Source organism: Salvia splendens, chromosome 14 (genome assembly GCF_004379255.2).
Source record: "Salvia splendens isolate huo1 chromosome 14, SspV2, whole genome shotgun sequence".
In the NCBI taxonomy this organism is placed as follows: domain Eukaryota; kingdom Viridiplantae; phylum Streptophyta; class Magnoliopsida; order Lamiales; family Lamiaceae; genus Salvia; species Salvia splendens.
The window spans coordinates 1,895,592-2,017,972 of NC_056045.1; the positions used below are offsets into that span (position 1 = coordinate 1,895,592).

The following is a 122,381-nucleotide window of genomic DNA, read 5'->3' on the forward strand; positions in this document are numbered from 1 at the left end:
CAAAACTAGCGAGAAAGTTCAGAATGAGACTATATTCTTGGACGGACTAAAGAAAAACGAGATTTTATAGATGGATGAACTATGATGCATTGGTGATCTCATAGGTATTTTTGCATGATATTTTAATTGAAAAAAATCAAAATGTAATTTATAATTCAAAATACGATGTACTACAATGAATATTTTATAAACATAATATAAAACAAGTAATTACTTTTTGGGTTATTATATGGGCCTTGAGCCCGGTGAGGATACTATCGATGAAGCCGTTAAGTAACTTCATTCGGTGCGTGAATTGGGCCCAATTCCTAGTTTCACAATACTTATACATTAATAAATGGGTAAACATAACAAATGAATTTAAATAAAAAAAATCTAAATAACTTTTTACTTTATAATCCACATTTCTGTATTTCATTAGCTATATGTTATACCGAAATAAAACATGGAGTACTAACGTAAGATAGAGCAGATTTCGATATGAGGAGTGTTTTAGTATGAATTGTTTTGGAAAGGAACAAAAACTTATAAACGAAAATGGTTGACAAAATCCTATTAGTTCATAAATCAGAGCCTATCCTCATATTCTACTCAAGCATCGCCCCAACATAAACCATCAAAATACTTCTAAATCGACTAATTTGAGAAGAGAATATTGAACAATACGAGCTCAACGAGGACGAGCCGACGCAATGCGTCTATAAACCGCTCGAAACGTTTGCCCTTCATTCCTCGCAACTTTCTGCCCTTCCTCGGTCGCAGTGCTCAGGAGCTCGACAACTGGATCAGCCGCAAGCTCTTCCTCCGTAAGAGGCTCAAACAGCTCATGATCATCCAAACAGCCTTTCATCCACGCCCCAAGCTCCTCCACGTCACTTATTGTGTATATAATCCCATCAACTTTAAGCACGTACGCATACTCGTCCAACAGATGGGGACTGATCACCCTACGCCGATGGTTCTTCTCTTTGAAATGTGGATCCGGGAACAGAAAGAACATCTTGGTGAGCTGCGCCTTCTCGAAGTAGTTAGGAATGTACTTCATGGAATTCGTCCGAACAACAGACACGTTGTCGTATCTGCCAGGGCTAGATGCCCTCAGGGCTAGGATTCTTTCCTTCACGTACTCTGTCACTTTGTCCCTCAGTTCCATCCCGATCATGAGCGTATCAGGGAAAAGTGTTGCGAGGCTGATTAGAAGCCCACCAAATCCACAACCAATATCTGCAAACTCAATCTTTTTTGAGCCATTAGGGAAGAACTTGGGGAAATGAGCAGTACAGTCATTCTCGAAGTGAGCTGGGGAGATAGGAACAAGGAAATGTGAATCACTCAAGGGGTTGCTGTGCGCCCGAGCTCGGTAGAATCGCTTACGAGGAAGGCCAGTTGTCTTGCTATGAGTAGTAGGATTAGAAAAGGAGTCATGCTCCAACATTGTCTCCCCTACAGATTACAACAGAGGCTAGATAGTGTCAATAGAAAGAAATTTTTCAATAGTTTGCCAACAAACAACAAATTTTCACTTTTCATAATATCATAAATACACACACATCCAACAAAACTGCGGTTATAGGATTCATTTTGACGAACTATATTATAGAATTCATTACACAATTCAATTACATAACCATCAAGCAAAGTGAATATCAAATATGTTGCATAAGAGTGCAAAACACTGAGGCATCCAAAATAATATTAAAAGTAACGTATGAATCATCTCAGAATATAGTAATTTCTAAACAAGTATTGAGATGAAGCTGCAACAGACATATAGTATGAGCTAAAAGAGAGAAAAATCAAAATCGATCTAATTTCAATTTGCTCAGTCAAGTGATTTGTTAAAGTTCAACTTTCAAGATGTTTGTATAGAATCTAAAATGGTTTTCTAAAGCTGAAATTTGCACAATCATATAACAATTTTTTCATGAATTGTAGGATTCAAAGCTGCAAAACTAAAACATGAATTAAGGTTTCAAAACTGCAAAGCTAAGTATTTTTATAGCAACATCTAGATCTACAATACTCCGAAGAAGAGCAAGTGCTTGTGCTTGATTAAGAGATGAAGCAAATTAACACCAAGATCCAAATAACGCAAATCTCCAAACACGACACCGACTGTGAGCTGATTTCACCCGAACATTCCACCAAATTCATCAATTTTCCAAACAACTCACCAATTTTAGCATTGCATCCAAATAAATTCACAAACTTTTAAAAAATTAAATCAACAAGTTCAATCGGACATACCGTCGGTCGGCGAAGATTATTCTCCTCTTTTCTTGGGCGGTCACCGTCGGCCGCAAAGCAAAGCAGAGAAATGGAACGCAGCGGCGTTGAGGTTGAACGTCCAGGCTTCGACGGAGGAGGATTGGGAATTGAGAGCAAGAATTAGTTCGGGTTGGGCTTTCTTTTTGGTAAATGGGCTAATGCAGCAAGATTCAATCATTATAAAAATAATAGCAAATGGCAAGAAAAAAATTTAACCATATAAAAGGGTTGGATTATTAAATGTGATTTCCTTCGCAAATATATACATTACATAGGTACATAATCTCTACCTATATTAGTTTAATGGTTTATATAATAATTGATTACTAATCTCAATCCAATAGAAAACAATGTTACGCACTTTAACAGCCAAATGACAAATCAGATGCATTTAAAATAAACAGGAAGAAAAGAAACAATATAAGGCAGAAATCAATTCATACAATCTTTTTTATTTGATAGAATATAATCCCTTTTTAGCTAAGCAATTTCACATAAAAAAAATACTCACAGGCAATTTGTTATTTATATAAGTGATGACACTTGTTTGGTGTCCAAGAACAATATGATAGTTAAGTCATAAGTGGCATTAGGCATGAAACTAGGGATGTAAATTCAATTCGAAATTCATGGGTTGATCCGAATAGCCTGAATAAAATTTTGCCTAAAGAAGAAATGACTAACAAGTCGTTGGGCCAATTCAATGAAAATACCTTAACAAGTCGCAACTATGTTGGGCCAATCCAATGACAATACATTGTATGTATTATTAATTATTAACAATTATATTAACACGAGTTAATTATAGAATATGAGTATTTTATAAGTAAAAAGCCTTCAAAATCAGAAAGTAAAATCACCAAATTTTGTCAAAGTTTTAGTTCAATTTTTAAAAATGACTAGATTATATCAAAATTTTGAATTTATTGAATCATCCTTTAATTTCATATTTGAGGAAAGTTATTTTTGATGTGGAAAACGAAAAATACAATATGAACAAAACGTTCAGCTACTTAAACGACATTGGTTAATACTTCATACACATAGTCAATCCCGCATTTAGCTTGAACACTAGTCTGCGCCACATTAATAAATTCAGTCATATAGTATGCCGGCCCATCCGGTTTTGTGTGGGTTGAGTTGGGCCCATCCGGTTTTGGCGGGACAAGGAAAAGATGGTCTACCAATGTTTATTTCTTTTATTTTAATGTAATGTACAAATTTAGAAGTTTTATTTTATTAAACTGATATCAAGAAAATTATAAGAGCAGTTGAGCTCAAATAATATTTTTTTTTCTCCATCTACCCCTTTAGCCGTTAAATTTCGTTAAGTTTAAGCATATCGGCCCCAAACTAAAATTCCCTAAGTTGAGCTTAAAATCTTTGGACCCAATGCAGTCCAAAACCGACCCATTATTACAACATTCTCTAGATATGAATTGTTCAATTTTAATAATGAATAATTAAAATTTAAGAAATAAAGTACTTTACTCTTTTCATAAAAATTGATAACGTAAAAAATATATGTAAAAATTGATAACGTAAAAAAGGAAATATAAAAAAAAGTATTTTAGTGGAAAATAGATCCCACCTCATTAGAGAGAGAAATTTTTTAAATGAAAACTTTATATTTTTAAAAGACATGACAAAAATGAAAGAGTTTCTATTTCTAAGAAATTGAGGGAGTAACATTTAGGGCTGTCAATTTTTGATACGACACGATAATTCGACACAAATTTGGGTCAACTCTGATTGGGTTTGGCTCTTTTTCGGGTAGACTCATTAAGAATATGATGATTTCGGGTTGGTTCGGGCTAGCTGATAAAAAATAAAAGCATTGTCTTAATTATATCTGTTAATTAAAAAAATATTAAAAATTTTAATTATATTATTTAGATTTAAATCATGATAAAAGCTTAATCGTGTTATAACATATTATATTATAGTGTAATATCAAGTTTTAATCATGAAATATCATGTTTTAGTAGTTAGTGGAACGTGAGGTTCACTACGGCACTACCAGCCGTGGTTAAAGTGAAATATGACAATTTTGTAGGATGGAAAGAAGTGGAAATATATGACAAACTTTCCAAAATGAAGATATTATATTAAGAAGTAACTTTCTCCACCCACTTAAAAGTTGAGCAATTTCTTATAATTGCACTAGTGAAAATATTAGAGATTTCCCGATGGAGGAAGTATATCCTACCTTGGTTCATGAATCCACGAATCTTGTGGCGAAGTAAATTCGTCGAACTTTCGAATGGGCTTTGATTCACCAACTTTTGTCAATTAAATACTTCTACTAGTTTAGTTGAATGATTGAGAGGGTCACAATAGAAAAATGGCTACCCCACTTTTTCAACAGATTCGGTAGCGGAAAAAGGTATGGTAAAATGAAATCGTACAACAGATTTGTTAAGATACATTTTATATTATTAGAATAATAGTATTTTGAAATTGATAACCGAAAATTAGGAACAATTATGAGCAATAATCAATATTTTTGGCTAGCCAAATTGGACTGACAATGATAATAAGAGACTCTACAATAGTGGACAAGCCCTCTCCCACCGCCGCGGTAAAAAAAAATGTTTCCGGAGCACTGCGGCTCGCGGCGCTGTGCTATAGGGTGACGCGGCCACCGCCGCTGCCCTTCTCCCACAGCCGCCTCCCCACCGAGTAGTTGGCCCACGGCTTTCCACCCCCCCCCCCCCCCCCCCGACCCTTGCTGTCCACCCCTATAGGGAGCCGTGGCGCCGCCGCTCCCCTATTGTGGACGCTCTAAGGTATTCCATTTTCTTGTCTCACTATGATCATATGAAATCGACATGAGATTCATTTTAATACATCCCATTTTACATCGAACATCCACCGATCCACGGACGACATACGTATGAAGGTGGAAAACTTAAAAGTAAGGGCCTTTGGTCACACTTTCAAGTATCCCTATCACAGACTATTTTATTTTAATGGGCAGAATTAAATTGATAAAACACGGTACTACTTACTCTGTTCTTATAAATAGAAATTCTTTCATCTTTGTCTGTTTCCTAAAAATATAAATTACTCCATTTTAGGAAATGAATCTCACGGTCCACTAATACTGATTCCAAACTTTTTCTCTTCCTCTCCTTTCCTTTATTCAATTTTTTTCTTCTCATCTCATATTCTACCAATTTTACACTAAAACTCTTGCCATTTTCAAATTTATATTCTTAGAATATAGAGGGAATATATATTGGTGAACCCTAACTTAATTAAAAACCATGATCGAAAGTACTCCAAGTTGCAAAGTCATTTACTCTCTTACCCAAAAAAATTAGAATATTATTGCTATTTTGGTTAACTCACATATTGAAAACGTCCAAGTTGCAAAGTCATTTACTCTCTTCGACCAAAAAAAAGATTTGAATATTTTTACTATTTTGTGATGTCCCGTATAAATAGATCACTTTTTATTTTAGAATTCTCTTTTTTAATGAGATAAATCAAATCATCTAATAATAATACTACAATCAATTTTTTTTTATCTCTTACTCCCTCCGTCCCTGAATAATTGTCAGTGTCACTTTTTGATCGGACACAAGTTTTAAGAGATGTAAAGAAAAGTTAGTTGAAAAAGTTAGTGGAAGGTGGTATCCACTTTTATTGGTTTTATAATAAAATGGGAGTGGAGTGAGTTAGTGGAATGTGAGACCTACTTACCATTTATGGTAAAAATGAAGTGTGACAATTATTGAGGGACGCACCGAAATGGAAAAGAGTGATAATTAATGGGGGACAGAGTGATTACTTTATATTATGACTCATGCGTTTAAAAGTGGTCAATTGTATGTGACAGAAGGAATATGGAGATTGTTATATTGCTAACTCAATACAAAATTGCTAACTTTTGATGATTTGATAACTCAAACCCTCTATACTAAGTCGCATACAATTTCACCCTTTCAAAATTTATTCCTTCAACCACCACTCGTCCTCCACCTCTCATATCATCAGAGAAATGACGGCATATGGTGTTGTTCTTTCTCTTAGGAATACAATCAACAATATTCTCGATTGTTCTGGTTTTAGCCTCGTTGGTAGCTCTAAACAAATCATACAAGTCGTGTACGACAGGTTGAAGCCATGGATCAAAATTCTGGAAAGAGTAGACATGACAAGCCCAAGCCAGAGCAGGAAGAAAGTGCATGCTTTGGATGGAAGAATCAAAGAGGCAATCTGGAAATTCGAAGACTCATTGGAATCCCTTCTCACTCGACACATTCCTTCTCAACTCAAAACTATTCCAAACAGACTCTCCATTGATCTCCAGAGTCTGCAAAACGAAGTTGATTCATTTTTCCAGACGCTCAAGGATATGGAGAAGGCTTACATTTACCAAGTGGAGAATATGCCTCAAGACGAACCTATTTCCTCCTCATTTGGTTTTTGAACGAAGAAGAAAGCGACATTGCCTCAGGTGTATGGGATAGATTGAAGTGTTTCTATAACGACATCCAGAATGGGTGTATTCAATTATTGGTTACCACCCGACATCGAAAATTGATGCGTGCTGATATAATATGAAGTGACTTTTGGTTTGAGGTGAGGTTTTTGAACGAAGAAGAAAGCATGGAACTATTATGTCAGGCGGTGTTTGGTGATGAGATTTGCCCCCCTCAACTTCACAAAGTTGATGTCAAAATCGCCAAGCATTGTGAGGGTCTCCCTCTCTTGATCGTCACTGTTGCTGGCATCATCTCAATGTTCAAGGATGCATATAATGAAATATCAAAGGTACTTTTCCCAAGCTACGACTACTTACCTCAACGTCTTAAATTGATTTTTCTGTTTATGGGAGTTTTTCCTCGAGATTACCACACTCCCACTTCCAAGATCATCATTATGCTCATGGCTGAGGGGTTGATTTCCGAGTTTGAATTGGGGATGTTTTCTGAGTATGAATCGGGATGTATATATCTGAAAGAGCTATCTTACGACTACAGCCTTGTTTTACGCATCTTCAAGAGCGTTGAAATAACTCATGGTGAGTCTCGAGTTAGTGAGTATAAAACTTGTTGGCTTCATTCTTCATGGCGGGGACGTGTGTAGAGAAGAAGCTAGTAAGAGTAAGTTTTATCATGTCTTAAACAAGTTAATTGATGCCGAAGAAGAAGTTCTAAAATAAAATTTCATTTGGCATCAAAGACTTTCGTGACTCGTTGAGATTGAATTGTGCATCCTTTGCACGTTCTCTACTTTGCTATGGTCCTTACCACCAATATCCAATCCATATAGACGTCGGTTTCAGGTTGCTAAGGGAATCAAGAAATGGAAGCTTCCCCACGCTTGGAAACCTAAGCATGAAACATTGCTACAAACTTGAAGATATTTATTCAATTTCAGCTAACAATACTTTCAAAAAAAATTTCTTTTCTATTTACTTTACCAATATTATACTCCGTTTTAAAACATGTATTGTCCAATCTACTGATGGGGTGCGTACTAAACAAGCCCGACAGCAATGACGGCCCATCAGCCCAAAGCCCAAGGAAGAGTATGAGTTCGGCATTACCAAAGAGTTCGGCCTCAGCCTACAGCTCGGTAAAAGCCGACCAATCAAGCTCTGCGAGTTCGGCATTACCAAAGAGTTCGGCCTCAGCCTACAGCTCGGTAAAAGCCAACCAAGCTCTGCTCTCAGGTCGGCATCAAGCTCTACTCTCAGATCGGCAACCAAAGTAGTTCGGTCTCAGTTTTCGACCGAACAAGGAGTTAGTGGACCCATGCAGGATTTCCACAACTTCCAACACACCCACTACCACGTGGCGTCAACTCAGGCCACGATCTTAGGCCATGACCTACACGACCTCCACGACCTAGAGTGATGATGTAAGCCACGATCTTAGTTCAATGTATAAATAGAACTTAGATCTGATAGAAAGGGGTTGGAAGCTCTCTAGAGAAAAATACCATATAGCAAGTCTGTGTTGTAAGCTGTAATTCCAGATCAAGCAATACAAACCTGCCCCCATTTCTCCCCGTGGACGTAGATTTACCTCAGTAAATCGAACCACGTAAAATTCTCTGTGTCGTGATCTGTATTTTCCTGCATTTACTAACATCAACAATTCGCGGACTCATCACTGGCGCCGTCTGTGGGAACCAGAGAACCAAATTTGTGATAAAGCGAATTTTTGACCATTTTTTCAACCCAAAAAATGCATACCAGATCGCAGAGTACCCGTATTCCTGCCCGTGAGAACCAGGAGGAAGCCAATCCACCCCATAGGCCTGGAAAACAGCCTAGGGATAAATCCACCACCAGTTCTCATGGCGGAGGAACAAGCCGCTCCAAAAGCCGTCACACCGAGTCTTCCCAGCAGCCCGATTTGAACGAGGCTGTCAAGCTGTTTTTGGCTGAAAAGCAGGAGGAATTCTTAACCTTCCTGCAGAGAAGCCAAAAGCAGCCGGAGGCGAAAACGGCGGATTCTCCCTCTCCCTCCATACGAGACAGTCACTACCGCAGTAGTGTCATGTCTTCCAGAAGAAAGAATCCTCGGTACCGGAATCACAGGAGAACTCCATCTCCTCCATACCGAAGAAATGTCGGGTTCGCCATGTACGGAGCATTGAGGACTCCGTTCTCGGACGATATTACCCGAACTTCCCCATCACCTCAACGAGGTCCACATGTGCAAGCTGTTTCCCGAACTGCTTATCGGGAACGCAAGAAGGTGGTTCGATAGCCTCCCCCAAGGCAGCATTAGATCCTACCGAGATCTAATGGATGCTTTCCACAGGAGGTTCTTTCAGAAAGCGGAAGCCCGGATTACTTCGGCTCAGCTGCTTTCTATACGTCAAGGTCGCGACGAAAAGATCAGCGACTTCCTGACGAGATTCCATAAGGAATGCCTACAAGTAGATAATCTCAATGATCTACTTGTCATTTCGGCATTCCAAAATGGAATCCTGCCCGGAGCTCTCTACAGAAAGCTCGTGGAATGCAGTCCGCAAACAGCTCAAGAGATGTGGGACATTGCGGACAAGTTTTCTCGTGCCGATGAGGCAGACCGTCGAAAACGGTCTTTAGACAGCTCATCTAGAGAAGACAAAAAGAAGCCCGATCATAGCGATCAGAGGCTTCCTCGCCGAACACCTTCCCCACCAAAGGAGAGATAGCGGTCATCCGAGGTGATCGAAAAAAGAGCAAGTGTGTTCGCAGATTGCGCTTAAAAGTGCCGAGCAATCAGTTCGGCACCATCAAGCATAGCAATCACAGCAGCCGGAGTCAGAGGCAGGCGGAATGACCGAAGTCACACCGGAGCCGAACTCGATGGTGTACGGCACTGAAGCCGTGATTCCGGTTTAGATTGGCATACCCAGTCCCCGAACTCAATTTCTCCTCGGAAATGAATGGTGACGGACTGAGAGCCGAAATAGATCTTGCCGAAGAAAGAAGAGAATTGGCCTGCATAAAAGCAGCCAAGTACAAGGAGCAAGTAGCCCGGTATTACAACCAAAGGGTGAAGAAGCTGCAATTTCAAGTGGGAGATCTCGTCTTGAGAAACAACGAAGTAAGCCGAGCAGAAAAGCTGGGCGAACTCGAACCCACATGGGAAGGTCCATATCGGGTGTCAGAAGTCCTCGGCAAAGGGTCTTACAAATTGACTCACGTGTCAAGAGCACAAGCACCCCGAACATGGTACGTTTCCAACCTCAAAAAGTTCCATTTGTAAGAGACAGTCCGGTCAATGTGCTTTCTTTGGTTTGCTTGGTCTTTATTTGTCTCTGTGCGTTTTGTCTGTGTGTTTTGTCTGTTTCGGTGCGTGTCGTCTCTTACAAATATTACTGAGGTATCTTGTTCTTCGAAGGCTGATCCCCTTCTTAGAACATATATAAGCCAACGATTGTGAGTCAAAGCTTCTACAGAAGATACAAGACCACAATTCAGCTTAAACAAGCAGTTCGTCCGAAACGAGCTGCAACAAGCCAACGATTGTGCGTCAAAGCTTCTAAAGAGGATACAAGACCACAATTCAGCTTAAACAAGCAGTTCGTCCGAAACGAGCTGCAACAAGCCAACGATTGTGCGTCAAAGCTTTTAAAGAGGATACAAGACCACAATTCAGCTTAAACAAGCAGTTCGTCCGAAACGAGCTGCAACAAGCCAAAGATTGTGTGTCAAAGCTTCTAAAGAGGATACAAGACCACAATTCTGCTTAAAAAGCAAGCACTTCGTCTGAAACGAACTGCAACAAAAGTCCGATTCTCGCGATAAAACTTGCCTGAATTAGGATAAGGGAAAGTCCAATCCATGCGATAAAACTCGCCGAATTAGGACGACCAAGTTCGGTCAAAGCAGTTTACCTCATAAGACCGAGGACGACCATGTCTAGTCAAAGAGGTTTACTGCATAAGACCACTTCGGTTAACTGGGAAAGTCCGATCCACGCGATAAAACTCGCCGAATTAGGACAAGGGAAAGTTCGATCCCGGCGACAAAAATCGCCAAATTAGAACACAGACCAAAGACGAGTCCGGTCAAAGATGTTTATTTCATCAGACCAAAGACGAGTCCGGTCAAAGATGTTTATTTCATCAGACCAAAGACGAGTCCGGTCAAAGATGTTTATTTCATCAGACCAAAGACGAGTCCGGTCAAAGATGTTTATTTCATCAGACCAAAGACGAGTCCGGTCAAAGATGTTTATTTCATCAGACCAAAGACGAGTCCGGTCAAAGATGTTTATTTCATCAGACCAAAGACGAGTCCGGTCAAAGATGTTTGTTTCATCAGACCAAAGACGAGTCCGGTCAAGGATGTTTATTTCATCAGACCAAAGACGAGTCCGGTCAAAGATGTTTATTTCATCAGACCAAAGACAAGTCCGGTCAAAGAAGTTTACTTCATAAGACCTAGGACAAGTACGATGAAATTTTTTCGTTAAGCTGTAAATACACAGTGTTAGAAGCGAAAACAAAATTTCATTTTCAAATCTTGTTCGGCACACAACTCCGCTACCCTACAAGATGGCGTTACGCTATTACAAAGGACTATTCTACTGTCCAGGGTTGCTAAAGTTGAGCCATCTATTCACAAAATCCTCGTGAAGCTGAGTTCGGGCGTTCCAGGCAGCTGCAGAATAAGCAGGTCGACGAGATGCTCTAATCGACCTGCCACCTCTTCTCTGAGCCCGGGAAGCCCTAGCACCTCGGCGGCGAAGAGTCTCTTCACGAAGCATTTGTTGATCTTGCTCACTCATAATCACAGCTCCTCTACGAACTTCAGCCTGTTCTCGTCTTGACGTTTCCGGCTGTTCCAGAGTTCGTTGCTGACTTGGAGTACGGTTTTGAGCAAGTGAATCAAAGGTTTGATCTGGAGTGCGAGCATCTGTTGGCACGATATGCCGAAGGAATCTTTCTATAGAGGGGCGCCGAGAAAGAACAATGTTGTACCGAGAAGCCCAACGCCGCAATGATGTCACGACTTGTTGGCAAGCCGAGCTCTCCAGCGCATTGTTCCTCCGGAGTACATTATATTCCTCCCACAGTTCGTCAACTCGACTCTGAACATCTGATATGGTCATTCCCCCACGCACACGGATGTAATCCTCGTACGCAGTCCTCTCAGCAATGGTCGTGTTCAGCTCGGCCTCCAGATCATTCTTATCGGCCTCCAGCTTCACTAAACGAGCCAGAAGCTCGTCATTCTTCGTCTGATCGGCTATAGCTCTTTTCTCAGCTTCGTCTAAAGCCGAAGAGTACAGCCGTTTCCAGTGAAGTATCTCCATCTCCTTGAGTACAAAGCAGCTACGTCAGTTCGGCATTTCAGCTTACCGAGCAGGTAGTAAACCACAACAGGAGTAAGAGAGTACGAAAGGCTAAACGAAGACACAAGAGCAGAAAGAAGAATTTTTTCATTCATAAGAAAAAATTTTTTCTATACAAGGAGGGCTTCAAGGCCATTTTACATAAAGGAAGAAACTAAACTAAGAGAAGGGAGACGAAATCATACTTCGCTAGCCTCGTCTCCGCCTTCTCGGTGAGGTTCAGCTTCCTTCTCCTTATCTGCTTCAGCTTCAGCCTCTGCCTCCTTGCTCTCCCCAGCCTGTTCGGCGGCACCGTAGCCGATCTGCTGCGCCTCCTGATCGGCCTGCTTATCGCCGGCCTCCAGCTCCAGCGGCTCGGCCTCACCCTCTCCGTTGTAAGTCGAAGCGGGTGAAACGGGTCCCACGGAGGCAAAGATAGCCTCCAGGTTCTCGTCCCGATCAGCTCGACAACTCCGGACTCGGTCTGCAGAAAGCAGGACCGAGGATGAAGCGAGCTCCTCAAGGAGCGGCAGATTCTGAAGCCGAGCTGCTATCTCTCGGCTGTACAGAGGCAGCACGGCGTCGGCCCCCTGCTCGCCCTTATCGGCAATTAGCCTTACCAGACTACCGACAAAAGCCGAGAACTGGCTGCTCAAAAAGAGTTTCTCCGTGTAAACACGGAGAGCCTCCCCCTGGGCAACCACGGCGGCAGCACCACTCCGTTTCATCTGCTCTCGCTGGATGACGAGCTGGTTTTTGGCAAACTGAGCTTCATCCTGGGCTGAAATCCTAGCAGCTCTGGCTTTCTCAAAGTTTGCCTCAGCCTGCTCGGCCCGGTGACAAGCAGCCGCCAATTTCCTCTGCATCTCAGCATAGTCGTTGGACGCTTTGGAGAGTTCGACGGCGACGAGCTTGGAGAGCATGTCGTTCCTCTGAAAATGGATAAAGAAAAAAGTCAACAGAGGGCACCAAAAATACAGGACAGAAGCAAAGCCAAAGAATCAAGAAGACAATTCACCTCGGCAAAGTCCGTGGGCCATAAAAATGGCTCACAGATATGCTCCGAAGGAGGCGCCAAGACCATGTCTTTCTCTGGCGCTCTCGGGGGTTTCTGGGTCTTCCCCTTCCTACTTGCCGAAGTCGACTCCGGCTTCTTTGGACCCGAAGAGGTCTTTTGCCTCTTCGGATTCTTCTCGGCATCAGGCGCCGAGCTGGTAGCCTTCTCTTTCTCCGGCTCCTTAAGCTCGGAGGATTTGCGGCTAACCTTATTCAGCATGTACACTGCCAAAAAGCAAGAAAGCAAGGTTAGTTTTCGCCGCTAAAGCAGTAAAGAATAAAAGAGAAATCCTCACCCTTGGCCTCTTCGTCCGAAGACGAGATATTGAACACGAGGTCGCCCTTGACGAGCTCAGTTTCCGAATACTGTTTCCTAATCATAGGAATCTTATTGAGCTCGCCCTCGAGCTCGGCCAACGGTTCTAACCGAGGATGGGGAATCACGGACTTCGGCCTTCTCCAAGGAAAGCCCGGAGCCGAAGTCCTATTATAAAAAAAGAAACGGTTTTGCCATTTCGGCCACTTGGTTTTGCAGAAGGCCCTAAAAGGCTGTAAGGGGATCAAGTAAAACCAAGATCCCTTCCTTTTAAACTGGAAAAAATTAAGGATTGCCCTCAGAGACAGATCCTTATTTAGCCTACGCAGTTCGGCAGCAAAAGCCGATAAGTGCCTCCAAGAGTTCGGAGTCACCTGACCTAAAGGGAGTTGAAAAAAATCAAGAAGCTCTACAAAAGGTGGGGGAAGAGGGAAACGAAGCCCGCATTCTAAGCAGGCTTCGTAAACGGTGGCATAACCCTCCGGCGGGTCGTTAGCCCTATGATCATCGCCGGGAACCACCGCCTTCCCCCCGGGAAGAAGATATTTTTCGTGTAGAGATATCACGGTGTCCTTACTCAAGACGCTGTGAAAGTACTCTACGGTCTTCTCCCCGGATTCTTTCCGGCTAGGAGACCCCTTATCCCCTTTCCTACCGCTACCCGACTCCGAAGAAGAAGAAGACATTTTTCTTACTTTTTGAAGGTGAAGAAAGTCTGAAGAAGTTCTTGAAAGCGGAGAGAGAATTTTCGCAAAGGAGATAGAGTGCAGAAGAAGCAGTCGCAAAAGTGCTTCAATGATGAAGAAGGGAGGTATTTATCAGATTCGGCAAAGATTTCAAAATCGTCGCACCGTTTCGAATCCCCTCTTTTCAGGATTCAACGGCCGGATTTTACTGTCGCATTTAATGCAGCCACATGCAAGGCACGTCCCCTGACGTCAGCCTCCCCCGTACCTTTATCCAGAATGCCGAAGTGACTCGCTTCGCCGAAGTGATTCACTTCGTCTTTCGGGGGGGGTAGTGATGGGGTGCGTACTAAACAAGCCCGACAGCAATGACGGCCCATCAGCCCAAAGCCCAAGGAAGAGTATGAGTTCGGCATTACCAAAGAGTTCGGCCTCAGCCTACAGCTCGGTAAAAGCCGACCAATCAAGCTCTGCGAGTTCGGCATTACCAAAGAGTTCGGCCTCAGCCTACAGCTCGGTAAAAGCCAACCAAGCTCTGCTCTCAGGTCGGCATCAAGCTCTACTCTCAGATCGGCAACCAAAGTAGTTCGGTCTCAGTTTTCGACCGAACAAGGAGTTAGTGGACCCATGCAGGATTTCCACAACTTCCAACACACCCACTACCACGTGGCGTCAACTCAGGCCACGATCTTAGGCCATGACCTACACGACCTCCACGACCTAGAGTGATGATGTAAGCCACGATCTTAGTTCAATGTATAAATAGAACTTAGATCTGATAGAAAGGGGTTGGAAGCTCTCTAGAGAAAAATACCATATAGCAAGTCTGTGTTGTAAGCTGTAATTCCAGATCAAGCAATACAAACCTGCCCCCATTTCTCCCCGTGGACGTAGATTTACCTCAGTAAATCGAACCACGTAAAATTCTCTGTGTCGTGATCTGTATTTTCCTGCATTTACTAACATCAACAATTCGCGGACTCATCATCTACCACAAATTAAATAGTATTGGCAATGAACAAAAGGAAGTATGTGCATGGGCGGAACTAGTAAGTACTACCTCCGTCCCGCATTAACTTTTACATTTACTTTTCTGCACTCGTTTTATAAAAATGATAAGGAGTAATAAACAGTTAAAGTCGAGAAAATAGTAAAATAAGAGAGAGAATAAGGTAGAGAAGAGTCTTGTTTACATTATTCTCTCTCTTACTTTACTATTTTTCCACTTTAACTATTTATTATTATTTTTACAAAAAGAGTGCAGAAAAGTAAATGTAACAGTTAATGCGGGACGGGGGTAAAATGATAAATTGCAGGAAAAAGTGATAACAATGGCTGCTGTGCCATGACTCTTGCTATTTGAAGAAGAAGAGGATAGTGAAAATTTAATATAAATATAAATGTTAAAATCCACACTTCATAACAAGTGAAACCACGATTTATGCTATTTTTTAGTTCTCTACTTTTGCAATTTTGCTTCCTTAAAAATATAAAAGTGTCATCACTTTAAAAATAATACTCCATATAACCCTACTACTATGTGAATAATGAGGAGCAATGTAAGAGAGATAGTAGCTTTGTGTAATAAAATGATTATTTTTCTACTAAAAATTTGACATTATTGTTGAGGATATAGGCGATGGCGCAGATGAGGAATATGATGCAGAATATACGTATGATCATGAGGATATAGGCGAGAGCGCAGATGAGGAAAATGATGACGAATATACGTATGATCATGAGGATATGGGCGAGAGCTCAGATGAGGAAAATGATGATGAATATACGTATGATCATGAGGATATAGGCGAGGGCGCTGATGTAGAAAATGATCATACGTATAATCATGAGGGTACATGGACGAGCGCCAACGTCAAGGAGCATGTGAGTTCATATGGCCATTTTTTAGTTACGCAAAAGATATTATTCTTAGTAATGGTGGTAAGGGAGTATGGAGGAGCGATTATCAGAGTTAGTAGCTTTGTGTGAAGATTATATTTTAAGTTTTTGATGAAAAATTGGCATTAATGTTGAGGATATAGGCGAGGGTGCCGATGAAGAAAATGGTGAGGGATACACGAATGATCATGGGGAGAATGAGGAGGAGAAAGATGACGAAGATGCGTAGGATCATGAGGATACAGACACCAACATCAAGGAGCATGTGAGTTCATAGGCTACTTTTTTACTTGTAGTATGTAGTATATTATATAAGCAAAAGATATGATTCTTTTTAGAAGAATTTTGTAATCCAGTTTTGATTTGCAGGAGAAGACATTGAGGCTTTGAATTTGTTGCTACAGAGTGATGCACATGTTCATTAGTATGAATTTTCTCAATAAATTCAAGAACTTTTGCAGTGATTTCATGTTATTTTGGTTTGATTTCCAATAGCTAAATCATGGGTGTTGTATTTTTATTTATTGGGTTGTCACTTGCATTTAAGAATGTTAATATGTGTTGGATTATATCTTGAGGGGATTATGTATGGATAAGTGATAACATTACTCGAGTATTTATATAAATTTGAGGTTGGATTATTAACATTATTTAAGCATTTAAATAAATTCATTAGGAAATATTTAGCTGGTGGCTTTGGTATTTACCTTTTGGTTGTGAATAATCAGTTATTTGAGCCTTGAGGCTGGAAGTTGAGGAAATATATGACCAATGTCTGTCACATTAAGAAACACAAAACCTAAGCACATTGAAAATTAAGCGTCACAACAGAATATATTTCTCGGTTCCCACTATTCGAAGACTCATTGGAGACAAATATTTGGCTTTTAAATTTTGTCCAACATCTTCTAGAATAATCTTGATAATTCTAATCACTCCTTTCATCTCACGGTAAGAGTAACATTTTGTAATTTCATTCCATCTCATAAGAAGAATCACATTTTGCTTTTACCATAAATGATGAGTAGGTCCTACACTAACTCATTTCACTTAATAAAATCAATATAAAAAAGTGGAATACAATTATTCTTATCTACAGTGCTTGGCTGATCATTTTAGCTAAAAATTAAAATAATCTGCGATGAGATTTTTTTTTTTATTTGACCACAACTGTACAAAATTTGGGTCCAACCCACTTCTAGACAAAGCATAACATGTCACTAATAATTAATCGCACTATATATATATATACTACTTCAAGGAAAATACTAGTTTTATTCAAGAGATATATATATATTTAAATGTCAATTCAGAGAAGAAAAGTGGATGTCTTTGATCATAGTAAAAGTAACACTGCATTTGCCACTTAGATGCATGACAGCATGAGAGAGACAAGGTGCCACAACAAGCATAGTAACAATTGTGCTTAGTTGCTTATAGATTCAAATCAGCAACAAGAATCCCACAAACTCAACTTCAACTTGAATATTCTATTTAATTATTTTAGGTGCAAAACAAGCTGCCAACTGCCCGCAAAAAATTTCCACCTTGTAGTTTAATTTAACTAGCAGTGTTCCTCATCACATATCCCCCCACATTTCTTCGATCCCTAAAATTCGGTATGTTACACGACCTATCGTTTGGATGCCTGCAATGGGCCGGACGATGCATCGTCCGACTCATGGGGCGTGGCATTGTCCGCCCCATTGTAGATGCCCTATGGCACAGGTCTACCTATAGTAGAGTTAGAGGTGGAGGAGCTCAACATGGCGAGTAATAGAGTTTTTCACATGTATTGATGGTCGATACGAGTTAGTCAAACCCCTATTTCTAAATTTTACTCCGCATAAAATAGTAACTTTAATAAAATATATTCCCCCCATTTCCTAATATGCCCCTACTCCCTCCGTCCCTTAAATTTTGTCTCATTTTTTCATTTATATTTGTTCTACAAAATTTGTCACATATCACTTTTTACCATTTTTTGTAATTGACCTCATATTCCACTAACTAATTTCAACTCACATTTTATTATAAAACTAACAAGTATATAAAAGTAGGACCACTCTCCACTAACTTTTTCAAATCACTTTCTACTACATTTCTTAAAACTTGTGTCCGGTCAAAGTGTGACAAAATTTAAGGGACGGAGGGAGTATCTCATTTTAACTCGGCACAGATTTTAAGAAATATAAAATTAAGTTAGTTGAAAAAGTTAGTACTATATTAGTTTTATATAATAGTTTTATAATATAATGTGATGCGAAATGAATTAGTGGAAAATATATGGAGTCCATACTAAAACTAATAAAAGTGAAGTAATATACTCTCTATTCCTCAATATTTATCGCACCTTAATTCGGTACGAGTTTTAAGAAAAAGTTAATAATATGTGGATCTTATTAACAATATACACAATTCTAAATTCGAATAAAATAATATTGGATAGTCAAACTTTTTTTATTTTGAATTCACATGATATTTGAAATTATTTTTGTTACACTTCTCCCTCTTCTATCCTACAATATTTCTCTATATTTCTTCCTAATTAGGTTGATTAATTATAACTAATCAAACATTCCTCAGCTTTCATTCGTAAAAGGGGAAGTTAAGAAAAAAAAAAAAAAGAATCGACCCTTTAAGTATCCCAATTGCATGGCAAAAAAGGCATGAAGAGAAAGATATATAAAGGATATATTTCAATCTATATTGAATTGTCGATACATAAATAGTAAAAAGTGGAATGTGATTGATAGACCAAAATAAAAAATTGAGGCACGTAGTGATGAGGAGGAAGTAATTAACCGTATAAAGTATAATAAATGAACTTAACTAATCTAATCTAATTAGAACTTAAAATTCCACAATTTTAATTACACGATTATTCTAGAATGGCTGAAATTTCAACCTTACGCGCTATTGAATCCTCTTCTCATCATCAAATACAAAAACCCCCACCTCCAAATTCAATCCAAAAAAACCAACCAAAAAATTCGATTCTATGGCGACGATCTACTGCTGCCGAGAGTGCGGCGCGAATCTGAACCTCCAGCCGGCCGATCTCTTCCCGCCGGACTTCTACTTCGAGGCCGGCAACAAGAAGACCCTGTCCTTCGCCGCTGTGGACCCGTCCAAATTCCGATTCGAGAAGGAGGACAAGATCCGCCCCTTTTTCGAGACGGTAAACTACTGGGGGATCCAGAGGAAGCGCGTGAAGATCATCTGCAATAGCTGCGGGAAGCTCGTCGGCTACGTCTACGACGACGGCCCGCCGTTGATGAGCGGCACCGGGCAGTTCGGGTTCGGGCCGAGCCAGGCTATTCCGAGAAACCCTAGGTATCGATTCAAGGATAAAAGTCTGGCCGTTACTTCTCAGACTTAATCGTGTTTTGGCTGATTTCCGTGTAAATGCTTCAACTTTTTTTTTTCTTTTTGGGATTAATTTTCATCGCATTTAGATGCATATGTAAATTTTGAGAATTGATATTTTGTTTATTGTTTTGAATATTTTTACTAGTACTACATTAATACTTGCAATGTGTCATGTATCAAATTTAATACTCCTATATTATATGTTAACGGTATATCAAAATTTCATTGTTTCCAACACAAAGCCAAACACAAACAACATGTCAACATTAATCTCAAATCAAATCGTTTTTGAGCCACTAGATTAATCTGGCAAGTCATGTAGAAATCTATTTTGCCTGAATCTTTAATTGTGGGAAATTCAAACAAAGGTAGAGTTCATGATTTTTACAACTAAGTTTTAAGCTCATTGCAAAAGTCAGATTTCAGTCATAGTTCGTAATATTACTTATTAGTGACGGCTACCGATTGCTCTAAAATAAATATTTCGTCTCTTCCATTCAAGATTTGAATGATCACTTTCTTAAATGTTAGTATGTGATTTTAGACAAGATTGTTGAGTGTAATTAAGCAGAGAGAAAAGAGCAGTATAGTTATTGATGAAGAAAATATAAAATATGATATTGCATTTATAGCCCATAATTCTATCATGAGAATGTGGTGTTGCTCGATTTATAGCCCATAATTATCTGAAGATCTGCATCCAAAAATTCAAAATTCTTATAATCAAGTCCGAACCAAATTGAAAAAAAGAAAATCAAAATATTCGTATAATTCCAAAATTTGCAATATTGGTTAGTACGAGTATTTAGGCTATCCACAATGGCGCCTAGCGCACCGCCTAGCCGAGCGCCGGCGCTAGGCGAACCATTGCAGCTTCCGAAAACCGCCGAGCGGTTTTTCGGAATTAAAAATCGCCTAGCGCTAGGCGGTCGACGGGCGCTGGGCGATCCGCTTGGCGTCATTGCAGCGTCGAAATCGCCCAGCGCATCGCCCAGCGGTTTTTTTTGTTTTTTTTTTTTAAATTTTCGAGACACTATATATACGCGATTTGCACTTCATTTTCATTCGCACCACTTGTATTAACGAGTACTCTCTCTATCTTAATTTCTATACAAGATCAACACCGAGAAATGAGTAACGCGGGTGATGGTAGTGGAGGTAGTGGGGGGGACGCTGAGGAGTACGAACGTCGAATGGCCAAAGCGTTTGAGGCCTATACCAACCGCGGGATAGACCAATGGATGCAAAGAGCCTTGCAGCCGGCGGTACCTCGACCTCGGCCATGTTTATGCGTATTGTTAACGCCTTGGAGCAGCGATATCTGTATTTCCACTTCAGGCACGATGCTGCTGGCAAACCCGGCCACACACCAATTCAAAAGTGCACTGCGGCAATCCGGCAGTTGGCTTACGGAGGCGCGGCAGACATGTGGGACGAGTACCTCCACATCGGTGAGACGACTTCCCTGGAATGTTTGAAGTATTTCTGTCAAGCCGTGATTGAAGTATTCGGTGATCAGTATCTCCGAAAGCCGACCCGCGAAGATTGTCGGGATCTGCTGAGGATGCATGGGGAGCAGCATGGGTTCCCGGGAATGTTAGGCAGCATAGATTGTATGCATTGGGAGTGGAGGAACTGTCCCGCTGTCTGGAAGGGGTTCTACACGACCGGCTACAAGGGAAAGAATCCCACGATGATCCTCGAGGCCGTAGCTGATTACCGGCTGTGGATTTGGCATGCGTATTTTGGGATAGCCGGTTCGAACAACGACCTAAACGTCCTCAACTCGTCGCCCCTATTCAACGAGCAGTGCCAGGGCGTCGGTCCGGCCATCAGTTTTGTCGCCAACGGCAACCGGCATGATATGGGCTACTACTTGGCGGATGGGATATACCCTAGGTGGCCCGTCTTTGTGAAGACGATCCGATGCCCAGGAGATGAGAAGAAGGCCTACTTTGCGGCACGGCAGGAGTCCGCGCGCAAGGACGTGGAGCGCGCATTTGGTGTGCTCCAGGCTCGATGGGCGGCGGTTAGGGGTCCAACGCGTTTGTGGCACGTCGACTGCATTGCTGATATAATGTACGCCTGTATTATCATGCACAACATGATTGTCGAAGATGAAGGTGTACAACTGACGGATTGGGCCAACGACGATAATGAAGCCGGTCCAAGCCACGGCGTGGCCGTTCCCAACTCACGGAGTGGGGTACCTCACGATGAAGCCGGCCTCCTCCAAGCACATGCCGACATGCGCCAAACGGAAGCTCATATTCGACTCCAAAAGGATTTAATTGAAGGGTTATGGGCGCGGAGGACTGCTCGGAGTTAGTTTTTTTTATTTATGTAATTTTGTAAAATGTACTTTTTTTAATGTAATTTTTATTATTAATGTACTTTTTTAAAATTTTAGTACTTTTTAAAATTTATTGTACTTTTTTAATTTATTGTACTTTTTTAAAAATTAAAATAGTATTATTAATATTTCTCGTATATGTCTCGTAAATTAAATTCTGTATATTGTGTTATTAGTGATGTGGCTATTGATGTGGCTGGGCTATTTATGATATGGCTAGGCTATGGCTGGGCTATTTCTGATGTGGCAGGAGAATTTTTAGTATTGATGATGTGGCAGGAGGAGTTTGTGGCTGGGCTATGGCTGGACTATCACCACTGTGGATACCCGTATTACACGCATACACTCCATTAGATTAGAAATATTGAAAGCAAATAAGAATCTTATAAAAATAAATTAAATCGTATATATGAATACAATCTTGAACCTAACCGACTTCCGACCTGAATAAAAACAATTCAAACACCCAAAAATACGTATTACTACATGTAATTTGATATGAGTCAGTATGATTATTCTGATCACAAAAATTTATGCTTAACCTGTAAATATTAGCCCAAAATTATTTTTTTGATTTATGTTACCAGCTTTCTCGTCAAATGGTCAACTGAATTCAATGAATTTAACCATCATTTGAGACTTAACGGTAAATTTAAGTAATTAAATTAAATACGGCTATATTTGCACGATTTCTAATTATTAAATATTGACATGGTAATTTAATTTCAAAGTGCAAATACCATTATGGTCTCAATCTCATTTTTGGTGTGCACTCAATGTATAACCTTTTTTAGTTTTCCTTCGTTTTGTTTTCTTTAATTTCAATTTTTGTGCTTTAATTTTATTTTCCAGATTATTCATTAGAATTCATTATATGCAAATAACTTTATCCTTGTAATAAACTCTATTTGAATTATATGTATTGGTCCAGCTGTATAATGGTTGATGCATATATTAAGATTGAGTATTGCTTTAACATCCACACCATATGTAGCATGTGATTAATGTAATAGCAAATTAAGAGTTATGTGAACATTACAACTTTAATCAACTTTACTTTATTTGTGCTAAATCTAATCGTCAATACTAGTGCTACATAAATAAGATTTCAAATTTAGTGCATAGTTGAGGTAATGTATATAATTATACAAATCCTATCCAGGTCAACGGTAATAAAATGAGATTACCACATATTACTAAAGAATGAAGTGATAAATCAAATATACATAAATATAAGTTTCTCATGAGATTCTAATGTACAAAAATATGTTTCAAAATTTTCAATTGTCCCTTTTGATTTTATATTTTTTTGGTTTTATGTAGTGGTCCATGGCACATTAATGTGTATACATACCTTATTATTTATCGACATCACCAAAATTTAATACAACATGTAAATCAATCCCAATCGTTTTTCTCCCCTGTTTGCTAACTCAACATGGAGCGAAAGCAGGGGATTTTCAAATCTTTCAAGGACGACGTCGTAGGCGGGCTCTCCCCGGCCCGTTACAGGAGGGCCCGTAGCCAGTCGCCTTTGCCTTCACCTCTCCGTCGCAGCAGAGGCAGCAGCGTGGGCCCGGCAGATACACACACGAAGGGATCAGGCCTTTCATGGCCCGGTTTCGAGGCCCTCTCTCCTTTTAAGGGAGGTCCGTTGCCGAAGAGCGAGAGGCGGGGCAGTCGCCACTCCCCCGCCCCTTCCGTGTCGACGGTCGGGCCGGACTACTTCCGATCCGATCAACGGCTGCTCCTCGGCGTCATTGGTGCACCGCTCGGGCCTTCGCCATCACTCGCCATCAAAGATAACTCCATTGTTAGTTTCGCTCTCCCTTTCTTTCTTGCAAAAAATACATTTCATCTTATATTGATGATTAAAGTTGTTATGATGCGTAAATTTGGTGAATCTACAAATTCCTATATTTTTATTTCACGGGGATCTAATACAGTCTCATTCATATGAACGTTTGAGTCTATTTTTATATATTAATTTTATAATAAAATGTGAGTTTTGAAATGAATTAGTGAAATATAGGGTATATTATTAAAAATAGTAAAAAGTGAAATGTGACAAATTTTGTGGGACGCAAGAAAATAGAAAAATGTGATACAATTTAAGGGACGGAGTGAGTATAAGAGAAGTGGCTTAATAGATATAAGTTGTTGATAGCTCTTATGTCAAAATTTCGATGTTGAACAATCCACACTTACAAAAATACTTCATCAACTTAAAGGTTGTGCACATGTTGGTTTGTGGTCCAATGTTTAGAGTTATGTCCCCGTTTTATATTTGTTTGATAAATTCAAATTAATGTGCAATAGCATGCAAATCAGACCTATGAATGCGTTGGTTAATGCTATGCAGGAATCTTCAACTGCGAAGTACATACTACATCAATATATAGCGGCATCAGGCGGCCAAAAGATGGAGAGCACGGTCGAAAATGCGTATGCTTCGGGTAGCGTGAAGATGATGACGTCCTGTATAGAGACAGACACGAAGGTGCTGAAGAGCACGAACTCGGCCAAGGAGGCCGAGTCTGGTAGCTTCGAGTTGTGGCAGATGAATCCCGACATGTGGTATGTGGAGCTAGCCCTTGGAGACAGCAAGGTCCAAGCTGGCTGCAATGGGAGGCTCGTGTGGCGCCAAACCCCCTGGCTCCTTGGCACCCACGCAGTCAAAGGGCCAGGTAGACCCCTCCGCCGCGCCCTCCAGGTATTTTAAATTTTGAAACTCATGTATTTGACTTTGGATTTGAAACTCGATTTTGGATTTTGTAGGGGCTTGATCCGAGAACAACGGCTCGTATGTTTGGCAGGGCGAGGTACACGGGTGAGAAGAATATCAACGACGAGGCTTGTTTCACCCTGGAGATCTGCGCAGACTCCCAGACTCTCGAGGCCACGAGCGACAAGCAGACGAAGGCCACCGAGCACACCTTGGTCGGGTGGTTCAGCCAGAGGACGGGGCTCCTCGTGGGGCTAAAGGACTCGCACATGAAGCTGATACGGACCGAGGAAGGCGGGTCCGTGTACTGGAAGACGACCATTGAGTCGCTCCTTGAGGACTACACGCCGGTTGAGGGGATCATGATCGCCCACTCGGGGAGGTCCGAGGTGACCCTGGCCAGGGGTGCGGGCGAGAGCTGCACGACGACGAGGATTGAGGAGACGTGGACGGTCCGGGAGGTGGCGTTCAACGTGCCCGGGCTGTCCATGGACAGCTTTACCCCTCCTGCTGAGCTCGAGGCGTGCGACCGCCCTCGGGAAGATAGGCTGAAGAGGGTCAACCGTCGGCTAGAGGGCCGAGGTGGGGCGGCGTTGTGGTGAATGTAAGTAGCAATTGAAGTGCCTCCATTTCAAGAAGTTGGAAAACTGAACTTAGCCAAATTGAGTTATTTTTCGACATACAATATGTTAATCTCTTAATTTGTATATATATTGGAAGGTGCGGTTGTATTGACATTTTTAATATACTATGTTGATGAGTTAGCAACTTAAGAAAGTTAGCAATTGATCACACCCCTTATATTGGAAACTCACTAAATTAATACACTAACTCAATTTTATTTTTTAAGGGAGAGTAATTATTTAAAAACTTACAAGAATTGGTTATATTTTAGGTAATCTAAATTAAAGGTTTGAAATTAATTAAATTAAGAAATTTCAGTTTTTTTAAATTGTCACATCCATATATAAAATTCGGTAACGTATAAAGCAATACTTTTTTTTAATCAATTTCTTCTTTTCAGGTTTCCCGTTTTTAAAAAACATCATTTTAGACGGTACCAAAAACATCGTTTTATACACAATACTAGTCTCGTAACATATTGGGATTACCCAATATCCGTGTCGGGTATCCCGTACCCGTCCCGAAACTGGTGCTTCTATATGTGATAATGTGAAATTTCCAAATTTGAGAATCCAAGTTTGATCCTTTAATCGAAAGTGCTTCAAACTAAAAGTTGGGTTCATAAAACCATTAAGATTGTTGAAGCTTTGCTTTTCACATGTCATTTTCTGACTCTTTACTATTATTAAGATTTGATTATTCTGAAAGAAAAAAAAAAAAACAATATACCATCATATATAAAAGATATTGAAATTTTCTCTCATCCGATAAGAATAGCCAACAATGTTCCCCAATTTACAACATTAATTTTGGTGGCTTATTTTTTATTTGCCACGTATACTTATTCCCGGTGAGTCTCACAACAATAATTTAACATAAAGTACTGAAAGATGAGTATATGGCTAATACTAATTATATCGGATATTATAAGGATTAACGGGTTTACCTGCGCGGGTATGGGGTATACTCGCTATCCGTAAAACTTTAAAACACACTATCCGATCTCGCCCCATTTCTCGTTGTCGTTGGGTAGCGGGTATATTGGTGATGCAGTTGGACTAAATCTAGGATGAAAAGGGCAAAATGCACACCTAATCTAGGATGTAAAGGGAAAAATGCACACCCTTTCGTGCATATTGGTGAAATAAAATACGAGATTCTTGTCCTTGAGATGTGTTTTCTTAACTAGGATTGAGTAGTTTTGAAAGATGGATGATGCACTTATAGTCGACGAAGCTGGAAAAGTCACAATCTCGGAATGACTTGGAATTTGTAAAAGACTTGCGAAATGGATTGAGTTTTCAGGAGTAGTGATGCATAATGGTTTCTGGACCACTATACAAATAGGGCAGAAAAACTAAGGTTTCTTTCTTTACATATATTATGGATAAAACAAAGGAAGCTTCTTATGCAGGAGGAGAGATATTAGGGTTTATGGAAACGATGAACAGAATTGAATAATGAAGTTGTCCTCAAAGGAATTAACCTCGAAAAACATGATTCTCTTGTTTGTTTCTTACTAGAACACAACACAAATCCTATCATCATCACCAAGAACTAACTGTCATCATGACTCCAAGTTCAAAGCAAGGAATTTAAAAATTATTAACTTAATTAGGGGCACTAGTGACAAAATAAATTTAACTTTATGAGATGGAGAAGGGACCTTTCTACACAATGCGACAAATTTAGGGATATGCCATAATCCATGGGTATACAAAGAAAAAAAAGCTACAAAAGGAATATGTGATTAATTAATCTAACAAATAAGGATTCATGGATCATCGGTAAAAATGCTTTTTATGTAATTCACTTCCTACCTTTGAGACCTTCCCAAATTGTACCAATACATAAAATATAAAAGGGAAGTTACACGATTGATAATTGAGAGTAAAAATGAAGCTTCAAGTGACAGTTTAGGGACCACTTAATTACCTCAATTAAGTTACTTTATGAAGAATAGTAATATTACTACTAAGCCTTGGAGGTAAGTTTAATTATCTTTTCAAGAAATTTGCATATATACTTGTATATCATCTATTTTCATGGCACAAATAATGTAGGGATAGTGGTTTCTTCCCAAGTAATTATGAGACCCTAATTAATTACTGTTTCATGTAGGTTTCTTAAATATATATAACCCTTTATTTCCGTATAGGACAATGGAGTTTCTATTTAGGGAATAGACATGGAGATTTATTATGTTATCTCTAGTGAACATTAGCACCTAAAGCAATACTAGATAACATAAAAGAAAGTTGTGGAGTTAGCCATGAATTTGGCTGTTTCTTGTTTGGAAAAGGTTTATAAAGAGTTTGTGGGAGTGAAGAATGGGAGGGGGAGGGTTAGGTATCACTGCAACTTGCTCACACGAGCCAGCTGCAGTGTTGGAGCATTCATCTCTTGAATTGCTCTGCTGTGAAGGAGAGGTGTTTGCATCTCATTTGCAAGAGGGAGTTTGTTGAGAAGCTTTGTGGAGTGTGGGGTGGACTGGCCAATCACGCGTCGCCAGGTGGCGTAGGGCTGATCAGAATCTTGTGCCACACTAGAGTTGGGAGGGAGAGCATCTCAAGATCCAAGAATGTGATTGAGAATCTATGCAATGTTTCAAGGTCTTCAGATGAATGGCAGTATATGGGGATTGATTGCCTTCTCTTGCTTCTCAAGGATGTCAGATTCGAGGCACAATATCATTGAATCTGTAGCATTGTGCCTTGTGGATTTGGTTGAGTTGAGGAATCTTGGCAATAGAAGGAGTTTGGGAGATTCCATCACTAGAACACTTTTGCATGACTACAAAAAAAAAACAATATCAAGAATGGTGATATCAATGTTCAAAGATCACTAGAAATGATATGGCTATTAAAGGTTGAAAGAAAAAGGAGAGAGAAGTTGATGTCAAGAGAGAGAATTGAAGAGAGAAGGGTAATGGTGAACCTAATCAAGCAACAAGGGAATCACCATTTCTTGGTGGGAAATGTGGGAGAAGCTATCTCTAAATATAGTGAGGCTCTTGAGATATGTCCTTTGAAGCATAGGTATGAGAGGATGGTTGTGTATAGCAAAAGGGCAAATTGCCATCTCTTTCTGAGGGACGGGGATGCAGCCATTAGTGATGCAACGCGCGCACTTTGCCTCTCATCTCCTCCAAACTCCCATGGCATAAGCCTCTGGATTAGGGCACAGGCTTATGACATGAAAGGGATGGCTAAGGAGAGCTTGATGGATTGCATTGTCTTCATGAACGTATGCATAAGTTCAGGGGGAGGTTCCGGGCATAGGGTTTTGTATTACGTTGTCCGTATGATCTACAAGCAGATGGAGAAGACATGGCTTTTTAGGGAAGCAAGGATTAAGGTTAAGGAAGAGGTTGGAATTCAAGTAAAGAAATGCAAGAATTATGGATCAGGTGAGTAATGTAGTTTGTCTTTTTTTGGTATATACTCCATATATATAACTAGCTAGTGAATAAATTGATGTCACATTTTTGTAGGCCTATCGACGATTATGGAAGAGCCTTATGTTGTGAGAGATGGGATTGGAATACAGAATATTGAGAGAGTGATTAGTAGAATATCAAATAAAACTGTTTAATTAGGCTTTTTGCATAATTAGCTAGCCAATGTGGTATGTAACTAGCTTGTTTTTATTAAGGATTTTGCCCACTCAAAGTTGATCCCACTGATTTTAGATGATGGAGTTGATTCAAGATTATAGTGTTGTTTTATTGGATAAAAGGGTTTGATAATATTAAAATACGGCAACCAAAATTTAGTTACATGATCAAGAATAAACATATGATTATTTGTACAAAGTTACATAATTTTCTATTTTGATCACCTTTCTGCTATTCGATATCATGGTGAGGACCACGAATCCACATCCAAATCTACCTATGAGGCTGCCACTATGATTATTTGTCAAATAAAAATTAATATAGCTTCCATTAATTGTGTGTGACTCCATATTCGTACTTATTAATTAGTTCGTTATATCTGTATTCCTCTCATAAACTTAATAGAATATCCATAAACATGGGATGTGTTGCTCAAATGTTGTTGATTTTGTATTTGTTTTCCAAAGTTGTTTTGTACAGTATATTTTTAGGTTCTACACATGGAAACTAGCTAGCTATTGTTTAGTAGAAGTGCTAGCTATTGTTTAGTAGAAGTGTTTATTGTGTCATGAAATGATAAAATATCACTTGTTTAGTAGAAGGGTTCGTTGTGTCATGAAATGATAAAATTTCAGTTCATTTCATGACACATCGAACACTTCTATTAAACAGGAGTAGCTAGTTTCAATTAATAATGCTGTGCGAGACAATTTTTTTGCACACATTTTAGAAAAGTAATGTAAAATAGAGAATAATGTAGAGAAGTTTCGTGTGATTGAACATATTGAAAAACAATATTAAATTATCACTATTATTTAAAAAATGTATATTATTCAAATCACTATTTTTAAAATTACATTATGTTTCAAGTAGCATTATTTATTTATGCATGATAATTTCTATAAATATCCCTATTTTTATATCAATCCCGGAACCAGCAGTAGAGGCGGACTCCCTTATAATTGGTCATATGGGAATTTGGCTTACTATCTCGTGGTTGGCTGATAAAGTAATAGTAGTATTAATGTTCATTACGCACTGAGGACATAATGTCATTTTACATTTTATGTTTTATTGTCTGTGTTAACTATTGGAATCTGAATTTGAAAAGCAAGAAAATGAATTGAGAGAGAGAATTTTTGTTTTTTGAGCTGAAGGAATTACATTCATCACATCACCCTTTTTTCCTTTCTACCGAATGAAGAAGACAAAACAGAAAAACAGATTTGATCAACTAACTTTTGATCTTACGGTCCACAATTAATCTATCTAATTTCGAGAAATCAACAGTCCATATTTAACCATTCATTAAATCCTTCTTCTTCACTATTTTGGCTAAGTATGGAGCTGATTGAGCAAACACAATCTACAAATCTCCACCTTTTACTCAATCAGACTCACCACAAGGCTGCAACATTATCAACCTTCTGTAAAGCTCCACCTTCTATCTTGGCAAAGCTTTAGTAAGCATGTCAGCTGGATTGACCTTTGTATTCACCTTAAACACTTCCACCTCTTCTTCTTCAATCTTCTCTCTGATGAAGTGGAGGCGCATATCTATATCTATGTGTTTACTTCGCTCATGGAATACTTGATGCTTTGCAAGGGCAATTGCACTGTTACTGTCACATCCTACTGCAATGCATTTTTGAACAACTCCTAATTCTGCTGCAAGACCCTTCAACCAGAAGCTTTCCTTGATGGCTGCTGCAAGTGCCAAATATTCAGCTTCAGTTGTGGACAATGCTACCACATGTTGCTGACTGGATTTCCAACTTATAGCAGAGCCATACATGGTGAACACATAGCCTGATTGTGACCTTCTATTATCTATGTCTCCAGCATAATCTAAGTCACAAAAACCGAGCAAAGCATCACCAATATGATTCCGATCACCTCCATACAGAATCCCCAATCCTGCAGCACCTTTTAGATACTTTAGTAGCCACTTCAATGCCAACCAGTGTTCTCACTCATGATCAGCCATGAATCTACTTGTTGAACTAACAGCTTATGCAATGTCTGGTCTTGTACAAACCATTGCATACATTACACTGCCAATTATGTTAGCATAAGGGATCACTTTCATTTCTCTTCTTTCCTCTTCATTCTGGGGCCTTTGATTTGCTGATAATCTGAAGTGTTGAGCTAGAAGGGCATTCTCTTTCATATTATCAATCTTGAATCTCTTCAACATCTTCAGTATATAATCAGACTGACCAAGCTATATAGTTCCCTGCTTCCTGTTTTTCACTATGTTCATTCCCAGAATTTTTCTTGCAGATCCAAGGTCCTTCATATCAAAGCCAGACCTCAGATCCTCCTTCACCTGTTCCACGTCCCTCATACTTGATCCAACAATAAGCATATCATCTACATATAATAGTAGATAGGCCACTGGCACTCCACCTTTCTTCTTGAAATAAACACAAGAATCAAATCTGGATCTTGTAAATCCACAAGCTAGCATATGTGAGTTAAACTTCTTGTGCCATTGTCTACTTGCTTGCTTAAGACCATAGATGCTCTTAGTCAGTTTACACACTTTTCCCTCTTGTCCTGGTGTAGCAAAGCCCTCAGGTTGCACCATGTATATAGTTTCTTCCAATTCACCATTGAGAAAAGTTGTCTTCACATCCATTTTCTCAAGCTCCCAATCATTTTTTGCAACAACTGACAGCAACATTCCGATGGAACTATGCTTTACAATAGGGGAAAATACCTCGTTGTAATCAATCCCACACTCTTGAGTAAATCCCCTTGCCACCAGCCTGGCCTTGAACCTGACTGAACCATCAACCTCAATCTTTCTTTTGAAAATCCACTTATAGGTGACCAGTTTTCTACCCTCTATTTTATCCACAAGGACCCAAGTCTTGTTTTTCATCAGAGAGTCCATCTCCTCCCTCATTGCCTGCAACCAATTGTCTTTATTCTTACTTTCCATGGCCTCCATATATGTGAGAGGCTCCTCAAGTTCAATCTCCTCTGCAGCAACTAGAGCATAGAAAATTGTCTCAAAATCAGAAAACCTGCTTGGCAGCTTGCCAACTCTTCTGACTCTATCTCTGGACAATTGGTAGCCACTGAGATCCTCATTTCCATCAGTTGAAATGTCAGGCTCATTATCAGAACCATTAGTTGCTTCAGAAGCTGATTCTTCAGCCTCTACTCCAGAATCATTAGCACCTCGATTCTGATCTTGTCTATCTGCAGGCTCCACCTCAAAGTCAGCACCATCACTAGCCAGCATCCTTACTCCATCAGAATCAGCATTTCCTTTATTCAGAAATGGCATGTCTTTTTCCAGAAATATCACATCTCTACTAATGACTACCCTGTGATTCCCAGGCTCTATGAACCACAATCTGTACCCCTTGACTCCCTTTTGGTAACCCAGCATCACACACATCAATGCCCTGGGATCCAATTTTCCTTGCTTCATATGAGCAAACATCTTACAGCCAAAAATCTTCATATTGCTATAACTTGCATTCCTGCCATACCAGCTATAGTCTGGAGTATCACCATTAATGCTGCTAGATGGGCATTTATTCATCAGATATACTGTAGTAGAAGCTGCTTCACCCCATAATTTCTTCCCTAAACCAGAAGAAAACAACATACACCTGACTCTCTCAACAATGGTTCTGTTTGCCCTCTCAGCCACTCCATTTTGTTGAGGATTCATAGGAACTGTCCTATGCCTTTTGATGCCCCTTTGTTTGCAAAAATCATCAAAGCTTTTGGACATATATTCTAGTCCATTATCTGTTCTGAGACATTTCACTTTACAGCCTTTCTCAAGCTCCGCTTCATCACACCATTCCTTAAATTTAGCAAGTGCCTCTGACTTCTCCTTTAAAATGTAAATCCAAGTTTTTCTAGAGAATTCATCAATCAAGGACATGTAATATCTCCCTCCCCCTATGGTGTTTACAGAAGCAAGTCCCCACAAATCACTATACACATAATCCAATGGAGATGAGGAAGTATGCTTACCAGTGGGATAAGGCAGCTTCTTAGCCTTGCCTCTAATGCAGTCTTGACAGGGATGGATTTCTTCTGACTGATCAGCTGAGATTACTTGTTTCTTGACCAGTTCTTTGATGCTTCCTATTGCAGGATGACCAGTTCTTTCATGCCACACCTTCAAGATAGGAAGCTTCACCAGATTCAGCTGCTCACCATTCCTTTGAATCTTAATCACTGAAGCATAGAGATAGTACAAGCTACCCCTTCTCTCAGCTGTCATAACCACATCCTCCCCCTTCTTGACTTGCATTTTCCCTTTCTTTGAAAAGAATGAGCAACTCTTTTGTTCCAATGATCCCAATGATATCAGATTCCTTTTCACTTCTGGTATGAACCTGACATCACTGAGAACTTTTACAGACTGATCATGCATCTTGAGTCTAATGGATCATATGCCTCTTATACTACACATTTGATTGTTGCCAAGAGTGATAGTGCCACTTGAATCCAACAGGCTCTCAAACTAATCTTGGTTGGGGCATATGTGGATGCTGCATCCACTGTCCATAATGCATGAAGCACCATCAATTGTTTCCATTACATTCAAGACCTCCACTGCATTATTTGATTCAACACAGTCAAAGGTGTTTGCACCTTGATTACCAGATGTGGCTTGCTTCTTCTTCCAGCCAAAACAATCCTTTTTTAAGTGGCCAGGTTTCTTGCACCAGAAACATACTCTACTTTCTTTCTGGTCATTCCATGGTTGCTTAGCCCCATCATACTTCTTTTTGAATTGTTTCTTGCCTTTTGATCCTCTGATATTCAGACTCTCAGATGTAGCATCAACATTCCTCACTCCAGCAGCATGCAATTCCTTGGCCCTTAATGCTGATTGCACTTCCAAGAGAGTAATAGATCCTTCCCTTCTATACATGAAAGCATCTCGTAGTTGATCATAGGATTTGGGGAGAACATTGAGAAGGAGTATTTGATTCAACACAGTCAAAGGTGCTTGCACCTTGATTACCAGATGTGGCTTGCTTCTTCTTCCAGCCAAAACAATCCTTTTTTAAGTGGCCAGGTTTCTTGCACCAGAAACATACTCTACTTTCTTTCTGGTCATTCCATGGTTGCTTAGCCCCCTCATACTTCTTTTTGAATTGTTTCTTGCCTTTTGATCCTCTGATATTCAGACTCTCAGATGTAGCATCAACATTCCTCACTCCAGCAGCATGCAATTCCTTGGCCATTAATGCTGATTGCACTTCCAAGAGAGTAATAGATCCTTTTCTTCTATACATGAAAGCCTCGTAGTTGATCATAGGATTTGGGGAGAACATTGAGAATGAGTATTGATTTGTCCTCATCGCCAATCGTCACGTCGATGTTTTCAAGATCATCAATCGCCTTGTTGAAGTCTTCTAGTTGCTCGATCAACGCCTTATCTTCCAAGAACTTATAGGAATATAGCCATTGCTTCATATATAGCCGATTGGCGAGAGACTTTGTGAGATATAAATTCTCTAGTTTCTTGAGAATTCCGGCCGCCGTCTTCTCCTTCGCGACCTCTCTGAGCACCTTATCACTGAAGCACAGAACCAGCACACTGTGAGCTCTGGCTAGAACATCAGCTCGCTTCAAAACAGCCTTTTCATCAAGATCGGTTTCGCCGGTGTCTTTCTCAGCGACAAGCGCCGCCGATAGCCCTTGTTGAATGAGCATCGCGCGCATCTTCATCCGCCACAGACCGAAGTCATTTTTGCCAGTGAACTTTTCTGCTTCCAACCTTGCCGCCATCGTCGTTGCGGATTCGATTCCTATCAACAAGCCGCGATCAATTCCGATCACTCTCGTTTCCCACAGACGGCGTTAATTGTTAACTATTGGAATCTGAATGTGAAAAGCAAGAAAATGAATTGAGAGAGAGAATTTTTGTTTTTTGAGCTGAAGGAATTACATTCATCACATCACCCTTTTTCTTTTTTACCGAATGAAAAAGACAAAACAGAATAACAGATTTGATCAACTAACTTTTGATCTTACGGTCCACAATCAATCTATCTAATCTTAAGAAATCAACGGTCCAGATTTAACCATTCATTAAATCCTTCTTCTTCACTATTTTGGCTAAGTATGGAACTGATACTATATTATATTCTAGAATTTTCTATATAGTGTATTTACTTCTACATACTTCTCTTCACCTGAACCTTTTTAATTACTAAATCTAGGTAATCCTATTTTAAATATCCAAATAATTCTAGTACACAATTGTAAGGAATTTCACTGCAAACTACCTAGACATAAATTAAGTTTATTTTATTATTCCAATATATAGTAAAATAAATAAACAATGAAATTCAAACGTCTAAGTTTGAAAACGCAAATGGTGCTCCCTTGTCTAAAAAATCGTAACAATAACGATTACAAGATGAACATAATAACATATGCTTCAAAATTAAATTTCACTTAGTCAATTAGATATCACTGATATCAACAACAATTAAATGAATCTGGATTATAAAATGTGTTGATAAGCTTGTTTGGGAGTAAGATCAAATTTTCAAATACATGAATTACTTTAAAGCAAGCCCATTTAAATTTAAGAATCTACTAGCCCAAAAATCTGTACAAAGATTCAATCTTGGCCCGTTTCCGAATCAAGAACTGCGGGATTGGGGAAAATGGTGCTAACGAATTTCACTGGAGGAGGTGTCGGTTTTGGTGAGCTTCTTCATTCATTCTATAAACAAATTTTATGCAATTTCTTGATGATTTGAACTGGCTTCAGGTTTCGGAGTTGGCTGTGGTTTTGGAGTTGGGTGGGGATTCGGAGGTTAGTTACTCTAATTCTTCTGCGAATCCAGTTTCGGTTTTTCTACAGAGAAAAATTGGGAGAGAAAGGGTTATGGATCGTATAATCTCTATTAGTTTGATTTGTTTAGGAACTACTTTGTTATTCAGCTGCTTTCTGTGATTTAGTTGCAAATGTGAATTTTGGTGGAGGATGATCTCTACCAAGATTGTATTGGTTTAGGTTATGATTCTCTTCTTTAAAATGGATGAGCATATGAATTTCTCGAAGGAGTATATGTTTCTGTGTATTTTCATTGTCAATGTGTAGTTTATTGTATGAAAATTGTCATAGTTAAGTTGGCCTTTTGTCATTGAGAAGACATAAGTTACAATCATTAATGTAATGTATGAAGGTGATCTTGATTTCAACATTCATCCTACTTGTTAAGGTGCTATTAAGCTGCATTAGTCAGTGTCTCATGATGAAGCCTGTCGAGCTTAGACTTGTTATCCATATTCTACTTCATGAACTGTGCACATGCTTCCACATTCAGCAAAGTCGAAAAGATGCAGTGTTACTTTCATGTGACCATTCAATCAAGTAGGAGTATGTAGCATAGTCATGAAGATGCAGTATTACTTACTGCCATGTAACCATTCTATTGGATTATGTAGTATAGTTTTAAGATCTGGATTAAGCTAGTAATTGTATGTGGTGCTTACTTACTAGGGAATTTGTGTTGTTATTTGGACAAAGAGTTAGGACAGACCTCTCGTGCGAAACAATTGGTTGCCCTCCGATGGGATTTTTGGATCAATGTTTATCATTTACCTGACCTGCAGGCAGAGGAGATTGTATACAGGGTCACTTTTATTGCTTGTATCTCTATCTTTGTCGAAACTTATTTCATACCCTGACCCAAGCTGCATAGTCAGAATGCAATTTCCGAATGTCTGGAAACATTATTACTGTAGTAATCGAATTACATAAAACGGATATTTGACCTCAACTTGTTGAAACCATAACCATGCTTTATTCATATGAATACTTGTCTAGGCAGTGAGTGTTATAAACTTTGACACGTTTCCAGAAAAAAAGAATTAATACCCGATAGTTTTATGAACTTTTTGCTCAATTTTCTGCAGACACCGCGACCTTTTATCCCAAACCATAGTCGTGGAATTGCTTATTACTATCTTATAGTAGTACTACTATTTATGAAACTTGACTACCATTATGGTTACATTCTGCGCTGTGCTGGTCATGCACCAAGAAAGAAATCATTATCTTAAACTTATGTTGCTCGTTCTTTCAGGGGCGCCCTTGAACATCTTTGGACTTGGTGCAGGTAAAATCTTGCAAGAATATGTCTCTACTCTGCCATTGCTTTCTTCTATCTCCTTACTAACGCGTTTATTCTCCGATCTGAAGGTGGTGGCTGTGGTGTCGGGTTGGGGCTTGGATGGGGATTTGGCGCGGCTTATGGTAGTCGTTACTATAGTCCTGGCCTAACATTTCAAGGTGTCGAATTCGCCAATAAACCTAGTGAAGAAAAAGATGGCAAAAGCATGTCAAAGAACAAGTAGAAAAAGTACACTCATCTCTCAATCATCTGTTCATTTTTCTTAATGAAGTGCCCAAAGCTTTTGTAGTTTGGAAATTTAATGAATACTTTGATTTCCCTCACTCAAACTTCATGTTGTATTTCACATATAATCTTGATGTTTGACAGCTGATCTCCATTGAAATATCTTAAACATGCTATTTATCAAAGATATTGCAAAGCCAGCAGAGCATTAAAGTAGCAACTCTATATTGCTGTTTTCTAGTTCAAACACATGTATATCTAGATGCCCAGAACTGTAAACCAATATACAGAAAATCACAAAAATTTATTTACAACTCGTGTTCGATACACGAAACAATGAAACAGCAGCAGCAGCTCCAAAAATACAATTATACAACAAGCCCTGTGAAACAAAACTGGGTAGTGAGACTGCTTCTGGTGTTGCCAGAATCATGAATGCTACTAAATTACAATTCTGATCAGAATAGTTCAATGAATGCAGTCTATCATCTGTTTAGCACGGGTGAAGCCATCGCCAACTCTCTGACGTTTTCCACAGATGAAAACTTTAAGAATGGAGAAACAAGGCTCCTCCTCAGATTGAACGCAAAGCCAATAAAACTGCAGACGAAGCAATTAATAAGTATTGTTTGTATTACACTATAATCGCAGAGTTACAGGCCGAATATGGTAATTAGTAAAGGCAACATAGGCTAAGCTAAGCAGCAGTTCAAGGTGAAATTTAAACATTGATTTCTTTGGTGCATTAAGCATGTATGTAATCCTTTCACTACTTTATTTTGATATAAACAAACAATAACTGGAATAATCTTATATATACACCTCAAACAGTAAAATGGAGAGGCAAAATAATCTATAATGAGTAACCAACAACTCAAGGAAAAAGGTCAATGGTAACAATAAGAAGTCTAAAATACCATTATCAAATTGCAAATCCGGTCGAATCTGAAGTTTCCTACTGAATCACTAAATGAAACAATTACCATATACTCTTAAACAGTAGAAAGCTAATCAGCAGGCTCACCAAGTAAGCAGAGTATGAGAATGACAGAGAAAACAAATTGGACAGGCCGACTATATTGCACATGATATTGGGATCTCTGAAGTTGTCTCTGGATACTACCGTACCGACCATACCATTGTTTTTCATAATCACCGCAACCTTCAAGGCAACTTTTACTCTTCTCATAGCATGTAGTAATACCCTTCATGTACGAAGAAAATTAAGATCAAATTAGCAACTCAACATAATAAGTTTAGAGGATAACAGTAGATATAGTCAACGAAAATTGATTACTAACTTTAGTCAAATTCGGGGCTCTAGGTAATGTAACACCAGCCTCCTGAGGCCCATCTGTAGCCTTGAGTTTCTTGTAACCGTTCTTCAACCACTTCAATTGTGACATGGATGATTCCATGGTATCTAACAATCCTGAAAAACTAGGTATCTTTCGGTGAGGAAGATCGGGCTTTGCACTGGATGGATTGTGCAGAACATCATCAGCTACAACAATCTTCCATGAGCCAATGTCTGCACTTGCACTAGCTGCCCTCCGATGACCTGAAAACTTGTCCCCCTTACCATCTACTTGAGCCAATTCAACCAAATGAGACGAACTCCTCGAACACTCGTTATTCACTTGTTGATCACCCTCACGCGAAATTTCCTGCCCCTGCGCCATAGGGCCAGCACGATGCTTTCCAAAGAGTTTATTTGGGGAAGACGATGACTGTCCCGAAAGAAACATGGCGAGCTCGTCCCGTTCTCCTTCATCCAATCGCACCCAAGGCATTGGTGGCTTGCCTTGTCGTACTGTTGATCCACTCAAAGATGTTTCAACTTTTTTTATTTGATTCTCTATCACGAAAATGAAACTCCGATGCCTATCCTTTGCATCATCAGCCGAGCTACTACCAGAGTAGCTCGATCTTACAGCACGTCCAAATTCTTCCAACTGCAATCCGTTACAACCACAGCCTTTTGAACAAATAGAGCAGGAAAACTAATGATATACTACTATACAAGTTTGCTGAGAGAAATCATTGAGCATAAGAAAATAACCTGCCACTTGGCTGTGCCAAGAGTTGTCTGAAGATCTCTCCGAAGCTCATCCAAATTCCAAGAACCCGAGGTCTCCTTGATCGCATGAATCCATGTTCTATATGTTGATTCCATCCTTCATAATGAATTAGATAAATTTGATTGCACCAACGAAAAGATTGTTCATTTAGCAAATTATATTAAAAAGCAAATTATGCAAAAACTGAAATTGGGGAAGTTGTTGAAAGCACCTGTCCGAAGATTCCTGAACGTCCTCTGCAGCAGAGAAAAACGGATCTTTTTCCCATCTATCAAAGGTTGATGTCATTTTCGCTCCCAAAAGTACAGACCCTTAGATTGAATCCACAAATTGGAGCCAAAAAGCGCACATAAAAAAATGCCCAGTAATCAAGAACAGCAAAAACCCAGCTGGCGCAGATCAATCAGTATCCTATAATCAACCGGACAAAATGTTCAAAAATTGAGAAATAACTGAAACAGAATCGTGAAAAAACGGCGGCCTTTTATCTGGATTCGGCAGATTAATTATGAAGCTGCATCTGCGGGAAAATAGGATTTTTCTATTGCAATGCATCTGAAGAAACGGTGTCGTCTTGTTTCTTGGTATCCGGCGTATTGTCGTAAGGCCATCCGCAACACTATCCGTCTCATCTCTTCACTATTCATGGGTCCGCAACACTATCCGTCTCATCTCTTCACTATTCATGGGTCCCACGGTAGTTTTCATCTTATATCTTAACTAAGAGTGTCCACAATGGTGGCCTTCAAAGGCCACCAAATGTGGCCCGGCCACCATTCGTGGCTCTCTTGTGGCCTTCACAATGGTAAAAGTCAAAATTATAAGGCCATCCACAGCGCTGTTCCTATACCGTTCCTATCTCGTTCCTTAAACCACTATTTGAGGGCCCCACTGTACTTTTTTACTCCATTCTTTAACTAAGGAACAGAACCTGCAACCCTCCGTTTCTTATCCGTTCCTTAACCGTTCCTTAAATTACTATTCATTCAATTTCATTTTTTATTTTTATTTCCAATCCAATTCAATTAAAACAAACACACTTCATTAAAATTAAAATAACATTACAACATAAAATATAAATACAACTTAAAATTCAAAAAATAAAAAAAGACATAATTAAAATCCTAAAAAAAATGTCATAATTTAAAATACAATTTTATAGAGACATCCTTAAATGTTTTATGTTTCACTTTCGATGTGGGACAAAATCATTCAAGGATGTCTCTATAAAAGAGAAACAATCAAGGATGATTTTATCCCACATCGAAAGTGGAACATAAAACATTCAAGGTTGTCTCTATAAAAGAGAAATAACCAAGAATGAGTTTGTCCCACATCGAAAGAGAAACATAAAACATTCAAGGATGTCTCTATAAAAGAGAAACAACCAAAAATGATTTTATCTCACATCGAAAGTGGAACATAAAACATTCAAGGTTGTATCTATAAAAGAGAAACAACCAAGAATGAGTTTGTTCCACATCGAAAGTGAAACATAAAAACATTCAAGGTTATATCTATAAAAGAGAAACCACCAAGAATGATTTTATCCCACATCGAAAGTGGAACATAAAACATTCAAGGTTGTATCTATAAAAGGGAAACAACCAAGAATGAGTTTGTCCCACATCGAAAGTGAAACATAAAACATTCAAGGATGTCTCTATAAAAGAGAAACAACCAAGAATGATTTTATCCCACATCGAAAGTGGAACATAAAACATTCAAGGTTGTATCTATAAAAGAGAAACAACTAAGAATGAGTTGTCCCACATCGAAAGTGAAACATAAAAACATTCAAGGTTGTCTCTATAAAAGAGAAATAACCAAGAATGAGTTTGTCCCACATCGAAAGTAAAACATAAAACATTCAAGGATGTCTCTATAAAAGAGAAACCACCAAGAATGATTTTATCCCACATCGAAAGTGAAATATAAAACATTCAAGGATGTCTCTATAAAAGAGAAACAACCAAGAATGAGTTGTCCCACATCGAAAGTGGAACATAAAACATTCAAGGTTGTATCTATAAAAGAGAAACAACCAAGAATGAGTTTGTCCCACATCGAAAGTGGAACATAAAACATTCAAGGTTGTCTCTATAAAAGAGAAACAACCAAGAATGAGTTTGTCCCACATCGAAAGTGGAACATAAAACATTCAAGGTTGTCTCTATAAAAGAGAAACAACCAAGAATGGTTTCATAAATTCGCAAGTCCATCAAATATATATGGGATATTACGAATTTCTTGTATTCATTTATTTGTAAAAATTGTTTTTAATTATAAAAACAATTTTTATAAATAAAAGTATTTTTTTTAAATTTGATTTTTTTAAAAAAAAATCGAATTATTGCGTCACCGTGACGACGCCCACTCGCGGGGCAGCGAGTGGGCGTCACGCACGTCGCAGGGAGAGCCACGTCGCCGAAGCGCGTGGCGGCACAGACCGTGCCGCGTCTCGTGCCGACGGCACCCGGGACGGCATGGGCACGGAACCGTGACGAAACGTAGCGCCGCAACACGTTCCGCTACGGTTTCGTTCCGGAGGAACGAAACGCGGAACGCCCACGGCCCGCGTTGCGGGTGCTCTAACAAAAATAACAAGGGCCACCAAATGTGGCCCTTTAAAAAAAATTAATTTATTTTCTTTTTTAATGTTATTTTTTAATTTAACTATATTAAATTTTTGTAGACTAATAATTTGATATCTAACATAATTTAATAAAAGGCCACCATGCTCTCTGCCGCCTCACCCCCCACCGCCGCCGCCTCGCCTTCCACCGCCGCCGCCGCCTCGCCTCCCACTCCCACCGCCGCCGCCTCGCCCCCCACCACCGCCGGTTCGGCGACCCCCGGTGGGGGCCTCCATCTCCACACTACCGGATGTCGGGGTCTCCGGTGTACCCATCAACTGTTCCCATGTGAATCTATCAGATTCAGATAGAGGAGGCGGGGAGTATTGGAATTGGGAGGATTGGAATTGGGAGGATTGGAATTGCTGGGACGGGTTGTTGATCGCGTCCATATTCGGTCGGTAGTCCCCGAACCCCGATGGTTGGCGAACCAAGTTCCTCTGCTGGGATGGCTGGACCCGGAATTGGGGCGAGTGCGGACTCCACGTCTGATTGGGGAAGTTGCCGTATCCCGAGTCTCCATACCCCGGGGAATTACCATCTCCACCTTGCATTTTTTGTAGTGTTTGAGAGTGTAAAATGAAGGGATCGGAAGTGTAGAATGAAGTGAAAAAATGGAAATGGGAGTGTATATTTATAAAAAAAATTCGAAATTAAAAAATATATATATTTGCCGCGGCCCAGCCGCGAAACGCGGCTCACACGGCTCAGCCGCGTGAAGGCCGCGGCCGCGGCTCAGCCACTTCTCTCGCCCTAGGGCCCCGGCTCTCGGCCTCTGCAATGGGGGCCGCGCACCGAGCCGCGGGCCGCGGCTCCCCCATTGTGGACACTCTAAGAGACAGCACATGCAACCCTTCATCTCTTAACCATCTCTTAATTATCTCATTCCTTAACTATTCATTAATTTCATTTAATATTTTTATTTCCAACAAATTCAATTAATAAAAACACACTTTATTAAATAAAATAAAATAAAATTATAACTTAAAATTCTAAAAAAATTAAAAAACCACATTAATAAAATCCTAAAAAAAAATAAAAATTACATAATTTAAAATCTTCCGCTCACTCTCTCTAAATTCAAAATTTCAAAACTCAAGGAAGCAGAAGAAAGAGTTGTCTAATGGATCATGTGCGTCTATTGGTTGCCAAATTTTGCCCAAATGTGCTCCATTAGATCCTCCTGGAGTTGGACGTGGGCGGTAGAATCACGTGTCCTTGCCCGAACAGACAACCGATCTTGCATAGACGGATGCACTCCACTGCGAGGCGGACTACTTGCGGTAGAGCTTCCCGGGGTTTCAGGGTCGAACCAATTTCCCGCCTCAAGTCCTTCGTCGGCGACAATCATGTTGTGCAAGATTATGCACGTATATATGATGTCGACCATATTCTCCATAAACCACGTACGAACCGGGGCTTTGATAATGTTGAAGCGAGCTTGTAGAACCCCGAAGGCTCTCTCCACATCCTTGCGAGCAGCCTCTTGCTTCTGCGCAAAAAGAGCCCGTTTTTCGTTCATCGGCCTGTTGAACGTCTTCACGAAGGTTGGCCACTTCGGATAGATGCCGTCGGCGAGATAGTACCCCATTTTATACTGCCGGTTGTTAGCGATGAAGTTGATGGCTAGCGTTTTACCATTCAAAACTTCGGTGAAGAGGTCGGATTGGTTGAGCACGTTGACGTCATTGTTCGATCCGGGGACCCCGAAATACGCATGTCAAATCCATAGCCAGTAGCCGGCATCGAGTATAACGGTGGGGTGGGTGCCTTTGTGGCCACTCGTGTATGACCCCCTCCACGCCACAGTGCAATTCTTCCATTGCCAATGCATGCAATCGACGCTGCCAAGCATCCTGGGGAATCCGTGCACTTGTTTGTGAAGTCGGAACAGAAACAGACAATCTGCGGTGCTTGGCTTCCAGAGAAATTCATCGGTGAAGACTGCCCGGACGCCTTTGCAGAAGTTCATCAAACACATTCTTCCAGTTTTTTCCCAAATGTACACGTATTCGTCGAACAAATCCGTCGTTTGTCCAGTAGCAAGATGACGGATTGCTGCAGTACATTTCTGGAACGTCGTGTGACTGGGACGACCAACAACGTCGAACCCTTCTTGGAAGAACTCTTCCCGGGCTGCCAATGTATTTGTGATATGCAGAAATAGCCGTTTCCGCATGTGGAAACGGCGACGGAAGTAGGTTTCTCCCCATACCGGGTTCTCACAGAAGTAATCGCGTACCAACCTTGCGCCAGCTTCCTCCCGGTTACGATGGATGTAAGTCCGTGATCACCTTTGAGGCGCCGCGGCTTCCTTCTCCTCCCTACGTCGATCTTCTTATAGCGATTCTTACATTATTCGACGCATTTGCTCAAACGGATCCATGAATGGATTAAATTTGGGAGAAGAATAATGTTTTGAGATGAAGAATGTAGAGTGTTTGAGAGTGTTTGAGTGAGAATAGAGAATTTTTTTTTGTGGATTAATTTGTGGGAATGATTTGATATTTATAGAAGTGATTGAGGGCTTAAAAAATAAAAAAAAATAAAAAAATTTGTAAAAAAACGACTAGTATAATTTGGGATTTTTTTTTTATTTTTTGAATTTTTTCTGAATTTTTTAAAAAAAAAACAAAAAAAATACATTTTTAACGGAAATAAACGACGCCCACTCGCGGGCCGGCGAGTAAGCGTCACGGATGAACCACAGCTCGCCACGTGGCCAACGCGCGTGGCGAGACTGCTCGCGGACTGTCTCTCCGCGACGAGACACGAGACGTGATAGGGACGGGCTGGGGATGAGACGGAGCCCGCAACACTGTCTCGATGCGGTCTCATCTCTCCGAGACGAGATAGAGACAACAACGTGACGCGTTGCGGGGGCTCGGTTATAATAATTATGTATTTAACTACTCATATCTTATAATTCTATCATAAAAAAAGACAATTATGCATTTTTATAGTAGTAATTTTTTTAACTATTCATATCAATATCAAAGCCAATAAAGTTATATTTTAAGTAGATTTTTTTCGAATTAATCTTTATTTAAACATAATAGAAATGGTTATTTATAAAAAAATGTGTAAAAAGAGGCAATTGAAACAAAACCCTCTTCGTGAAACTGAGAGGGTTAAGGCGGCGGCGGATATGTCGGAGAATCGAGAAGAAGAATCCCTCTGCGAGGCCGCGCGAAGCGGCGCGCTCGAGCGAGTGAATTCTCTGATTGCAGCTGGAGCTGATGTCACCTACTTCGACGCTGAAGGCCTCACGCCGCTGATGCACGCCGCCAAAAATGGCTTCTCCGAAGTGGTCAGAGCCCTCCTCGACGCCGGTGCGCCGTGGAACGCTCTCACTCCCTCAAATCTCTCCGCAGGAGACTTCGCCATGGATAATGGCCATCAGTCCGCCTTCGACGTCCTCCTCAATGCCGGTCCGCCTCACTTCATTTTCTGAATTTTATTGCTAGCCCTTTTTTCACGTATTAGTGTGTGTGCATTTGGTTTGGTAAAGGGGAAGCTTGTAGTGATGGTTGTGTTGCGCGGGTGTTTGGTAGTTGAGCTAATTAGTGAACATTTCTAGTAATAGAAGTAGAACATAAAATTGAGTTATTTCCTTTTGATTTTTTCAATTATCAGTTGCAACCGAAGAGGGAAAAAGTTTTTTTTTTGTGTGTGTGTGTGTGTGTGTTTGTGTTTGTGTTTGGTACTACTATTAAATTTGCAATCTTTTTGCTATGATCATATTATGCGAACTGGTGAATTCAGTGTCAGTCTTGCGATTTTGATATGTTGGTTCAGTAGTAGTTTTAATACCTCAATTAAACTATTATTTTTCTATCTAGACGTTTTAAGTATATTTTATTTACCATTTGATTTCTTTATTTGTAACCTTTTGTTTTCAACTTTTCATTAAATTGATGGCAACATATTTACAGGCATTCAAGCTGAATTGGTTCTCGGAACTATAGCAAGGAAAGACAATGGAAAGGGCAATCCTAATGGGGATTATTTGGAGGAGAGGGTTACATTTAGTGAGGATAAGGTAATGGACGCAGAAAGCAAGGCTATTATGATGGCTTGGGAGAGGCCGCTAATGGAAGCCCATGCTAAAGCTATTTGCTTGGGAGGTGGGCACATACTGAACATTGGGTTTGGCATGGGTCTTGTGGATAGCGCCATACAACAATATTCTCCTGTGTCACACACCATTGTTGAAGCCCATCCAGAGGTATATGCTCGTATGCTGCAGACTGGGTGGGGTGAGAAGGAGAATGTGAAGATAGTTTTTGGCCGCTGGCAAGATGTCCTTTCTCAACTGGAGTCATATGATGGTAATATATGGATTAAAGTATATTAGCAGTAGATAGATTAATGATATGGCTGACAGAAGAAAATGTTCTACTTTTTACTTTTATTTATATACCAGTTCTAACCAAGATCTACTGCTCTAGCTCTGCTTACTTAAAAATCCTTCAAGCTAACTGTTCTACTCTTTTTCAGGGATATTCTTTGACACCTATGGGGAATATTATGAAGATATGAGAGAGTTTCACCAACATCTTCCACAACTATTGAAGCCTGGGGGAATATATTCATTCTTCAATGGACTTTGTGGTAGTAATCCCTTCTTTCATGTTGTTTACTGTCAGTTAGTTTCGCTGGAGCTCGAGATGTTGGGTTACTCCACACAGTTGATACCCTTACCAGTGAAGGATTGTTTAGGAGAAGAAACCTGGGAGGGTGTGAAACACAAATACTGGCAGCTGGATACTTATTCACTTCCTGTTTGTCAGTCTCTAGATGACTCTGAGTCATAGTTTTTCTCATTTCTCTTCCACCTACTTGGTTTTGAATGACTTGTACTGTGCTTGAATGTGGACTATCTGGCTTTTGATAATGAAGTTCTCTGTTGTTTCTCTTTGTGCTTCGTATTCTGAATGATTTTCACTTGTAATTAATATGCTTGTTGAATATACGATGCTGGTGAACATTATTTGTGGCTTAACACATTTGGGTTAAGAAATGCAAAACAACATATCATCTCAGATTCACAAGCTTTTGAATATACTCTTAATTTATTAAAAGGAGGAGACTGGCATTCCTATAGTGGATGTTGAATTCAACATATTCCGTTGTTCCATACCAGTCTGCATCATATGAAGTGTGGATGAAATGTAGATATAAGATGAAATATAAAGACATTTAAGCGTTTTGCATATTTTACTGTTATCTATGTTGATACTTGGTGAAAGAATTGAAGGGATCGTAATCTGAAGAAAGCAGGGAGCAACAGTTTAAATGAAAAGACTAAACAACAGAAAGTAATCAAGGCATGTGGGAGGAATGCTTGACAAATCGTTGCTAGCTAGTTTCATCTTTAGACCATTGCTTGTAATTAGGTTACATTCTTAATCACTTCTAGTTTTATTATGAACTTCTCAGTTCTCATAGTTTAAATACACGAACTTTTAGACCAAGTTAGGGAAGTTAGCTTCTGGAGTGGCAAGATTTCAGAGTAAAATAATTTATGCATTTCAGAGTTGGGGGAGGGTGGTATATCTTACAATAGTTATTGCTGATAGCCTGATACTACTACTACTATGTCCAACTAAACACAATTGGGCTACCAACAGTGTGTTTCCCATCTGACCATTCCAAATGAGCAAAGCTGCTTGTGCCTGAGGGCATAGAAGTTGCAGCAAATGTCACGGTGTAAGTCTTCTGCTCGTTTGGAGTGCTGAAACTAAGCACTGAGGGCTGAACCTGGATCTTGGCAGAATTTGTCTCCTGAGAGACGGAGACCTTATAAGTTGATGGACCACCCACGTTTGTCAGGGTCCTCGTATATTTGACAACTGTTGGTGCGCTGCTACCACCTCGTGGGCCTGAGGCGGTCTCAAATGGAACAGCAAAAGATGGGTAATTAAGATCTGCTACGCTGTATTTCACGCCCGTCTTGCACTGATGCTCTTGCTTTGCAATGAGCTTTATCATGCTTGAACTGTATCCTATGGCACAAAGAAAGTCGATATAGTTGTTGGTTGTGGTATCATATACTAGACCGGGGTCTAGTGCTGATATAGGGTCTACATGCCCAGCACCATAATCAAATGGTGTGGATGGCTTTCCAGTTGCAATGTCTTTAATTCTTTCTCCGTTCTTGTATGTACTGTAAGCTGTTGTCATCAGTGCTGACCTTATAGCTGCAGGGCTCCATTCCGGATGGGCAGCCTTAACAAGTGCTGCTAATCCACTTATGTGAGGGCAGGACATGGACGTCCCAGAAACTATGTTGAAGTTCACGTGCCGGCTGTCTTCAGGCAATCCTGTAGGACCAACTTTTCCGGTCCAACCAGCGAGTATGTTCACACCTGGTGCTATCAGATCAGGTTTCAGTATATCAGGTGTGATTAGATTTGGACCTCTTGAACTGAATGCTGCCACGACAGGTGATGGTTGGACTCCGAGCTGGGTGCGTCCGGATTCGACCATGGCACTTGGATTAGGGTCTGAAAAGGTGTACTTCTTTATCTCCTCGCCAGGGCCCTGGCCTACAGCTGCGGTGGGTATGAAATGGGCATCAGCAACCAACTCTTCTCCAAAGGTATCTGTGTTTGCTAGGATCATCCCGACCCCGCCTGCCTCTTTGACTGCCAGGCCTTTTTGTGCCCTTGGGTTCTGCCCTCGGTCACACACAACAATCTTCCCCTTGGCTTTTTCTGGGATTAAGCCTCCTTTCATGCACAGATTACCATTGGATGCTTTACTGATATTGCCAGCATAAACCAATGGAATTAAGGAGCCAGTTAAGGCTTTCCCACTGTAGAGCGATTCCCCTGTTATTTTTTTACCATTTCCAAGGGTAATATATGATGGGAATTGCCTATCCATTGTACCAGCCCCCACTGTAGTTATCCATGGCGCGACATTAGACAAGCTACCTCGACTCGGCCCTCCATTCCCGGCTGAGCATGATACAAGAATTCCTTTAGACGTTGCTGCAAACGCTCCAATTGCAACAGGGTCTTGGAAGTAATCATTAAGTGATCCACCCAGTGACAGCGATAGAATGTGCACGCCGTCTTCAATTGCCTTCTCCATTGCCATTAATATGTCGCTGCTGAGACATCCTCCCAACCAGCATACTTTGTATGCTGCCACTCTGGCGTGCTTGGCCATCCCACGTGCTGTGCCTGCAGCATAACCAAAGAGACTCGCTCCAACCACAGTCGATCCAGCTGCTGTGGTCGATGTGTGTGTTCCATGGCCATCGTCATCCCTGGGAGACCTGGATTCTGTAGTCTCATCAACCGGCCCATATGCTGCTTCATAACCTTGTGAGAAGAACCTTGCGCCAATCAGTTTGCGGTTGCAGCTGGACGAGCTGAAGGTTTTACTTGCTTCACATGCTCCCTTCCAGCCAGGAGGGAGTGGGCCGACTTCCTTATCATCGAAGCTACTTGATTCAGGCCAAACGCCTGTGTCTAACACACCAATGATCACATCACTTGATGTGCCAGAATCAGGGAAGGATTCCTGATTGTTGAGGATTCCAAGGAACTCCGGTGATCTGGTGGTGTGGACTTCATATTTCTTATCCTCTTGAACCAAGAGGACTCCCGGTTTCCCTTCAAGCAACCGAGCTTCCTCAACTGTCAGGCGGGCTGAATATCCATGGACAACGTTGTCGTAGGTGTAGAGCTTGTTGGCAGTTTGTGACACTGACTTCAAAGAAGAGTCATACCACTGCAGGTGATCGTCAAAGCTTTCTGGCACGCTCGACTTGTCCATGTGAACTATGAACGTCTTCTTCATCTGCTGATGCAAAATCTCCGCATCAACAGATGAGTGGCAAAGAAACAGAAATGTCAGGAGCAAAAGAACTCCAATCACAGGCATCGTGTTTGCCACGCAGTTTCAAAGCCAAAGAACGACGAAAATATATTGTAAGTTCTCCCCCTCGAAAAAATATATGTGTTTGGGTCTTAAATTGATATACTCATACTGGAAAACACTTCTTTTGTGTTTGGAAGAGCTCTCAAGTAGTCATACATATAATAGTCTGGCTTGAGGTCTTAAAACTCAATCTGGTCCCACACTTTGGTGAGTGATCCCATGTTAGAAGATTCAATTATTAGCCTACAATCCAGTAATATTAAATTGTGAAGAATCTACTTGCATCATTGTTAGAAATTGATGTGTGCTTTTGCATACTTATTAGTCCCATCTAACACCTTTTGGTGTGCCTCTCCCTCATTTGTAATAACACTCTTTTCTCTGTAATTTTACTTGTTAAGTTTGCCCTGTTTATGGTGATTTAGATGGCTTGATGTTTTATGTTATTTCAAACATGGGTGGTTTCATCAGAGAACAACTGGCTGATGTGATCCCTTTTGTATTCTAGAATTTTGAGTGGCCTTAAATCTTATTAGTGGTCCTATTTCAAATTTTTTTCAACATTTTGTTTACACTTCCATTGTTACAAATTTCAATTCAAGTTGAGAAGAAGCCTCTCTCTCATGGGGGATGTGATTGGACTGGCTGTGGGAGATGAGCTGTCAGCCTCTTAGTTGAATGCCATTCATTTTTTTATTTTCTCTTTAGGGTGATGTTACATGTTGGCAAAATCATGGTGTTTTGTTAACTTGTTTAAAGTGAATTATTAGCAGATAACAGGGGAAGCTTAGGATAGTGTCTTAACTTTTGTAAGTTTGTGATAAGGCTCTTGATTAGTGGAATTCTGATGAGATTTATTTCAACAAAGTTGAAATGCTTAAGTCATGCAAATTTGTACCTATCCTTAAACAACAATTATATACATCATGAATTTAATTATGAGTGATGCTTTTTGCTGTGAAGTGGGGATGATCATTTAAGTGATTGGATAGGTATATAAAATAGCCTGGCCTAAATTTTGAGCAAATTTCATGGGGTAACTTCTATTTCAATTAATTTTCTATATAACCTGAATTTTGAGAAAATTATGGGTGGATTATAGTTTAGCCTGAAAAGTAATGAAGATAATCTTGCGGTAATAAAAAGAAGTGTTCTTGCCATGAATTTTTCTGCCCAGGCATGAAAAGAATCTCAATATAACTGAAATATCTTATAATGGTGGTGTAATCTGATGAAATTCCCAACAACATCAATTAATGTAGTAGTAGTTATGATATGATGTTTGATTAATTTGGCCACTATTAATTAATGGGTTGAGCACTAACCATCCTATTCTAATCTGGATAGGGTCATCTTTTTTCTTCTTTTTATTATTTTTTCTCAACCACTAATTTTTTATAAAAAAAATAACTCGTAAATTGATTGGTTGCTTCAATCTAAGATGGAGAAAACTCTGTAAATGTGGATGATTGAGGGATTTGACTTTACAAAATAATTGCATAGCAATTCATAGGTAACTCTAGACTCCGTTTAATGATTCTTAAATATGTTAGTAATTAAATATTTTGTAAGATAATATGTCGATTTTAATGTTCCTCAAAAAGTATTCATTGTGAAGAATATCAAAAGTGTAAGGCATTTAATTAGTGGAAAGAGAAAAATCCCCCACATGTATGTAAAATAAGGAAGAACTCAATTTTAAAAAATTTCGAATTTTCCTTTAGTACAATAAAATCTCAAAAACTATTTCCTATGGATGGTGGAGACCACCTGTCATAACTTTATTAAAACTAAAGGAAAATCAAATAATATGGAGCATTTGTTATCAAAGATTAAAAAAAGGAACTCCACTCTTAAAAATCCACAATTTCTCCTCATAATAATAAAAACCTAATTCTTGTTTTCTTTCTATGATTTGCATAAAAGAACTCCACTACGGAAAGTTAGTTGAATTGGTAAGGTCAAATATGTAGAAATCATGTCACTGACACGAAAAATTCTATACATATATAAATATAATAAGAAAAATGAAATGATTAAGGTCTAAAGGTGGAGCCCAAGGAGTCAATAATTGTAGACAATTAAAGATAACGAAAATCGACTGTTTTTGAGAAACTATATTCAATCTTGAATACTAGTACTACTTTGATATAGTGCATGCTGCTTTCGGTACGTTATAACATCGTTTTCCAATTTGATTAACAATTTTGGTATATAATTAATTATATTAATATATATAAGTAGATGATAGCTAAGATCCAATTGGAAAATATGTCGGCAAGCCAAAAATATGAGTATTAACAAAATTATTATATGCCATCTCAACTTTAAGCATACTATAAAGTGTCAAAATCACATATATATAGTTGACAAAATAAACTAACATGTAATAACCTCCCCTCTCCCTTCTCCTCATTAAAATATTCAACTGTTTTTTTCTCTCTACTTTATTCCATCTAACAACACTTCCTAAAATTCCGTGTCACTCAAGAATGTGGCCATCTTGAGTGGGACGAAGGGAGTAGTACTGTATTAAATAGGACCAAATGGATCTATGTAAGACAGATCAGATAATTAGTGCTGATGAATCATTAGAATTGCCGAAAATGTGAAATTAAATTTCACAAAATGACAAATAAAACGTTGAATTAAGTTTCAAATTGAACTCTATTGAACGCGTTCGATTGTAAAACACGTTGCACCAAGCCCAATTTACTGCTTCTTAAAGCCCAAATTCAGAAAGACCATTATATGGAATGGAAGAGCAACTAAAGACTAAAGTTATTGCTAGTAAAAAGGATGATTGATTGCACATTCCTAATGAAAGTAGCTTAGTTCTTATTCTTTACAAACGATTTATAGCAAAAAAATTATAGTAGGAGTAGTAGTATTTGTTTATCACAATGCGTGATTTTTTCTCAATAATGTCATGCTTAATTTATTCTTTTAATAATGTCACGATGTGGCACGTACGCTAAATTTACTATGGAATCATGATTTAAAATCTGTGTGTAAATTAGAGGGTGTGGAATGTGTTGACTACCGAATTCATCAAGGCAAGCTTCACACCTTCAACTCCATCGCCATGATTCATAAACCCTAAACCCCTATAAATTGCCCGGCCGCCGCAAACCACCACCACCACCTCCTCCTTCTCTCGCAATATTCCGATCATGGAAGCGCATAATGTAGCTTCGTGGTGGCTTGTTTTGATGGTTGTGATCTTGTCTTGTGTCGAAGCTGCCATGGCGGGGATGTTTCCGGCTTCCGGCGCCGGAAAAAAAGGGATTCAAATGTCTGAAGGTGTTGGCCTGGATGTGGACTTGACGGCTGGTCGAGGTTATGGGCCTGGCCGGGGTTATGGCGGCGGCCGTGGCGGTTTTGGAAATGGCGGCGGCGGCGGTGGTGGGGGGTGGGATGGGTAATGGTGGTGGTGGAGGGTGGGGTAATGGCGGCGGCAGTGGTGGTGGATTTGGTTCTGGCGGCGGCGGTGGATATGGCTCCGGCGGTGGTGGCGGAGGCGACGGATGGAGCAACGGAGGCGGGGGTGGTTCTGGTTCCGGGATGGGAGGATATGGCGGTGGGTCGGGGTATGGTGACAGTGGCGGCGGTGGCGGTGGGTCGGGATATGGTGACAATGGCGGCGGTGGCGGAGGTGGTGGTGGTGGTGGTGGCGGAGGGTATGGGAGGGGTGGTGTGTTCTTTGGGGGTCTAGGCAAGAAGTTATGAATTTGTTAAATCATGGTAGTAGTAATAGTAATATGGCAATAATTAGTTAGTTGTCATATAAGTACCTTTTATCTGGAAAATAATAATTTTATGTAATATTTGAATCCGGATATTAGTATCCCAATAAATAATACTCCTACATTCCATTGCTTCATAAAAGTACTTTGGTAGTAGCAATGTAGTGTGATTTTACAGCCGTAAATAACATTGAACTATTCAGATGATTTCACAATTTAAATAAACTGAAAATTAATAGAATTGATACAAGTACTATAAAAAATGCATAATGTATGTATAAAGAGACATGGACCATGTTCATTTCCAACTCGTAACATAGTTATGATCCAACAACTTTGTTCTTTTTACTTCTTTGCCTTTTTATGGGGCATTCAAGTTGCGTATCACTTTTTTTCTTTTGCAAAATCTTTGAAATGTACACCACAAATTTATTTAGCAAGTTGTCGGACCAGTTGTGACTTGTGACTTGTAAGTGGAGTGGGTTTTCGGAACCGTCGGTTTTCCAACCGTGGGCAACACTAGTTGTGACTTGTAAGTGGAGTGGGTGTAGAAATGATCAAATGAACTCAATAGTTGCAATGTTTGACAATATAGAAATATTCTTGGCCACAATTGTTCATAGTGGAATCTAGAAACTTTAGTCACTATTAAGTCTTACTAATATGCTAAGGCATTAGCGGTCTCGCTTACACACATGGTCACTTATTGGTATTGGTAGAAAGAAAAAACGTATTTAAAATGTGAGACTGTTATATATTTAAAGATTGTTCGGCTGACAAGATTATATCTAATAATTCAATTTGCATGTTTGATTCATAATATTCAATTCCACAACTTAATTATAGATGAATAGTCTTATGATAAATAGTCATAGTAACCTCAGAAAACAAAAACACATACATATGACATTGAGTTATGTCAATCGAACGACACCTTAGTAGACTGTAGCGACGTGTTTCGCACCTAAAACACATACATATACTATTGCAGTCATTACAATCGTTATTGGGAATACTCTATTCTTGTTTCAAGGGTATCCAAATATTGTAGTAATACATACTGAGTCTCATTATATATATTCAATATCTATACATTTATTAGTGGTTGTTACAAGATATCCATCCATCATTAAGAGAATTTTATAAGATATCCAACACTTATCTTGGCACCCGATTGAATATCCAATCTTAATGTTCCTTCCATATGTGACCACTTTTTTTTTTATTCAATTAGTCTAATCCATTTTCAATCGTATCTCACATTCTTTAAACGTCATTTCACATATTTATAATAATTTATTGTGATATTGTTAAATTAGGCACGTAGGATTATATTAGCATATTTTGAGATTTGTACGCATTATATCATCCCAAGCGTTTGTATTAATCTGACGATATAATTGTTGTTTGTTGCTTTCTTAATTCTTTTTTTTTCTTAAGTAGTATAAATAGTACAAATGTGATGGCATTTATGAAAGGAGTGGTTTTTTATATTCCGATTGGATAAGATGTAATGTGTTACAACTCATATAAGTGTTGTACTTTAAATATAAAATTATAGGAGAACATTTTCTTTGTCTTAATTTTGAAAAATATTCTAAAAAGATATATAGTATAACATAAAAAAAAGGTAAGCATTGAGTGTGAATGTGAACGAATCAAATGTACTACTACTAATTTACTAATTAACAATACAACAATTTTCGCTATTTCTAAGTAGTAGTAGTACTAATAATTAAGTGTACGATTTAGGGAGTTTCAACCATAATCTTCTTGGAAGAGTGATTATTAAACAACAATAATTATGGCTTCCCAAAAGACTTTATAGATTAATTTTATACGATAAAATTTAGAATTGTTGATTTTAAACTATTGATTAATTATTAAAATAAAACAATTAAATAGTAATTTATTAATTTATAGTACTACATTTTAAATAATAGAAGCCGTTTGATAATGTTTTAAGAAACAATAGTCAACATAATTAAAGCTATAAATTATTGTATGAGGTGACGAGTTCGAGCCCTCTTGACGTCAGTTGTAATTTCCTTCTTTCTATAGGAGTTTATTTGTAATTTCATCCTTTCTATGGGAGTTTAAAGAAAATAAAATAAAATAAAAATTAAAGCTATAAATTATATATTCCAGAAGCCATCTAAGAACCCTAAACCGCACTAAATTGGCGTTTGATAGGAATTAAATTCGCAAATTAATGTGACTGAGAAAAATGTTAACTATCAACAACTATTCGTTAGTAGTACTTCACAATTATAACTCCCACCTTTTTTTCAGAAGTATCCTATTTCAGTTTTTCTTCTTATTCTTCAATACCAATTTAACACCATCCCACATTACGCATATTTGATTCCTTTTTATATTTTAGTAATTATTTTTATGATGAATTTCACATAAAACTAATGAGGTTGAAATTTAATATATGCTTCATCCAGTTTATAAAAAATACTAGTTCTAAAAGGAAGGAGACGTATGCATTAACTATGGGGGAGACTATTTACCAATTTTTCATTTAACGATTTGCTATAATTTACTCTACAAATTTAAAATTGAATTTCAAGATCTTCAATTACAAAATATAGCTAAAAATCAATAAAATGCACTTATCATTACAATTAAAATCACGGATTTTAATTTTACTCATCAGTTATCACTATAAAGTTACTATCGACTCAATTTTAACATTTCACCGAGAGAAATCATGGATTTTAAATTTTAATTGTTCAAAACGTAATATTTTTCGAATGTTATAATTTTACATTGAAAAAAAATCAATAATAATAATAATTTTATGGTGTAATTAGGCATGCACAAGGGTCGGGAACCGCCGGTTCCGGGCCTGAACCGGCGGGTCAAGGGTCGAGAAATCCATGAACCTGAACCGGCCCGCCTAGCTCCCGGCGGTCCCGGTTCCGGTTCAAAAAACCGGCGGTTTACGCGGCGGTTCAAAACCGCCGGTTCCAGGCCGGTTCGACGGTTCGACGAATTTTTTTTTTTTTTTTTGCATTTTTCAACTTTTCAATTTTAATCAAATTACATTACACTTTTCAAGTTTGTTTTTGTATGAAATGTGAGTAAATAAAATTGAAAAGAATACGGCTAAAGTTGCAATTTTATTGAAATTGCATGTTTACAAATTATACGTTACAAGTTACAACAATTACAAATTGAAAACATATGGCGGTCTTGAAGTCTTAAACAAAATTTAAATACAAATGAGACTACTAGTGAAGAACTAATTACAAATGACAAGAAACGACGTTGAAGTTCTTAAACGTATAAGTGTATTATATATATACTCTTAACCGGCGAAGAAGATCTTTCTACATAACTAAATTAAGGACACATTTAGCAATTCAACTTTAAATGTTGAGTTTCGTCTAACAATCAACAATTATAGTAGAATTGTCAAAAGTTTCCCTCATTTAGCCGTATAGAGAAATATACTTCATCGACTAGAGTATATACAAATACAATTATGTAATTGTATTTGCATATTTTTAAAGTAGGAATTAATGGGAAAAAAAAATAAAAGAAAAAGGACTTGAGCTCAACTTAAATTAAAAATTTAAGTTGAGGTGCCTACGTATCCCAATTGCTCATTTGCATTAGGGAATCAAAGTCCACGTAGTTCTCTTACCTTACTTACCTATTTGGCTTGGCCGGCGGCGGTTGACGGTTGGCCTAATCTTCATCCCCGGTGAATTCATCTTGTGATCCCTCTTGACGATCATTCCAATCATTTTCTTGTTCTCGGACGTCAGCTTTGGCCTAATCATCAAGTAACATCACTGCTTCCATATTTTTCGCCGAGAGCTTACTTCTTGATTCATCCAAAACGCGCGAGCCAACACTAAACGCGAAAACCGGCGGTTTATGACCGGTTTTGCAGGCCTAAACACTGACCCTACGACCTAGCCTCTGAAAAGTTACCGGAACCGTCGGAAACCGGCTTCCGAACCTCCGGTTTACCCCGACAAACCGCCGGTTTACCCCTCAACTTACTCCGCAAACCGCCGGTTCCAATGGCTATCCTAAACCCCTACGCGAACCCTACGAACCCCTAACCTACGAAACACTGTTCGACCCTTTGAACCGGCGGTTCGAACCGCCGAACCGCCGGTTTTGAACCGCCGGTTCACGGTTCAATATATTGCCGAACCTGAACCGGCCCTTCCGACCCTTCAACCCGCCTGCCGGTTCAAACCGGCGGTTCCGGGCCCGGTTCCGGTTCATGAACCGCCGGGCCCGAACCGCCGGGCCAGGCCGGGCCGGTTTGTGCATGCCTAGGTGTAATGATGACAACTGCTGCCTAATTTCCTTTATCTCCATTTATTGGATCTATCATCTCACCAATAAAATTCCCCATATTGCAAGAATATGTGTATTAATTATTTGGAATAGTATTTTCCAATATATAAATAGCAATTGTGGCTTCTTTTCTTTCATCTGTAGCTCAAAGAAAGGCATAAATAGAGGTTTTTGATCTTCAATAACAAAAACAAAAAAAACAAAAAAAAAAGAGGGAGAGAGAGAGAGAGAGAGAGAGAGAGGGGAAGGAGGAGCTAGAAGCCATGGGCGGAGGCAATGGCCAGAAGGCAAAGATGGCTAGAGAGAGAAACATGGAGAAGCTCAAAGGCCAGAAAGGTATATCACTCTTCTCTTAATTTTTAGTGTTTTGAATTTTCCATGTTAGGGATCGTGATGGCGTGTTTGATTTTCTGTGCAGGAAGTCAGCTTGAAACCAACAAGAAGGCTATGACCATCCAGGTAAATTTTTTTTGTATAAATCTGATTGTTACTGTGTTTATTGTTGATTTATCTGAGCTATTTGTGATATCTTGAATTTTTATTGGAATTGGGGGTTTTATTAATTTCTGATCTGATTCTTCTGTGGTTTCTTAGTGTTGTTTTCTGTGAAAAGGCTGATCTTGATTGCTATTGATGCTGTATTGCTCCTGATTAGCTCAACAGTTGAAGTGTTTTTATTCAGTATGGAATGTATAAGATGTGAAAAACTGATCTTTGTCTTGAGACTTTCTGAAATTTTTCATAAGATGTAGGTTTGATTAGTGTTGAAAGTTCTGCATAAGAGTTTCCTGACTTTTGATTACAATGATTAGTCTTGAGTTTGCTAGATTCAATTCAACTCGAGCCGTTTTATGTTTTTATAGATCGACTGTGTTTTTGTGCTGTAACGTCAACACTTTCTCATATATAATGGTCTTTTGCTGAACTTTTTCCAGAGAACTGCATGTTTCTCGGTTGTTTCAGCTCGATCTCATTTGAGTAGGGGTGGCTTGGACTTGACGTGCATAACTGCATCGAGTAGACTTGCTCAATGAACTTAACATAGGTCATTGCTATAGGTCCTAAATAGTATGGTATTAATCGTTCAATTCACTTTCCAATAGCCTGTTTATGTAAACATGAAATGATCCATTCTTGATGGATGGCTGTCTTGGATAATTTTGCTCAGTATTGTGCTATTTTTTTTATTCAGAACAGTGATGATAGTTTCGTGCTGATATGCTCTTGGTTTTGGTACTCACTTCAATGTTACCGGTTCTAAACTGCAGTGCAAGGTTTGTATGCAAACTTTCATTTGCACTACTTCGGAGGTGAAATGCAGGGAACACGCTGAGGCAAAGCACCCGAAGGCTGATGTCTATGCGTGTTTCCCCCACCTAAAGAAGTGACAAGGGCCATGGGTGAAACTGGTTTCAACTATATCTCAAGTCTCTCAATGTTTTTGAAGCTGTTTCAGTATTGTTGCTGAGAATATGTTTTAAATTTTTGATGGTTCAAGTGTATTGAAACTCAGTGAAATATGTTCATATATTATCTCAATCTATATTACTGTTCTCTGCCCTTTTATATCATAACTTGTTGAAAGTTGGTGTTTGAATCTCTTCTACCTCTCAAGATTTCTCATAACATTTTGTTTTTCTGCACTGCAATCCACAGAGTTAATTCGAATTTGATATAGTGTTGCTCACTAGATTTGGGTAGTCTTTTTATTGTATATCAAAAACTGAGAAGATATATCATAGTCTAATTAACACTACTTATGTTTGCTTTAGCAGTATCATCAAGATACAGAAAGCCCCACAATAGAAGCATTTAACTGTTGCTACAATTTAGTAATTACATAGATGTTTGTACACAATTTTTTGATAATGGTGGAAGAAATTAGAAATTATGAAATTCGATTTCAGTCAGCCCTTCAGTGCCATATTTGTAACGACGCAGAGGAGGAGAGAATTTGAGCTACTGCAACTGCATCCGCATCCTGCTAGTTTCAGCAGCCCGCACTTGGTTGAAGTACGGATGAGCCTGAAACAGAATGAGACGAGCGTTTTACTACAAAATGTGATCCAGCAAGTCAGTTTCTCCTTTACTACGACAACCTCATTTATTGGGATATTGAAGAACTCTGGAAATGAAATGAACCATAGACAAAAGTAGTTATACCATTGCTTCTTTGGCTGTAAGTCTGTCTTGATGATCATAGCGGAGAAGCTTATCCAGAAAATCAATGGCCTGCTTATCGTGTTGTGAAACAAAACGAAATCAACAGAAATGTTAGCCTGACTAGAAAATCACAAAGAAAATCTCATGAAGGTTTGGAAGGCTAACCTCTGGTGAGATGAGATGTTGATTGTCTGAATTAACAAACCTCGACCAGGGCTTCCTACTGTGTCTGCGAGGGCAAAAAATAAAAACAATAAATTATCTCAATTTTTATGTGTATTAATTGGTTCCCTTCACCAATTAATGAAACCTTCAAAAGTTAATAGAAGTGTAGTGTAGCTTTATTATCGAGAGAAAACAAATCTTCATTATCACAATCAGCGCCAGAAGTGAGTACCAATAGAATAAAGTTCAATGTCTCCCTTTGCTCAGTTCTGGCTATGTAATCACAGATGCACTAGTATACTCATGACATACCCAGAAACCAGATAGTAATAGACAAGGATGAGCAAGTAGTAGTACACGATCAATACCCAAAGATTTCAGAATGTATTTTTTACAAGTCAAGTTTCACATCAAGGCATGGATTGCATGACATCCAATACGAACAGAGAAATCAGTAGAATTTGACAATCCATTAGAAATATGCTAAGAGCATAAATGCCACATTCATGTTTATCAGTTTATGTGCAACAGCACAACACCAGAAGTCATAATGTTAAGGGTGAAGTTCCCTTAACACGATAAACGGTAGTCGCGGGAGCTTTGCCCGTCGATCAAACCAAGATTTAGGATTGCAAAAGAAAGTAAAACACGATAAAAGAAAAATAAGATAATTTGATATTTCTTGAATGATAGAAAAGAATAACAATGTCCTTATTTATAATGTTAATACCTAACTTAGAGAATAAGAAACTAATTATATGGGAAAGATATGCAAGTCAATAACTAAATAAATACTAGGGTAGAGAGAATATTTAGAGATATGCTCGTATCAACTCCTCCGCGGTTAAAATCCATCTTGTCCTCAAGGTGGAAACCACAACACAATGAAGATCATCGCGGACATAAGCTTTGGTGAAACCTCCCCTCCTGGATCAAATGTATGCAAATGCTCAAGACTTGCACAAAGCCGACGAAGTGTAAGGACATCCACTGTGGAAAAGAACGCATTTTTAGCTTTCTTGGACTTCTCGTCGGTGTCATCTTTCTTTGTTATGCACACAATGCAATTCCAAATTCCTACATACGTCGAACAACTCCACCCTCCTAGAGCATCTGCTACTTCAGCCTTCTCATCATACTTGGTCAATAGGAATTTGTGACAATACATAATTGTACACGACATGTCGTTGCGCGGAGGGATCAACCGGCCGTCAGTGTCGAGCGTTGTTGAACGATGATTAATACTTGCAACATTAGCGCCAATGGCGACGACAACATTGCGAGGAACCTCCTCCCATATTCTGTCCTTGTCTGTGACGAATCGAGATCGTGAATAGAAGGGTGGGTGCGGCTGTGGTGGCCGTGGGACAGCAGCAGCGGTCGGTGTGAGTGCTGAGTAGGGACTTGTAGAACGGAGCAGTGGCTTCCGCACTACAACAAGATGTTCGGGGCAGGAACGCTCTTTGATTTTATCCACCTGTTCACTTTGCAACTGCTCCATAGAGGGACCCATAAGTGAGCTCCGTACTGTAGAGTCCAGGCTCCTGTCCAATGTGTCGCTGCGTTGAGGGATCAACTTATCATCGGCGTCGAACGCACCATTATTAATACTTTTATCATCAAAATTGTGAGATTCCTCCGACATTTTCCTCTCATTCTCACTCTCTTTCTCCAAATCTTTGACGTTGTCTTCAAATGTATTCTCGATTGAGCACATGTTTTGGGTGGATGAATTTAGTTTCAGAAAACATTCTTCTGTATGGAAAGGAGACACCAACGATTTGAAGCAGAAAAGATTAGGGTCGGGATCAGAGATAACCTCATTCATTGAGCTCGGGAGGTGGAGACGCGAGGGCTGTCGGGAATCATAGGCATGAGGTGGAGGAGCAACAGCTGCAGGCAGCAGTGCTGTTGCCAAGGGCTGGAAACTCGTTGGATCCCAGGAGAGCGGGCGCTGGGGCAACGGCGGTGGTATTGATGGGTACAATACCGTGTGATCAGACTGCCAAGGTGGTGTGCCCAAGCATGGGTTGTGCTGCTTCCAGGAGGGCTCGGCGTGTTGGTATGATGGAGGTCCGTAGGCGTAGTCCCACGCACGGTCTTGCTGCTCCGGCTGGTATGAGGTCGTCTGGCTCGACCATGGTGGGTCCCAGCAAGTGGGTTGTCGGGCCAGGTAGGGGTGATGTTGCTGGTGCGCGATGTAGGTGTCTGGGACGGTGTATGTCGGTGGTTCGTAGTGCGCGTAAGGCGGCTGTGCAGTGGCGTTCAGAGGCGGCCCGTCGGGTGGGTCAGGTTCGGGGCGCGGATAGTACCCCGATGCAAGCCTTGGTGCGCTAAAGGGGGGCGCAGGAATCGGGTGTGGCGTCGCCTGTGTTGCGCTTACTCGAAGAACATCAGCGTCAAGTCGGGCCTCTAATTTGTTGAGTGCAGCTGCGACACGCTCAAGCTGCGAGGTCATGAACTCTTCCAATGAAGCCTCCACCAGCAGCGATGACTCCCTCGGGCGTGGCACTCCCCAAGGTTGATGGTGTTGATTCCCGTCGGTATGAGTCATGAGTTGCGAAGATGAAAGCACCAATTGTTAAGGATGAAGTTCCCTTAACACGATAAACGGTAGTCGCGGGAGCTTTGCACGTCGATCAAACCAAGATTTAGGATTGCAAAAGAAAGTAAAACACGATAAAAGGAAAATAAGATAATTTGATATTTCTTGAATGATAGAAAAGAATAACAATGTCCTTATTTATAATGTTAATACCTTACTTAGAGAATAAGAAACTAATTATATGGGAAAGATATGCAAATCAATAACTAAATAAATACTAGGGTAGAGAGAATATTTAGAGATATCTCGTATCACATAAACTAGCAAAATATATAAAACATTTATCCTCATTTTCTACTAGAAAATATTTCTTGTCTAAAATGTAGAAATTTAAGATGCATATGTAAAATTCATCTATGATACAAATATGATAGGGAAAAGGAAAAACAAAAAAACTTAGTTACTACATATTCATATATGAGATCATGAACCAAGGTGCTTTTGCAGAATCACATGATGCGTTAAAATTTCTAAATATGAAATACCCTAACAAAACCAACCTGATTGTAAATAGAATACCAAAGAAACATATAACTTGGGAGAGATAAACCTTCTCCAGGGGAAACAATAATGCATATTGTCCATAATCACATAGCAATGAGGCAATACTTTGATATCACAACACAGTTCCAAGCTTGGTGTCTTTGAATGCTGATCTCTAACTATATCTAGCAGCTTCACAATATTTGGACCTCCACAAAGATTTTGAAGTATCTTAATCTCCCTCTTTATCTGCATCATTGAAAAAAGAATCACCAAGCAGCAACTACTACAGTCATAACCCATAAGCAAGAAAGGTTGTTCTATTGCATATCCTCGGTATTTCCAATTCGTAAGAAATTTGGGGAAGAGTTATACAAAGATTAGAGACTGAAATTTGAATTTACTACTTAAATCTTGGTAAAGAAATTATTACAAATCGATGCCCAGCTAAAAATATGTAACATCAACATTATTTCCTTTACCGGCGCTTGGCAAAGAACACAAAATTACCTTCTTCTTAACTGGTTTGAGAATTTTGATGACACATCTTTCATTATTTGCCACATTTATACCTTCAAATACCTCACTATATTTTCCCCTTCCCCTTCCCAGACAGGCCGCCAACCAGCCCTCACTATATTTTCCCCTTCCCAGACAAGCCGCCAACCAGCCCTCACTATAATTTCCCCTTCCCAGACAGGCCGCCAACCAGCCCCTTGTGCTACGTCCTCACCAGCCCCTCGTGTTCGTAGACAGGCCGCCAATCAGTCCCTTATGGTTTGCCTTGTAGTGCTACGTCCTCACCAGCCCCTCGTGTTCGTAGACAGGCCGCCAATCAGTCCCTTATGGTTTGCCTTGTAAAGGCCTACAGGGGAAATTAATCCCAAGACAGGCCGCCAATCAGTCCCTTGTGGTTTACCTTGTAAAAGCCCACAGGGGAAATTAATCCCAACTTGGGCCATCCAGGAATTAATCCCAAGTTGGGTCATCCAGGATTCGAATACGTCCTCACCAGCCCCTCGTGTTCATAGACAGGCCGCCAATCAGGCCCTTGTGGTTTGCCTTGTAAAGGCCCACAAGGGAAATTAATCCCAAGACAGGCCGCCAATCAGTCCCTTGTGGTTTACCTTGTAAAGGCCCACAGGGGAAATTAATCCCAACTTGGGCCATCTAGGATTCGGGATACATTTGGCAAGCGAGCTAGTCCTCCTCCAGCCCCTCATGGTTCGAATACTTAGCCCTCCCAGCCGGGAACCGACCCGTTAGCGTAGTCTTGTTCAGACATGCCGTCAAGCCTCCCTCCGACGTGGTCCAGGCCAGTAGACTACCCGCCACCCTCAGACTGGTCTAGGTCCGCAAGCTTGCCAAGCCCCAAGGCAACCAGCCTTGTAAAGGCCCACAGGGGAAATTAATCCCAAGTTGCACCATCCAGGATTCGAACTCAAGACCTCCTGGATGGTGCCATATACTTGCCTCCCTTCTCAACCAGTTGAGCTAGGAGGCTTGGATATCCGTCCAAGCTAAGTTGAGTCCTATATTTTTCAACAAAAATTATTTTATTTTATTAACAAAAATTAAAACATTCAATTAGTCTTACTTTATTTCGTAAACTACTTTCTTTTTTCTTTATTTTCATAATTTATTTATCTTTCTTATTTTTCAACATAATTTTTTAATGAGTAAATGTCAAAACTAGTCCTGAATATGTGTCCATTTTACGATTTTTGTCCTAAACATGATCTTTTGAATTTTTTGATGAGTAAAGGGCAAAACTGGTCCTGAACTTATGCCCATTTTACGATTTTGGTCATAGACATTATCTTTTGAATTTTCGGATCTCAAACATTTCAACTCGGATCACAATCGGTCCAAAGTTAACTTTTCCGTCAAATTTTAACGGTCAACGTTTTTAATCCCGATCTTGATAAAATTAAGCTGTTAAATATGATTTCTAACTCCGTAATTAAATCCTTAATTATTAAAAATAAAGTGATTCGAGAAGATGAGAGATATGTAACCGTCCTCTGCAGCTGGAGGATTTCATCGGATTTCTGGTAAACTTTCTCGATGGTGAAATTCAGCAAGAGGCTGCGAAGTGTGTGTGTTTAATTGCACAGATTGAGTGTTGCAAGAGCGCATTGATTGGTGCAGGGGTGATTGCTCCTTTGATTAGGGTTGTTGAAGAGAGTAAAAAGCTCGCCGCCACGTGTCTGCTTTCAGTAACGGAGAATTCAGAAAATGCGTGGTCGATTTTGTCGCATGGAGGGATCACTGCCTTCTTAAAGATCTGTAGTAGCGGCGGCTTGTGCGGTGCTGAAGAATCTCGTCGGGGTCGAAGAAATCAAAAGGTTCGTGGTGGAGGAAGGAGGGATTTCTGTATTCGTTAATCTGGCAAAGTGTAAAGATGAAATCATCAAAATTAAGTCCGTTGATCTGCTGCAAACCATGGCTTGCAACGATGAATCGGTGAAGGAAATGATCATTGAAGAAGGTGGGATTCGAGCACTGGTGATGAAGGTGATGGGGGAAGACGGGTTCATGTCGGTATTGGTGAAGCTTCTAGACTCGAAATCGGTGGAGATTTGGGAGATGGCGGCGGAGACGATATCGAGCATGATGGTGGTTCCGAAGAATAGGAAGAAGTTCGTGCCGACCGCTCAGAATCTGGGATTGGTGCTGAGGATGCTGGAGGTGAACAATGTAGTGAACAAGAACTTGCTGCTTTCGATATTGAAGTCGTTGACGAGCAACAGCGCTACTGCCAAGAAGAAGATTGCGACTTCCGGATACCTTAAGCACATCGAGAAAAAAATAATTAAGGATATAATTAGGGAGTGAGTAATCATATTTAACCGTTTAATTTGGTCAAAATATCTTCTACCCCATGCCAACGGCATCGTTTTGGGAGACGTGTACCCACTCACTTCCCGACACGTGCCCCTTTCAGTTACAAACCAACCACTCCGAATGAAATCAAACGGGAAACAAATTCAGGCTGCAATCAATAATCATATATTCATCACTCCGTCTTCATCTCTCCTCTCCCTCACTCCTAGAGCAGAGAGAGAGCCGATCCAGAAGTTTCATACGCCGTACGCACACAGAGGTTGGTTTCTACGCGAAGTTGTTTTAATTTTGATGTTGTTCGGCTAGTTTTTAGTTTCATCTTTTACTTTTTTTTCAGGAATTTTTGTAGAGTGCAGTGTGTTTGCTTTGATTATTCACTGTGAGTCTGAGATGGTCGCGACGGAGATGAATTGCTGGGCGAAAATTGCGATTCCGATGCGGAAAGTTTGGGTCGGAGTCTCCAGAAGGTTCGGGTTTCGTAAAACAGGTTCGGTTCTCTCTTGTTCTCTCCGATTTTCATGGAATTCTGTTGCTTTCTAGGGTTTAATCTTCTCTGCGTTGGGAATTATCACTGGTTTTTCAATTTATTTCTTATTTGTCATTTCAAAATTTCAATCATAGCATTATTAGCATTGCCTACATTCAGTTTGAAATTTGAGAATAAATCATATTAATTGATACATGCACCTTACTGAAATGATGAAATCCATCTAGAAGCTACTTCTGAGGAATGTGTTTGTCAAATATGTTGAGTTGCAGGAAAATAAGCCAATTTGATTTTAAAAAATGACACTTACCTCTTGAGATCATCAAAGATGTTAAATTGAAGAATAGAGCGATGAATCTGGTAATCAAATACACCGCAGGAGTCATTTCAACTTACTGAGGTTAATTTTCCTAACTACTGTATGAAACTCCAAAAGCTGAATTGATACATTAAGTAGAGCAAGTTGGGATAAGGCAAGAGGAGTAGAATTGGCATTTAGTACTATTTGATAGAAAATCCTAACATAATGTTTTCTGTCCAATTTTGCTTGTACCATCAAAGATCCCATTTTCTCTGTACTTTTTGTACTGTGATTAGATACTTAGATTAGCCTTGGATACTGACTGCACAAGCGCTGTCTTGAACAAAATTTCAGGGCTCATCAAACTTGATAAAGATGTGAGGACATGTGAGTATGAGGATATCCATATCTTATGGGACTTGCTGAAGAGGAACGAGGCAGACCTCGCCAGAAGCAGAAAAAGCCGTTCGTGGAGGTTCCAGTGGCCGCAATGCTCCTCTTTGCTTCGCCACTGATCTCAATAAATCATGTTCCTGCTTTTGGAGTTTTGAACATGCATACATATCACATATGCAGTGTGTGTGAGCTCTGAAGATCATACCATTTTGCTGTCTCTTGCAGTAATCAATGTCCTCTTTTCTCGTGTCATTGAATTGTGAAGATGTGAAAAAAATGTCCTATGATGTTACTCCCTACAATCAACAGAGGTTTCTCTTTCTGGCTTTTTTATGTTGAAGGGATGCTGGGGATGGCTATGTATAATGTTATGGTGGCTCTCCAACTGTATGTTTGTTGGAATCAAAGAGCCCCTCCCATTTCTTGGGATGTTGTAATAAAATTTTCTGTTGTTTCTTTTTTTTAGTTTTCTTGCATCAGCAATCATTTGATCTGTTTAGGGTCATCATGTATCTCAACTTAAAAGGGTTAACAGATTAAATCTACAGACTCATGGCTTATTGAAAACTTTACTAGATCCTACTATATGATGAGTAGGTAAATTACTCATTTATGTATCAGTAATTATTATATTAATTTATTTACATAATTTCAATTTCTTTCCTTTTCCTCTCTCATTTTATTATGCTATTATAAAGCACAATTTATTTCCTTTTCCTTTTCCAGAAATCGCAGCACTTCTGCCATGATCTCTTCAATTTCCTCACTCAATCAAAAAGTAGTACTATTTCTCAATGATAGTATGATCTATTATCTGGAGAGTTTAATTTGTTTTAATCTAGTATTATGATACGAGTATTATCATTAAGTATTATCATTATTAATTAGTTTAGATATATTAGGGATTTACATATCTTTTCTTATATTTGTTTCTTGTTCCCTAAGCTAGTATTCTCCTATTATAAATAGGATAGATTGTTATCATTTTATTCAGTCAATCAATATATGAAATTATCATTCTTTTGGCTCAATTGAGTAGCAAACAAGAAACATCTCCTAAGGTTGCCGACGAGGCTGATCTCGCGCTCAACCGCCCCTTTTTGCCGTCCAAGTCACGACCCAACGTTGGGCGCTCGACAACGACGACATCTCGTTTCTTGATTTTGTGTGGAAATCGACGTTAAGGATTTAGGTCCTTAACAACTGGTGCTTTCATCCAGAGCTCATCCCAAATCTCATCAATCAAAAAAAAAGAAGAAGAGATATCTTCTTCACCAAAAAAGGTACCACCGATCACCTCCCACTGCCGAGGTTCACCGCCGCCGTTATGCGTACTCACCAACAATATCAGCCCCCGCACCAGATACACCCTATTATTGCAAAACTCGATCGCATATTGGACATGATGGAATATCGTCTGGAAGCAGCAGAGCGGCGCATTGACAACCGCCGTCCACCCACTCAGCCTGAGCCCAAACCACCCTACGTCTTACGCCGCTTGGATCCACCTGATCGTCGCCCACGGACGGGATACTCACCCATCAGGTACCGCGATTGCGCGCAGGATGCGCGGCCTCGACGCCGCGGTGGCTATGCCGAGAGAGGCCACCTATTTGATCGTGGGGATCTACGAATCCAATTAAGGTTCGATCGCCACCCGATTCACGCATCGCGGCCGCACCGCCCGACGTGCTGGGACCCACCGACGCAGCAGCAGGACCACAGTTACCCATCCTTTGATAACCGGCCTCGACGCGCGGAGACGTGCTGGGACCTGTCTTACCATCGAGAGGAGGTGCGAGCGCCGCGAGGCCATTCTGCCTGCCACCAGCCCCACTACTTGAGCCTTCCACCGCGGGACATGTACGGTCAGTCCGCGCGTGTGACCAATCAGACCCCGTACCAGCCGTCGCGTTCCCCTACCTGTTGGGACCCGTCTGGATTGCGCACGCAGCACGGATACCCGATAGACGACGGTGAAGATGAGCTTTGTGATCTCGAGGACTCCATAATAGGAACAACAGCAAAAAGGACCGGGGATCGTGATGCTGACAGTTCGGAAATAGGATCTGTATCAAAGGTTGCCATTGGATTGCCTAGTGAGAAACAGGGATCTAGGGAACGTAGAGATACCAGCCCCGACGACCAACCAATTTTATCTTTTGTGGAAATCCACCTACCGCGCAGCCCCGATATGAGTAAAGAGAATGAGGAAGAGGCTTCAGTAGACGATGTAGAGGAGGACGATTCCATTGAGGAAGTGCCGAAGGTCATCGCCTCATTCCCTGTTGTTCAAGTGCAATCAAAATCTATTGTTAAGAATTGTTGGGGAAAGAAAGGATATGGTGCTTACACCGATTTGCCCGTAATTGCTTGTGTCTATGTGGATTTGAATGTCGGTGATGTTCCAAGTATGAATCATCGATCAACATCGCTCGACACAGATGCAAGGTTGATCCCACCGCGTAATGACATGTCATGTTTGAGCATTTTGGGAGGCGTGGACAAACTTGTCGATTTGACAAGGAATTTTGCCGACAAAGTTGGGTCTCATTTGTTGATTTTTGATGAAGAAGGGAGACGTTCAGCTGTTCGGTGTGTGTTTGATCCAGGAGGAGTTGCCTCGCCGAAGCTTCTGATTTCAACTCTCCTTTTTTGCTTCGTGGTTCCCACCTTGAGGACAAGGTGGATTTTAACCGTTGGGGAGTTGATACGAGTATTATCATTAAGTATTATCATTATTAATTAGTTTAGATATATTAGGGATTTACATATCTTTTCTTATATTCCCTAAGCTAGTATTCTCCTATTATAAATAGGATAGATTGTTATCATTTTATTCAGTCAATCAATATATGAAATTATCATTCTTTTGGCTCAATTGAGTAGCAAACAAGAAACATCTCCTAAGGTTGCCGACGAGGCTGATCTCGCGCTCAACCGCCCCTTTTTGCCGTCCAAGTCACGACCCAACGTTGGGCGCTCGACAACGACGACATCTCGTTTCTTGATTTTGTGTGGAAATCGACGTTAAGGATTTAGGTCCTTAACATATTATTATATTTGTTGTGCAGAACGAGTATATATTGAGGATGTAGAGGATATTCTTTATGAATTCATGGACTCTCTCAATACTGAGATTAAGGATGGCAGTGTTTGAGTAGTGATCTTGGGAAACCGCTACTTGAATACATAACTAGAGAACACAAATTTAGTTCATTACAAGAGCGATTCAGTTAACTACACGAAGGAGTGAACCAAAACGTCATTACAGTGAATCCTTCACAGTGTAATTACTTCACTATAATGGTATTTTGGTTCACTCCTTGTTTACAAATTCATATTGTGAACTAAAACGCTCATAGAGTGAACTAGACATTTTGATCTGATGACTGAGATTTGTTCTCTAGTTATGCACTTAATACTCTCTCTGTTCCAAGTTGAGTCGTATTCCTTTTTGGGATGTCTCAACTAAGTTGAGTCATTTCTATTTTAACTAAAAACAAAACATTTAATCATTCATACTTTATTCCATCACCTATTTTACTCTCTTCATCTCTCATATTTTATTCATCTCTCCTAATTTTTAACACAATTTCTTAATCTTCGTGCCTAAAAATTTTAATTCAACTTAATTAGGACGGAAGATTGTTATACTTTAATCCTTTCTCATTTGATAGATACCACCTAAAATGACGATTACTCACTTAAATATAAATGCAAGTTATAAATAAAGCCACTAATTTACTATTCTTTACTTGAAATAATAACAAAATATAAAATAACTTTTGCGCTAACTTCATAATTTTAGTCATATATTTAAAATAAAAAAGGACTTTAATCTAAATAGAAAATGTACAAAGAAATTAAGAGACATTTGTCTTTTCTCAAAAGAGCAATCTTGAAGAAGGCGCGCTCGCAGCATTCAATTCCCTCATCCACTCATACATTTATACCTCTGCAAAATTTTGCAGCAAAATTGGCCGTGACAACGAAAAGCCACATGATCATTTATCATGATTCATCACCGCATAACGACACTCTGATTTTACTTTTGGCCCCCAATTTTTTCTGCTGTATTATTTAATCTTAGGGTATGGGTCGACTGAACCGAAGAAGAAATCGAGACGAATTTCTGAATCGATTGAGTTTGTTATTTAACCTGCGCTGCTTCTTTGTTTCTTTCTCCTGATTTTCTCCTTTTACTAAAAAATTGTTTTTTTCTTTGTTTCCTTGAAATGAGGGGCTTTGGATTCATGTGTTTGTTCATGTTGATTGGGACAGCTGCTTTTGTTTACCATCAAGGAAGATTCAGCTCAAATCCAGGTAAATTTTTGGCTTATACACTTGTTTAGTTCTTTTCCCTTTTTATTTGAAATTTTGGTATGAAATTAAATTTAGGATGAACCGAAATAGTTAGATAATAATGAGCTAATTTATCTGTTGGATAAGGAGATTAATGTATTCAAAGTTTTAATTTGGAATATTAGTAATGTTGTTTTGTCGTTTGTATTGAATTATCTCTGCATGAAAGTATGCAATTTGGTGATAAAAAAAAGCAGAGTTTTTGTTTAATTGGATGCATCATAAAGTTTACTTAGCAAACAGATATACCAATTGATCAATTATGTAAATCCGATATCTGATTAATTTTTTTAATTACAAAAATAATTTTCATATTCAAATAAAATTTGAAAGCTGGGCTTTCAAATTAAGATCTTGCAGATAATTTTTTGAATAGAATTTGAAAGCTGAATTTAACATTTAGAGATCTGTCAAATAGAATTTACGGCTGGAGATAATTTCTAAATGAGTTGATTTTGCTATATACTATAATTTGTTTCTTTGTTAACTAGGTTAGCAACTCCTCCTGCCCAAGAAGACTTAGTTGCTTTGTTAGTTAAAAAAATTAGTCTTTTGATATCATAAATTTATGGTCTTCACTGACCGCAGCAGCTCTTCTTGATGGTTCTTGAACTTCAGTCAGTGAAAAAATCGAATCTTTCTTGTTCTTGGAGAAAACGTTACATGGGCAGGGGCTGTCGCATCTCCTTAAACTTCTGAAAGTTGAGTTAAATCAGTTTCTATGTAGTATGTACATTATAATACGAATATAGTTTCAACGAAGAATCTTGGTGTATCGCCATGGGAACTATCACTCTCTAGCTCAATTTTTCACCTTGCTATTGTTTTTGTGTTGTGTTTACCATAATTAAGAACTTTTCTGGATGTGTTTGATCAGTCACGATTCACGGTATGGAATCAAGAGGGAGCAATGCCATGACACCGGTACTGAAAAGCAGGAAGCTTAAGGTAAGAGCTTGCTCCATTTAGAAAGACACGAACCATGTAAACACGGCCTCATTGCTATTTCGTTTACGTGCAATCTGCAGGAAAGTAGGGAGCCTCCTACACCAGACGAAGACGATCCTCGTCTTAATTTGGAGGATTACCGGTCCATTGATCCAGTCCCAAATTCGAAGGCTTCAATAAGACCAGGACCCGTCCAGCACGGTACTCCTCTAATGCCTTATCTCCCCAATCCTTCGCCTGCTCCCGGTCAACCACAACATGGTGGCTAACACTTTCTCATCACTAATAATACCACTTCCTCTTAGAATGATGGAATAACTATGAATTCCATCTGGTGTTTCCTTCTGTATAATATCCTAATTAAACAGTAGAAATTGTAATATTTCTGACAGATAAGTTAGTTTTTTACTCCACTTATCTGCCACTCTTATCCTTCTATGAAATTAGTGTTTGCATTTATCCCTTCAGCAACTATATGACACACCCGGTATGTGTGTGCATAGGGAATGACCCCGCGAGAATTGAGAATGACGCATACATAACGAATTACACATTAAATTTCATGCATAAGATATTCGCGAATAAGCACATGGTTTCGAATTGTGGTCAATTGTTCGCAAATTTCTTATGCATGCAATCTTCCATGTTTATGCATGTGTGAATCGTATTCATACGTCACGTTAAATACGACTCACACTGGATCCGATGTGTAATTTACTGCACCACATGTATAAAATTACTGAATTCGATGTGTGATTAAATAGCGAACTCAATAATTTTATACGTTTGGTGCAGTGATAAAAATGAGATTTATGGACTCACAATAAGGAGACTCGTAGTAACCGCACACTTATACTCCCTCTGTCCTACTCTAAGTAGCACATTTTCCTTTTTGGATGTCCCACTCTAAATGACACATTACTAAATATAGAAACATCACTAATCTACTTTTTCCCCATCTTACTTTACTCTTTGCACTTTACTTACAAAACCACACTACATAAAATCCCGTGCCGAATTAGAAATGTTCCACTTAGAATGTGACAGAGAGAGTATATTCTTAGAAATATCTTTTTCCCCAATAATACAGTGTTTCTGGTTGCGACTGTGATAGGAAATTATGTTCAGTGTCCCTACAGATCATTCTATTCCTTTTCCCTAGATATTGAAAATGAAAAATATAATATATTTTCAAGAAAAAGAAAACAGGGGACCATTTTGAATGAAGCTCTCTTCATATTATATCACCTTTTATTGCTGGCCACCATGACTTAAGGGTGAAGGACCTCTCTCTCCCCCTTCATATGGATCACATTATTGCTACTTTTTACATGTTAATAATTCATGAAGTGCTTCTCAAGTAATGGAGCTCTCCAACCCCAACTTTCGTTCGTTGCCTCGTGTGGGCTCTCCATGAAAGCATCAATGTTTTCTTGCACTGAAGCTTGAGCTCATTTGGTCTATAAACTCCACATCTGTTACCTTATACAACCGAACAATTTTTCCTTGCATTGAAGTCCGACTTCCCCTCTAACGAATAAATCGACTAGGAATGGTACAACAAGTGCCAGTTGCCAGAATATGTCTTCCAACCAATTGCTTTCATTTTGCTCATTACTACGTGACATAGAGCTGTAGAGCTAACTGTTACAACCACTAAAACAGACGGTGAAATGGGAATCCTCTTTTGAGCTGACAGCTTTCTATGAGAGTGAACCACATGCATTCATCCTCTTTTTGACTAATAACGGCATCTATACAGCCAACAATGCCATGCATGGATTCAGATAGTGAATCGAGATTTTATGCATCGAGCACCAACGGTGTCATGTGACATCATTGATAAGACGAGATGGTCCGAGAAATAATTAATCATGTACATGCTACATCGCTAGTTCGAATATGGTGGAATACCATATTTGATCATATTGTAGTAATACATTTGGTGTAGCACACGCGTGAGAACATAATTCGTACAGAGGAAAGAAATGACCTTTATACCATCCTATTTTGGGATTTAGGGGGGAAGGAGGCGACTGCCTTTCAGATCGTCAAGCCTATTTTTTCCTTGGGATCGGTCAGAAAGTCAGACTGTTTGGCCTAATTTTCCCTTAGGGTCGACCAGAAACGTATGACCGCCCTACAATCCACAAATTTTTTTTGACGAAGATGTCGTTTTTGGATTTTGTGTTAACTTACGTTGTGAAATTACAATTTTCTCCTTATTGAAGTAATAAAGACATTCTCACTCCCATGTTCTTTCATTTTAGATTGCAAACCATCAACCTAGTGGTGCTCACGATTTCCTGTTCGGTGGAATCATGAACCGCATGATTGGCACGTGAAAGATTACATGCTTTGGTTGCACCGTGAACCTCTATATCCAGTTCAAAATAGATGTTTTTTTACCGGTTACGACGGTTCCTAGCCCGCAGTTAACAACCGATATGGTTAAAACTAAGCACCTCTATTTCCACCCATTGGATCCCAAAACTTATGTTTTGGATTCGACACCGCCACTGCTCTGATCATATCGTAGTAACTCATATGGTGTTGCATCTATAGTCAATTTTATGTACGCGTGAGAATATAACTCATACACTGAAAAGAAATTACCTTTATACCCTCAACCCACAGCGGGAAAAGAATGTGGGACAATAACCAGCTAGATCACCAAACAAAGCAATAGTGATAGGCCATAGAGATCACACAAACTAAAGAGGACTCACTCAATATGCTTTTGAGACTTAGCTTGCAAATGATGGCTTTGCGCATGTGGGTGTTACTCTTTTTGCTCAAAGTGGAGATTTAAGATTATTATTCTTATTTCCTTTTTTTCTTTGAGAAATGATCTTATTCATTTTCTATTTGTCATTAAGAGAGTTAAGTATGACTTTAATTAGGTAGATAATCATTTATCAAATGTTGGTCGTCCTAATTCAAATTACTTTCTTCAAATAATTATTTTATTTTGCTGTTTCATTATAACCCTTCCTTTCCGTCCGAAGAGAAATGATTGTGTAACATCATAATTAAATTACCATATTTCTTCATGATAACGCTTCCCTTCCCTTAGCTTCCGCAAACGGTCTCATGGTTATCAGAATCTTGCATTATTAATGGGGCTAGGGTTCGTTCGAGTTCGAGTTCGGGTTTGGCCTTAGCTGCCGCACCATGGGATCAACGACAATTCTGAACACTGAATTTAATGGAGTTTCCAACTTCCATAACTTGATTAACAAGTATAGTAATGGAAATTAATGGAACTCATGAGACCAGATATACAGTGAACAAGGTCGTTAGAAGGTAGAGCCAGTGCATCAGTTGCTACTAGCAAAGAATAGTGTACAAAGAACGTAAAGTAAACCCAATCCTAATAGATTGTGACGGAGCTGCCGTACTGTGGGATCGACGGGAACTCCAAAGGCTGAATTTAACGAAATTATCCAGCTTCGAGCACTTGATTCATTAATTAGATTAATGGAAATAAAAGGACATAAAGTTGAGGAAAAAGTTAGAAATTATAAAATTTCTTGCAGCAGAAGGCATAGAATATGATTGATGGACGGTGGAGATGCATTATCTATATAGATCAACGGTGATGGTTGAGCGCCATGCATGTGCTTGAAAAGTGATTATCGTCATTTAGCTTTGGTAGGACTTAGGAGATCATATTCTACTTAACTTAGCTAGCATTCACGGTTCTTCTCCACTTTTACTTTATCTTTTGGCCATCATTATCCAATAGATTTATTACATTTTCATAATTTAGTACTATAGTTTATATGAATTTTGGGAAAAATATATTGGTATAGTCCTCGTAATATGACATGGGGTTTCTAATGTGATGTGACCGACGTCGTTTTGAATACACTGGTTTAACATGGTAATACAATATTGCGTGAGTTTTTAACCTCGTAAATCGTTACAACATAGTAGTAACATACTATATTCGTCCCATAAAACACTGCACAATCAAATATAAAGTACTTTGTGTTTATGGGTGTAGTTATGGTCTCATTATTATTTTTATTTATTTTTAATATAAATCAAATGGATTAGTTGTATGGAACTTTAAAGTAAGAGATTTTCATTTTCGATATTTTATTCATTCTCTTTTAGTTCTTTATTTTTACCATATTATATATTGGTGAACTAATAATATCTACGCAATAAAATAAAATTTAGATTGGAATTTTAAATAATTCCATTTATTCAAAAGTGGCTTTCAAGGGGGATTTGGATGTTGTGATGATTTTGGCTTTGTTTAAGTGTTAAAATTATTGTCATAATTAATAATTATAATAATAACTTCGTACTTGCACAAAGCGTCTAGTTGTATTAAAACTCAAAGTTGGTCAGCATTCTTTCTAAAAGAAAACAAGAAATTTTCTGAAAAATGATTGTTATACTTTTTACCAGCAAAATATATTTATATAGGGAAGTTTGTTTGCCTTTAGTTAAGGTTGAAGCTAGTAGCTTAGTCTATAATTAGTTCATTAATGTTAAATGGGTCCTAGTGTAATTACTTTACTAAGTAATTTTTGAGATCCTAATATCAGTATACGACAGCTTCATGTACTAATAAAAATATTTTAAATCTCACTAATCATCTTATCTTAATCATTCAATGTTACCCGTGATATTTTTTTAATTAATTTTCTTATAATCATGTGCCCTTTGCGGGTAAAAATAATGAATACAAGAATATTTGTAGCATTGCAATTGAAGGCATGCTTTTTATCTATCTTTTTGCAGACATTCTATAAAAATATTCTTACTTGTCCATAATTATGTTGTGTTTTATATAATTATTAATCCCTAAAACAAAAGCTGAGGTTATATTAAATCTACCAAAATTAAACATGTACAAAGACAAAAAAAAATTAATATTGACATTGACAGGAAATAAATAGTATTGAATGACACACATATTTATTAACATAGACACAAATATATTTATTGAAAAATAGAATTTTTAAAATAATATTAATACGTTGACAGATGACTATGGCAAATATCAATTGAGTGGCATACTCTCAGCTAAGAAAAAAGAAAGAAAATAAAACAAGAAATTAACTTATTAATAGTATCAAATAATCAAATCCAACAAACACTCATAGTCAGGGCGTCCATTGTTTAGCTCAAATGTTATATTCATATTTCATAAATTAAGAAAAGTTTTGCTAAGTTGTTGAAACAAAGATGTTAGAGCAACTTAATGAAACTAATAAATTATTCTAGAATCTAATATAAGTCCAAACATTAAACTTCAAATAAGATACTCTACTTATCTATGTTGTTAGTGATGGAACATTGGTTGATAGTAAACAATAACTTGGCTACGGTCTTGCAAATGAGGTAAAATTTAACTCCATATGACATTTATTAGTCTATATGCACATGTGTATTCAAACACACGACGAGAAAATGTAGTTCAAACGATAAACTGTTTCTTCTTCAATTAATAGATTGAGAGTTCGAGTTGCTTAGTGTATGTAATATAGATGGGTGTGTGAGCATGTAATTCAAAAAATTTAAGTATGGATATGACAAAATGCTATACAACAAAAAAAATACATATTCCAATTTCAATACAATTCCAATCCTATTATATCAAGCACATTACATACCACAGTACACCCTCAATCGATATAAATAAATCTATAATCAGATTTACTACACTCTATTTTTCGACAATATAAATGACTTGCGTTATTCATCGTACAAATTATTCACATGCCTTCAACAACATTTTCCATAATAAATTTGTACAGTAAATATGTCTTGTGCTCACATTTGGGCTAAAAGTTCTTTCATTCATATTTCTATACGATTTTTTTACTTATTTATAATTAAAAGCCTCCCAAAATCAATTTTTATGTTTTCTAAATCCTAATTCTCGACATCCACCTTTCCTGCATTTGGCTTTTATTGTTTCAGGTTTGGAAAATTCAAATTTATATAATAAATGATTTACCAATTTATTGCTGAGTGTTACAAAATTTTAAAATTTGAAGACGTTTCTAACTTGAAACTTCATATTTGTTAGCCATTTAATGCTCACAATAATTTCTCTCCAGCTCAAACGAGAATAATTTGCATTAAAAAATCCGAGAACATTAGAAGAGAAAATAATTCGCCACAAGACATTTTAAGTGATACTACTAACCTATAAATTAATACAGTAACATCTTATAATGTAAAGTACATAAGACAAAACTAATTGCAAGTAATTTAGAGTAGAAATAATGATAGCAATGTAAACCACTGATATATACTGAAAAATCCGATTTTTAGAAGAACTTGTTTTATGACTATATTGGTTGAACCGGTGATTGATCGATGATTCTGAACTGACGATTATGATTCCAATTTGCCTGAATTTTAACTGGGCCGATGAAACCATTAGAGCATCTCCAGTGGGCGGATGTCCCACTCGGACATCCACTAGGACATCCCAAAAACACCTCCTGTCACGTCACTAGGACTTCCCATCCCACTGCCACGTCACTAGGACATCCCCTGCACAATCCGCCCTTCCATCGCCCTTCCCACTAGGACTTCCCGCAATAAAAAAAATCACAATAATGTAATTACGTAAAAACGGAATTATAATTTTGACACGGAATACGGGAAAGCAAAATACGGGCAAAAATACATAGTCATAAAACATAAAAAAAACATAGTTAGAAAAAAAACAAAATACATAGTCATTCAAAAAAAGAAAAATACATAGTCCAATATCCCCGGCTCACTCCGCGCTCTCCTCGTCGCCCGTGCCGCCCCCGTGGCCCGTGCCGGCCCCGTCGTCCCCGCCGCTAATCTCGGCGCCATCATCTCCAATGGGTGGCATCCCCAAATCGCGCCGACATCCATCGATGACATCCTTCAACATCCTCTTGTACACCGGATCGGTCGTGCTATGCCACCTATGCATGGTCCGGACCAAGCTAGTCGTTAACTGCGCGCGGGCGAGTCGGTTGATATCTTCTGGGGGGCAGGGGCCTCCGATTGGACCTCGAACGACCCGCTTCTGCTTCCCCTAGCCCTCCGCTGCGCAGCCTTTTGCCCAACCGGGCGACGACAGCGGCGAGAGTCTGATTGAGGTAGCGGAGACACTTCGTCGGCTTCTGGGAGCTCGTGCGAACCAGCACTGCTGCTGTATTCACCAGAAGCGTTGATCTTCGTCCGCTTCGCCCAGCCCGATTCGACTCCCCCACAAAACTTTGGGGAATCCTTCACCACGAGAAAGGCCTCCCACTGATCGAATTGTTTGAACTTCAAGGCTCTGTCGGGGTACTGAGCAAAGGCACAGTTCCGGACATCCTCCTCGGACATACCGCTGCTTGCCTGGCGGAGATTGTTTTGGTAGAGGCCCGCAAATCGACTAAGCTTAGGCCTCAACCGCTCCCACTGTTTCCGGCACTGTTCGGGAACGCGACGCTTCGCCCAAGCCGGTTTGTGTGTGTGGTAGGCTTCAGCGATGCGATACCACAGTCTGTCAATATGTTGGTTGGCACCGACATAGGGATCCTCGACTACTGAAACCAAGCCTTCGCAAGCGCGACATTTTCCCACGGGCTCCATACCGTCCTCTTTCCCGTCTCATCCTCATCCTCCTCCTCTGCCACCGTTCGCGAGGAAGAGCCCGGGGCTTTCCCTTTGCCCTTGCCACGTCCCTTCCCCCTGCCTGGAGTCTCCCTGACTGGAGATAGCCCCAACTCCTCTAAAGAAAAAGTTTCCAAGCTGGTGAACTGAGTCTCCGGAACATAAGTGGAGGGGGTATCAGTAGACAGCATATCGATAACTGGCCGATAGACATCGTCCGCTTGTGGGCCCCTGCCACCCCCTCCCCCCGGCATCATCCCCGCCATCATCCCCGGCATCATCCCACCCATCCCCATCATATTTGGGGTATGCCCCCCATCCCCATCCCCGGCCCCAACATCATCATATTTGGGATCATGCCTCCCATCCCCATCCCCATCCCCGGCATCATCATATTTGGGGTCATGCCCCCCATCCCCGCAGCCCTGGGCATCATACCACCCATCCCACTCATCCAATTGTACATATAAGGGGACATCATCCCACCCATTCCACCCATCCCCGACATTGTCGGAACTGTTGTCGCATTTCCGCTAACGTTTCCCTCCAGGTCGATGGGAAACGCCGGAGTCTGCGACTCGCTCGTGGCAGGGGAGTTCCTATCGTTCTCCATTAAGTAGAAATGAAATTTGTAGTAAAAGAAGAGAGAAACTTGTTAACACAAGTGGTGCGAATGAAATGAAGTTCAACGAGCCGTATATATAGAGTTTAAAAAAAAATTAATTACCGAACGTCCGACCCGGACGTCGAACCCACTCCACAATGGCGGACGTCCGCCCGCCCGTCGCCCGCACGTCCGAGGACACCCGACGTCCTCACGGGACGTCCGTATCCGACCTTCGACGCCACAATGGCGGACGTCCCGGTCGCCTGTCGCGGACGTCCGACCGGACGTCTTCCATTGGAGATGCTCTTAGCACGATTATGGCTTGTTCGTCTCGCCAAGGGTCCGTTCTGAACCAAAACCAACAGTTAACCAGTGATGTGGCTAAAATTAGGATCACCAAAGTCAATACCTAGTTTGTTGTATAACAATGTCAAACTCATTATTTTAATATTAAATCACCCCTCTCTCTCTCCCTCTCTCGACACAGTACACGACAGTTATGCTCCAAAATCACGATATATTGAAAAAATGTAACGTGTGTGTATATATATATATATATATATATAATCGCCGTGTAAGCAACGGTCATATGATCCTTCTCTCTCTAACGACTCATTTCGGCCATTCCGTTTTCTCTCTCTACACAATATACCTCACTGCTTCCTTCACTCCTAATTCAGTAATTTCAGCTCCTCTCTCTATCTCATACATATCGGTGAAGCAAGGTTTCGACGATTACATCAATTTAGTCGCGAAATTAGGGCTCCAGAATTGAGCGGACGATGTGAAATGGTAACCGCCGTTGCATCCACTCCGAAGCAGCGGCCGTCGCAGATTCCGAAGCGCCCGCCGCTGCTGCCATCGGTCTCGGACAATGCGCCTCCGCGCCGCCCCAGAGCTCGCGAAGTCACCTCGCGCTACCTGTCCCTCTCGACAACGTCGTCTTCCTCCTCCTCCGATTCCAATACGACGTCGTCGTCTTCCGTCACCTCCGGATCGTCGATTTCGTCGAGGAGGTCTCAGTCTCCGATCCTCGGCGCCGCCGTCGCCACTCCGAGGACTCAGCAGCGGGCGGTTTCTGCGGAGAGACGGCGGCCGTTGGCTGCGGCGGCGACGCCGACCAGTGCGGAGAAAATGCTGGTGAGGTCGGTGCGGAGTTTGTCAGTGTCGTTTCAGGGGCAGTCGTATTCGCTGCCGGTGAGTAAGGTGAAGCCGCCTCCGGCGGCGGTGGGGACTCCGGGGGTTACGAGGAAGGGGACGCCGGAGAGGCGGAAAGCAGGGGTCACTCCCGTGAGAGATCGAGCAGTGAAGGATAGAGACACTCCGAGGCCGATCGAGCAGCAGCAGCATCTTTGGCCTGGGAGAATGCGCAGCGAGAATCTGAGTTTAATGAGTCGAAGCTTGGATTACGGCGCAGACAGAGCGAATTGGAATCGATCCAGCCCTGCTATCTCGGGATTGAGAAAATCTGTGGATACTGAATTGAAGCTTGAGGATAGAGAAATTGACGATCCGGCTGTTAGCGACGGAGGTCGATCGAGATTAGGAGGTTCGTTGAATTCGGATGTTGAGATTGTCTCTTCTGAGGGCACCGTTTCAGGAGGGCTGCGTGGGATGATCGTACCAGCAAGATGTTGGCAAGAAGCTAGCAATAGAGTTCAGAAAGTAGTAGATCCTGCTTCACCCTTATCAAACAGAATTACTGCCTCTTCCAAATTAATTGTGGCAAAGAGGTTTCAAAACGATAGTCCTGTATCGTCACCGCGGGAAATTTGTTCGAACAGGGGTCCTTCGCCTCTCCGAGGTAACAGAGCGGCTTCACCGAGCAGGGCCATGACTTCAGGGAGTGGTGCTCTGCCGAGGGGCATGGCTAGTCCAATAAGAGCTAGAAATGGCACAGGGAGTGTCATGAATGACTATAGCATTGTTAGCACGCCGTCCTTGATAAGCTTTCCCATTGAATTGAGGAGAGGAAAGTTTGGAGAAAATCGAAGAGCAGATGCGCATGAATTGAGGATGCTGTATAACCGGCAGTTGCAGTGGCGATTAACAAATGCAAAAGTAGAGAATACCGTTTTGGTTCAAAAACATGCCGCCGAGGTACTAGATTGCTCTCAACACTTTTAAGGCTTTTTAAATAAGTTGAAGTTGAACCAGTTTAGATTTCATTTTCAATTGTTTTATGGTCAAGTTGGACTAATGCTGCAAATTATCATCATATTTGTCTAGTTAATTAAGGAAGGAATTCGATTTTACAGATAGTGACAAGTTAGATACTATTCGAAGTTGGTTTTTTTTCTGGCCTTAGAAGTTAGTTATTGGCAAATGATGATTTTAAAATGCTTTGCTTACATCATAGTTAACATTTATACTTGAATAATATTCAGCTTGCTGTTCCTTGTTTAAATTTGGTAACTATGTGGGGAATGATATGGATACACCATCAACTTGTCTATATTATCTCTATTCAATTTGGGTTACCATATGTGTTTATTCGCCCTGCTAAAGTATCCGTCCTGATAAAATGGATTCTTCGAGTTCAAAATGAAAATATTTTGGCATTTTAATTTAACTGTTTTTCTTTTTGCTGGAACCATAACCAAAAAGTTATCATCTGCTTTTGAGCTGTATAGAATCAAATAGGATTTGCTCAGGGTGGAAAAATGCATTTATAAGTTACTGGTTTTTGCCTTTAGAAGTTTAGATATATTCTTTCTTATGGCTTGATGACAGTGTCTTAAGTGTGTCAGCTTTTCTATGATCATTGACTTATGTCCTAATATCGAATCGATGTTAGACTAACCATCTGATATACTTTCAATGGTTCTGGTCTGCATTTCTTTAGTGTGCATTTCAGGAAACTGTTCTCATATTTTTCTGTTCCTTTTCACATCAGAGAGACCTTTATAATGCTTGGGTGAACACTTCAAAACTGCGGCACTCGGTTAGTTCCAAGAGGATTGAACTACAATCGTTGAGACTGAATCTGAAGCTTTATTCTATGCTAAAGGAACAAGTAAGACTTTTCCCCGTTCCCCCCTTCCAACTAACCTCTAATATCGTTGGATTTGATTTCAATAGATATATCTGTTTGTAGATTCTTTCGTTCTATTTTGGTGGAAACTTAATTGGAGCACTTTTCAAAGATTTTAACATGCCTCTCGTTGGATACAGGAGCCACATTTGGAGACGTGGGGTATGCTAGATAGAGATTACTGGAATTCAGTTTCTGGTGCGATAAAAGCGTTAGAAGCTAGCACTCTCCGTCTTCCTATTGTTGATGGTGCAAGGGTATGAACAACATTCATTGCTTCCTACTTGATAGTTCAACACGCGACTAAAGGACATTATTTCTCTGTCCTTTCTTCAACATTTTCAGGCTGATGTTAATAAGGTTCAAGAAGCAATATATTCAGCTGTTGACGTAATGCAAGCAATGGAATCTTCAATATACTCTCTGCAATTGAAGGTATAATTACATCTTAATGGATTGTTATATCTAATTTGGAGGTAATTGGGTTAGAATAATATCTTTACCTACTCATCAGAATTTTGACGACTCAACAATTACTAAATCTGCTAAATTTGCATTATGACTTCATCTACTCTCTGCTAAATCTGCTAAGTAATTACTCTTTCCCAAATGAGTAACAACTTACGCTATTATGACTACTGTGTGTGTGAGTCACCTGTAACCTACTTAATATTTCCCTTCTTCATAACATCACAAGCTTTTAATGCCGTGATCACTTGAAATAACAACACTGTGATTTCTATATGTGTATATTTATTGCTTTCTTGTGCTTTGCTCATACAATAAGTATGGAAACTCTATCTGTTGTGAGTGCAGCTGGCAGTACGTGTCATTTCTCTTCTCTCTGGTTGGCATGACTCTCTGCGGTGTAGGTTGTTAAAAATGAAAAAAATAATGCAATAAATATTTGAAGATGAGTGAAAAGTAAATAAATCTCAGAGTGAAACAGAACAACACTTAGCAAAACTAACGACTAAAGGCATCCTAAAATCGGAAAGCAAGCAATATAAAACTCATATACTCGTATGCGTTATGGTATAGAGATAAGTAAATATCATGGCACACTCTTAGTGAAAGGCAAAGTGATAAACTATTCTAAGGTTTAGACGTCTCCATCTTTTTTCTGGAATTGCATTTTAATTCCTATGGCTCAACAGGTGGAGCGGATGAACTCACTGGCAACGGACCTTTCCAAGTTAAGCGCAAGGGAGCATAGTTTGCTAACCCAATGCAAAGATTTGTTCTCAACAACATTCATACCCTTACAGGTTAGAATACTAACTAAACATCATCACGTCCTCGTCTCTCTAAGCCATTCTACAGCTCTATGAAACTACTTCTCTAGTATGCCTTCCTAACGTAAGGTGTGATGGCAGGTGATAAATTGGAGCTTAAATGTCCAAGTACTACAGGTTCAATGCTCACAAGAAAGCTTTTCAAAGGAAACCTAACATGCTGATCTCGATTTTACGGCTAACACGGTAGGTATGTTGTTACATAGCAGTTTTTATGTTTGATCGAAGATCCTTTCAAAATGTAATTAGGTGTGTGCAGTGCATGGTAGATATGGTAGGATATCCTAATTTGGGTTTGTTGACTAGGTTGGTTGTTGTATACACTTAATCTTCTTCACTTTCATTAAATATATGTGTGAATAGGCATGTTTCACTAATTTGTCCAAGGTAAAGTAAGAGAGGTAAAAAAAAGGGGGAAAATACAGGAGAGAAAAGAGAAGTAATTACAATCATGTGTAAACTCCACAACAATGCCACGAGTTTGGAGATGAGTTATAAAAGATCAATCATAATTCTCTATTTTCTCGATTTATTTAGGTCTAACCCATAAATTTTGGATTGAATTGATATGCTATATTCTAAAAGATGGATATCAGATCTTGATGAATCAGCTAAGTTGAGTGACATGAAGAGTCCAAATATCAATGAGATGATAATGGTGATTAAAATAAGAGATGAGAGCAACCTGTAATCATCCTTAAACTAAGAAAACACAACAGATGTTAGCAGCTCTGCGCCTTGTTGTCCTAATTCTCTAAATAAGTTTAGTTTATGCCAACCAATGGAGATAAAGTTAGGTTTAAATGAATTTCCGTATAGAATCAACAAAACCACTGTTTTACAGACTAATCATATATGATTAAGAAGAGTCACATTGATAGTGCCAACAGTATTTAGGCCGTTTCGACACTAGAGTTGGAATGGCGACGTAAACTCAACTAGCAATTTCTCTGCAATTTGCAATCCAACTTGGAAACTTTCAATTTCAAGTTTCAACAATAATACTACAATACTCATTTAATCAAATCAATATATAGTCCCACAATAATAAATCAATTGAATCAATAAATAATCACTACCACTAGCACTCCATCCCACTTGTATTCACAAAAAAAAAACACTCTACCAAATCAAAACTAACATTTAAAAAAAATCAATTAATCATCAACTTTCTAATAATTCCAATCTCCCATTCTATTAAACTCTTCAAACAAATTTCAACTCCGCTGGCGGCGAAGCCCGCGCCTTCTTCGCCGGGTGCGGGCTTTCGACTTCGTCCTCGCCGCCGAATCTCCGCCAGAACTGATCAGGGAGGGCCGGCAGGTTGAGGTCGAAATCCCGGTGGCTAACGGTGGACCCCACGCCTTCCGACGAGCTGGCGGCGGCGGCGGCGCCGTCGTAGTGGCGGCGCTTGTGCCCTCCCAAGGCCTGCCCCGTGGGGAAGTGCTTGTGGCAGATGGAGCACTCGTGGACTCTCCCGCCGCCGCCGGAGGTCGACGTCACTGCGGAGGCGGAGGTGGTGGAGTTCTCGTCGCCGCCGCCGCTGGAGGTGAGCTTCCGGTGGCTGGCTTTGTGGCCGCCCAAGGCTTGGTAGGACCCAAACCCCTTGTTGCAAACCGAGCATTTGTAAACCGTCGCCGGCGGCGGCGGAGGAAGGCTTTTCTGCGGTGGCGCCGCCGTGGAAGAGGTGGCGCCGCCGCGGGCTAGCATGATGAGGCAGAGGGCGAGGTACTCCTCTTCGGTGGGGTGATCGGAGGTGCGGGGGCGCTTCGAGCGCTTGCCCTTCGACCACGGCTCGAGGTAGTTTATGGTGGCGGCGTTGTCGAACTTGAACGACGGCGGCGCCGGAGTGGTCGGAGAGTTTAGGGCTTGAAGGGCCATTTTTTTTTTCTCTTAGCTAAAGAGAGTGTGTTTTGTGTTTTTTTTTTGGAAGGAGATTTAGGAGAGTGTTTTTTTGATGTATTTGTTGTTGAATGATGAACTAAATGTGTGTGGAATAGGTTTTATATAAGGAAGTGTTTGGCGGTTGGGTGGAAGTTGCTTCACAAGTGGTGGGAAAGTGAGAAATGGTTACTATATTTACTAGGAAATTAATTATATATATCTAAATTAGCACGTTTAGTTTTGTCTTACCGTGATTGTCAAGAAAATATATTCTAATCTCTACAAAATTTATTTATTACGAATTTTGATAAATTATTATTTTTAATAAATTCTTCACTAACAATATTCTACAACTCTTATCTTTTATCTCGCTCTTTCATTCGTAGTGAAGGAAGGAAGGAGTATATATGTAAAAGTTATTCTTTTACGAATAAAATTTACTAATTTATAAAAATGACTGATGTCGTAAATAAATGTTATTTGTTCATGAATAAAAATGAATATTTTTATAAATAAAAAATCATAACGTGAGTAAATAAAATTGATTTTTGTAAAACAGATTACTATAGTCAAATTACCAATTTAAAGTTGGGGGCGCCTCACTCTTGTACTAATTTCTAGAAAGTTAATAATAGTATAATGAGAATTAATTGAGAAGCATGTCGTTAGTTCTTAATTTTTTAAATTAGAGCATCTATTATGAAATTTAAAAAAAACGGTAAATAGGGCACTTCTTTAAATGAGAAATGAGTGTGAATTTGAGAATTTGTGGATTACTTGAGGGATATGTATTTTGAATTCGAGTAATCAATGAATAGAGAGTTCGAATCAGTATATAACTACTACTATATGAGTAAATAAGAAAATATTAAGTGTGCCCGCAGGGGCACAGCGCAGTTGGCAACGGAGGGGCAGATCTTGCTGAAAAAAAAATATTAAGTGTGACATAGTGGTGTGAGGTAGGTGATAATGATGAAGGAAATAGTGTGTGTGGTGGTGTGTAAAAGAGTGTATTCGGTCAACTTGTGACTGAAGACTGGGTGTAAAGTATAAGGTTGACTTGGTCCAAGTCAAAACTCCTACACTACTCTTACTTCTTCACTTCATCCTTAAAACAAAATAAAAAATAAAATAAAATTTGGTCAAGGTATGTGTATAGTGTATACTATAATTTTAAAATTCTAAATTTATCATTATATCGCCCCGAAAATATATAATCTATCTTCAATGTTTATATATACCTAAATTGATTAACTTAAAAAAAGTAAGGATATATAAGTGATTTTGGGGTACTCGAATTGCTGACATCGAAATCTAAAGTGGGAATGGAATCATTATCCAATTAATATATTAAATAAAATTACACTCAATAATGGATTTTATAATGTATCCAACATGTGAATGTGATCCAATTGCAAACTGTCATCATAGTCAATATCCATAGTCTTTGAACATTAGGTTGTTTACCTAATAGATATCCAATGTATCTAACTTTTGGCTGGGAAATATGAGTACAATGCATCTACTCTTGAGTGGATTTATAGTAGATAAATGTGTTTATAAAGATTTTGATGTGTTGGAAAATATATATTAAATGACAAATTCAGGTAATGGAACGGTGGTTCAGATTCAATGAAGAATGTTGTTGCCGATGTCGAAAGACATAGGCTGTGCGGCAACCGTCGCATGCAATGATAGCAGACGAAGAACGAAAGTGAACCCTGACTTCAGATGGTTGAGAGTAATCGTCGCACCGTGAAATCGTTGACATCTTCAAAGGTCGAATTCAATGGAGTTTCCCTATTTTGTATGAATAATATAAACATATATTACGACTACCTAATTAAACAAATTAAGCATCATAACACTACAACTACCATTAAGTTTTGCTACACATCTGAAAATTACTGAAATAGCACATATATATGTACGGAGTACTACATAAATAGAGTAATGGTATAATTCTTTTTGGTATAAATGAATGTTTTCATAGATTAAAATATTGGCCTCCATATATTGTTGAGTTATGCATAATCATAATTAAAAGTTAATTTGAGAAGCAAAAAGAATTAAAGTTTTTTAGATGAATTAGAAGTTTATTTGGGCTTTTGCAAAATCATAGCCCAAACATCAGCCCATCTCCAGATGTATTTAAGATTTAAATGAGATAATCAAAATTCAGATTTTCCTAAAATTCATTTTCATATTCAAATTTGATAAAACTGTGCTATCAGGCTAATATAAATTACATTAGAATTATTAAATGGTGTGATCGAATCTCTTGCAACAGAGAGATCTAAGGTTCAAGCTCCACCCCGGGTAAAAAAAATGAGTTTGCCTATATCTAATTAAGTAGTTTAATTAGAGAGATGCACATGACTTTGCCTCTTGTTATTCAGAATTCACAATCTTAATTAATAAAATTGTGACTTATATAATCTTGAACAATTAGATTGATATGATCAACAATATAAAAAATTGAATGTACATACCACATTATGCTCAACATAAATATTATCAAAATGCCACTCAAATTACATTATTACAAGAGACATCTATACACTTGAAGCATTACTACTGAATTCGGATACTTCTTAATGGCCCTTCCTCTAAATTCATATCCAAAAAAAATTACTATTTTCATGCAATAATATTTTATACACGAAAAAATGAAAATGAAAATAACTCCTCTTAATCAAATTTTTGGTAGCCTCATTTGGTTTAAAAATCAGCAATAATTCATGCTGAATTCTATAGCCTCAAATTTGGACAAATCTGGTCATAAATGCCAATGTCTGTCCCATTGTAAGCAAGTGGAGCATACATCCACATATTATCAGAGCTCAGCAACTGAAAAAAAAAGTAAAACAATTTAGGTGTGACATTTCAAGAAATAAAATTTCTATAATGTGAAAATTTGAAGAAAATATACCTTAATTTGAAGCTGCAAAAACTTGACATATTGCACAGCTTCTTCCAGCATTGTGCTAATGTCAACCTTAGTTCCATTTGGCACAAGATTCTGCAAGATCTTCAATCTCTCATTGATTCTCTCTCTTCTTTTCTGCAAATTACATGAAAACACCATTACAACATGATTACCGTATGTCTATCATTAAATGTCCCAGTTTGACTCGACATGGTTTTCAAAAAATTGATTGGATATAAGTTTTAAAAGTTAGTAGGATGCGGACTCACTTGCCGAATGTAATAAAGTAGAACGAGATATTTAATGATTGATATTATAAAAAAATTTTAAAAAAATGAGACATTTAACGAGGGACAGAACTTATTCTGAGTTGGTTAACTTACCCTTTGCATAGAGGCTTTGTGGGTCAGTTGCAGAACTCCTACTAGCCCTAGCTTTGGTGTTGGAGTTCTTGATTTCTTCATTGATAACTTCTTGAGAAGCATTTGAGTCATCTTCAGAGGTGCAGCTGCTGCTAATTCCTCCACCATTTATTTCTTCTTCATTATTCTTTTCTTGGATAATTTTTTCCCCCCTTTTTGGCTGCACACTTGTATTTTTCTGCACAATAAATTAGTGTCAATCACTTGCTATATCATAGGGTTAATTGTACGTAAAATCACAAAGTTTGGTCAAGTTATGGTTTTTCCCGCACCATTGAAATTTAAAAAGTTTCAAATATATTCACAATTGTCCCACGGTAATTATTTTCCTAGGCGAATGCAATGTAAATGAATAGTATTACTGAAACAACGTAAAAGGACTAAATAATGTCGTTTTGAGGATAAAAAACTTGAAAAATAAAATAAAATAAAATTGGTGAGAAGGGATATAATTGATCAGCTTTATGATTTTTCATTCAAATTTTGAAAGATGCGACAATGTGACACACTTACATTTCTTGACACGCGCGGTTTCTTCAGAGGATTTTCCATCGGAAAACCCTCGGATTTATCATCAACTTCATCTGCTGCTTCAAACATTCTCTTCGTCCCACAAGAATCTGCAGTTTCCAAATTAGCTCGATTTTCGCCTTCCAAACGCACGAAATCGTGACTAGGCAGCTCCATGAAGCCGGCATTGCCGTGCAAATTCATGGTCATGGATTCAAATGTGTGATGGTGATGTTGATCTTCGTTTCCGTGCATATTGAAGAAAAGGCCTTCATCGAAACTGGTGGTAGCGAAGAAATCGAGATTTTCACCGCTGGAGAAGATTTGGCTCAGTGATTCCCATTCTTCGTCGAGGAAAGATGCTGCGATTTCCATCTTCTTTTTATTGAGGAAGACTTTTATGTTTTTTTCGTTTGATTTTTATTTGGAATGTGATGAGATATTGAGATTGAAAAAGTGGATTGCTTGGTTTGATATTTATATAAGAGATAGACAAGGGGAGAGGGGGAAAAGTTCATTTTTTTTAACTGCATTATTTGTGGTCTTAGCAAATTAATTAATGTATCCAAATTCTTTGTTAAGTAATCTTCACAACAGTACAGATCATTAGGGAAGTACAAACACACACACAAGCACACACAAATAAAAAAAACTGAGTTTAATTAGTTATGTTAACTGTCTTACCTAATTAATCATTTGATCACGACTAAGTATGACTTAATGACATTAATGTGTATGCATTGATTAATATTGAGTAGTGTGGAATCATTTAGGAATGAGTAAATTAAATGGGCAGCAAGTTTATTGTATTTTTATGCTTTTTTGGAATCCTAAAAAATAGCATAAAATACAATAAAAACCAGTCTCCTCCTTTTTGAGTAAATTTCTATATTTAATGATGTGGAAAATTTCCAATATCAAAAATTTATTTTCTTTATCCCTCTATTAATTTACTGATTTTGCATTAAAATACACGTCGGTCGCCATCAAGATTAGTAGGGCGTGCAAAGTCCGCTTACCCAAAATAAAAGGAGTAAATGAGAGTTTTAATTGTGTAGTAGACATAATACTACATGATAAATAAATTATATTGCATGAAAACAAGCATAGTTCTTGAACTAACTAATGAAAACTAAGTTTATGCACCTACCTAATACCTATATATTGCTTTGCACGTACCCTCTAAGATTATACTACCAAAAATACTCAAATTCAAAAGACAACCAACTTTAGAATCATATCCCTTAATAAATGGATCCATGCATCTCCCGCCTGATTTAATTAGTAATTACTGCTATACCCTAAACATATGATTATGTGACTAGTTTAAGATTAAAAACATGCAAGTGCGACACCAAAAAAGTATAATTGGGGGATTGGAAGAACGTGGAAATTAGTATAATGGTGTTGAAGGATAAATAACAAAAATTTAAGTATGCTTTTTTGGTGATGAGTATGACAATTTTGTAGCAACAAAATAACATATAGACGACATAATATATATATATATATATATAAAAAGTAACTACTCTCTATGTCTCAATTATACAAACTTGTTATTCTTAAGATGTAATTATTCAATAAATTACTTCAACAAATTAAAGCTCAGTCCCACCATCGATCAATTAAATAATTAGTTGTGATTTTTACAGAATAATTTTAGAAAAATAAAAGATTCATATGTTTCAGGCGTTTACAACTTATTTCAATAGTTGAAATTAATCAAAATAAAATCCGAAAAATCAAATAAATATTCCGTAGTACGTTTTGTTTAATCAATTTCGATCAAGATAAAAGCACATGATATAAGGTGTCATCTTCGAATTCGTTGCATCATTTAATCTTATTATTTTATTAGATCAATCCATGTTGGAGATAGAAGTGTTCAATTATGTAGTCGATCTAGTATATATTCTATTAATTCCACCTGTTCACAACATGTATACGTATCGAAAAGAACTCTATATACATAATTACAATAAAAAAAATTAATATTCGAAGTATTACTGTACGTCTCAAATTATAGAGATAATTACAAAAAAAAACACTGCAATTAAATAATTAAATAACAGTTTTTTGCTTGATCATTTTGAGATATTTTTGTTAATAAAATGTTCGGCTATTTGAGGTAGTTATATATGTTATCTCAAAATATTTTTTTTAAATGATTATTAATCTCGTCGCACATAAAATTATAAATCGATGTCGGAATAGTATAATATACTCAAATTATTATATATGGGGTAGGAGTTATTTAGTTTTGGTCTGGCTACATGTTTATGAAATTTTAGGAAGATTCATATCCATCAAAATAATATTATCTATGTGGTTAATAAATGTTGGTGGACATTATGTTGAAAAGTAAAATGCGGAAAATAAAATTGAAGAACTCTTGAAGACTACATTTTGATTGATTTGAATTATTGTTGTTGATACATAGTACATAGGTATTTATAGGACTCTCCACATTAATATACCTAGGAACTATACTTATGGGAACTCCACATTATAAATATTATTCTCTTCCCAACATACTTGGGACTCCACACATTCTTTTCCCAACATACTTGGGACACTTCAAGTTATCTTTCCAACACTCCCCCTCTAGTTGAGTATCGAGTTTTTTCGACACTTAACTTGCACGATCTTCACTTTGATAAATAGTTTATACTCGTATTCAGGAGTTTCTTCAATTCATCATTGATAGTTTATGCTCGTATCATAGAGCTTCTTTTCATTGAAAGTTTAGACTCGTTTCATGGAGTTTCTTCGTTTTTTTCTGTTGACAGTTTTAACTCGTGTCATAGAGCTCTTCAATTTTTGATTGACATTTTTAACTCGTGTCAAGGAGCTATCTTAGATAGTTTTTGCTCGTATCTAGGAGCCAAATCATTTTTTTTCTGACTGACAGTTTTCACTCGTGTCGAGGAGCTCTCTTTCTGACTGACAGTTTTTTTACTCGTGTCGAGGAGCTTTTTTTTTTATTGACAGTTTTTACTCGTGTCGAGGAGCTTTTTTTCTGACTGACAGTTTTTACTCTTGTCGAGGTGCTCATTCGGACAGTTTCGACTCGTGTCGAGGAGCTTTCTTTCAGACTGTTCTCGGCCCATTCCAGCTCAAACTATGAGCCCATTTTTCATTTCTATTTTTTTTTCTTGAGCCCAATAACACTAGCCCAAAATTGCCCATGTTTCTTCTTTACGTGATAACCCCATATTGAGAAAACAATCAAACAGTGCCTCTTTTCTCTTCTCGCCGACAACCTGTTCAGCGGCGCCAAACTCCGACGAGTAATCGTCGTACACTTCTGGTTGGATCCACCCTTTGCATGGAGAGACATCTCGACGAGCTTTTGCTCTCGCCCTCTCGACGTTTTTTCTTCTCATTCCTCCGATGTCGGCTTCTTGTGCCGAACAACTCTTCTCCAGCAGCCGTTGCGGTCTTTCTGCTGCCTTTACCGTCAGCAGCCCTTCTCGGTCGCTCAATCTTCTCCAGACATGCCGGTTCCACCACCAGCTCTCTTTCCTACTTCCGACGAGGCTGCCTCCTTCTGGTTTCTTCGGCTGTGGTAGTCCTCTCCCCCTCGGCCGGACAAACCAAGGACTACTCCGTTTTTTTCTCTTGAGGGTTTAGGTCTTCTCGCCTCCTCAGCCGGCGGGCATCCTTTACTTCTTAGCCAACATATATTTGGAGAGGGATTGTTCGGTCGGATACTTTTCTTCTCCCCCTTCCCTGGATGATTTAGAGTCCTTACGTTCGCAGCCTCTCTCGTCTGCCTCCTCTGTTTTCTCAGCCCTCCTACTTGCCGGTTTCGGCTTCGTGCTGCTTCGATGTCTAGAGACGACAGCGACCACTGCTTGCTTCTTGCCGCTGCCATCTCCACCATGGTTGGTCATTAGAAGAGCAGCAACCTCACAGTCGCCGACGTCTAATCATCGCTGTCGGGGTTTCAAGGCCGTTGTCATCGCCTTGGCTACCACCGCTGCTCGCTGCTGCTGAGGCCAGAAGTGAGGCGGCTGCTCTGGCATGGTCATCCACTGCTGATGATGGGGCTGTTGCTGATCCTTCCCCATAGGTGGTGGCGCCATTCCTCGTGGCTGCTGCATCATTCTCGGCTGGAGCTAAACCCAAAATTTTCATAGTTGTTTGGTATACTTGGCAGATTCTCGGCTGTATATTTGGGAGGGTTTTGTTTTTTTTTATAGAGACAGATTGATCCATACGAGGATCGAACCTGCTCTGATACCATGTTGAAAAGTAAAATGCGGAAAATAAAATTGAAGAACTCTTGAAGACTATATTTTGATTGATTTGAATTATTGTTGTTGATACATAGTACATAGGTATTTATAGGACTCTCCACATTAATATACCTAGGAACTATACTTATTGAAACTCCACATTATAAATATTATTCTCTTCCCAACATACTTGGGACTCCACACATTCTTTTCCCAACATACTTGGGACACTTCAAGTTATCTTTCCAACACATTACACATACATAGTGAACTTGGGATTATGTTGCAAGAAAAATCACAATAATAAAACTTGTATATGACCAAGGGGGAGTTCCTAGCTAGCTGTGATGTCTCAGTTTTTTAAACTTTAACTAATGATTAATTAAAAACTCAATTAGTTCTCAATTAATAAATCAAAGTTTATTTGGATTAGATGAACTTAGTCACCTTTGATTCCGCCGTTCCTCCCGTTTCAACTCTATGCGTCGGAGAGAGACTCTCAATTCCCAAAATGTGGATTTTTATTTCTTTTTTTACAAATTTGTTACTAGGTATTGGAATATAAATATATAAGTTTTTATAACAGAAAAGGCATACAACAAAGTTGAGAGCAAAATAACACTAATTAAACTGATCTAAACAGCACAAACACAAATGAACAATCAGTAAGGTAAATCTACGCAACAAAGCGAGAAATACGCACCAAACAACTATGCAGAAAACAAAAGGGTAAACAACAGTCATCGACTTCACCAACCAAATATTAAATTATTGAGGGAACCGGTTCAACCGGCCGGAAGTTTACGGTCGAGCTGGCTAGTTTATCAGGTTTAAAACGGCCTGATGCTCAAATGGATTTATAGTGCGAATCGGACTGGACCATGCGTCAGTTTGTGGTTGAACCAGTTGAGATGGCTAGCCTGGTCAGACTTTTAAAACATTATCACCAACAATGTAAGTGCTTATAAATGGTTGAGGAATAATTAATGAATTTACTCTTTCTATGAGTACAAAATAATGAATTTACTTAACCTAGCATATGAACCTAACTCTTGTAAGAATTTAATTAGTTAGGAATCATGAACAAAATACACATATTTAATAAAAAAAATTAAAATGAAACTCTATCTAGGAAACTTCTTTGCAAGTACATCAATTTCACTTCCACTGCACGAAGCCCCAAACAGGAAATTCTGTACTGTATTAAATAATGTGGGAATAATATCTAATCATCTATAATTCCATGCCATTTGTCCCTCTAATTAAATAATTAAATAACTAAAGCCCTAAAAATCAGATATTATTCCTTCTCTTAAATACAATAGGGTTCAGTTTGGCCGGCTACGCACGACTGGGCTTAATTAGGACCTTAACCATCAATTATTATATAAATAACTAAATTAATTAAGATTAGGAGAATGACAGCTAATTATATCATTTTGATGAATTTAGTTTTACTATATGGGTGTGGATTGTGGAACATAACCAATGACCAGAGATATGTTGAAATTCTTTTATTGTTGTTGGTGTTAATTAGTTGGTTTTATTTTTTGTTACCACATATATGTTTTAATTCTTTTATTATTGTTGGTGTTTATAATTAGTTGTTTTATTATTTGTTAGTTATTGCATTGATATTTTTTATGTTGTCGTAGTTTCTATGTTTGAATATAATTATTGCCCGCATTTTTTATGGACTATACTCTTTAGTTCCCGACTTTGAGCATTTTGACGACCTTCATCGTACAACTAGTAACGTTGAGTGGTAACACCTGTATAATAAATCTAAAAAATTTAGACAAATAAATGGATTTTGATTTTTTTTCAAATTGAGAAAATGAAAAATATAGCATGTCATGAACTAGCTTTCCAAGAATTTCAAGAGCAATTAATATAATTGAAGAGGTGATAAGAGTTAACATATTTTGTTTTGTATTTCATCAAATTCCCGTAAGGAATGCATGCATTTAAAAATAGAATTGTAAACAATTTAATAAGTATGTTAGAACATAAACTATCAATGACATACCTAAAAGAGAAAATAAAATATTACGATGACTAAATTAAAGCCTTAGCAACTGTAGTAACGTTAAATATAAATAAACTATATGGACCACGCTAACAATATTAAATAAATATTATTCGATTAACGGTGTGTCTTTATTAAAAATTAATTAATTAATTGTTTATCCCTAGCTTTACTGACTTATCCCGTCAACCAAGAGCTAGTCTTCAGCCAATAGTTATGCATGTAATTTTATAAACTATGCTTTAGTTTATATTTATCTTTACTACCAACTTTATTATTGTAGTTTTCTACTTAGTTAGTATGGTCTTAAGGCCATATATAATCATTGCATAGATATTGTAAATTAATTGTATATAATATCATATGCCCCTACACTTTATTCAATATTCTTTCGATCCCTTAAAAATAGACCATATTTGTTATTTTGGGATATCTCTATTTAAAGAAACTTTTTTTTAATAAGGTCGATCTCATTCTCTGCTAACAGTAACCCAATCAAATTTTTCTTTCTATCTCTCTCTTACTTTTACTCCATATATGGAGTACTTAATTTCATATTTTCAATAATCTTTCCATCTCAAAACATAGAAAACTTATACACAAATGTTAACATACCTGAATAATAGTAGTAGTAGAACTGTACGGGTATCCACATCTGATCCTTCAAATTTGTGATGAAATGATACACCCAAATTAGATGTGACACGGTCAAACTGTATACTCCCTCAGTCCAAACTAACTAGAGTCGTATCCCTTTTTAGAACGTCCCATTAAAGTTGAGTCATTTCTTTTTTTGATAAAAAATAAAACATCCAATCATTTTACTTTATTTCATCATTTACTTTACTTTCTCTTTATCCCTCTTACTTTTTCTTTTTTCTATTTTATTTTACTGTTATTTAATCTATTCAACACAATTTCTTAATTTCCATGCTCAAAAGTTTTGTACTACCAACTTAGTTGGGACGGAGAGAGTAATATACATATTCACGACTAAAAAATTATCCATCAACTTAGATGGTGCTTTAGAACTCAATTTGGTCTTTCAAAATTTTGACAAGATGATATACACTATGGTCTGTACTCTGTACGGTGAATCAAACTTAAAAAAAATTATATTTAGAAATTAAATGTGATCGATCCAAATCAATTCTATGATGACATTGTGAAATTAGTTTAGTCGTTCAAGTTTCAGGTGAGAGGATGCTCATAACTTGATAGTTGATTCTATGTATTTCGAATTTCAAATGCAATGATGCCTACTTAGAGTGGTTATGATGATTATGTTCACATTTTAAGTTTTAGCCGTTTAAGCTCTAAAGAGTAATTCAAGATTCATGAGATTATGCTCATAATTCCATCGTTCAAAAAGCCTCGAGGTGAGTATTGCAAATTTGCACCTTACATGGGAAGATGATACACAAATGACAAATGTGGCCTTGAATTATTTATCATCATTTAATAATATTTTCATGTTTTATTTTTTATTTTTCTCCTAAAATCTTCAATTTCAAGTTAAACATACTACTAGTAGTGCAGGCGATTCTCTCTCTCTTCCTATGCGCCATGGCCGCGGCTGAGCAACCGCTCAAAAAGAGAAGATTGTACGACCCACCGCCACCACCTTCCCAACCACAAGAGCTGCCTCAACGGCCACCGACCCCTCCGCCTTTGTCTCATGATGAAATCGTCCGGAGGCGGCGGAACCAGGAAGGAATTCGCAATGTATTCGAGTGCTATAAGAAAATAAAGCTGTGCATCGACCGGAAGGATAAGCATCTGACGCCGGAATTGGAAGAAGCTTATCACTCTTTGATCACTGCCGCTGGAGGTTGGGATTTCAATATTTATGCCTCATGTCGAGTTTGCTTCCCAGATCGATTTTTTAGGTTTTAATTGTGTCATAGAAGTTAAATCAACGAATATATGTTGTTCTATTCGTTTTAATTGTGGAGTATCAATTTAGAGTCAAAATCTGAACCTTTTAGAGTTTATGGCAAATAGTTTCTCCAGAGGATGATTTGCGATTAGAATTGAGCTGCAGATATCGTTTCTCAGTTAGCTCCCAATTGGAATAATCTTTGACACATAGTTTTTGCAATTTCTTTAAAATTTGTACATTTTTGCTCGTTTTAACATCTGGTGAAATCAACATGTTTTGCCTGCTGATTTAGTTGATTAATCTTGTGTTATTAGAATGTTTTGTTGTAGTTTTAGTATGTACGTGCTCTGTCTTGTTGGTAGTCCTAGATGTTTGACATGCTTTGGCTAACACCAATGCAGAGAGCTTGTAAGTTGTTGGTAGAGCTCTAAATGAATTATATTTGAGTAAAGCTGCACGATTTTTAACGTATTCAGAAGATTATGACTGTTTGCCACTTGGATCGAACTGCTTACCAAGCAACAAGTGTAACACTCCCCACTTACGACTGATATGAGCAATAATTATTTGTATGGAGCTATAGGTAGAGAGAATGGTTTCAACAGATCTTCCCTGGTTAGAAAAATGATGGAAGCGTTTGTGTCTTACTGTTGTATGAAGAATTATCGTGTCCATTATATTATAAAATCTGTTTCTCATAAGACACCGTTTTGATGTCTATTTTTATGGAAAAGTTATATTTTGTGTTCCTAGAAAAATATTGAGTAATATACACTACCCTAATATACTGCCTACTACAGCAGTCCTATTGTGTTATGTTCCATGATTTGGTAAAGCAAACACTTATCACTTTACTTTGATGCAGGATGTGCTAGTGTACAACGTCTTGTAGCAGAGTACATAGCACGGTATGCTTCATTTTTCCCTGCTGCTCTTGAAGCTGCTGGGAAGGCTCTCATAAATATGCATGACCAGTGCATCACCGTGATTAGTGGGGGAGAAGACATAGCTGGTATTGCTTTTGAGACTGCCAAGGCCTGCATATTAGGTTTGGTTGATGTATGTCGAGCTGCTGCTTCAGAAAACAGAAATTCAGAAGTTATTCAAAGGATATGCTCTGTTGTTTTTCATGATGTTGTTACATTTTTTGTCTCCTCTTTCGATGGAAAGAGTGTCTTTGATGTTGTTGACCAGAGTGTCCTGAAGATTTATGATGTTGCAGAAGCCCTTTCTGATATCAAGCGCAAGGTTTTGGAGGAACATAGTTCAGTAATACTGAAATTATCTAAGCTTCATGGCCTATGTTTTTTGTCTATTCTCTTTCGCTTCCCCAAATATTCACTTGTTGCATTCTTTAAACTTTTTGAGTCAACGGAAATTGAAGGAATTCAGAAAGGTAAGTACCTTCTTCACCAATTGACAGTTGAACTGGATTATGTTGGCTCTCGTCGCCTGGATGAGAAAGTTGGTGAGGAATCATTCGAACATTCCAGCAGAATCAAACGCCGAGAGACTGATCCTGTTAATGGGTCTCCTGCATCAGTCGGAAATTCTTTGTCAAATAGTGCTTCTCCCTTATTAAAGAACTGCTTATTGGCACTGGTAATTGTCTTAATCTTTAATTTTGTATAGTTCTTCAACAGATTAACGAGAAGGTCTTTTATATAATGTACTAGCTGTTGTTTCTATGTTGTTCTAGCACTCGGATCTGTAGATAATACTTTTAGATTCGTGCAAATAGAGGAAAGCATTGGGGGAGGGACTGATGACGTTGGATGTATTCTTCTGTTAGTGAATTTCTGTGAGTTAGTATTGCTTTGTGATACTCCATTTACAAAAATGGCTCTACCAGTAGTATCAGACTATCAGTAATGATCTTAAGGATCATTCATCTCCATTTGTCTTCCGGTGCATGTTCAGGACATTGCAGGGTGGGACACAAACTGAAACTTTAAACCTGAAAACCTTATTGAAATTCTAGTCTGCTATCTATATATCTAATATTGGCTTTATGTTTGTTATATGACCATCAGAGCTCAAATTTATAGGTTATTAGTGCCAATCTTTCTTCTACCATTTCATGGGACTTGTGAAGCAAGTAAAAGTAATTTCCTAAGCTACTCTAGGAGGCAAATTTTATTACATTGGTGCAATATAAGTTTATGCTTTGTATGAAGTGTAGAACTGCTATTGCTGATGAAGTTAAAGTGCTATCGATTTACTGGGATGGGGATGACGTTTCCATAAAAATAACATCAAAATCCATTGTGTTTACTTAGTCTATTACTTTCATAATTGGATTACTCAAGCCATAATCTGCTCAACTTGGTGATATCATTCTATGGCCTACTCAATATGTATGGGGTCAAATTATTGATTTTCTGTAAATGATCAGTTTTGAATTGTAAAATTATGCATGTTTGCACTTTAGACACTGCAGCTGGAAGTGGTTTATTGGTACTTCAGAGTGTTAATTTTCTTTTTCTTTTTTTTTGTGAGTGCATTTGTGGTCTTTGTTTTGCAGGTTCTTAGGAAAGATCCTTCGCTCAGAAGTTTGATATTTTCTAGATACAGAATGCTTTGCAATTCTGCTTCATCTGAATTTTTTTCTGATATTACCTCTTGTCTAGAAGGAGTATTTGAATCATTTGTGCAACAAGTAAAAGCAGAAGACAGTCAAGTAGATAATGTCGAGGGTAACTCCAATTCATCTAAATCTGTGAATCAGTGCTCAGTTGCTAGAACATCTAATCAACAAGGATCTCCTGTAGTTTCAGGGAGAGATTACCCTGATAAACATTCAGGCAGCCATTTGAAAAGGGGAAGCATAACAGTAAATGCTGGAAGTGATTCTTTCCCTGGAGAATTGAAGTCCATGGATCATAATTATGGGGACCCTGGTGATATGGCCAGTGGTAGAATGTTCATGCAAAGGCAATGTTGTCAAATAGCGGCTATAGCGGGGATATTGCGCTATAGCATATCAGTTTTTATTGAAAACGCTATCACCACACCGATACGTAGCATTTTTCTGTGGCGGCCGCCATACCCTTGGCGGTCGTGGCGCCATAGCGCTACCATATCCCGCAATAGCGGTATTTTAGCCCAATTTTGACTTTTTGGTGCTAATTTTGACTTTTATTGGGCTTTTTATTTTTTAATTTAATTTTGCATAGGCCCAATCAGCCCACCCCAATAATTCTAAACCCTAATTCCACAACCCCAATCTGCCGCTTTTCATCTCTACTACTTCAGTCCTTCCACAATCTGCCACCCACCGTCGCGCCGCCGCCACTGTCGCACCGCCCCCGCCGCCTGTTGCAGCCTAGCCAGCACCCTCCAGCACCCTCCAGCCCCACTCAGTGATTCAGCCACAGCCCAGCCATACGGCCCCTCCTATTCACAATCTGCACCCCAATCTGCCGATTAATTATATTTATTTTGTAGATTCATACAAAAAAGAGAAATAGGCTCGAGCATAAGAGGATGCAAGATTTGGTTTATGTGAAATATAACCAAAAATTGCATGATAGGAACAAGCTTAGTGCAACCGATGAATTTGATCTTATTATTCTCGATTATATTGATGAGTGCAATGAGTGGCTAGTTGGGGAGTTGGATGATGATGATGATGATATTGATGGTGGTAATCATTTGGTTCATGATGACGATGATACACTTGATTGGAACATGGTGTATAAGGCTTCTGGTGTTGGAGAGCCTAGGACATATACTAGGTCAAAGAAGAGGAAGGAATCTTCTACATCTAGTTCAAGTTGTCTTAGAGTTTCTAAGAAAAAAGAACCTATCATACCTAGAAAAGGGAAAGGGAAAAGGAAAAGGCTTGCTCTTGTAGATGAAGAATCGGAAGAGGAAGAATTTGAGGATAGTGTAAGTGGAGATCAAGAGGATGAAGCAATGGAGGATGAAGATGAAATGGATGCCGATGATAGTGATGATGATGAGCTAGAAGACTATGTTGAGCTTGATGATTGATGTCTATTGAGCTTATCATGGTTTTATGTTTTGTTGAACACTTGAACTAAAGACTTTAATTGCTAGACTTTTATATAATTGTTTTCTATTTTATGCTTTATTACATATTTTTAGAGTTTTTAATGTTATATTTTTATTATTTTCTAATTTTTTGAATTATATATGAATATATAAATATTATTTTATATATTTAATTAATGACCGCTATATCCCGCCATACCGATACGCTATATCCCTGTGGCATTTTTCGGGCGAACCGCCATGAACCGCTATACTGCTTTGACAACATTGTGCAAAGGGAACTGTTGAATAGACAATCTTTCTCACCTAGAGCGAGAACACCAAGGGATTTAAGAAGTAGTTCATTTAGTAATCGGAGCCATTCTGCCCAGATAGAGAGGAGTCCAATTTCAAACATGGACCTTTCTACACCTACCTTAAGATCTTCCAGCGGAGCTGCAAATTCTCCATTTGAGTCTCCCAAACAAAATGTTCCTCCGCCACATTCTTCAGGAAACCATGCAATATGGTACTCCGATGGAGACCCAGCTGCTATGGATATATTTCCAGCTTCAAAACAACTCTGGTTGGGATCGCTAGGTCATGATGTGTCTGAAATGCATATAAGGTTTCAGTTTGAGAAGTTTGGTGTTATCGATCATTTGCGATTTTTTCCATTTAAAGGCTTTGCCACTATAGAGTACAGAAATATGATGGATGCTTTAAAGGCTAGAGAAGTTATACGGGGACGTTCTCCTTGGGGTGCCTGCCTTCGGATAAAGTTTCTGGATGCAGGATTAGGAGCAAGGGGGTTTATAAATGGTACTGCTGTTGGTTCAAGCTGCCATGTTTATGTTGGGAGTGTTCCAAGCATATGGGCCAAGGATGAGATGGTACATGAAGTTAAAAAACTACTCTACAAGGGCCCTCGCATGGTTATTGATCTTAGCAATGAAGGTGCATTGCTGATGGAATTCGATTCACCTGAAGAAGCCACCGTCTCAATAGCTCATTTGCGGAGGCACCGCAAGGAAAATAGTAATTACTATCCACATCCCTCCAACACAGGTCCACCTAATGTAATGATGCATGCTGAAGCAGCAAAACCTGGTCCTCCTTTTCATCACACTGACACCAGAAATGCTTTCCCTTCTAACAGCATGATTGGATCACCACATGCTCAACCTATGCTCGAGAAACCTCCTGAGAGTTACCTGACAAGGACCTCAGCTTTGCCTTCTTTCCTTCAACAGTTACGTGCTAAATATAATATCAGTAACTCTCAAGGGCATTTTGAGAATCATGCAACAGCTGCGCTGATGCGAGAACAAGAACGAGTTCCGACAAACATGGTTTGGATTAATTTTCCAAACAAAAACTCTCCATGTATCACCGAGGATGAGCTTTTGGAAGTTTGTAACCTTGCGATTAACAACAATGGATCTGTTCGCGTGAGTAGACCAAGTATGCCCTCAGGTTCCAATTGGCTGGTCGAGTGCAGTAGCACAGATACAGCAACTACTTTATTCAAGAACTTACGAGAGTGTCCTGGTATTTTTTTCCAGATAGTTTTCAGGTTGGACACTGTACCAAGTTTCTGCTCTGTTTATATATGCTTCTGTAATTTAATTGGTTTCCAGCATTTTTTGTGTCGGATGACTAGGATGTATGGATTTCAGTGTCGGAATATATTAAAGTGCTTGCACCTTGTCCATGATTGCCATCTGTAAGCTTATAATTGCTATCCTGGCTGACTTGTGCTCATATGTGTGTATCAGTAATCCTGCGATGCACCATGGCCCTGCTCCTTTGGTGAGACCTGACCTGGAGCTTACATCACCAAGAATGAGTCAGGAAAATTGTGGCCCTCCGATGCAACCTGCTTTTGCATTCCAGTCTACATGGACGACTGGAGGAATGATGGAAGTTGGCCGAACTGGTGCAGCTGAACAGTCATGGATGTATGGAAGACCAGAAAGTGGAATGCATTCTGGAGGAAGTATCACCACTGGACAAAATTATGGGCCACCTATTCCACCACCACAGCCTGCTCAAACATCTTCATTCAATAGACATGTGTATCCACCTCCTAATGGTTTATGGGATTCTCGCGGGATGGGCCACCATCTGCATCAAAACCCAATCCATTCTGCTGCAATGCATGCTAATTCTCATGCTAATGTGCATGGCCCGCCTTTTTTACCTGCTTCTGTGACCCCACTGGCACAGATCCGGGGAAGTTCTGCAGCGCCATTTGATCAGATGTTCTCTGTGCCTGTTGTACCTCCACCATTATCTTCTTTACCACCACTTCCACCTCCACCTATTATGCCTCCTACATTACCTCCTCAGTCTGATTTTCGTCCTCCATTGCCTCCTCACCCTGAGTTACAGCCTCCACTGCCTCCAACACCTCCGCCTCTGCCTCCTCCTCCACCTCCACCTCATTCCCAGCCTCCTGCATTTCCTCCTCCCCCGCCTCCTAATTCCCCACCCCCACCATCTTTAGCGGCCAATGCTGACAGTTTTAGTCTGTCCTCACTTAATCCTTGGCAGGGGATGTTGAGTAAAAGTGGTGTTTACTACTGTACAATACACGCACAAAGAGCAGATTCGGATATCTGTAGCTATTCAAATTCCATTGTGGAGCCTGCAGAGTAAGGATTTGAGTTGTCTTCAATTAACACAGTAAAAGACAACATTTATTGTTTTTAATTGTTTTCTTATGAATGTGCAGATGGCCTGCGAAGTTAGATATGACAAAGCGCACTGACTTGCGCCATGTAAAATCAACATTTTCTAGTACTCCCCGTCACAGAGTGAGTTACTGGACATTCTTCCTTCATGTGCATTTTAGCTGAACTGCTGAAGTATCAGTCTTGCTCCATATTGACCACCCAAATATATCATTATGCTAGAGAACTTTGTCCTAATCTTGTTAGTCATTTTTCTCTGTTTGAAGTTGAAGTTTATAGTTCACAGATAATTCTTTGCTTTAGTATTTGAGATTACTCCATTTTGCAATTATATGTTGTAACTTGTTTGCTATACAATTAAAGCACCAACCCACCAAATAATCCACCCTGAACTCACACGATACTAGTTAAATAAGAGGTTTGTTAACTTAAGTTCTCACACGATTTACCTCATGCAATGCTTAGGCTCTGTAATCTTCTTGATTAATCATAGACATACTCATTAGCAATGTGTGCATTTACTGGAATTACTGAACGATCTAACTCTTTTTGTGCCACAGAAAGAAATCTGTTGGCTGCTTCCTTCGTCCCATGGTGATCACAAGGGTGTAAGTTGGATCTTCTATTTTTTCCATTTGCCCCGTTGTCTAAATTTTGCTTCGTCATATATATAACAAATGCATGCATTCTACACATTTACTTATTTAGAATAACCAAACCAAAGTGTGTTTATTCAAGTAATAAAAAAAATTGTAATTTCTGTTGTGCAGCTTCACGATTTCATTTCATACTTGAAGCAGAGAGAGTGTGCAGGAGTAATCAAATTACCAGCATCAAATACAATGTGGGCAAGACTGCTGTTCATTCTTCCATACTCGCCTGAAACATGTTCGTTTGTTTCCATACCCCTGAATCCGTCGCTTTGCTTGATTGGTTTGATTCTTCCTAAAGATACAAATTCTGAACTATCATGATGCTTAGAAACAAGAAGGAAACTAGAGTGCTTTTTTTTTGGGATAGTGAAGATGTGAGGTCTATTGTTTTTCCCTTAATATGAAAGAGTAGTTTTTAGGTAATGTTAGATTGATCGTATTTGTTAAGTTATAAAGGCATAATTTATGTATTGTACAATCTAGTCTGTTACTATATAAGTTGATGAAAAGCCTGGAATAATTCATCTGGGGTTTGCTAATGACTAATATTAGCCCAAATGCACAATATCAACAGTTTCCCGTTATGATTTTATGTACGTTACTTTTTTGGGTACATTACTTTTTTTATGGTTACCAAATTATAGTGTGTACATTAAAATTTGATTTGTTTCAAAATGAGTATTAAACATTATACTTAAAGGTAATTGAGTCGTATTTTTTTTTGAATTGTTTGTAATTGAGTCATTTTATTTTTAAATTTTTTTTTATCATCTCTCATACTTTATTTTCTATTAAACTCTCACACTTTATATCCTCTCTATATTTTCTCCACTTTAATCTTTAACATATCAATTCCCTAAGTTCTGTGCTCAAAAGAAATACTTCCTCCGTTTCGCCATAGTTGAGTCATTTTACTATTTCGGAAAGTTTCTTCATAGTTGAGTCATTTCCATATATGGTAACTTTTCTCTCTGTCTTACTTTACTCTCTTTTACTTTATTCTTTCTACTTTATTCACTTTATACTTTATTTTCTCTACTTTTTCCTCTCTCTTACTTTTTTTATTATTTATTTAACACACCCAATATTCCTTTCTAAAACTCCGTATCGAAAAGTTCCGTCTCAACTATGGCGAAACGGAGGGAGTACTTAATTAAATTTACTTAATTAATATGTTCTATATGACAATTAAAATCATAAAACCTTTTCCATTTAAATTAATTTAATAAACTATATACACGTATTATTTATTGGTTTCCCTATTAACCATCGTGTAATATTTTTTTTAAAAAATACACTACTTTGCTGGGTTACAAACACATCTCACATTTTGGAAGGTGTATATAATTGTTGTCTAATTCCAATTAGTTTAAGGTCTTTTGTGAGTGACTAAAAATAAATCGGTGCAGATTTGATCCAAAGCGGACAATACAAACTAATATACAATCGACGGTCTTAACATACTTTTCTTGTTTTATTAACTTAATTTAATAATGGGATATTGGCAACTAATATCATGGAACTTTCAAAAAGTTTAGTTTTTCCCACGAACTTTGAAATTGGCAAATCATATCACGAACTTTACCTCGGGTTTGTTATTTCCCACCAATGAAAAAAAGAAGGCTATATTAATAGATTGAAGAACAATTTTGGAGGGTGTGCTTCAAGAAAATCTATCTTCAAAGATTGAAAAACTTGAAGCTCTCGAAGTTGTTGTCGATAAATGATGAAAAAAAATCCGTATCATAATATTATTTGCCGGAGTTTTTTTATTGGTGGGAAATAACAAATTCGGGGTAAAGTTCGTGATAAATATTTGTCAATTTCAAAGTTCGTGGGAAAAACCCAACTTTTTAAAAGTTCCATGATATTATGTGTCAATATCCGTTTAATAAACTATGTACACATTTTTTTTATTGGTTTCCCTATTAACCATCGTATAGTATAAATCTTGAAAAATCACACACTTTTCTTGTGTTATACTCCTTACCTTACAAGGGTCCTGTAACTGTTTAAAAATAATGGTGGTTTAAAAATTAACGGTTATAGTTTAGGATCTTGGTTATCAGTTAAATCGAACTAAACAAAAAAACTGAAATTTTGATTTTAAAATTTATATATATAATTTATTTTTAAAAACTCAAATTTGTAAAAAAAAAAGGTAAATACCTAATCCATTTTTAAGTTACCACCGCCTCTGCAAAGCAAATGGGGAATTGTTTACTGTGTTTCGAGTCAACGGCGGCAGACTGAAGGTGCATGCATGGTTGCGGGAATGGCGGAGAAGGCTGAAATTAGGTCATTGTGAATGATGGTGATGGCGGTGGTGGGAATGGCAGAGAAACTATAGTTATAGAGAAATTATATGTTGCCTCCACTACGTGAGTACATACCTTATAAGAGCATCATCTCATTTAATATATGTTTAACATTGTTTATATTGTTTTATACATTTAATTTAATTACAATATATAACTATTATAAAGGGTTAACGAGAATTGATCTGCTGAGCAACAAATTTGGGCGAGCGCCAGCTCCACATCAGACTTTTCCTTATTTTCTCTTTTCACCATCGCATTCCTTCTTCACTTATTCTTTTTCAGTTAACAGCTCCGACGCTATTCTCACCATTTTTTTCTTCAATTGACAAATCCTGTACCACAGTTCCCATGTAACTTCCAGTCGTTCTTGACCATTTCCTTTTATCTCTTCAAAAATTTATCGTCAGTTCCTCTTCTCAAAAGAATAATCTCAACGAGAATATTGATTTGACTTTTTCTTGGCACCAACTTCTCCTTTTTCTTCTTCCCATTGAATTATTATAATTCCTCGCACATTGAATATCCTAATTTTGTTCTATATATTGGTCTACTCATCGCCTAATTTTCTCGAATATCCCTAAATTTTGATTTTTTTTGTCATGGTTGCTGAGAAACTAGAATCGGCATATAAGAGATTATTATTAGGAATATCTCCACAAATGATGGAAAACTTGAATAAGTGATTGATAATTATGCCCCAAATATACCACAAGAATCAGCGAAGATGGGGAAGTTTAATTCCAGAGATTAGAAAGCAACAATAAAAAATCAGATAGTGAGAAAAATTGTAGTGCACAAACACAGAGCTATTGTGAGAAAATCGTTAAATTACCGAGAAACAGAAAAGGGATAAAAAGTTCAAGGGAACTATCTGAAGGAGAATCAGCGGAGAAAGAAGGACAATATCAAAAGTAGAATCGGCAAGGAAGGAAAATATCTGAAGGAGAATTGGAACTGTAGTGCAGGATTTGTTAATTGAAGAAAAAATGGTGACATCGGAACTGTTAATTGGAAAAGAGTAGGCGGAGAAGGAAGACATTGGAACTGTTAATTGGAAAAGAGTAGGCGAAGAAGGAAGGAGATGGTAAAAAGAGAAAATAAGGAGTCTGCCGTGGAGCAGACGCTCACAAGAGTCGCCCAAATTTGTTGCTCACCAGATCAATTCTCAAGGGTTAATAGTATTTAATAATGAAGTTTGGTCAAATTCTGTATTACAAGCTTTGATTTTTATTAATTTTAGGTGATTTTTATTCAAAATGAAAGCTCGAGTTTTATTAATTTTAGGCGATGCACCCAAATCTTAGGAGTTGGGAGTTGGGACATGTGAGTTATAAAAGATAACGTCCTTGGCTATTTCTGTAGGTGATTTCTTTTTGCCCGCATAATATGATACTGGGTTTAATATGAACAAACTTTAACACCTGCACTAACCCTAATCGGATCCTATCTGTTTCTTTGACTATTAAGCTAGGATAATATATATACATAGAAATGATATGTTATATACCTTACTTGAGAACCATTCTCGATTGATAAATGATTAGTGTTGTTTATTTTATTTTATAGTACTCCGTTCCATGTTAATAAAATTATTTTTCTATTTTAGGAAGTTCCAAGTTAATTGAGTCATTTCTATTTTTAGCAAAAAATATATATTTCTCACTTTTACTTTATTCTCTCTTACTTTTTTCCACCATCCATTTAACACACTATTCTTAAACTCCGTGTCGAAAAGAAATGTCTCTATTAACAAGGAACGGAGGGAGTATATTGTTTAATACATAATGTGGCAAGTAAATAGCCAAGGAACAATGACTTAGGTCTGATCGGTGTTGGTTAGGTACTTAGGTGGTGACAAATTGTTTGATTGTAAAAGACATTAATTGCGGCATTTATATAGAAATGCAGAGGGAATTTAAGGAAGTCGTTAATTATGAAGATGAATAACCCTGAAGTGCTATATTAAAAGCAATCAATTATTAAGGCACCTATATTTTAATCGAAAAATAAAAACAAGAATGAATTGTTACATAAGATAGAAGAAGAGAAACAGAGGGAAAAAACGTTCGAAAGAAAAGATACAAGAAAAAGAATAAAAGTATAATTTTTTTTTGTCAAAAACAGTATAAAAGGACTTCAAACATGATTTTATTACCTAAGAGTGATGGAGTACGTACTAAACAAGCCCAACAGCAGTAAAGCCCATCAGCCTAAAGCCCAAGAAAGAGTATCAGTTCGGCATGACTAAAGAGTATCAGTCCGCCATGACTAAAGAGTTCAGTTCGGCACAACCAAAGAGTTCGGCCCCAGCCTACAGCTCGGTAAAAGCCAACCAATCAAACTCTGCTCTCAGGTCAGCATCAAGCTCTACTCTCAGATCGGCAAAAGCTGCTCGGCAATAATTCAGCAGTTCGGTCTCAGTATTCGACCGAACTAGGAGATAGTGGACTCATGCAGGATTTCCACCTCCACTACACCCACGATCTATTTAGTGGTGTCAAGCAGTCATTAACTCATGCAGATAGTGGACCCATGCAAGATCGCCACGATCTCCACGACATCCACTACCTAGTAAATGGTGCTGCATGCCACGATCTTGGTTCAATGTATAAATAGAACCTAGATCAGATAGATAGGGTTAGGTTCTAAAGAGACTCTCTCGCTCTCTAGAGATAAAATATCAAATAGCAAGTCTGTATTGTAAGCTGTAGAAAACAGATCAAGCAATACAACTCTGCCCTCTTTTCTTCCCGTGGACGTAGATTTACTTCAGTAAATCGAACCACGTAAATTCTTTGTGTCGTGATCTTTATTCTCTACCAGCATTTACTAACATCAGAAATTCGCGGATTCATCACTGGCGCCGTCTGTGGGAAACGAAGAACAAAATTTGTGATAAAGCGAATTTTTGACCCTTTTCCACCCCAAAAATGCGTACCAGATCACGTAACACCCATAATGCCGTTCGTGATAACTGTGAGGAAGCTAGTCCAGCTCGCAGGTCTGAAAAACGGCCTCGGGAGACATCTACCTCCGGTTCTCACGAAGAAGGAACAAACCACTCCAGGAGAGATCGCACCGAGTCTTCCCAGCAGCCCGATTTAAATGAAGCTGTCAAGCTGTTCTTGGCCGAGAAGCAGGAGGAGTTCTTAACCTTCCTGCAGAAGAGCCAACAGCCGGAGAAGACAACGGCGGATTCTCCCTCCTCATCCAGACATGAAAGTCACCACCGCAGTAGTGACGTGTCTTCCAGGAGAAAGAATCCTCAACCCCGACATGTTCCTGTTCCTCCTCGGTACCGGAACCACAGGAGAACTCCATCTCCTCCGTACCGAAGAGATGTCGGGTTCGCCATGTACGGAGCATTAAAGACTCCGTTCTCGGACGATATCACCCGAACTCCTTTGCCACGGAACTACCGAACTCCGTCAATGACTTATGACGGGTTAGTGGATCCTCATGACTTCCTGGGACGCTATCAGTATAACATGGCGAACCAGGGTCTCAATGAGGTCCATATGTGCAAGCTGTTCCCCGAGCTGCTCATCGGGAACGCCAGAAGGTGGTTCGACAGCCTTCCCCAAGGCAGCATTAGATCTTACCGAGATCTAATGGATGCTTTCCACAGGAGGTTCTTTCAGAAAGCGGAAGCCCGAAGTACTTCGGCTCAGCTGCTTTCTATACGTCAAGGTTGCGACGAAAAGATCAGCGACTTCATGACGAGATTCCACAAGGAATGCCTACAAGTAGATGATCTCAACGATCTACTTGTCATTTCGGCATTCCAAAATGGAATCCTGCCCGGAGCTCTCTACAGAAAGCTCGTGGAATGCAGTCCGCAAACAGCTCAAGAGATGTGGGACATTGCGGACCAGTTCTCCCGTGCCGATGAGGCAGACCGTCGAAAACGGTCTTTAGACAGCTCATCTAGAGGAGACGAAAAGAAGCCCGATCATAGCGATCAGAGGTTTCCTCGCCGAACTCCTTTTGAAAGAATTCAAAGGGCACCGGTACAAGGCAGATTGGGACCACGTCTCAATCCTGAGAAGCCGCCCGCTCAGTTCGTACCATTGAACAAGTCAAGAGCGGAAATTTTCGAACTGCATTCCGATATGTTCGAAAAGCCAAGGCGGATGACGAAATCGGCCGCGCGCCGACCTCAGGATCAATATTGCTCCTTCCATCAAGACTACGGTCACGATACCGAGGAGTGCCGACATTTGGCTGCAGGTATTGATGCCCTTGTGAAAGCAGGGACGTTAAAAAAATACCAAAGCAAGCAGCCGAAAAGGAACAAAAAGCAGGGAGGTGCGAACTGCGCTCCTCAGGATCCGAAAAGGCAACAGGATCCCGAAGACGATAACGAGCCGCAATATGATGGAGTAATCCTAACTATTGACGCTCTCCCTGCCGGGAAGACTAAATCGTCTCTGAAGCCATAGAGCAGAAAAAGGCTTTTGACGAGCTCAAAAGTTATTTAGCCGAGCTTCCAATTCTCTCTGCTCCAACAGATGCCGAAGTGATTTTCTTATACTTAGCGGCATCTGATCAAACCATTAGCGCGGTGCTTGTACGAGAAGAAGGCCTAAAGCAGTTTCCCATCTACTTTACAAGCCGAGCATTAAGAGGTCCAGAAACAAGGTATCAACCTCTGGGAAAAATTGCTCTGGCGTTAGTAAATGCAGCAAGGAGACTGCGGCCATACTTCTATGCTCACAAGGTATGCGTCTTAACCGATCTGCCTCTTCGGCAAGTTTTGACCAAGCCAGAAGCATCAGGCAGAATCGCCAAATGGGCCATAGAGCTGGGAGAACACTCAATCGAATATCTACCTCGGAAAGCCATCAAGGGACAAGCCTTGGCAGATTTTCTTGCAGAAGCAAAGTTCGATCAAGCAATTCCTGTTATTGCCGAACAGAAGAATTCTGCCAATGCCGAACTAGCACAGCCCTTGGAATCCGAAGTAGAGCCGCCGGACTGCTGGAGCGGATTCATAGATGGAGCTTCAAACAAGATGGGAAGTGGAGCTGGTATTTTACTTGTCGCTCCCGACGGACACGAGGTAACCTACTCACTTCGGTTCCTATTCCCCACTACTAATAATGAAGCCGAGTACGAAGCCCTCCTGGCCGGACTCCAGTTAGCGCAAAGTCTGCTCGTCAAATCTCTCAAAGTCCATTGTGATTCACAAGTCATAGTAAATCACATGTTGGGTACAAGTGAAGCTCGTGACGAGAGAATGAAGAAGTATTTGGACAAAGCGCAAAGCATCAGCCGAAGTTTCTCCTATTTTCGGATAATCCGCATTCCCAGAGCGGAAAATAGCCGAGCAGATACCTTAAGTAAGTTGGCCTCAGATCCGAGCTCAAAGGCGGAAGAATTAATGCATCGAAGCATTGATGAAGCCGAGGTACATTCAGTATCCAGCTCGCCGAACTGGATGACACCGATCTTGCAGTATCTGGATCAAGGACAATTGCCCGAGGATAAGAGAGAAGCTCGGAAGATCACGTGCCGAGCACTTCGGTACGAACTTCATGAAGGAGTCCTCTTTAGAAAGTCTTACCTCCAGCCGTTATTACGGTGCGTAGGGCCAGAAGAGACGGACTACATCCTCAGAGAAGTTCATGAAGGATCGTGCGGTAGCCACATCGGAGCCAGAGCTTTAGCTAAAAAAGTTCTGAGATGGGGATATTATTGGCCAACCATGGTACAAGAGGCAGTGCAGCTCGTCAAGAAGTGTACGAAGTGCCAAATTCATGCAAATGTCCCAAGGATGCCGCAGACCAATCTATACACTATGCAAAGCCCTTGGCCTTTCATGCAATGGGGCATAGACATAGTGGGACCACTTCCTCAAGCTCCTCGGCAAATAAAATTCCTAATCGTTGCCGTGGACTATTTTACGAAGTGGGTGGAAGCTGAACCATTAGCTACGATAACGAGCTCGAAGGCATTGGATTTCGTCTGGAAGAACATAGTGTGCCGATTTGGCGTACCCCACATCCTCGTCTCGGATAACGGGACTCAGTTCACCGACAAGACGTTCAAGAATTGGTGCCAAGAGCTGAATATTCAACAGCGGTTCACTTCGGTCTCTCATCCACAAGCAAACGGACAAACGGAGGTAACAAATCGTATCCTGGTGAAAGGGTTAAAAGCTCGTTTAGAACAAGCCAAAGGACAATGGGTAGAAAATCTCCCTCAAGTCCTATGGTCCTACCGAACTACACCCACAACCTCCAACGGTGAAACTCCGTACAGTTTTGTGTACGGCACTGAAGCCGTGATTCCGGTGGAGATCGGCATACCCAGTCCCCGAACTCTAAATTTCTCAGCAGAAATGAATGATGACGGACTGAGAGCCGAGCCAGATCTTGCCGAAGAAAGAAGAGAATTGGCATGCATAAAAGCAGCCAAGTACAAGGAGCAAGTAGCCCGGTATTACAACCAAAGGGTGAAGAAGCTGCAATTTCAAGTGGGAGATCTCGTCTTGAGAAACAACGAAGTAAGCCGAGCAGAAAAGCTGGGCAAGCTCGAACCCACATGGGAAGGTCCGTATCGGGTGTCAGAAGTCCTCGGCAAAGGGTCTTACAAATTGGCTCACATGTCAGGAGAACAGGTACCCCGAACATGGCACATTTCCAACCTCAAGAAGTTCCATTTGTAAGAGACAGTCCGGTCAGTCAGTCTTGAGTCCTGTTCGGTCAATGTGCTTTCTTTGGTTTGCTTGGTCTTTGTTTGTCTATGTGCGTTTTGTCTATGTGCGTTTTGTCTATGTGCGTTTTGTCTGTCTATGTGCGTGTCGTCTCTTACAAATGTTACTGAGGTATCTTGTTCTTCGAAGGCTGATCCCCTTCTTAGAACATATATAAGCCAACGATTGTGAGTCAAAGCTTCTAAAGAGGATACAAGACCACAATTCAGCTTAAACAAGCAGTTCGTCTGAAACGAGCTGCAATAAGCCAACGATTGTGAGTCAAAGCTTCTAAAGAGGATACAAGACCACAATTCAGCTTAAACAAGCAGTTCGTCTGAAACGAACTGCAATAAGCCAACGATTGTGAAATCCAAGCTTCTAAAGAGGATACAAGACCACAATTCAGCTTAAGAATCAAGCACTTCGTCTGAAACGAACTGCAACGAAAGTCCGATTCTCGCGATAAAACTTGCCTGAATTAGGACAAGGGAAAGTCCGATCCACGCGATAAAACTCGCCGAATTAGGACAAGGGAAAGTCCGATCCCCAAATTAGGACAACGGAAAGTCCGATCCGAGCGATAAAACTCGCCAAATTAGGACACAAGCTTAGTCCGGTCAAAGATGTTTATTTCATCAGACCAAAGACGAGTCCAGTCAAAGATGTTTATTTCATCAGACCAAAGACGAGTCCGGTCAAAGATGTTTATTTCATCAGACCAAAGACGAGTCCGGTCAAAGATGTTTATTTCATCAGACCAAAGACAAGTCCGGTCAAAGAAGAGTTCACTTCATAAGACCGAGGACAAACATCAACTTACCCCGTACCTTTATCCAGAATGCCGAAGTAATTCACTTCGCTTTTCGGGGGGGGTAGTGATGGAGTACGTACTAAACAAGCCCAACAGCAGTAAAGCCCATCAGCCTAAAGCCCAAGAAAGAGTATCAGTTCGGCATGACTAAAGAGTATCAGTCCGCCATGACTAAAGAGTTCAGTTCGGCACAACCAAAGAGTTCGGCCCCAGCCTACAGCTCGGTAAAAGCCAACCAATCAAACTCTGCTCTCAGGTCAGCATCAAGCTCTACTCTCAGATCGGCAAAAGCTGCTCGGCAATAATTCAGCAGTTCGGTCTCAGTATTCGACCGAACTAGGAGATAGTGGACTCATGCAGGATTTCCACCTCCACTACACCCACGATCTATTTAGTGGTGTCAAGCAGTCATTAACTCATGCAGATAGTGGACCCATGCAAGATCGCCACGATCTCCACGACATCCACTACCTAGTAAATGGTGCTGCATGCCACGATCTTGGTTCAATGTATAAATAGAACCTAGATCAGATAGATAGGGTTAGGTTCTAAAGAGACTCTCTCGCTCTCTAGAGATAAAATATCAAATAGCAAGTCTGTATTGTAAGCTGTAGAAAACAGATCAAGCAATACAACTCTGCCCTCTTTTCTTCCCGTGGACGTAGATTTACTTCAGTAAATCGAACCACGTAAATTCTTTGTGTCGTGATCTTTATTCTCTACCAGCATTTACTAACATCAGAAATTCGCGGATTCATCACTAAGACTATAATTTTTCATTAGATTATTTACGTAGTTTAATCTTTCTTTTTCTTTTTTTTAGTGTAACGTTTTAACCTTACTCCCTATATGTTTTGATTCTCATATTTAAATATATATAATCTGATTAAATTGTTTTCGTGTTGCATTCATACCATTTACTGTATTAAACATCGATATTGAATAAAACCTAGCTACAAATATGTTCTACTTTTAATAGGTCATTTATTATAGACAAGCACAACTCTTAAACTAGCCATGTCTTTATTCTTCTCTTAAATAATTTCATCCTCTCATCTCTAACTGAGATCTTTATTTTCTCAACTTCATCCTTCAACTAAATTTCAAGTCATGAATAAACTAATTCTCCATTAAATTTTTTCCTAATTTTCGATCCTTTTGATTTCGACTTCACCATATATGACAGTTTATTTATCATCAACTTCATTAGTTTAAAAAACCCAACATATTTCAATTATGCAAAGCTGAACTTAATTAATTTAAACAGAATTAGGTACATTTAGCAAGGTCCGCAATATTTAACCTTGATTATTTTAGTCACTCGTTATCTGCACCCAAGATTTTAAATTTTCATTTATCCATCTATAAAATGGATTTTTGGTCATCACCCAATACTCCAACCTCTACCTTAAATTTCAAATTCCAAATACCTAGTATTTTATAGAATAAACTATTATCATGAAAACATATCCAACTTCACAATCAAGTAACTAACCGAGCGTATCTTAAGCTACAATTTTAAAAAACGAAAGCCAAATTATGGGTCTTTATTAATACTTTAATCAATGTTCATTTCAAGCTCAATTCATTTTCTAAAGACTGATTTCCTAGTCAATTAAGTAATTAAGAACAAACTACTATCAAGTATAAAAAATGGGGCAATGCGACCCTTTCCCTTTCTCCACCCAAGGTAGAATTTCTTCCATTTTAATTAGACTACAATTTCAATTTCAAAATTTCTTCCATTTTAATGGAGAATGAGAGAGTTAGAGCATCTCCAATGCCCGGATGTCCCACTCGGACATCCACTAGGACTTCCCAAAAACACCTCCTGCCACGTCACTAGGACTTCTCATCCCACTGCCACGTCACTAGGACTTCCCCTGCACAATCCACCCTTCCTATCGCCCTTCCCACTATGACTTCCCGCAATAAAAAAAAATCACAAATTCACAAATAAAGCAATTTACGTTTACGGAAATAAAATTTCAACACGAATACGAACGGAAAAAATTAACAACTTCATTAAAAAAAACATACATGCTTCGAAAAAAAATTACATAGTAATAAAACAAAAAAAATACATAGTCATACATTCTCGGCTCACTCCGCGTTGTCCTCGTTGCCCGTGCCTCCCCCGTCGTCCCCGCTGCTGATCTCGGCGCCATCATCTCCAATGGGTGGCATCCCCAAATCGCGCCGACATCCTTCAACATCCTTTTGTACACCTGATCGGTCGTGCTATGCCACCTATGCATGGTCCGGACCAAGCTAGTCGTTATCTGCGTGCGGGCGAGACGGTCGTACTCTTCTGGGGGAGCAGGGGCCTGCGATTGGACCTCGAACGACCCGCTACCGCTGCTGCTTCCCCTAGCATTCCGCTGCGCAGCCTTTTGCCCAATCGGGCGATGACGACGACGGGAGTCTGATTGAGGTATCGGGGACACTTCCTCGGCTTCTGGGAGCTCGTGCGAACCAGCACTGCTGCTGTATTCACCGGAAGTCCGCTTCGGCCAAACCGCTTCGACACCCCCACAAAACTTTTGGGAATCCTTCACCACGAGATAGGCCTCCCACTGGTCAAAATCTTTGAACTTCAAGGCTTTGTCGGGGTACTGCGCAAAGGCACGGTTCTTCACATCCTCCTCGGACATACGGCTGGTTGCCTGGCGGAGATTGTTTTGGTAGAGGCCGGCAAATCGACTAAGCTTAGGCCACAACCACTCCCACTGTTTCCGACATTGTTCGGGAATGCGACGCTTCGCCACAGCCGGTTTGTGTGTGAGGTAGGCTTCAGCGATGCGATGCCACAATCTGTCAATATGCTGGTTAGCACCGACATAGGGATCCTCGACTATTGAAACCCAAGCCTTTGCAAGCGCGACGTTTTCCCACACTCTCCAGACCGTCCTCTTTCCCGTCTGCTCCTCATCCTCCTCCTCTGCCACAGTTCGCGTGGAAGAGCCCGTGGCTTTCCCCTTGCCCTTGCCCTTGCCACGGCCCTTGCCCCTGCCCCTTGCCGCTGTCCCCACATCATCGGGAGTCTCCCTGACTGGAGATAGCCCCAACTCCTAAAAAGAGAAAGTTTCCATGCCGGTGAACTGAGTCTCCGGAACAAAACTGGATGGGGAATCAGTAGACAGCATATCGATAACTGGGCGATAGACATTCTCCGCAAGTGGTTCAGGGCCCCTGCCACCCCCTCCCCCAGGCATGGTCTGCATCATCCCCGGCATCATCCCACCCATCCCCATCATATTTGGGGTCATGCCCCACATCCCCATCCCCATCATATTTGGGGTCATGCCCCCCATCCCCGCTGCCCTGGGCATCATACTACCCATACCACCTATCCAATTGTACATATTGAAGTACGGGGACATCATACCACCCATCCCACCCATTCCACCCATTCCACCCATCCCACACGCCATTTGGGACTGCATCCCCGACATTGCCGGAACCGGTGTCGCATTTCCGCTAGAGTTTCCCTCCAGTTCGGCGGGAAACGTCGGAGTCTGCGACTTGCTTGTGGCGGGGGAGTTCCTGTCGTTCTGCATTAAGTAGAAATGAAATTTGTAGTAAAAGAAGAGAGAAACTTGTTAACACAAGTGGTGCGAATGAAATGAAGTTCAACGAGCCGTATATAAAGAGTTTTTAAAAAAATTAAATACCGGACGTCCGACCCACGCCACAATGGCGGACGTCCACCCGCCCGTCGCCCGCAAGTCCGAGGACATCCGACGTCCTTACGGGACGTCCGTATCCGACTTGCCACGCCACAATGGCGGACGTCCCGGTCGCCCGTCGCGGATATCCGACCGGACGTCCGTCATTGGAGATGCTCTTACTATTCTCTATCACATGGAGCTAGAGTGATGTCACCACCAACTTCAAAATAATTGAACGCCTGGTAGACAACAACCTATAACTTGATATCACCACCAACCTACATGTGAAGTAAACCTTAACTTGATATATATATATATATATATATATATATATATATATATATATATATATATATATATATATATAATGGCCCACCACTCACATTGTTAAATGTTAGAAGTTGGTATAGTAAATAAAAATAAAAATATTTACTACTCCCTCCATCCCCGATTAATTGTTACTCTTTGACCGGGCACGAGTTTTAATAAATGTAAACAAAAGTTAGTTGAAAAAGTTGTGCAATGTGAGACCCACTTTTTTATATTAGTTTTATAATAAAATGTGAGTGAAGTGAGTTAGTGGAATATGAGACCTACTTACCATTTATGGTAAAAATGAAATGTGATAATTATTGAGGGACAGATCGAAATGGATAAGAGTGACAATTAATTGGGGACGGAGGGAGTATATATTAACAACAAATACTCCCTGTAGTATATTTGTTCACATATTCCAATGAACTCAACTTCTAATAGATCAACTAGATTCTCGTGTAGTGTCCATTTTATAGTGGCGCGTATTAGTAAATATTATAGGAGTAATAAATATTTTAGGTGATTCCTTCTAATGAATAAATAGATGTATTTATATGGGTGCATTAGGGGTACTGAAAGTCTTGGAATACGTGTCGTGTCTTTGGATTCTTCTCATTCCCACTTGTTGTTCTTGCTCTTTCTTTCTTGTTTATCGTTGTGGCTTGCTCAACTTGGGTTGTCGACTTGATCCGGCTGGCCAATTGTATGACTTCTACCTGTGAACACGGGTGAGTAGATCCAGTGGAGATTCAACCTGATCAACTCAGCTTAGATTCAACTTGAATGAGATGAAAAGAAGAGTTCAGAAACGTGCTTTCAAAACCTTAACCCACAATACTATTAACTAGTATAGGGAAGTAAGCATCGATCCCACAGAGATGATGCGTTTTACATTTGTTTGCTGGACACGAAATGGGGATGGTTGCTGCCACGCTTTACTACGGTGGGTTAAGTTGGGACACTTGACTTCAGAGATTAAACTAGACTGATCAACTGACTAAACGTAACTAAAACTACTTGATCAACTTAACTAAACTTGCCACAAATGGACAAACATCATAAAATGGACCACTGTCAATCTCCTGCAAAATTTACGATAAAGTAAAACTTTTCTGGAAACTTTATCTTCTTCACTAAATCAACATGAAAAGCAGGGCAAAAAGCAGATCTGAAAAGTTACGGGAAAGCGAAACAGCATAACAACTTGTAAACTTAAATCTACTCCTAAAATCTAATCTACATCTACGTAAACGAGAAACTAACCCATACTCATGCAGGAATGAAACAACAGCTACCAGATCTAAACTTCCTAACAAACTTAATCCATAATTTTCTTCGCAGCTAGACAGAAACGTGAATTGAAAGTTCAGATCTGACCAAACCAACACGAAACAAAGCACTTTGAGCTAAGACATGCATCATGAAACGGAAACCAAAAGCATATCAGAAATACCATGCATGAAAACAGAACATATCAACTGCAAACGAAACCATAACTCTAAATCTACTAAATCAAAACATCAAAAGTTGATAACATCAAAAGCAACCGAAAATAAACAAACGAAAACAGAAAATTGTTTCATCACTCCTTCTCGAAGCGGTATCACAGAACCAAAAAGATCGAAGTGCAGAAAACCAACACCAAACTATCACTAAACTGAACTAGATTGGGAACCAAGTGTGTGTGCAGGAATCAGGAAAATGAAGTAAAATGAGCTCCGATTTCAGCCCTAGAAGAGAGCTGAAATCCTAAAGATATCTGTGTGATGACCGTGCGACCCCCCTATTTCTCATGTTGGGCTTCCTTTATATAGAGAGGCGTAGGGCTCTGATCCCTAGGGTACCATCCTTTCCGAAATGTCATTCTTGCCCTTCACTTTGTGGTGTGATTTTTTAACTCTATCTTCCATGCGGAAACTCCTGCTCGCTCCATTTGATTCTGACTTGATCAACTCAGCGCAACAGTTTTTTTTGCTTCATTCTTTGATCCGTTCATCCGTCCAACTGATCTGTTCATTTATTGAATATGGTGGAGTTTCACACACACCTGGCTCAAAATTGGATGTTAGTTCATGGATTTGAGTGCTATTTTATGACAAAACACATGCGTGAAACGTGCCTCATCAGTGACACCACTCTTAAAGTGACAACGTGGCAACAAGTAACAACCAATCTACAATACATATGCAAGCAATATGTGATACATATGCAAGCAATTAGGCATACGGTTCCAAGCAATATGAGATACGAAATCTAG

The 122,381-nt window shown here is 39.3% G+C and overlaps 16 protein-coding genes and 1 pseudogene across 20 annotated transcripts; 11 read left to right on the forward strand and 6 right to left on the reverse strand.

Annotated features, from left to right (window-relative positions):
• Positions 1-490: 490 nt before the first annotated feature.
• LOC121763264 (tRNA (guanine-N(7)-)-methyltransferase-like) lies at positions 491-2,418 on the reverse strand. The gene is made up of 2 exons (XM_042159241.1): positions 2,248-2,418; positions 491-1,443 (listed from the first exon to the last, which is right to left on the reverse strand). The coding sequence occupies exon 2, from the start codon at positions 1,433-1,435 to the stop codon at positions 671-673; it is 765 nt and encodes a 254-aa protein (XP_042015175.1). The 5' UTR covers positions 1,436-1,443; positions 2,248-2,418; the 3' UTR covers positions 491-670.
• Positions 2,419-18,897: 16,479 nt separating this feature from the next.
• Positions 18,898-19,551, forward strand: LOC121763815. The gene has a single exon (XM_042159899.1). The coding sequence runs from the start codon at positions 19,021-19,023 to the stop codon at positions 19,399-19,401; it is 381 nt and encodes a 126-aa protein (XP_042015833.1). The 5' UTR covers positions 18,898-19,020; the 3' UTR covers positions 19,402-19,551.
• A 3,631-nt stretch (positions 19,552-23,182) lies between these two features.
• LOC121765643 lies at positions 23,183-25,071 on the forward strand. The gene is made up of 3 exons (XM_042161844.1): positions 23,183-23,557; positions 24,107-24,457; positions 24,523-25,071. Exons 1-3 carry the CDS (start codon positions 23,183-23,185, stop codon positions 25,069-25,071), a joined length of 1,275 nt encoding a protein of 424 aa, XP_042017778.1.
• A 1,918-nt stretch (positions 25,072-26,989) lies between these two features.
• LOC121765644 lies at positions 26,990-28,687 on the forward strand (annotated as a pseudogene).
• Positions 28,688-35,180: 6,493 nt separating this feature from the next.
• Positions 35,181-37,272, forward strand: LOC121763293 (protein TRIGALACTOSYLDIACYLGLYCEROL 5, chloroplastic-like). The gene is made up of 4 exons (XM_042159288.1): positions 35,181-35,411; positions 35,479-35,523; positions 36,800-36,832; positions 36,916-37,272. The coding sequence occupies exons 1-4, from the start codon at positions 35,372-35,374 to the stop codon at positions 37,068-37,070; spliced, it is 273 nt and encodes a 90-aa protein (XP_042015222.1). The 5' UTR covers positions 35,181-35,371; the 3' UTR covers positions 37,071-37,272.
• An 85-nt stretch (positions 37,273-37,357) lies between these two features.
• LOC121763292 lies at positions 37,358-39,730 on the reverse strand. The gene is made up of 5 exons (XM_042159286.1): positions 39,365-39,730; positions 39,135-39,249; positions 38,374-39,027; positions 38,097-38,277; positions 37,358-37,672 (listed from the first exon to the last, which is right to left on the reverse strand). The coding sequence occupies exons 1-5, from the start codon at positions 39,439-39,441 to the stop codon at positions 37,647-37,649; spliced, it is 1,053 nt and encodes a 350-aa protein (XP_042015220.1). The 5' UTR covers positions 39,442-39,730; the 3' UTR covers positions 37,358-37,646.
• A 5,152-nt stretch (positions 39,731-44,882) lies between these two features.
• Positions 44,883-46,709, forward strand: LOC121763244 (protein arginine N-methyltransferase 2). Its single transcript, XM_042159199.1, has 3 exons — positions 44,883-45,220; positions 45,725-46,120; positions 46,290-46,709. The coding sequence occupies exons 1-3, from the start codon at positions 44,938-44,940 to the stop codon at positions 46,604-46,606; spliced, it is 996 nt and encodes a 331-aa protein (XP_042015133.1). The 5' UTR covers positions 44,883-44,937; the 3' UTR covers positions 46,607-46,709.
• Positions 46,710-47,297: 588 nt separating this feature from the next.
• Positions 47,298-49,916, reverse strand: LOC121765492 (subtilisin-like protease SBT1.7). The gene has a single exon (XM_042161672.1). The coding sequence runs from the start codon at positions 49,686-49,688 to the stop codon at positions 47,388-47,390; it is 2,301 nt and encodes a 766-aa protein (XP_042017606.1). The 5' UTR covers positions 49,689-49,916; the 3' UTR covers positions 47,298-47,387.
• A 3,111-nt stretch (positions 49,917-53,027) lies between these two features.
• LOC121765647 (glycine-rich cell wall structural protein 1.8-like) lies at positions 53,028-53,414 on the forward strand. The gene has a single exon (XM_042161849.1). The coding sequence runs from the start codon at positions 53,028-53,030 to the stop codon at positions 53,412-53,414; it is 387 nt and encodes a 128-aa protein (XP_042017783.1).
• Positions 53,415-57,895: 4,481 nt separating this feature from the next.
• LOC121763708 (uncharacterized protein At2g23090-like) lies at positions 57,896-59,354 on the forward strand. The gene is made up of 3 exons (XM_042159768.1): positions 57,896-58,093; positions 58,176-58,216; positions 59,026-59,354. The coding sequence occupies exons 1-3, from the start codon at positions 58,021-58,023 to the stop codon at positions 59,143-59,145; spliced, it is 234 nt and encodes a 77-aa protein (XP_042015702.1). The 5' UTR covers positions 57,896-58,020; the 3' UTR covers positions 59,146-59,354.
• Positions 59,355-60,785: 1,431 nt separating this feature from the next.
• LOC121763707 lies at positions 60,786-63,782 on the reverse strand. Its single transcript, XM_042159767.1, has 2 exons — positions 63,684-63,782; positions 60,786-63,422 (listed from the first exon to the last, which is right to left on the reverse strand). The coding sequence occupies exon 2, from the start codon at positions 62,637-62,639 to the stop codon at positions 60,948-60,950; it is 1,692 nt and encodes a 563-aa protein (XP_042015701.1). The 5' UTR covers positions 62,640-63,422; positions 63,684-63,782; the 3' UTR covers positions 60,786-60,947.
• A 2,358-nt stretch (positions 63,783-66,140) lies between these two features.
• On the forward strand, positions 66,141-67,669 carry LOC121763503. The gene is made up of 3 exons (XM_042159525.1): positions 66,141-66,279; positions 66,358-66,507; positions 67,163-67,669. The coding sequence occupies exons 1-3, from the start codon at positions 66,141-66,143 to the stop codon at positions 67,321-67,323; spliced, it is 450 nt and encodes a 149-aa protein (XP_042015459.1). The 3' UTR covers positions 67,324-67,669.
• A 3,419-nt stretch (positions 67,670-71,088) lies between these two features.
• Positions 71,089-72,934, forward strand: LOC121763915. 3 transcript variants are annotated; one of them, XR_006042519.1, is made up of 4 exons: positions 71,089-71,298; positions 71,489-71,530; positions 72,447-72,517; positions 72,598-72,934. XR_006042519.1 is itself a non-coding variant. In XM_042160007.1 (4 exons), exons 2-4 carry the CDS (start codon positions 71,461-71,463, stop codon positions 72,784-72,786), a joined length of 330 nt encoding a protein of 109 aa, XP_042015941.1. In that variant the 5' UTR covers positions 71,089-71,352; positions 71,448-71,460; the 3' UTR covers positions 72,787-72,934. The 3 variants fall into 3 exon arrangements, 2 of the variants coding, with proteins under 2 accessions (XP_042015941.1, XP_042015940.1); XM_042160007.1 differs by having other exon boundaries at positions 71,089-71,352; positions 71,448-71,530; XM_042160006.1 differs by having other exon boundaries at positions 71,089-71,352.
• An 8,394-nt stretch (positions 72,935-81,328) lies between these two features.
• On the forward strand, positions 81,329-85,450 carry LOC121765804 (QWRF motif-containing protein 2-like). The gene is made up of 6 exons (XM_042162044.1): positions 81,329-82,835; positions 83,632-83,751; positions 83,910-84,026; positions 84,115-84,204; positions 84,927-85,037; positions 85,146-85,450. The coding sequence occupies exons 1-6, from the start codon at positions 81,525-81,527 to the stop codon at positions 85,218-85,220; spliced, it is 1,824 nt and encodes a 607-aa protein (XP_042017978.1). The 5' UTR covers positions 81,329-81,524; the 3' UTR covers positions 85,221-85,450.
• Positions 85,451-86,080: 630 nt separating this feature from the next.
• LOC121765805 (zinc finger protein ZAT10-like) lies at positions 86,081-87,051 on the reverse strand. Its single transcript, XM_042162045.1, has one exon. It carries the CDS (start codon positions 86,943-86,945, stop codon positions 86,271-86,273), a length of 675 nt encoding a protein of 224 aa, XP_042017979.1. The 5' UTR covers positions 86,946-87,051; the 3' UTR covers positions 86,081-86,270.
• A 2,648-nt stretch (positions 87,052-89,699) lies between these two features.
• Positions 89,700-91,184, reverse strand: LOC121765648 (transcription factor bHLH139-like). Its single transcript, XM_042161850.1, has 4 exons — positions 90,813-91,184; positions 90,257-90,477; positions 89,881-90,007; positions 89,700-89,798 (listed from the first exon to the last, which is right to left on the reverse strand). The coding sequence occupies exons 1-4, from the start codon at positions 91,182-91,184 to the stop codon at positions 89,700-89,702; spliced, it is 819 nt and encodes a 272-aa protein (XP_042017784.1).
• Positions 91,185-98,590: 7,406 nt separating this feature from the next.
• On the forward strand, positions 98,591-106,852 carry LOC121765309. 3 transcript variants are annotated; one of them, XM_042161405.1, is made up of 9 exons: positions 98,591-98,910; positions 99,827-100,563; positions 101,486-101,657; positions 101,733-101,895; positions 103,256-104,533; positions 104,736-105,614; positions 105,695-105,776; positions 106,214-106,261; positions 106,424-106,852. In XM_042161405.1, exons 1-9 carry the CDS (start codon positions 98,646-98,648, stop codon positions 106,625-106,627), a joined length of 3,828 nt encoding a protein of 1,275 aa, XP_042017339.1. In that variant the 5' UTR covers positions 98,591-98,645; the 3' UTR covers positions 106,628-106,852. The 3 variants fall into 3 exon arrangements, with proteins under 3 accessions (XP_042017339.1, XP_042017337.1, XP_042017338.1); XM_042161403.1 differs by having other exon boundaries at positions 101,486-101,895; XM_042161404.1 differs by lacking the exon at positions 106,214-106,261 and having other exon boundaries at positions 101,486-101,895.
• Positions 106,853-122,381: the final 15,529 nt, after the last annotated feature.

Coding starts and splice junctions, on each gene's coding strand:
- LOC121763264 (XM_042159241.1), bottom strand. CDS start 1,435: ATGTTGGAGCATGACTCCTTTTCTAATCCTACTACTCATAGCAAGACA.
- LOC121763815 (XM_042159899.1), top strand. CDS start 19,021: ATGGCGACGATCTACTGCTGCCGAGAGTGCGGCGCGAATCTGAACCTC.
- LOC121765643 (XM_042161844.1), top strand. CDS start 23,183: ATGGAGCGAAAGCAGGGGATTTTCAAATCTTTCAAGGACGACGTCGTA. Junction 23,558..24,106: donor CCATCAAAGATAACTCCATT/GTTAGTTTCGCT, acceptor AATGCTATGCAG/GAATCTTCAACTGCGAAGTA. Junction 24,458..24,522: donor CCCTCCGCCGCGCCCTCCAG/GTATTTTAAATT, acceptor TGGATTTTGTAG/GGGCTTGATCCGAGAACAAC.
- LOC121763293 (XM_042159288.1), top strand. CDS start 35,372: ATGGTGCTAACGAATTTCACTGGAGGAGGTGTCGGTTTTG. Junction 35,412..35,478: donor TGGAGGAGGTGTCGGTTTTG/GTGAGCTTCTTC, acceptor AACTGGCTTCAG/GTTTCGGAGTTGGCTGTGGT. Junction 36,833..36,915: donor CATCTTTGGACTTGGTGCAG/GTAAAATCTTGC, acceptor TCCGATCTGAAG/GTGGTGGCTGTGGTGTCGGG.
- LOC121763292 (XM_042159286.1), bottom strand. CDS start 39,441: ATGACATCAACCTTTGATAGATGGGAAAAAGATCCGTTTTTCTCTGCT. Junction 39,250..39,364: donor GTTCAGGAATCTTCGGACAG/GTGCTTTCAACA, acceptor TTCATTATGAAG/GATGGAATCAACATATAGAA. Junction 39,028..39,134: donor TTGGCACAGCCAAGTGGCAG/GTTATTTTCTTA, acceptor AACGGATTGCAG/TTGGAAGAATTTGGACGTGC.
- LOC121763244 (XM_042159199.1), top strand. CDS start 44,938: ATGTCGGAGAATCGAGAAGAAGAATCCCTCTGCGAGGCCGCGCGAAGC. Junction 45,221..45,724: donor CGACGTCCTCCTCAATGCCG/GTCCGCCTCACT, acceptor ACATATTTACAG/GCATTCAAGCTGAATTGGTT. Junction 46,121..46,289: donor TCAACTGGAGTCATATGATG/GTAATATATGGA, acceptor ACTCTTTTTCAG/GGATATTCTTTGACACCTAT.
- LOC121765492 (XM_042161672.1), bottom strand. CDS start 49,688: ATGCCTGTGATTGGAGTTCTTTTGCTCCTGACATTTCTGTTTCTTTGC.
- LOC121765647 (XM_042161849.1), top strand. CDS start 53,028: ATGGGCCTGGCCGGGGTTATGGCGGCGGCCGTGGCGGTTTTGGAAATG.
- LOC121763708 (XM_042159768.1), top strand. CDS start 58,021: ATGGGCGGAGGCAATGGCCAGAAGGCAAAGATGGCTAGAGAGAGAAAC. Junction 58,094..58,175: donor GAAGCTCAAAGGCCAGAAAG/GTATATCACTCT, acceptor TTTTCTGTGCAG/GAAGTCAGCTTGAAACCAAC. Junction 58,217..59,025: donor AGAAGGCTATGACCATCCAG/GTAAATTTTTTT, acceptor TCTAAACTGCAG/TGCAAGGTTTGTATGCAAAC.
- LOC121763707 (XM_042159767.1), bottom strand. CDS start 62,639: ATGACTCATACCGACGGGAATCAACACCATCAACCTTGGGGAGTGCCA.
- LOC121763503 (XM_042159525.1), top strand. CDS start 66,141: ATGAAATCAAACGGGAAACAAATTCAGGCTGCAATCAATAATCATATA. Junction 66,280..66,357: donor TACGCCGTACGCACACAGAG/GTTGGTTTCTAC, acceptor CTTTTTTTTCAG/GAATTTTTGTAGAGTGCAGT. Junction 66,508..67,162: donor GTTCGGGTTTCGTAAAACAG/GTTCGGTTCTCT, acceptor ACAAAATTTCAG/GGCTCATCAAACTTGATAAA.
- LOC121763915 (XM_042160006.1), top strand. CDS start 71,301: ATGGGTCGACTGAACCGAAGAAGAAATCGAGACGAATTTCTGAATCGA. Junction 71,531..72,446: donor AAGATTCAGCTCAAATCCAG/GTAAATTTTTGG, acceptor GTGTTTGATCAG/TCACGATTCACGGTATGGAA. Junction 72,518..72,597: donor TGAAAAGCAGGAAGCTTAAG/GTAAGAGCTTGC, acceptor TGCAATCTGCAG/GAAAGTAGGGAGCCTCCTAC.
- LOC121765804 (XM_042162044.1), top strand. CDS start 81,525: ATGGTAACCGCCGTTGCATCCACTCCGAAGCAGCGGCCGTCGCAGATT. Junction 82,836..83,631: donor TTCAAAAACATGCCGCCGAG/GTACTAGATTGC, acceptor TTTTCACATCAG/AGAGACCTTTATAATGCTTG. Junction 83,752..83,909: donor ATTCTATGCTAAAGGAACAA/GTAAGACTTTTC, acceptor CGTTGGATACAG/GAGCCACATTTGGAGACGTG.
- LOC121765805 (XM_042162045.1), bottom strand. CDS start 86,945: ATGGCCCTTCAAGCCCTAAACTCTCCGACCACTCCGGCGCCGCCGTCG.
- LOC121765648 (XM_042161850.1), bottom strand. CDS start 91,184: ATGGAAATCGCAGCATCTTTCCTCGACGAAGAATGGGAATCACTGAGC. Junction 90,008..90,256: donor AGCCTCTATGCAAAGGGTAA/GTTAACCAACTC, acceptor TTTGCAGAAAAG/AAGAGAGAGAATCAATGAGA. Junction 89,799..89,880: donor TTTTGCAGCTTCAAATTAAG/GTATATTTTCTT, acceptor TTTTTTTTTCAG/TTGCTGAGCTCTGATAATAT.
- LOC121765309 (XM_042161403.1), top strand. CDS start 98,646: ATGGCCGCGGCTGAGCAACCGCTCAAAAAGAGAAGATTGTACGACCCA. Junction 98,911..99,826: donor TTTGATCACTGCCGCTGGAG/GTTGGGATTTCA, acceptor ACTTTGATGCAG/GATGTGCTAGTGTACAACGT. Junction 101,896..103,255: donor GGTAGAATGTTCATGCAAAG/GCAATGTTGTCA, acceptor CATTGTGCAAAG/GGAACTGTTGAATAGACAAT.